At 42.5% G+C, this 131,687-nt stretch overlaps 1 protein-coding gene across 1 annotated transcript; it reads right to left on the bottom strand.

Moving 5' to 3' along the window:
• Window positions 1–10,680: 10,680 nt before the first annotated feature.
• On the bottom strand, window positions 10,681–75,904 carry Jmy (junction mediating and regulatory protein, p53 cofactor). The gene is made up of 11 exons (XM_057789647.1): window positions 74,445–75,904; window positions 61,042–61,215; window positions 49,632–49,782; window positions 45,112–45,281; window positions 31,843–32,008; window positions 31,280–31,467; window positions 30,665–30,751; window positions 22,387–22,482; window positions 20,906–21,500; window positions 19,186–19,496; window positions 10,681–16,098 (listed from the first exon to the last, which is right to left on the bottom strand). Exons 1-10 carry the CDS (start codon window positions 75,435–75,437, stop codon window positions 19,189–19,191), a joined length of 2,928 nt encoding a protein of 975 aa, XP_057645630.1. The 5' UTR covers window positions 75,438–75,904; the 3' UTR covers window positions 10,681–16,098; window positions 19,186–19,188.
• Window positions 75,905–131,687: the final 55,783 nt, after the last annotated feature.

Here is a 131,687-nt window from a genome sequence, read left to right as displayed (position 1 = left end):
CTCTAGAACACTATTTCAAGGCAGTTATCTACTTCCTCTGGCTCTTATAATTTTATTGCTCCCTTATCTGATAATCCCTGAACCTTAGGTTGAAGGGATGTATCTATTTCTGGTTTGGTTTGTTATTCAAGGGATTTTTTTTTTCTTTTTTTGTCTGAGACAGGGCCTCTCTATTATGTAGCCTTGGCTGTCCTAGAATTGGCTATGTAGACCAGGCTTGGTGTGGGAGGTCCTTCTGTCTATGTGTTGCTTTATTGGTTAATGAATAAAGAAACTGCTTTGAGCCTATAGCAGGGCAGAACAGAGCTAGGCAGGGAAAACTAAACTGAATGCTGGGAGAAAGAAGGTGGAATCAGAGAGATGCCATGTAGCCTCACCAGAGACAGACACAGCACGGATATTTGTCAGTAAGCCACAGCCACATGGTGATACACAGATTAATAGAAATGGGTTAAATTAAGATGTAAGAGCTAGCCAATAAGAAGCTAGAGCTAATAGGCCAAGCAGTGATTTAATTAATACAGTTTCTGTGTAGTTATTTCAAGTCTGGGCAGCCAGGAACGAGTCCTACAACATAGGCTGGCCTCAAACTCACAAAGATCAGCCTGCCTCTGCCTCCTGAGTGCTGAGACTAAAGGTGTGTCTTGTTTCTACTTTTCTATTTCTTTCATGAATAGCTTACTTTTACTCTATTGGTCTGGTGGTATCTGGTATGCACACACACACACACACACACACACACACACACGGAGATGGGGATAAACATACTAGGCTGGGCATACCATCTGTCATCCTAGTAACTAGAAGCTAAAGCAGGATACATATGAGTTCCAGGCCTGGCTGGGCTCTATAGAGAAACCCTGTCCCTAAATAAATAATTAACTATATAAATAAAACAGCAGTGAGCAGCATGAAAGCCACAAACGTGCTTTTGAGATTCTACTTGATCTTCAGGCTCACAAAAAGCAGAGCGATGAAAGGCCTTTGTTTCTCCATGAGCCTGGCTTTCGTTAGGTGAGCAGATGCAGGTGACAGCAAGAGCAGAGCACAGCTCTCGACAAGCTGTTCCTCTTTTTATTGTTTGGTTCAAAGAATCTGTGAATTTCATTCCAGTATTAGGAAAAATTAACCAGGAAAAAATTAACCAATATGTTATTTTCACATCTCAAATTCCCAAGTCTTTTTTCTTAGATGGGTGTCTTAGGATTGCTATTGTGATGGAACACAATAACCAATGGCATCCTGGGGAGGAAGTGGTTTATTTTGGCTCACACAGCCAGAATCAGAGTCCACTGAAGGAAGCCATGGCAGGAACTCAAACCAGATGAAAACCTGGACATAGGCACTGAAGCAGAGGCTATGGAGGGGTGCTGCTAACCAGCTTGTTCTTCCTGGCTTGCTCAGCCTTTCTCATCGAATCCAGGACCACCAGCTCCAGGAGTGTCTCCATCCACAGTCCCTCCCCTCACTCCATCGATATGCAAGAAAATGCCATACAGCCTCACCTACAGCCTGATCTGATGGAGGTATTGTTTTCAGTTGTGCTTCCCTTCTCTCAGATAACTTTAGCTTGTGTCAAGTTGACACAAAACTAGCCAGAATAAGATGTGTAATTTTATTTATTTTTTTGTTGAGATTATGGTTAAGTTTTCAAGCAACTTGATTTTTTTTGTCCTCAAAATATTTAGTTTTTGATTACTTAATTGCTGTAGTGGTTTGAATAAAAATGGCCCCCAAAGGCCTGGAGGGAGTGGCACTATTCGGAGGTGTGGTCATGTTGGAAGATGTGAGTTACTATGGCAATGGGCTTTGAGTTCTCAGATGTCCCAGCCATGTCCTTTGCCTGCAGATCCAGATGTAGAACTTTCAGCTCTTCCTCCAGTACCATGTCTGCCTGTACACCATGCTTACCACCATGACAGTAATGGAATAAACCTCTGAAACCATAAACCAGCCCCAAATAAATGTTTTCCTTTATAAGAGTTGCCATGGCCATGGTGTCTCTTCACAGCTTCAGAAACTGTAAGACAATTGGAATACTTAAAATGCCATGTTTCAAGAAGTGTTCAACTAAAATAAAATACTTGTGCTATCACTAAAAATGCTCTTAAAAATCCTTCCCTGGCCAGGCAGTTTGAGGCCAGCCTGGTCTACAGAGTGAGTGCCAGGACAGGCTTCAAAGCTACACAGAGAAACCCTGTCTCAAAAAAACAAAACAAACAATCCTTCCCTGAACAATGCATAGTAACCACAATGGAGAAAAATTTGTTGGATTTCAAGTAGAATCTTACTTGTGCTGAAATTTGATTTTAATATTAGGAGGTTTTTAGCTAAAGTTTTAGATTAAGAAAACTATTTTGTCATGTAGTGATTTGATTGTTTTATTGCAATGGGAAGTGTCATCTTATACTCCATCCAGCATGAGGTGTCCCCATAAAGCTATGGGGACTGCTCCCATCTCCCAGAGCTGGCCCAGAGAAAGAACTTTAAAACTTAGAGACTGTGCCAGAGTCCCTGTTGTAGTCTAAGCTAACAGAACACAATACTGCATCCATACAGTGGATTGCTTACTGAGCAACTGAAAGAGGAAATGGTGTGCACTGAATCCCATGCTGAGCCAAGGAAGGCAAGCCAACCTCTAGTGACAAAGAGCAAATCAGTGGTTGTTGTGGGCAGGGTAGACATAGACTAGAAGAGAGTGTGGGACTCAGCTGGAGGTGTAGCTCCCTGCTAAAGCACTGGGTCCATCCCCAGCAAAGAGAAACGAGGAGGGGCAGGAGAGGGAGGGGAGGACGCTAGTGGGAAGCCATGCTGTGGACGTTCTGTTAGGAGGGCATGTTGTCAGTGTGTACAGTCGTCCAAACTCATCAGTTTGTTTCTTTAGGTGAAAACAGCTTAGTTGTAAATTATTTCTCAGGGTGGTGTTGAGGTGTTGTGTAAGCTATTGGAGCTGAGGCTGGAGCAAAGATAAATGCACAGGGACTTTTGTGGGGTCGATGTCAGAGTATTGGTGAAGCAACCGTTTAGTACCATCTTGACCAGCCTGGAGACCCCTTGGGCTTCTGGCTATGGCCAGACCCACATGACTTTGTAGGAAACAAATGGATTTTATGGTTGGGGTAAAATTCCCCCAAAACAAAAATCTGCCTTGGGAAAAATCTGTCCCAGGCTCTTGCAGTGTTTCCCCTTCTCCCAGGCAACGAGGTGGAGAGTGGCAGGCAGCTGTGGTCTTCCTTCACTCTTCCCCAGGTGGCATCTCTTCACTTCTGTGTGAGGTCCACTCCCCTGTGGCTGTTAGGCAGGGGCCACGGGCTGTAGCACTCTTACTCTGTTGTCTGCCTGCAGGGGACTGTTTGAGTTCGCATGCCTCAAAGAAACACACAGTGGAAGATTTGAAAACTTCAGATTCTGTCCAGCCTTGTGTCTCAGAGGCAAACTGAGGCACAGTGAAGGAAAGCGGCAGGTCTGCACTTACAACCCAAAAGGTCTAAAGTCACTGCACTCTGGGGTGTCTCCACTGCACTCTGGACGTGCCTGAGTAACCTGTAAAATGACTGGGTTCTAACTGAGGCGGGTAGCATCTTCTCATCCCTGCCTGCTGTGAGGTAACCTCAGCCTGTGACTGAATGGGAGGCATTTAGACTACTGTAGAACTTGGCAGCAGTTACAAAAGCATGGTGGAAATGTCCATGTTAAATTTCCATTCATATTTAATGTGCAAAAATAGAACAAAATTACTTCCTGGGTAGAAACAATCTCTAACTGGGAAATGTCGCTCCATTGTCAATGCTTTCTCTTCCTCCATTTCTTCTTGGTGGCTATTGAAATAAGTATTTTACACAGAGAATTTTCATGCCAGCACATTCTTGATTGAAGGAGTATTGAATTCTTGCAGTGAATCAGTCATGGCTAGGGAGTAAATTGGGTCTTTGTAATTGCCTGGTGACAGCTTGGCAAGACCAGTGGGAGCCATAGCTCTGTCCTCCCCAGCGCTGCCTGGGCTGTCAGGCCGGGGCAGGCTACTCCCTTTGCAGGTCAGGGAACACGGGCCTAGGACACAGGCTGGAAGCTGTGCTCTGGTAACCTGGTGAGTGCTCCTCACCGATTTTCCAGAAAATCTAAAGATTAGCATAGTAATGTGGAAGCGACCTTCGGAGGAAGACTTCAAGGAGTGGAAGCAAGATTAGTTTCCTGAGACCAGCAGGCATTGTGGGTAACACAGGTGTGTCTACTATGGATGGCCAGCATTCCACTCTGTTGGTCATCATGAGGGGAGAGGGCTGACCTTCTCTGTGGGTGTCCCTGTGGATACATATATACTGAGGTGCATAGTGCATTCTGTGGACCCATCAGAAAATGGCAAGAAACCAACTGCTCTTATGTGAACCAGTAGGACCCCTGTACTGGTGATATTAAACACACGCACGCACACACACGCACAGACACACACACACACGCATGCACAGAAGATCCTTGCATGACTACAGTAGCCTTGTGACTCCACAGAGAACTGAGATAGGCATGTGGGAGGGAAGCATAGTCTCCCCACCTTATCTGTCCCTTGAATTGAAAGTGTATCACAACCAAAGGCATTGGGGCATCTTGTTTTTTCTTGAGACAATCTTGCCACTTAGCCCAGATGGCCTTGAAGTTGAGATTCTCCTCAGTTCCTTGAGTGCCGAATTACAACTCTACTGCTGTGTAACAATCTTTGCCCACTGTAAATATGTATTACTCTCATTGTTAATAAAGACCCGACTGACCTAGAACTGGGAAAGAAGAGATTGGGCAGGAGAGCCAGACTAGACGGACTCTGGGGAGAAGGGTGGAGTCTGAGGAGCCACCTGCCAGACTCAGACACACAAAATAGGATGGAGGTAAAAGCCACATGTTAGGTTGTAGATTAAAAGGCATGGGCTAACTTAAGTTATAAGAACTTGTTAGAAACAAGGCTGAGCTATTGGCCAAGTTTTATAATTAATAATAGTCTCCATGTCATGATTTGGGAGCTGGTAGGAGGGACAGAAAAATCTGCCTATACAGTGCCACTATGAATGGCTCCAATTTCTTAATTATAAACTAAGAAACAGGAACACATGGCTATTTCCTGTTACTTTGGCTTTTTTAACCACCACACAAGCATACTCCAGTGCCTTTTCCCTTAAGTGTATCCTACCCAATTCTTTTATAGAACTTCTTAGAGCCCTGTTCTCACAGAACAGTGTTACTCCACAGATCTGGCCAGATTCCCCTGTATGGCCTGGGAGCACTCTGAAGTCCTCACCTCCTGGAGTGTTCCTCAGGTAACTTGTTATGTAGGAAAGCAATCCCAACTTGAATTCTTTCGAACAAGGACAGGAAGCAGCTGACAATGCTGCTTCTGATCATTGCACCCCTTAGTCATTTCTCTCCTCTTCCAGGCAAGAATGAGATGTACCCTGGTGGGATTAATCCTCCAAATTGTCCATTGTTCACTCTGGGCAGCTTGTATTTCTTTAGCTATTCAGTGTCAAGCCTGGGTTTCACCATGGAATTCTGGCTGGCCTGGAACTCGCTACATAGACCAGATTGAGCTCAACCCAGAGATCCTTCTGCCTCTGCCTTCCTCTTGCTAGGAATAAAGGTGTGTCACTATGCCTGGCCCATGCCCAACTTTGTAGTCTTAGCTGCCATAGATCTGGTTTCCATGCCTTCCCCTTTGTTCTTATTAGCACATTGTTTCATGGGTTATTTTATCATTTTTTTAGATACGTGATTTTTAACTTCCCAGTTTCTGAATTGAGTCTTGTTTTCTGTTGTTCTTTTTTCCTTTCATCATGTTTTGGTCTTACCCGGGGTGTGGAGACTTCTAACAGTGCCTCTAAGTAGCCCGTTCTTGCTCTACAGAGGGAACACTGGAGGCTGTACAGTGTGACAGTGACTTTAGGGTAGAGCCAGCTTTGTCATTCCATCAACACCCTCCACAAATAGCAAGCCATGGACTTTTCCTTGGAGCTCTTTCTACAGGATGACTCTTAAGGCCCACTACATGGTGTGTGAATGTCTGCACTCAACTCCTTCCACAGAGTCAAAGTTATGGATCTTTTATTCATTTAAAATGTGACTGGTAGTATTCATTTTGTGGAAACCAACACTAACTGCTGCTTTTTCACAATCACAAAGCATCTTTCTAGTCATGGATGTTTTTATTTCTGAACTATCTTCCAGGTGATGTCAAGCAGTCCTGTGTGCCGGGACTCTATTGTGGCTTTCAGGGTTCTCGAATCCCATCACAGCCATGAGACAGATCAGCCCTTGGTGCCTCATTTACACCACTGAGCTGCGGGACCAGGCCCCAGGAGTTTTCACTCCTTAAAGCAGGTTTTGTTCTTAAAAATCTCACCTACTTCAAATCTGCATATTAAAACAAAACAAAACCTATAGCAGGAATTAAACCCTCCATAGAGCTAGTAAAACAGGGAAACTTTCCAGAAGCCTGCACTGCCCTAAGGCCACCAGAGCTCAGAATTCGGCTCTGCTTCTGCCAGCTAATCAAAGTAAAGCAGCCATGGTTCTCGTGTTTGCAGTAGCCATGGTTCTCGGGTTTGCAGCAGCCATGGTTCCCTATGTTTGCAGCAGCCATGGTTCAGGTATTTGCAGAGCCATGGTTCTCGTGTTTGCAGCACCTATGGTTCTCCGTGTTTTGAGCTTGCAAATTATTTTGCAGTTCAAAAGAGGGAGGCAACTGAATTCTAGAAGCAATTTTCTGTAATTCTAAGAGAACATTTTAGAAAGGCACAACATGTAATACTTATTTTTAAAATGCATAGACCTAATCAAACAGGTTATTGACCCCATGTCAAACCATCATCTGAGGCAATCTGACAGTCTACAGATGGCTTGGGTCTGTTCGCCTCCTAGTACTTTGCTTTAAAGGTGACAATTGTCATTTCTATAGCAACCACTTTCTTTTCTTTATAATTTTACTATCTGAATAACACCCCCAAACACTAGTTTAGTTTTGCCTGTATTTAACTTCCATGACTAGAATCACACATATACTTGTGGCTTTGTTTTGCTTAGTAAGATTCCTGCGCCTTTCCTGTTGCTGTCCCTACTAAGTGCATTCACATTTCAAGAATACAATTTGTTCACTTACCTGTAGATAGAGCACTGGGTTATCTTTAGTTGTTGGCTATTACAGATTGCTACCATGAGCACTCGTCTGATTTGATTCTACACACATCTACTACATAAGTAAATTGTGTCTCAAGAGAACATCCTGGCCAGTCTTTGTGGATATCCTATAATTTTCCATTGTCGTGCCCAATTATAGAACCATCGTGGGTGAACTTGTCTACACTTGGAATTACCAGTCTAAAGTGTAACAACTCGTGAGCATGTGTCTTGGTTTCCAGTGTGAACTCTAGTTACTAAGGTCAACTACTTTCCCATAGGCACACTAGCATTTGGATTTCTTTTTTTGGATTTTTCGAGACAGGGTTTCTCCGTAGCTTTTGGTTCCTGTCCTGGAACTAGCTCTTGTAGACCAGGCTGGCCTTGAACTCACAGATATCCGCCTGCCTCGGCCTCCCGTATGCTGGGATTAAAGGCGTGCGCCACCACCGCCCGGCTAGCATTTGGATTTCTTTAGCTTGTCATGCCAATTTTTTTTCTTTTGTACTGTTTTTCCTCACTTCTCGAATGACATTTTTAGCATGTTTAACTCTTTATGTCATATCTGGTGGCACTGAAGTATTTATAGTTTAACCTAACTGTAGTTTGGGTACTTTCGAGTTCTCCACACAGCCTCGCCAAGTGTTTCCTGTCTTTTCCTCGCTTTCTTGCCTAGCTCTTAACAGAAACAACTCAGACAAATCGGTGATAATGTCCTGGTCTGCCATCTCAAAGCAGTCTCCACTACTTCCCGTAGCAGATCTGCATTTTCCAGGCAGGAGACCAGTGTTACTGCTTCTCATCCACTGAGTACAGTTACCTGGCTCCTCTGAGAGCAAGTGCGGGGGCAGCTGGTAGGACAACTGGTTGCTTTGGATTTATCATACAGGCAGACACAGTAACAGGGCAGACTTGAGTAACCATGGTGGAAACCTGATAGATGCTACCTTGGTTTGCTAGGGCTGCTGGATCCAGCTGTCACAGGCTGGCGGCTTGACATCTCACAATTCTAAAAGTGCAAAGTCAGATGTCTGCAGGACTGGCTCCTTATGAAGGCAGCAAGGGAAGGATTTATAGCAATCCCTTCCCTTTTAATAAAAAACCTGAGCATATGTGCTCAGATACAAGGCTTTAGGACATGACTATATACCGAGACATACAGTGTTGGTCACACTGTCGGGAAGAGGGGACGTGGACAGTGCTAGGAAGAGACACTTTGCATAGAGCTCCAGCAATAAAAGTCCACAGAAATCCTATCATCTAGTCAAGAGCAACACAGGGGAGAAGCATAGAGTTCCAGCAATAAAAGTCCACAGAAATCCTGTCATCTAGTCAAGAGCATCACAGGGGAGAAGCAACTGTGCAAAGGCACGCAGAGGCAAGGCCGGCAGTGCAGAGACCATATGAAAGCCCATGCCAAAGAACAGCTGAAAGATGGTCTAGCCATGCCGTCTGCCAGACAGAAGTCAGAGTCAGCTTCCGTAAGACGGTGGGATGTGGGAAGAGACTGAAAGGTCTAAGGGCAAATGCTCGTGAGTTGTGCAAGATGGGAAGTGGATAGATCTAGCCAGGTTCACTTTGACAGGGATAGAGTAAGGAGAGCCATTTTTGGATCAGAGAGGCTGGACACAGCCCTGGTGAGCCGAGAAGAGTCACTAGGCAGAGGAAATCAACTGTCCCACATAATTACCGAGTCATGGGAAAGGGTGTGGAGAGGGGGTTAAGACTTCTTGGTTCAAAGGCGGACAATGAAGGCTGATGAGAAGCCAAGGACAATGGCACTAGGTTTCGATCCTAATACATGAACTGGCTTTGTGGGAGCGTAGCCTGTTTGGATGCTCACCTTCCTGGACCTAGATAGAAGTGGGAGGACCTTGGTCTTCCTGTAGAGCAGGGAATTTGGACTGCTCTTCAGTATCGAGAGGGAGGGGGAGTGGACTAGGGGGAGGAGAAGCGGAGTGGGGATAGGGAGAGGGGAGCGGGGGGAGGGGGCAATATGTGGGAGGAGGGGGAGGGGAATGGGAAACGGGGAGCAGTTGGAAATTTTAAGTAAAAAAGAATAAAAAAAAAAAGACTTCTTGGTTCAGTCATCAGGACAGCCAAAGTTTAATATTCACAAGGCTGGGATGAGCTGGGGAGTGCGAGGGCCCATATCCAGGTGTTTCCAAAGCTTGGATAATGAGAAAGTTAAGTCAGCCAGACAAGAGAACCTTCCAGGTATTGAGCACAGAACAGCATGGCTACCTCTTCTGATTGTTTTAGGGAGTTGCAGAGTTCTATCCAGGCTCAAAGACTATAGAGCTGAGCCCTGTGTGTGAAGAGAAGCTAACCTGTGTCTGAATAGGGGGTCAAGCCTGGCCTGGGGAAGAACAGACAATGAGGAATTGAATGGCTGGAAAACCTGGTCTATCGGGTTTAGATAAATGAAGAGATCCATTTATGAGCAATTGCTGCCCACCGGACAAACCTGACCTCAGAAACCACAGCAAGGCTCTGTGCAGGGCTGTACTCCAGGAAGCTAGACTCTTCTGCCTCAGACTGCTATCCCAAATTCTGACAGAATCTAGTACTTAATTACACAAAACATCTGTTGCCAACCCACGTTCCATGTCCTGGGGGATGAGTAGTTTTTCACCTGTTCATGCTATTAAACTATGCCGACAGAAACTGGCCAGTGTCTGCTGGCCTCTAGTTAGGGCTTTCCAAGTATGAGGTCAATCTCTTTCAATTTAGATAATCACGAACAAACTCCTAAAAACAAAAGCATTTAAAGATCTCCAAGTTTTGGAAGCATGTTCAAGCTTTGTACATATGTGTACAAACAGCACATATAATAAACAGCGCAAATAAAGCTGCCATGGAAATCCTCAACAGCATCCAGGAAGAAGCAGTTCAGCCATGGAGAGCCCATGTCTCAGGGTCTATGGAACTGAGATGCTTTATCGTGAATCATCAACTTTACTGGACTTGACTCACCATGGAAACACAGCACTGGAAATATCTATGCAGGTGTTTTTGGAAAGGTGTGACCGATGAAGAAAGGCCTACTGTGAATGTGGGGACACCACCCGTGGTTACCTGGACTGAATGAGAAGAAAGCAAACCGAGCACAAGGGTGCTTGGTTTCACCACCATGCTGTCATGCACAGTTCCCAGAACTCTTAAGTCAGAACAAATCCTCCCCGTTGCATCTTCTCAAGGTATTTAGTCACCGCAGGAGGTAACTAACATAATGAATACTATTTAAAATGTGCAATATTGGGGGCTGGAGAGATGGCTCAGAGGTTAAGAGCACTGGCTGCTCTTCCAGAGGCCCTGAGTTCAATTCCCGGCAACCACAAGGTGGCTCAAAACCATCTACAATGAGATCTGATGCCTTCTTCTGGTGTACAGGCACACATACAGGAAGAACACTGTATCATAATAAATTCATCTTTAAAAAACAAAGGTGCAATATTGGTATGCTCCTTTCTGAAATGAAAATACTGCCAATGTGTTTAAACAAACAAATCAAGTTAATTCAAATAAATATCCTTTATTAAAGAAAAAAAAGAATATTGTTAAGCACCAAAACTGTGTGTTGTTACATTGCATGTACAATAAGAAAGGTGAGTGCAATATTGGGTGAAGAAGTATTTAAGTCAGGAGTGTGAAATGATAAAAAGAGAAAAAGCAACATAATAATGCAGAAAGTTGCACTAAAGAGCAAAAGGCAATAGTCAAAACAATTATTGGAGATTTCATAGTATTGCTATAAATGTCTGCTTAGTATTTTCTTTGTATTTTTAATACTTTAGAATGTTAATTGAGCATATGAACGAAGTATATAAATTTGCAAGAGATGGCATTTACAGTACACTGCAGACAAATCCACTTAATGTAATGATGGGAAAGTCATCCTGCAAAGCCAAGCACAGTGCACTAGTGTTTTGCTTCTGCCTTTATAACATTGCACAAAGCTGATAGTGCTGAGTCAGTTTGCCATTGTAATTTTCATATACCCAAAACAGGTGAAAAGAAGTGTCAGTTTCTTAGCCCCAATGGGCTTTACTCATGCAAATGATCTGCAGCCTTCCATTTCTCAATAAACTACATATTGTGGTTTCACACTTGGCAATGCATACGGTACAGAGAGATTCAACAAGGCAGTGGGGCTGTGTCAGAGACACTGTGTGTCACTGTTATGGGATGCACCGTCCAACCTTTGTAACATCACACAAATGAAGGGAAATCACAAGAGAGGGAATGCCACTGCTAACTGCGAGGACTGGAGCAAGGACAATGGACTTTGCAAGGAGAAACCTAAAACAACGCATTGCACCCTTTGATAGTTAACTATACAACATGCAAGTAAAAATGTTTTCTCCCCTTAAAACTCAATTCAACATACAGACCTTTTGCTTTTAAATTTCTCAAGGTTTTTCCTACATACTTTCTGAGCCATTTTAACTGTACCTACAAAAACAAACACAAGAAATGAAACTTCCCCTTCCTCTCAAAACAAATGATTGCTTTCGAGTCACTGTGAAACAGCATCCATGGATGCTTAGCATGTTAACCTCAGAGGTATTTTCTGTACACGCACCTTGCAGTAACCCAGTAGTGCTTTGAAGACAGGGAACATTTCTAAATTTGGAATCCAATCATACAAATGCCCAGTGTGCATTCACTGTGGGCAAAACGAAAATGTACAGTAAGAGCATCTGTGACATGACTCACGGGACACTTAGTAGACACACATTCTCTCTCTCTCTCTCTGGGTCAGGACTGCCTCCCATTTTTAAAAACTTCTGTTTAAATACATGACAATTTAGATAATGACATAAACTCATTTGTATGAAAACTTTTTAAGTTACATTATATTTATAGGATAAAAATACCATTGCTTCACTTTACAAAGCAATTAGGCAGAATTTTAATGTGCTTTAACAAAAAAGGAAAGTTCAGGCATGGCTACTGATGGATTTAGTAGCAAGACATAAATGCTGTGTGCTGAACAGTAAGGTGCTTCTATTTTTCACCTCTTCCATCTAAAGAAGTCTTGATGGTCACTGGCAACACCAAGCACAAATAAAAAGTTTAATATGCACATTTAGCTTTATATCATCATATATATTCAGTGCAAAAATGAGGGAAAACTAAAGGTCTCCACTTCTCCTGCCAAATGGCATCATAAGCTGTCTGCAACTGTCCAAATGTTCTGTGGTTGCTCAGAATTTAAGTTACTCTGCTTTACCTGGTAAAAGTATAACTCAAAGCTCCCTGAAAGGTCTGCTTAAGACCAAAAGTCACTATGCAGGTTGGTTTCTAGTGATGAGCGTATTACAAAGCTAGGTTAAAAGCAATGGTTTAAATAAATACAAATACATCCTGTGACGAGTTCCAAAAAGAAGTCTCAGGGAGTATAGAGATGGAACTGCATCAGTGTGTGCGTCCCTGTGTGGCATGCATGCTGCATACAAGGCTGCATCCCACTGGGCGTTAGATTCTAGTGTGTGGTTTCCATGATGCACTGTGCAATTAGCTCATTCTCCGATACACTGTGGGCACACACACTCCACCAAGTGTTCATTCTAGGAAAGGCCACCACACCACTATGTTTTTAAAAATGGGATTTGTATCATGTGTTGTGGCACACACCTTCAGTCCCAGCACTCTTAAAAGGAAGGCAGACAGGTGGATCCCTGAGTTCAAGGCCAGCCTGATTCTACTGAGTTCCAGGACAGCCAGGGCTACACAGAGAAACCCTGTCTTAGGAAAAGAAAAAAAAAATCTGAGTGCACAATAAACACCTAAGGAATGATTGCTTTTAATGAACTGCATACCCCTACCTATAAAGCACTCTTTATACTCAAAAGCCCCTATAAAGGGCATTGCATATCCCCTAGAAGTCCTTATTCTCCAGCACTTTCTTATGCTAAAATACAATCAGGATTTAAATCATAAGATATCCTTTTCTATACATACTACACTGGCTATTAGACACAATTTTGGTTGTATTGAGGGAAAATTTGAACTTGACATTCAAGTATGAACATTAATGTCCCCAAGCAATCTATTGGCTATACCGCATTTGGGAACAGCACAAACAAGCAGGGTCTGTGGACGGGGAATGACAGCAGGAGTCTAGCTGTACAAGCAGACGGGAACTGGGAGCACTGAGTGACGACTAAACATACGAATGCGCTGGGAAGGCCAGAGCTCATCACTTCGGGTCCACTGACTTCATCCAAACCCTTTATTATTGTTTAGGAAATTAAGATAGAGGAACAAAAAACATGCTTATCATTTTTATGGGGCTCTAAATCCACTTTAAACTAACGCGGGTTCACCTAGTGATTTCTTGAACACCTGTATGCTAATTACTTTGTGTTACTGTAAAAACAGTGGCATAATTCTTTAAGTAGACAGAACATAAGGTCTTGAACTCTACTCTGAACCACACTCCAGTACAAAACCTGAGACAGAGAAACCGGCATTCAAAATGGGCTGAAGGCTCCGTGCTGTAGCCGTGGATTGTCAAGAATGAAGTCATTCCTGGAGAGCTAAGACAGGATGTACTCAGAGCTGCTCGTGATCCCCTGCTTTCCCACCTAAAAGGCCAGGAGTTTGATGACAAGACTGACTACAACACAATGGCTGTTGTTAATTTAATGTTATAGTCCATATTTTCCTAAAGTTTAAAAAAACGGGCTGTAGAGATAGCTGAGGGATTAAGAGCGTGCACTGTTCCTCCAGAGGATCCAAGTTTGATTCCCAGCAACCATGTGAGGGGGAGTCTGCAAATCTAGCTCCAGGCAAGAGCCTCTTGGACATACATACTTAAAATATTTTTTTAAAAAATGAAACTTTAAAAACAGGAAAGAAAAAAAAAAACCCCACAAAAACAAAACTGCAGCCAACCTTATTTTGGCCCCCAGCTGTGGTCCTACCTAGCACTGGGCAGGACGAGTGCTGCAGATCCAGTCTGCACGGCAAGTCCTAGGCCAGCCAGGGCTCCAGAGCAAGACCAGTATCAAAAGTAAATGAAAGCCGGGGAGATGGCTCAGTGGTTAACAGCAATGGCTGCTCTTCCAGAGGACCTGGGTTCAATTCCCAGCACCCACATGATAGCTCACAACTGTCTATAACTGGTTCCAGGGAATTTATCACCTTCACACCAAAGCACACAAAATAAATCAGTTAAAAATGTTAAAAGAAAACGACTAGATGTGTAGAATACTGATGCATGGATATTTAATATCAGAACTGCATAGATAATGGGTGACTTTTACGAAGTTTGTAAACTTTGTAATTTTTCAGATATTTTTATCTAGCCAATGGATCTTTGGGTATGAAGGACCCACACATCATCCTGGGGTGAGGTTTGTACATCGGAGCTGTTTTAATTCTTCTGGACAAGATGTGGGAATTGTGCTAGGACTAAAAGCAATATATAAAAGGTTACAAAAGCTCCCAGTCTCATCAATAAACATGCTACGAATATTCAAGTGCAAAGATTTGGTTTACTTTAACCTGTCACCAGAATTTTTTTCCATAATTAAAGAAAAATCTCTCTCAATATTGACAAGAAGAGAAGCTGTGTTTCTGGAGGAAGCCATTCGTGGACAATGGTGTGCTCTCACTTCAGGGTGGTTTCCGGGCTAAGCTGAGGAAGAACTTTCTGGGAATGAAGTTCTTTTTGGTATTTCAGTCCCTCCTTATAAAGCCAAGATCTGTCTCCATCGTTAGCACACACTACACCATGCTGTAAACTGGGGCCAGCATATCTACTTTCAAGCAGGTCCACATAATCCCACTGACAATCCACGACAGACAGCTCCATTCATAAATGGACCCTGTATGACACAGCTAAGTCAGCACTACAACTATGTACGTAAGTTTCAAGATTTGATGACAGCAACGAATGCTATCCTAATGTTCTATCCAAAGCATAAGAAAATAGTGAAATGCCAGCTGCAGGTTTTGGGGAATGGCTGCCTTCTGGACCTCTACTGAACACATGCTCTTCACCATGGATCATAACAATAAAAACTGAGAACTGGTGCAGGATACAAACAGCTGTCATCTGTAACCCCATTGTTGAATCCTGATTTTTGATTCTCAATAGGAAGTCATGAGTTACAGTAATCAAGCAGTAGTTAAAACAAAAAGACTAAAAATAATTTGAAACATTATCAAATTACGAAGAACTGTTTCTCATAAACAGGGTGCACATAAAATTCAAACTATTCTAAATTCAGAATTATGAAATGCTATTTTAAAAGCATGGAAATTTTAACTTCAAACTCTTACAAAATGTAAGACTGTGGCCTCTTAAAAATATGCCTTATTAAATGTGTTGTGTTTTGGTGCACACATTACTAGGTCTATCTCCATGGGCTTCTCAGACACTGAACATCTCTGGAGATGAAAAAATGTGGGGATTTTTAAGTGCGTTCCATGTTGTTTTCTTTTCATTCCTGACTGTGACTACCATGATAGATGTCTTCAGCATGTCACTCTATGTCTAGAAGCTGATGTGGAAGCAGCTGAGCTTCAGCAGATACCTTCTCGGCGCACGAAAGGCAACTCCCAAAGCAGCTCACACAGCAGAACTCTGCCAACCCAGGGTTCTTCTAATTCAGTGACCCCTAGTGTAATTGGCCACTCTGAGGTTGTGAAGGGTGGGCGGGAAGAGGTGTGTAAGGAGCAGCCGTCTGTCTCCAGGAGGCCTTCAAAAGGCAGTCAGGAACATTGCACATAGAAAACTGACGTCACTGCTACCAGCGAGAGTGACTGAACAGTAACATCCTCCAATTGTGCTTCTTCTTTCATACCACTTTGCCAGAATACTCAGCAACTAATGGAATTCAATTTTGGGACCAAGAGCTTAAACTTTTTCCCAAAAGAATCAGAACCAGTCTTAATCCGTGGGTATTTTTCTTCTTTCTGTTAAGTCACCTGTATGTAAAGAAATAACACAATGTGTCAGAATAAGATACCTCTTACAGGTAGGTATATGCTTGTCCCCTCACATCTTTATTCTTCATATAGATGGGAGAAAAGAGCATGATGCTCTGTATTATAGTTCTGTATTTTCTACTCGTGAAGCTATACATGGTACTGAGGTCTTGAAACACAGCTACTGTGAATGAGAAAATATCTTCTAGTTTTTAGATTAAAAAGCTCAAACAAAACCGTTTTCCAATAAGAACATTTCGTTATGATAGGCTAACTCACTGAGATGTGCTATTAGGAAACACAACATAAAGACTGACTTAGACTCAAAGCCTGGGTTTGAAAGCCCTGAAAGTGGCCACAGAGGCCGTGTGCACAGAGGTAAACTATTTCATAACTTTATGGCGACTGTATATGGGAAGGAACCGTTTTGTCATATAAAAAATCAATTTCATATATCCTTTTTTACCTTTGAAACAGGACCACCATCAGTTTTCTTGAAAAGACATTTATGCCTCGCATCTCTTTCCACTGCTACATGGTATTCCTTTCCCTCATGCTTAGAGAGCTACATAGGGCTACTGTGAGCCACAGCTGTCTGCAGGGAGTCTCAACAGGATGATGGAGAACATATATTTATCTTTTAAATGCAACTCCGAAGGCTCCAGGTCATACATCTGCGGAGTGCTTCCTGGTTTTCTTTCTAACACTGAAGAACTATCAGCCCCTCCCACTCTCTCAATCAGTGCCCAGACATAGGATCCACTTCAGCTTAGCTACACAAAATGATGCTGTCCTGCCGTGTGTGTCAGGCAAGACCTAGTGGGACGGAGAAGACAAGCATGGAAATACTGATCTGAGCTGCTGCAGGGAAAGGACCGTGACTGGGCAAGGAACAGAGGGGGAGGAGCGGGGGAAGCTACAAGCAGGAACAACACAGGGACAAGAACAGTAAAGAGGGAGATAATGTGCAAGTATCTGCTGTGGAAAAGGCCCTTGGAAGACGACATGAGTCTGAATATAGCCTATTAGTTAGATAGACTGATATTAATTATACTCCTTTACATTTCTTAGGGGAAAATAAAGACCAATGTTTACCTATGAGGTAAGCAATGACTGAACATCTCTGCACAGAGCAGCAGTAAAGGAAAAGGCCAATCAGAGTCAACACATATTATAGAGACTGTGATAGAAACTGTGCCTTTGAAGCTTGAGGCAGAGCCACGGAAAGAGGTGCCTGACATTTCCTCATTTCCTAGGCTCACAGGAAAAGGTGGAGGTACTTTGAATATTAACTCTTTATTGGACCAATTCCTATTTTACTGTGCCAAGTCTTCAAAATCCATGTGTGCTTGAGTATACATTAAATAAACTTAGATTCAGAGTCAAAGGCAGGAATCCACTTTTCAGTAATTCCCTTAGGCTATTCTTAAGATCATACATGATCAGGGATCACTGCATACCCTCCCATCCAAAGGTAGTTATCCTGGATATATCTCTGCTAGAAAATCATTTACAAATAAGCTCTCCCCTGAGATGGGGTCTTTCTGTATTCTGGGCTGTCCTGGAGATCTATAGACCAAGCTGGACTGAACTCACACAGTCTTCATGCAACTGTCGCTGAGTACTGGTATTAAAGGTGTATGCCAGCATACCTAGCTTTAAGAAATAAGCTATCTTGTATATATCCCCTCTAGAGTGTTCCCTTTTGGAGGGGCTGCTTTACTGTTTTAATATGCAATCATAACTGTCCTTAAAGTCATGCTCCTCCTGCCTCTACTTTCTGATCATTGGCTGGGTATTGCAGAACTGCACGGCCAAGTCTAGTCTTTCTCTTTTGCTAAATATCATAAAGTCTATCAAAGAACAGAACATGTTACATGCTCTATACACTTTGCTGAAACCACTGCGTAACTTACAGCATATGCCATAACCACTTTATTCTTTTCAACATAGTGTAATTTGTGCCATTTAAAAGCAGCAGAGGGCTTGGTGGCTTGCACCTTTATAATTCCAGCACTCAGGGAGACAGAGGCAAGACTAGCCTGGCCATCTATCCAGTTCTAGACCAGCTAAAGCTGCATGGTGAGACCCCGTAAGCAAGCAGCAGACTACAAATATTAGAATACATATATGTAACCAAATACAATCTTACTGTGCAGGACTCAAGTGTTCACATTTATAAATGTAGCTGCTTATTATAGATAACAAAGAAACAGCAGTGTGACTGAACATTTTAAGTATTTAGAAAGCTATGTAATTACAGGCAGCAAAATTATCAAAATTTAATATGCCTGATTTAAGTAGTTCAGTTAAAAAGGCTGAAAAATCTGTTTTAAAAAAGTTAAAAAATCTGTTCAAGATACAAACAAGACTGCCTCTTTTCTTGGAATATAGCTATACTGTAGATTTTTTTTTTTTAATGAGAAAAACAGAAAAAATGACCTGCTGCATAGTATTTACGTAGCCACTGCCCTTTAAAAGTGCTTTCTGGGGGCTGGAGAAATGGCTTAATGACTAAGAGCTCTCGGCACCCTGCAAGAGGACCTGAAGTGGACCCTAGCACACTGTCGGGGGTCACAACTGCCTGTAACTAAATCTCAAAGTGGATCTAATGTTCTTTTCTGGCCTTTGGTTATTGCACACATGTACACAAACCCTCTGCAGACACACACAAATACGTACAATTAAAAACAAAGGTAAAAAACAGCATTTTCCTGGCCAGGTGCAGCACATACCATGACGGCTAGGGAGTCACAAAGAATGTTAGACCACCCTGGATACAGGCAGACCCTACCCTGGAGGCACATTTGTAACAATGATACAAAGATAAACCAGTAACACAGAATATGGCCTCTAGAAGCATATACACTCGACTGCTGAATAAAGGGACAGAATTTAAAAAAGAAAAGAAAAGGCACTAGCAAATCTAATATCCAGGTAAAGATGATAATGTTTCTGAGTTACACCTGGAACACACATATCTATTAGCCACACCATAGCTGAGTCATATGATGAACAGCCACAGAGAACAAGACCCACTACAGTTGGATCGCTGGCTCGTGCTGCTGAAGACAGCAGGTCATTTACCTGCTAGTTCTCCCAGTCTGTGCAAGGTAAAGACTCCTCCTCGTCCTCTGACTCTGGGGATGCTTCTTTAATTCTTCTTAGAGCTTCATGGATGCTTCGTGTCAAAGGGTCTGTATCAGGCAGAAGTGTGAAGGATTCTCTCAGAACTTCCTTCTGAACCTTCTTCAATTTTACCCCTTTCCTTATTTGCGCCAAGATATTGTTACTATCATCTTCATCAGGAAAAGGAGGCAGAGTCCGCTGTTCAACCTTTTTCAGATGAAAACTACCACGCTTCAAAGATGCTAACACCTCATCCATGGGCGAACTCACTTTAGAAAACAAAACAAACAGAGTTAGTCAAACTTTGTGACCGCTAATACAAGTGGGGAGATGGTCTTGATATGAAAGCTGAGATTCCCAAAGGACCCCCATATCGCACCCACCACGAGCCCAAGGTAAGACAGTGATTGGTTAAATTTTTAACTAATTTATTTATTCATTTGTTTTCAAGATAGGGTCTCTCTGTGTGTATCCCTGGTTGTTCAGAAACTTGTTCTGTAGGCCAGGCTAGCCTTGAACTCATGGAGATCCGCCTGCCTCTGCTTCCTGAGTGCTGGGATTAAAGGTGTGCACTGCTACCACCTGGCTTTAAAAAAAAAAAAAAAATTGGAGTTGGAAGATGAGGATCTGAGTTTAAATTCCCAGCATCCATATAAAAGCTGGACACAGTGGTGCATGCCTGTAATTACAGTACTTGGGAAGTGCATGGTGACAGGTGGAGCCTAATGGGGTTGACGTGGGGCTACTGGCTAGCTAGTCAAGCTGAAATGGTAACCTCCAGGTTCAGTGAGAGACCCTGTCTCAAAAAGTAAGGCAGAGAGCTGCTGAGTAAGATACTCAAATTGACTGGCTCAACATGAAAAAGTGAGTACATGTGCATCTAACACTAACACGCACATACACCCACAGTCCCACACACACAATTTAATGCTGGTTCACTGTCGCTGTGCTTTTTCATTTAGTTGTTTCACATGAGATTCTGTTCAGATTGTGGTATGAAGTATTTTACAGAATATTCTCAGGTTAATATGTGATAGCAAGATCCCTATATTATTTGCCTCATGCAAACTCAAAGTCCCTCAAAGGCAAGAAAAGTTACTTAGAGGAAACTTTACTGAGGCACACTGACATGTGGTAAGCTGCACAGAACTTCCTGCTCGGAAAAAAGAATTCTTTTTATATGAAGAACACTCTTAAGTCTTCAATACTAAACTGTGACCAAATATATGATCTTGTTGATAGCTTCATACCCTTTCTTACAAATGATATCATTGTCATAAAATAGCATATGAGCTCCACCACTAAGCCAGACTCCCCAGTCACAACAGTTTATCATTCAAGTTAAAAGTCAGATTTGTTTTTCCTCACACAAAAAGTGCTACCTAACAAATAGGCCAAATGTCACTTGGATATTTTAAAAACCTGTGTAGCTGGGCGGTGATGGTACACACCTTTAATCCCAGCACTTGGGAGGCAGGCAGATCTCTGTAAGATCAAGGCCAGCCTGGTCTACAAGAGCTAGTTAGTTCTGGGACAGGCTCCAAACCTACAGAGAAAACCTGTCTGGAAGAAAAAAACAAACAAACAAAAAAAAAACACGCCTAACAGCTCAAGAGAAGGTATAAATTTGTAAACAATTGCTGAGTTCCTAAGACTTCTCTAGGTCCTGTTCGCTCACCTCTCCTCCGCTGCAAACCGTCAGCTGTCTTCCGGAGCTTCTTCCGGGCACTGACCAGCTGGCTGCTATCGAAGAGCTGCGCTGAGGGGGCACTGGCTGACTTCGGGATCCTCTTCTCACAGCCCTCCTTTCTAAGTGCATCTTTCTCCAGTGTCTCTGAAGTGGTGGTGGCATCATTGTCCTTTGCAACAGGCAGAGGTGGAGGCGGGGGTGGAGGGGGAGGGGGAGGTGTTGGAGGGCGAGGGGGTGGGAGTGGATCTGCTGCAGCAGAACATGGTTTGAGGTCATTACTGGTCAGAAGTGGAAGTGATGAGGGAGGAGGCAGTTCAGAGGTAACAGCACTGGGAGGTAATGAAGGGGCTTCAAGTTGTACTGATGAAGTGTCTTCAAGATGGACAAGGCTCTGGGGTTCTGCTGTCTGTGAAGACCCAAGCTTGCTTCTTCCTTCTCCCACTTCAGTCTTCTCCTCTCCCTGCAGCTCTCCGGGTAGAGAGTCACACTGTTCCTCACAGGGCCCAGGACTTGCTGTACTTTTTCTCCTCGCATGAGCCACTCTTAATCTTGTTGATTTAAGGATGACTTGCCCAGGGTACCTCTAAAATATCAAAGTTATTGTATGAGTATATTAAAATAATTTGCCAACAAATGCTTAGTTATTTCTCCCTTTCACAGAATGTTATTATTTTGGCTATTTTCTGACTTTTTCCAAGGGACAAGAAAAAAGACAACAGAAAAACTAGAAAACCTTTGCCTACCCTTTCAATACCTTTAAACAATTATCACCACCTCTTTTATTGCCTGCTATCAAACCCTTCTTCCCTCTTACCCAGTTGCTTAACAATGCCACATTCAGGGCTTGTTGGTGCACTTGTCTTTAATCCAAGCATCTAAGAGACAGAGGAGGTGGACAGCTATGTGTTTAAGGCTAGCCTGGTCTATATACATTCCAGTTTAGCCAAGGCTATAGCAAGACCATATACAACACAAACAAGAAAACTAGTCAAATGACTTTAAGTCTTCAACGGAAAAAAATTGTATATAAAGCTCAAGACGAACAGGATCAAATATACATATATATTTGCATATTTACTGGTACTTAGCAAGAAACTAAGAAACTATTATAGTTTATTTTCAAATACTTATATAAAAAAAGTTAAAACTTTAGGGGGTACAACAAGGCACCTTAAAAAATGCCTGGTAACAATTTTATGACAGAAGGAGAGAGTGCAATAAAGTTCGTGATACGGACATTTTTTTATTCAAAAGAATCCAGGCTTTCTTGACACTCTACTCTCTCCATTCTTTACATTCCTGAAGCAGCACACCAGGGGTAAAAGAATATTACTGTCAGACTCGGCCACAAGAAAGGGAACCGATCAAACTACTAAGATTGGAGTAATTGTAAACGGAAATCTTATCATAGGACTATACCATGGCTCTCTCTGAAGAGCAGTGAGAAACCAATCGAGTGTTTCTATTACCTGCTTAAATGTTCTAAGTCTATCCAGGGTCCTCTGTCTCTCTTGGCTAACCCAGGCACTTTTTCTTTCCTCTTCATCGTGTAATTTTTCTCTCTTCTGGTAAAAAAGAAAAAAGGAAAGGAAAAAGGTAAGGAAAGGAAAGGAAGGAGAAAGGAAGAAGAGAAGGTTATTACATTACACTGTGCCCAAATATATTAACTATTTTCCCCAATATATTAAACAAGTGATTAAGGGAAGATTTACTGGACAAAACCTTTTATGCTGTGCTCCCGCAGGCTCACACTGGACCGATAAAGATGAAACGTCTTCTAAGCTAAACACTGCTTAGTCTCGGGGGTCTGGGATGAAACAGATTTAGTAATAAATCTATTTCTGGTTTTCACATTCACCTAACTCGAATAAAAGTGGTTTTTGAAATAAAATCAGCAACCATGTCAGTGATTTAGTGTTGAAGAGTTAGAAAAACACACTTCAAACATCTGTGCATCACGTGGCTCGCAGCACACCTTGCAAGCAGGAGTTGGCCACACTGGTGTTATAACTCTCTCCTTACTGTTGGATCACCTAAAAGGTACGACAGACTCTCACTCGTCAGCTTATATCTTAGTGAACAAATAAAATACAAAGGGCTATTACTTAATTTTAAAAGCTACCTGTTTAATTTTAAAAGCTACATTCTTCCCTTCAGCAGAGCAAGAACTAAAACTGAAATGGGCGTGGCTTAGGGAGACCTTGCTCAGGGCTGCAAACTCAGGAAGCGCTGCGCACTTGGGACAAGGAACAAGACGCACTGGAGCTGCCTCCTTGTGAGGCTGATTTCCCGGAAATTCAGCTTCTCTACACTATCCTTTCACCTCACTCTCTCTACCCACTGTCTCTGAACAAAGGCAGGTCTTACTGTATTCTCTTCGGAGATAAAGAGATCTTTGCTTCTTTAAAATGGGGGGCAGAGGCAGGCGGATCTCTGTGAGTTCGAGGCCAGCCTGGTCTACAAGAGCTAGTTCCAGGACAGGAACCAAAAGCTACGGAGAAACCCTGAATCGAAAATCCAAAAAAAGAAAAAAGAAAAAAAATGTGAGAGGTGGGCTCAGTGTGGCAACACACACCTTCAATCCCAGTCCTCAGGAGGCAGAGGCAGATGCAGGAGGATCTCTCTGAATTTGAGGCCAGTCTGGATTACACAGTGAGTTCCAGGACACCAGGGCTATATAGAGACCCTGTCTCAAAACCAACAAACAAAACAACAAAAAGAAAAGAAAAAGATGAGACTGCAGAGATAGCTTAGTCAGCATAGTGCTTACTACAAAATACAAGACCCAAGAAGCCATGTAAATCCATGTGTGAGGGCTGGGGAGATGGCTTAGTGGTTGAGAGCACTGACTGTTCTTCCAGAGGTCCTGGGTTCAATTCATAGCACCCACAATGCAGCTCACAGCTGTCTGTAACTTTAGTTCCAGGGAACTTGACACCCATGGCAAAACAGCAATGCACATAAAATAAAAAATAATTAAAACACCGGTCAGTGGTGGTACACGCCTTTAATCCCAGCACTCGGGGGGAGGCAGAGGCAGTCGGATCTTTGTGAGTTCAAGGCTAGCCTGGTCTACAAGAACTAGTTCCAGGACAAGCTCCAAAAAGCTCCAAAGAAACCCTGTCTCGAAAAACAACAAAACAACAACAACAACCCCAACATGTCCCTTTAAAAGTATCTCAATGAAACCTTAACCACTCCAAAAGGAACAAAAAATATACTTAGAAACAAAGAAGTGAAAAGCAGGGCTACTGATAAGCAATGAACTTGCTTAACTCTAGAAGTGGGCCTTAACTGAGAGATGAATGTGACCCTTTGACACCCAAACCCTGAGCACACTGAGTGGAAGGGAACACTGAGGAAGCAGGGCAGTAGCAGCTGCTTTACTGTTCACAGCCCAATGCACTCATCCCAATGCTCAATGCTTTTCCAAGTAGCCTTGCAAAAGAATTTATAAAATTCTAATAGTTCTTTCAGAGTCATGATTAAGGCCTAGCTAAAAGTAGCAACAATTAATTCTGGAATTCATTATTTTCTGGGTTGTTTAATATATAAAGTGATAATGTGATTATCATATCACTTTATATATTACACACGATAAAGAGGTTAAATCAAAACTTCATAATAAACAAATCTCTTTCCCCCTAGACATGGCTTCTCTGTGAAACCCACTGCTGGGATTAAAAGTGCGTACCACCACCATCAAACATTTAACATCTGGTGTATGATCAAAATTTATGCATAGACATAAAAATACAGAAGGTGTAAAACTTGTTTATAAGAAACCATTCAAGGCTATGCACTAGAAAAAGTCATGTAACTTGTTAAAATGTCCAAACAATCAAATAATAAGAAAGAGACTGTTTAAGAACAATTAATTCTATACTCTTCGTCATTTCTTGATTTATAAGTCAATGACACACTACATCACACATCAGGAAAAGGGCTCATGCTAGGTCAGGACTTTAATGAACCACAATCCTTGGTTTGGTTTTGTTTTTGGAACAAAGTATAGTGAAGGCTGGCCTTGAGTTCACAGGCCTGCATATGGTCAGCTAGAGGGGATTTCTGCGGAGCGGTAAAAACACATTTTCTAAGTTGGTCAATCATGAGGCAGAGGAGGGATGTTGTGCAGTATTTTGTGTTCTGATAAATAAAGCTTGCCTGAAGATCAGATGGCAGAGCTAGCCCAGAAGCCTGGCAGTGGTGGCACACCTCTAATCCCAGCACTCAGGAGGTGGAGATGGGAAGTGATAAGGAGGGGTGCAGACAGGATCTGAGCCCTTTTGGAGGAGACAGGAAGGAAGCAACTGTTAGTTGCTCCTAGTTCTTTGATCTTCCTGGTTTTTACCCTGATTTCTGACTCCTGGTTTTTATTGATTAAGATTAATTAGACTAACACTTTAATGGGATACTACCCTTTAGATTGGGAAAGCAAGAGAAAAGGGGTTTGGGGTTAGGAGTTGAATGGACAAATATAAGACAACCTGGCTATGTGGCGAGAAGAATTTTGATAAGAGATTTTTTTAGAATGGTGGCTTTAACCCATGTATGACTACAGCTCTTAAATGGTGCAGGCAGATAGCACGTGTAGGCAGGAAATTTTGAACAGTGTCAGGACTCTAAAGACATTCTTGGCAGGAGGATGAACCGTGGAAGCAGTGTTTTTTAACTGATCGGAAGGAAGGTGACTTAGGGAATGCTTCCTGATGGGTGGAACTGTCACACACTTTCAGAGAGGCCTGATAACACTTTGCCTCTTAGTGGTAGTAGATCTTTGAATAAACGTTAGTTACATGGATTATGGTAAGGGACAAGGAATTGTGAATGATTAAAAACAGCACACTTGCATGTCTTCTTACATGTCAATTATTACTAAATACAAAAGTCAGGCTCTCTTCCTAAATCTCAGATGCAGACTCAATATATCATCTTCAAGGTTTCCAGCTAGGAAAACAAAGAGAACCGTGCTTTAAGCTCCACAATAAAAACCAATATAAAGTTCCAGGCTTAGATATCAAAGCCCAGAGCTGCTTAAGAACAGTGAATTAAGAATACGTCCCACTTTCTGCCCCCTGCTCAACACACTTCTATTCCACATCTAAAATTTATACCCTCCAGCCCAGGTGAATAGGTCAAATGAAGGAACTTTCCCAGCCTAGTGTACGTCTGGCAACCACCTGGGATATGGGAGTGCTTGCATTATCCTACATTTAGATACATACCACGGATTCCCAAGAAAACAGACTCGAGTCTGTAGAGGAGCAATGACTGGAGAGGTGAATACACAAATTCTTCTCTGCTTAGAGGTGTTTTCTGCACCATTGGTGGTGAAATGCTTAGAAAAAAAAACTGCATTATCCAAGAGACTTGGGTGGAGCTTCCATTGCAAATCCACATCTCTAAATATGAGTCAGATGGACACACAGAGTTCAGGAGAATGAAGTAATCATACGGCTGATCTGTCAGCGGGTATACTATAAAAGTCAAGTATCTAAAGATCCCGGATGAGCCGGGCAGTGGTTGTGAATGCATTTAATCCCAACACTCGGGAGGCAGAGACAGGTAGGTAGATCAGCCTAGTCTACAGAGCAAGTTCCAGGACAGGATCCAAAGCTACAGAGAAACCCTGTCTCAAAGAAACAAAAAAGATCCCAGATGGAGAGATGTGAAGTGCCAAGGTATTTGGGGAAGTAAATGTTTACAACCTAGAACCTAACCTGTCCCCTAGGTGGCAGACCTGGAATGTACATCAGTTTCCTCCTTTAATATCTGAAGGGCTTTGGTCAAATCACTCAGCTCTAGAAAACTAAACCAGTTTACCTGTGAAGGAGCTGGAGGGAGACTGCTATATGCTAACACAGGAAACTGGTCTCTGTTAGCAGCAAAGTTAGGTGTAAGTAACTGGGAATACTTAGTCTACAGAAATTCAGCTTTCATTGTCACAATGCATGTATCTGTGTGGGGGGGTTGTTTTGGGGGTGAGGAATAACCACAATGCCAGGAGGTCAGAAGACAAGTTTAGTCAATTCTTTCCTTCCACTGTAGGATCTGAGGTTCCTTCCACAGGTAGGATCAGGTCAGACTCACAGCGAGCACTTTTACCCCCTGCATCATCTTGCCAGCCAAGAATGCACTCTTAAAAGAACCTGAGCTGGGTGTGGTAGCCCATTCCTTAATCCCAGCACTTGGGAGGCAAAGGCAGGCAGATCTCTGTGAGTTGGAGGACAGCCTGCTCTACAAAGAGAATTCCAGGACAGGCAGGACTGATACAGAGAAACCCTGCCTTGAAAAACAAGATCAACAAAGAAAGCTTTTGAGTTCCAGGCTGGCTGGAGCTACACAGAGAAAACATGCCTCAAAAAACCTTTAAAAAAAGAAAAATCTGAGGACAGGGATTGGACATGGCACAGTTAGAAGACAGAGAGTGTGGCTGACATACCCAGGGGCTCCACTGAAAAATGGCTCTTCCTTTCCCAGTAGGTCTCGATTGCAGGTGACTTCTTGGTTACTGGTGGGACCCAAATCCCCGCCCCCCCACCCCAGTCCTGTGAGCCCATCTGGCTTGAATCGTGTCTTGTGCGTGCTGCCACAGTCTCTATGAATTAGTAAGCTTACCAGTCCTGTTATACTGGAAGACACTTTCCTTGGAGTCATCAGAACCTCTGGCTTAGAATCTTTCCGACTCCTCATTTCCTGAACTTTGATGAAGACAGCCATTTAGGACTGTGTGCTGAACTTTCTGCTGGGATTAAAGGTGTGTGCCACCATCGCCTGGCCCCATTGCTTTGGTTTTAAAACAGCCTGTTTTTCATTTCATTTTATGGTGGCCTCAGTTTTTTAGTGATCTTCCTGCCTTTGTCTGTCAAGTGCTAGAACAACAGTTGCACACCGTATCTGTGAGGGATACTTTTAATGAGTAAAAACCTCATCTTCTGAGCACAATTTTTTTGTTTACCATTTGTTCAAGGGTGGTAGTCATCAGCAAGTAAACTTTGTGCTTTCTTTAGTTCATTTTTTAAGTTACTAATAGTTATTAAACTACCTTAGACCTGGATATTTAATTTGCACGGTTTCTATGGAAACTGTTAAAACAATAAAATTAATCTATTAGGAGTTACATTTTAAACAACATACCACCCAAGAATTTCTAATAAACATAACTTAAGCTTCAAAACAGGCTTTGAGAGACAGTCAGTTGTAATCTAAGGCTCTGGGAATACACAGCCTGGGGCTTATGGGCCACATGCAGCTGCATACACCAAGGATAGCTCTAAATAAGATCCAACACGAAAAAATGTAAACTTTTAGCATGATGATAGGGTGCTAAGGTTATGTTTGTGTATGAAATTTGTTAAAGATGATTCAGAATGGACATGGCTGAAGCCAACTCTCATTTCCCCTGAGTTACAAATGTTTTAGAATGACTTAAACTTTGTTACTGCTTTCATCTGTCTTCATTAGGTATTCTACCTAATGCTGATGTTTGTCCAAACTTTAAGACAGCATTTGTCTCTGAGATTCCTGTTGGTTTTGGTTTTTTTTTTAAACCTCTGAATCTCCTCATAAAATTCTTTGAGGAACAAATAAATTGCTTCATCCACCAAAAACCTGGCATTTATCAGAAACCAGTACAGTTGCATGTCAGTAACCGAGCTAATAATGCAGGTACAAACAGGAGTGGGACATCCTCATTCCCCATCTGACCTAACAAGACAGAGAGAGATGAAAAACAAAGGGCATTAATTAATCTGCTATTTCTGAGAGAAAAAGTCATATAGTTTAAGGATAAGTGAGTGATCTCCATGTAATCATGAGAAGAGGCAGCTTTAGCTCAACTATGCCAAATTAGCTCAAAGAACTAGAAATGAACTCAAGTCCACTGAACTTTTGTGTTGTGCCAAAAAAGAAGAGAAGCTTTCCCATGAGCAAACGGCCACCCTAGCGTTTCTGATATTCAATTGTCTTTAAGCGCCTTGTTGACTACATACGGATCTATCAGACCCGGAGGAGTGACTACGCAGGGGTGGTGCAGTGTGACAATGGCAAAGGGGGGGAAACTCCCGAGGGAGCTGCCATAAACTCATTACTCTCAGGCCTTACACAGGGCAGCAGCCCTTCTACACCGCCACAAGAACGACATGACATTTGATAAGAAGCTAGAGATTTCTGTTAAACTGGAAAAGGCCAAGTGTGCTCACACCATAATGGAAGTCATAAGCTATCACCATAAAACAAGAAAGGGAAATAAGTTATAAAAAACTGACAGGAAGACTACATAGAAATCTATGTAGAAAGAAGAAAAGAAAATCAGCTTAAAGTAATAGTGTAACATTACAGCAGAGATGCTATACATAAACAATTCCTAGTCTACCAACTAGAATTTGAAATTAAATACTAAATGCTACTAATCCCCACAGAGACAAAATCTACTACATCCCAAGGTTAAAAATGAAGAAAACTATAAAACTCTTGACAAATAAAATAAGAAAATTAAATAGTCCTTTTATTTATACAGTAAAATTCAATAAAAATAGATTACTATTTGTCTATGTAACTTAGAGGTTAATAAAACAATCCCCAAACAGACCCAGGAGACAAAGCCTCCTGACCTTTGACTAAAGGGCAAAAGCAGTGCAGCAAAACAAACTGTTAAAGCAATGGTGCTGAAGGCAGTGGGCGTGCCGAAAGTAGAGCACACACTGACCTTAGACCTCCAGCAACTCAACACACAACAGGCCAGAGACACATAAAACCCCCACAGTATTTAAAATAAGAGATGCACCATGGTATGAGAAACAACAATAACTAGTAAGTTGGTTTCTGATCAAAGTAAAAGCTCTGGACAGGATACTGTTTAGAGAATGAGAGGATAAGCAACAGACACCTGATAAAGGACTCTTCAAAGTCAGTGAGAAAAGAAAAGTTCAGTTCAATGTGAACAAAAGCCGGAGCGGTGATATGTTCCTGTAGTCTGAGAGGAGGAGCCAGGAGGCTCAGCTACACAGGTCATGTTCTACATGAAACCCCATCAAAACAGAATAACCCCCAAAAAGATAAAGTATGTGGCAGATGAGCATATAAAAACCATGCTCAGCACCATGTCATTTAGAAAGGTGAACTGAAACAATAAAGATACCACTATCCCCATTAGAAAAGCTACCGCTGACAGCAGCACAGCTGGAGTGGTCTGACGATACAGCGCTCTCATTCATTGCTAAGGCTAGCAGGTGTAAACTAGCAATTTAATCTTACCATTACTGTCCAACAACCAAACCTTAAATGGGCATTATTAAGTGAAATAAGTCAACTTGAATATGCTACTTTGTGAATATTCCAAACAAACAGAGGGCAGCGAAACTAACCTGTTTGATTTTCAGTCACAGATTCGTGTCGTTTTACATCTGAGAACAGCAACAAACATCACAACCCAAGGAGAGAACTCCAGCGTAATGAACAGACTTTGGACAGCAATGATGTGCCAACACTGACTTGCTGCTAACACTCATACAACCTCAGTGGTAACAGAAAGCTGGAGGTGAAGTTAGGAGTGGCACTTAAGAACTCTTGTACTCACCATTTCTTTTTTTCCTAAAATCAACTCGTTCGTTCGTTCGTTCCTTCATTCATTCACTCAAACATACGCACTCAGTCACCACCAGTGGCACAGTTCTCATACTCTGAATTTTTACCCCTTTTCAGACATATGTAAGGTTTCGTTCCGAGTCTCCAAGAGTCCCCACTTACTAGTTGTGCTGTGTGATGGGTTCTATATTCATCTTCACTCTGAAAACGCTGCTGAAACTTTTCATTGTGTTTTGCGATACAAATTTCCTAGAAAAATATAAAATGTGTTTTAATTAAAATGAAACTTATAAAGACCACGGAAAAGTTTATCTGACTCGTTTTCCTGAGAAGCAGAGAGCTAATGAGGACCAGCTCTTCCCTCCTTAAAAAGCAATCTCCACATATCTGCAGGGTTAGACCTGGCCATTAAGATCTGTCTAACCCTAATAGCAGTGCCTCAGTCCACTCTCTTATCCCAGCCTCACTAAATAAGGCTAAGGATACTGACATCACCAATCAGAATATTTTAGCTGTCTTTTCAATGGGGGCTACAGGGAATCTGCCGCTGTGTCCTTTAGTAAGTCACCCTCAGAACACGTAGGGCACAAACACTGTTAAGAATATATGCAAGAGGGCAACTTTAAGAGAGATAAAAATGTTTAATGTAAGAAGCTGAGAGTAGGTAATGGCTACTTAGTTTTAAAAATAGAAGCAATGAGGATAAATCATTTTACAATTTGAATTATCAGCCATGGATCAAGGATGGAGTAATGAATGAAAACAAGGTTTCACTACCTTTTTATTTCTGAGGTAGGCTTTCTTGGCTGAGACGCGCCCCCTTCGTGCTTCTAGCTGGCGTGCCTTCTGCTGCAGTTTCTGGAGCTCTTCCCTCTGTGCTTGCACAGATGCCGCCGTCTCCTCCTTCTCCAGCATGGCCTCCATGCTTTCGTAAGTGTCATAGTATACCACTTCATCTCTCTTTTCTGTCACAGAACAAGTTCTTTATTAAATGGTGATTAAAAGGTGATGAAATAAACCCCAGATTAAATTATACAAAATTTTCAGCAGTGTCTGGTATACAGGAGGTGTTCAATAAATGCAGACCCAACTCTTCCACTCACGCAGCAAAAGTGCAGAAATGCTAATTCTAGATGAAGCTCCTTTAACAACGTGGGTATGCTACAAAACTCAAAACCAGCATGCAGTCCGAACTGCGGAGTTCACTCACGTTCAAGGACTCCTTCAAAACATTTATGTTCATATTTTTTTAAGTCTTAGGAGAAACACAGTTGGGGTCCATGTCCTTTCTCCACATCCTCTACCTTTTGTGGACCTCGGTAGTTACATGCACACCATACCTGATATAAGCCTTTTGATGCTCTCCAGTTGTGCAGTCAAAAGTAACTCTTCACACTTCAAGATTTCAAACTGCACTTCATACAACTGAAGCTGCAAATCATAGTAGTCAGCTTCAAGCTGATCCAAGTGAGCTATAGCTTCTGTACCTCCCTGCAAACTTTGCATCTGCAGTAAAAATAAAAACACTGCTATTAACTGGTTAAGAAAGTCAACTAGATATTAATACTAATTCAATAAGCTAAATCCCAAAATGAGTACCAGACGGTGGTGGTGCATGCCTTTAATCTCAGGCTTATAGGACGAGTTCCAGGATAGCTGGAAATAGGGAGAAAACGGGGGCAGAGGAGGTAAGAGTAAGACTTCCGACGAGCTGTGTGTCGCACTGTAGTCTGAGGCTAGCTTGGAGAGCACAGGCCTAAAATCAGACATGTGAGCTACTTGGGGATTGAAGACAGCAGACTGTCAACTAGGCACTTGGGAGGCAGAGGCAGGCGGATCTCTGTGAGTTCGAGACCAGCCTGGTCTACAAGAGCTAGTTCCAGGACAGGCTCCAAAACCACAGAGAAACCTTGTCTCGAAAAACCAAAAAAAAAAAAAAAAAAAAAAAACTAGGTTAGCCTGCTAAAGAGTTTGTTCAGGGTCAGTAGGACAACTTGTTGAGACATTTATCTCAAAATAAAAAAGTTATAAAAAAGCAGCTGACAGCTCAGATATGAAAGTCTGTCTACATCTACAATATCACTATTTAGGTTCACTTACACTATCATAAAGGGGTGGGGGAGGCAGTGATACTTTTACAAAATATACATAGCACCAAGGAAGAAAGAGAAAGGGCACCTCCTAAACATAAGGAAAACAAACAAAGTAAACCCAAAAATTCAAATCAGTAGTAAATCATAAACAGTGAAAAAAGTTTTAATGTAACTTAACACAAAGCAAACTTTTAATGACTATACCATAGTTCATTTATATTTAGGGTATCAGTGTATTATCATCATCCCGAAACAAATCTCAATGGTTTCTCTTCTCAGTTCAGAAACAGATGCTGAGTTACAGCGTCCCCTTGCCACAGTAAACACACAGATGTTTATCATTACAGCAGAGTGGGAGAAACCAATTACTCCACACCGCGGGGATGGAGAGTGAAGAGAGTATGTTTTAAGTAGATCAGTCTCAGAGAATTGCTTTAGATGAGAAAAGTCCTTGCAACCTATGGATGATAGTCACTGTTATTTCTGGTAACAAAGACCTTTAATAGAAATAAAATCAGGGCCTGAGATTGGACCTACACTGGAATCCCATAATTTCTGGGGATACTTCTGAAGTGGTAGATGTCTTGTATGAGCTCGTGTGGCTGGCCCTGTAAGAGGGCTATTTGAAGAAATCAAATTCAGAGAAAGGAGGGTTCAGAACTGCTTCCCAACACTATTACTTCAAGCAGATGCAGCTTTTCCAGGGGCTCCTTAGGCTTTGCGCGTCAGACTGTAAGCATCCTTTTAAGAACATTTCTTCTAGAATATAGTACGACTGTTGTGTCTTTAGTTGCCCCAAAAGTCCAGTTCCATAGACATCAATGTGCCTGGAGATCCTGGTAGCACTGGAGAGGTGACCCCTGGCTTCAAGTGTTTGCAGACGTGACTACCAAAGGCCAGAGGGAAAGAAGGAAAGGAATTTTTAAAGCCTCACTCATGTGAGGCTGGTATCCTTTGGGTCCCCAGTTCAGAGAGGTACTTTCCTAGACCATTGCTCTAGGAAAGCCTATGGCAGAAAGGCGAGGACTCCATATTACTGTTGAATGGTCCCTTTTGTCTTGAAGGTAATGGACACATAAGAGCACAAAAGAATATTTTGAACAAGATTTTAGATTTTGCTGGCTGAGAAACAGGGAGATGTTCAACATACTTACCCATCAAGGGTATGCAAATCAAAATGACTGAGATTCCATCTTATGACTGTCAAAATGGCTAAGATGAAAAACACAAGCGACAGCTCAAAATGGAGAGGAACTGGAGTAAAAGGAACACTCCTCCATTGCTGGTGGGAGTGTAAACGTATACAGTCACTTTGGAAGTCAGTGTGGCAGTTTCTCAGAAAACTGGGAGTCAACCTACCTCAAGACCCAGCTGTACTGTTCTATACACCCAAAGGATGCACACTCATACCATAAGGACAATTCCTCAACTATGTTCATAGCAGCGTTATTTGTAATAGAACCTAGAAACAACTTACATGTCCCTCAACTGAAGAATGGATAAAGAAAATGTAGTATATTTACATAATGGAATATTATTCAGCTGTTAAAAACAAAGATACCAGAAAATTTGAAAGCACATGGATAAACTAGAAAAAAAATCATCCTGAGTGAGGCACCCGAGGTATGTACTCACTCATAAGTAGATACTAGCTATAAAATAGAGGATAACTACAATCCATAGATCCAGAGAGACTAGGCAACAAGGAGAGTTCATGGGGGACACGTGAATCTCCCTAGAAATAGAAAATAGAATTGATTTTGTGAGTTGACTGAGGGCAGGTGGAGATGGGAACATGAGCGATCAGGTGGAAGGGTGGACAGGAGAGTACTGAAAGAGACTACTGGAAGGGGGTAAGGTAAAAATCTGGTACAAGGAAACCTCCAGGAATTTACAAGGATGATCCCAACTAAGACTCCAAGCAATAGCAGATATGTAGCCTGAACTGGCCAGATTGGTGCCTAGCCCAATTTTCAGAGAGGCTTCATCCAACAACTGAAGGAAAGAGATGCAGATACATAGCCAAGTATTAGGTGGAGCTTGGGGAATCCTACAGAAGAGAAAGGATTTTAGGAGCCAGAGGGTTCGAGGACATCCTCTGGACACAAGAAAACTCATAGAACTAAATAACCTGGACTCATAGGGGCTCACAGAGACTGAACTGACAACCAGGAAGTCTGCATGGGACTTTGCATATATGTTGGAGTTGTGTAGTTTGGTCTCTGTGGGACTCCTAATAGTGTGAACAGGGGCTGTCTCCAACATTTATTGACTTTTGGGACCCTACTCCTAATATAGGGTCATCTTGATCAGCCTTAATACATGAGGAAGTACTGAGTCTTACTACAACTTGATATGTAATGCTTTGTTGATACCTACAGGAGACCTGCCCTTTCCTACGAAGAAAGAGAAGAGTGGATTGGAAGGCGGGAACAGAAACCGGTTGGGGGAGGGACTGGGTTGAAAGGAGGAAGGAAACAGCAGCTGGGATGTAAAATATTACAAATATATATATGTATATTATATAGAAAGGATTTTGCTTTATAATCTAGATATTTGTACAGATTACCCAGTGACTAGAATGCTTTTCCTTTTTAAAAAAAGATTTATTTATTAATTGGGTATACAGTGTTCTATTTACAGGTTTGCCTGCATGCCAGAAGAGGAGAGCAGCCCTCATTATAGATGGTTGTGAGCCACCATGTGGGTGCTAGGAATTGAACTCAGGTCCTCTGGTAAAGCAGTCGATGCTTTTAACCTTTGAGCCATCTCTATAGTTCTAGAATGTTTTTCTTACTGCCTAATGTCAAATACATTTAGTAAGACAGAAAAAGAAATGGTTAGGTTTAGTGGTACACATTGAAAAACAACCCCAGCCAGGCATGACGGCGTCCACAGAAGGGAAGCAGAGGCAGGAAGAACTTTGTTGAGTCTGAAGCCAGCCTGGTCTACACAATTAAGTTTCAGGACAACCAGCGATGAACAGTGTGAGACCCTGTTTCCAAAATAATAAAAATAACTCCATGAATTAAGTCTGGTTAAATCTTTCAATAAATTTCATAAACAAGCTATTAAGTAATCAACAATCAATAGACACAAAAGGGCAAGCTCTCAACATGGGAAGGGTAAAAAAAACAAGGAAAAACTGGAGATGTGAGAGGCTCTAGTGTAGAAACAGATTCTGCCAATGACAGCTATACATCTGGGTAAGTAGGATTGTCTAACTCCACACTCCACAAAACTTTGAGAACTTAACATTTCATTCTGTCTTTGATGTCAAATCTAATCTCAGAATGCATTTGTAGCAAAACAATCTGATTTGATATTAAACCACATGTAATTCTTATTTTTCCATTTAATGTAACATGTTTTATCACCATGAAATCAACAGCTTCCTGGAAGTTAGCTGCTCTGAACATTATCTTCTAAAATCCCAACATAACTGGAATTCCTCAATGATGGAAGACATCCTCAATGATTTCAGGAATGTTTCTGAAACTTAGATGATAATACACATAAAGAAATAAGGAAGGGCCTAAAATATTGAAATTTTCCCATTAGGGAAGGAGAGAGAAAGATGGCTCAGCAGTTTAAAGCACATGCTGTTCCAGGTTTTCAGCCCCCACACATCAGGTGCCCACAACTCACTCCTAAACCAGGCGTAGGCCCTCCCGACTCCACAGGCCTATACTCACAGTCACATATATACACACTTAATCTAAAATAATAACCTTATCTTTTTAATTCCCCTGGGGCTGGAGAAATGGCTTAAGGGTTAAGAGCACCTACTATTCTCCATAGGACCTGGGTTCAATTGCCAGCACCTACATGACAGCTCACACCTGTTTGTAACTCCAGTCTTCAGAGTTCTGACTCTTTCTTCTGAACTACACAGATATTTGTCATGGTCACGATACACAGACAAGCATGCAGGCTAAATACTCATATGCATAAAAATAAATAAATTGAAAAGAATTAAAAAAAATAACTTCCTTTTGTTGGGTAGCTACTGTGAATATCTAAGCTGGATAGCAAAAAAATTAAATAGAGCCAGGCATAGTGCCGCACGCAGAGGCAGGCAGGTGAGTTCAAGGCCAGACTGGTCTACAGAATGAGTCCCAGGACAAAATAGAAAAACTCTGTCTCAAGTGTGTGTGGGGGAGGGGGGATTAAAGTAATATAAATCAAAATATAATAAAACCTTGACGTGTGTATTCTGGAAAAGTAATTGGTTTCTCCCACTCTGCTGATAAACATCTGTGTGTTTACTGTGGCAAGGGGACGCTGTAACTCAGCATCTGTTTCTGAACTGAGAAGAGAAACCATTGAGATTTGTTTCGGGATGATGATAATACACTGATACCCTAAATATAAATGAACTATGGTATAGTCATTAAAAGTTTGCTTTGTGTTAAGTTACATTAAAACTTTTTTCTTTTTTTTTTCTTTTTTTTTTTTTTTTTCAAGACAGGGTTTCTCTGTGGTTTTGGAGCCTGTCCTGGAACTAGCTCTTGTAGACCAGGCTGGTCTCGAACTCACAGAGATCCGCCTGCCTCTGCCTCCCAAGTGCTGGGATTAAAGGCGTGCGCCACCACCGCCCGGCCTAAAACTTTTTTCACTGTTTATGATTTACTACTGATTTGAATTTTTGTGGTTTGCTTTGTTTTGTTTGTTTTCTTTATATTTAGGAGGTGCCCTTTCTCTTTTTTCTTTGGTTCTCAGTGATAAGAGTACTTGCCCTGCATATGAGACCCAGGGTTTGATCCCCAGGACTAAACGAGGGAAAAACATTACAAACTCAGCCTTCTTGCCTAAGAAAGGATCCCAATTTCCCATCTATTGCTTGGGCTGTGCACACATCTAAGCCTCCTGCTCTTTGTAGTCCCTTTCATAATACTTACAAAAGATGCCTATCAGAATTAAAATAGTACTAGTTAACATTATGCTCTCTTTCTATGCTGGGCATTATGATGTTTCACATATACAAACTCATGGGATCATGACACCCAGAGACTACACATTACCCTTTTCTATTTCTTTTTTCGTTTTTGTTTTTTCAAGACAGGGTTTCTCTGTGTAACTGCCCTAGCTGTCCTGGAACTCGCTCTTATAGAACAGGCTGGCCTCAAACTCACAGAGATCCACCTACCTCTGTCTCCCGAGTGTTGGGATTAAAGGCATGCGCCAACACCATCTGGCTTACCTTTTATAAAGAAGTAAGGAATAAGCTTGCAGAATTAAGACCCACAGAGTTGTTCTGTTCTGCATGGCAGCTACTAGCTGCAAGTGTTTGTTTTCAAATTTAATTTAATGTGACTTTTTTCATTGCAGGATGTTCTAATAGACAATACATTGAGATCTTAAATACACACATACCATAATGTGCAGTATTACATGTATTAAAGTAAAACTGAAATTAGGGAAAATATAAACTTAATAAGAATTTGCCTACATGCTTATAGGAAAAAGCCAAAAGAAATAAATGAGCTGGCCTTAGAATTGGCATACTATATTCAACTCAACACGCTAGCTGTTTACACTGCTTTTCATAGAAACAGCTCAGGAATCAACAGAAGCAATGGTTTAAACTCTCTGTAGTAAAAGAGAAAATGCTAATAAGCAGACTTTTACACAAAGTTAGGATCCTTTTGGGAGTTTTCTTATTCATCTTCTGCTAAACAGCAGACAAAAGTACATTGACAACTGAGCTGCCGCTATGCTTTCTGACAGGTTTCATGACGGCACCTTAACTATAGTATCTTCTAATGATAGATTAGAGTCAAATCAAAAGAAACTGTTTCATCTTTGCCTTAGTCAGTGTTCTATTGGTGTGAAGAGACACCATGACTACAGCAACTCTCATAAAAGAAAGCATTTAACTGGAACTAGCTTACAGTTTCTGGGTTTTAGTACATCATGTCAAGAGTAGGGCAGCATGCAGGCAGACATGGAGAAGCAACTGAGAGTTCTAAATCTGGATTCACAGGCAGCAGGAAGAGAGAGTCACTGGGCCTGGCTTGGGTTTTTGAAACCTCAAAGCTCACACCCAATGGCATACTTCTTCCAACAAGGCCATACCTACTCCAACAAGGCCTCTCTTCCTAATGTTCCTCAAGGAGCACAATGCCCTGAGGACTAAGCATTGAAATATGAGCCTACAGGGCTATTCTTATACAAACCACTACAATCTTTTTTTTTTTTTTTTTTTTTTTTGGTTTTTCGAGACAGGGTTTCTCTGTGGCTTTGGAGCCTGTCCTGGAACTAGCTCTGTAGACCAGGCTGGTCTCGAACTCACAGAGATCCGCCTGCCTCTGCCTCCCTAGTGCTGGGATTAAAGGCGTGCGCCACCATCGCCCGGCCAAACCACTACAATCTTAAGTGTGAATAAAATTCAAATGCCAAATACAGCACTGTTTAAGAGATCAGTAATATTTAAGTGTTAATGTTAAAAATTTCAAGTTCATCATTAATCTTGTGAAAAGTATTCCTAATTGTATTAGTTTCTAATTTTAATCTTATGACTTAATTTAATACAAAGAAATTTGTCTTTAAAATAACCCAAGTAAATAAATATGACTTGTTTATGATTAACAATAATTTTATTTTCCAACAGGTATTTTTCTACTTCTGTATTTTCCTTAGACAACATAAATGTTTTAGAACTGAATCACTTGGTCCTTTCTTTTGTCTCTTCCCAATTTAAAATGCAGTACTGATATTTTTAAGAATAAAACTCAGCACTCCAGAAGCCAGCCTATTCTGCAAGGCAAATTCCAAGGCTAAAGTAGGACATTATCTCAACAAACACACATAGAAACACAGATCTTCCCTTACGCAAATAGGCTGTGTGTTGCCTGCAGGGGAAAAGCATTTGTCTGGGATGGGCTTAATATTTTACATTTTACATGTATTTTAATATTTACATTTCTTATGAGTAATGCAGACACCTTAAATTAAGGTATTAAAAACCAACACTGCACATCACTGCAGTTAAATATATATATAAGACAATACCTATATTATATACACAGCAAGTATAAACCTGGCAAAATGACTAACTAGCAATTTTTAAAAGTCCCATGAAGAGTTCAGACACATCACGCAAGACTTTAAAAACAGACTATTAAACCACAGATGACCACACAGACTCAAACTCTAGAGCTCTGGTTTAGCCTCTCCGTCTTACCACTGGAGGCCTATTTAAAAGAAGCCATACTTTCTAATGTTAGGGGTCAGGAGTCTTTAACTTTGGCACTCTACTGCCAGAGCAGGTCATGTCAACACAAATGAGAGGAAGGCAAAGTATATGTCAAGGCAATAATAACAAGGCTGGGGTTCTGAGAGCACTCCAGATAGCCAATAACAAGAAGGAACAAGCTCATTAAAGGGAAACTGCAGTAGAAATGCCTCAGGGAACATGGGATGGGGTTGACATCCTTCAGAGACTGAATACAAAGTGCAAATTGTCCCAAACAAGTCCAATTTTACCTAAGAACAGAGTGGGGGAGGACATGTAAGAGGAGAAATGTAAAAGAGGAAGAAAAAATCATGATTTAATAGGCTAACAAAAAGACTGCTTTCTGAAGTTCAGTTGTGAGTGCAGTTCAGAGTTTATTTCAAGTACTATTTTCAATCCAGCAGAGACGCCTTACTGCAGTGTCAGTACGCTAGAGTGCTGGCATCACTGGTAATCCCAACACAGAAATAGGCAAGGGCAGGAAGATCAAAGTTCACGTGCAACCTGGTCTATATAGTAAGACCCTATATTTAAAAAAAATAATAATAATGACACCACTATGGAACATTTTTGTATGCTCAAACCAAAAACAAAATATAAAAAACAAAATATAAACACAAAACAAAAAAATATAAATTGAAAACAAAAACAAAAATATAATCTTTAAACTTTTATGTGTATGGGTGTTTTGGCCTGCACGTCTATCAATGTGCCATAAGCAGGTAGTGCTCGAGGGAGGCAGAAGAGTGTGCTGGAACACCTGGAAATGTAGTTAGAGAGGGTTGTTAGCCACCTTTGTGGCTGTCTGTTCTCTTAACTACTGATCCACCTCTCTCCCTCTAACCCTGATAAAGCAACACGTTCTACAAAAAAAGACAGCCTGGTAAGATGGCTCTGCAGTTAAGACAGGAGCCAATGTGGTTCGTAGACCCACATGGTAGACAATTATCGATAACACCAACTCCAGGGAATCAGATGCCTTCTTCTGGCGTCTGTGAGCACCAAGCTCTATATGGTATTCATACAGGTAAAACAATCATATACAAAAAATTAAAAAAAAATTTGATCTGTACTATCAGAAGCAGGCATGAGAGTGCAGCCTGACAAATCCATGAGGTGTGAAGGTGTGGAGATGGGATCACCCACGCGCCTGAGGCTGGTTTGTACTTGTTAGGCAGCTGAGGATGAACTGAACTCAGCTCTCCTGTCTTACCTTGGAGGTGCCAGAACTATTAAGAGCATGCTTTACCGCACCTGGTTTCATTTAGTACTTTAAAATCAAATGAGAAACCGACAGAATGAGAGAAAAGCAGATCTATATTGGATAACAGACAAGAATCCAAAAAACAGATTTCTTAAAAAAAAAAAGTCTTTAAAAGAAAAGATTGTTAGAAAAAAACAGCTAAATATTTCAAGAGATGCTTCTTAGAAGTAAATACACATAGTTTTTCAAACTGTAACAATCTTACACTGCCAGTGGGGATAAAAAATTTGATTATTTACTATGTAGTTCTCTGCAACACTGTAGACAATATTCTACACTGTAGATAATATTCTACACTGTAGACAATATTCTACACTGTAGACAACATTCTACACTGTAGACAATATTCTACACTGTAGACAACATTCTACACTGTAGACAACATTCTACACTGTAGACAACATTCTACACTGTAGACAACATTCTACACTGTAGACAACATTCTACACTGTAGACAATATTCTACACTGTAGATAATATTCTACACTGTAGATAATATTCTACACTGTAGATAATATTCTACATTATGTGACTTTAACATTTCATTATTATTTTAGTGCTGGGCATTGTGTGCACTCTATGCAAGCGTTCTACCATTGAGCTACATTCCCTAATAAAATGACTTCTAAATGTATATGGCTTTGTAAATGTATAAATATATATGTACGTTGGTTTGAATATGGGTAGAAAATATAGAAAAGAGATGAAAAAGATATTATTAATTAGATAATGATAAAATTTTCTATAGCTGGGCAGTGGTGGTGCACACCTTTAATTCCAGCACTCAGGAGGTAGAAGAAGGTGGTTCTGAGTTTGAGGCCAGGCGGGTCTACCGAGTGAGTTCCAGGACAGCCAGGACTACAGAGAATTCTTTTTTCTTTTCCTAGTTTTTACTCCTTTGTAGCTTTCCTTTTTTATGGTAGATGTAATTTCAACTGGCTGGGTGTTAAAGCAGCAACAACCATTTTTGCATTCCAGAGGAAACCAACCTGTGTTACTCATTTGAGGCAGTGACTAAGAAAGCTGGGCTTACTTTCCTCATAGAAGAGAAAGTGAGAAGTATACTTGAAGGCATTAGCACAGGAGACTACTTCCTAAATTTAACCCCAGCAGCACAGACACTGAAACAATTAATAAATGGGACCTCCTGAAACTGTAAAGCAAAGGCCACGGTCAAAAGACAAAACGACAGCCTACAGAATGGGAAAAGATCTTCACTAACCCCACAGACAGAGGTCTGATCTCCAAAATATACAAAGAACTCAAGAAATTGGTCATCAAAAGAACAAATAATCCAATTAAAAAAAAAAAAATGAAGTACTGACCTAAACAGAGAACTCTCAACAGAAGAATCTAAAATGGCTGAAAGACACTTAAGGAAATGTTCAACATCCTTAGTCATCAGAGAAATGCAAATCAAAACAACTCTGAGATTCCATCTTACACATGTAAGTATAAGTCCTCCATCTTTGGAGGTCCCGCCCCTGTGCTCCACGATTCCCCTTTGGGGACACCAGAAAGTGCAGGAATCCCATTAAACATATATCTGAATGCTTAGTCACCAGGGAGTTGCCTTGGTAACGGTGTCTCTTCACAGCAACAGAACAGTGACTAAGACAAAGGGGTAATTTGAGTTGTGTAGAACTCCAAAAATCAGGAAAAAATAATAGCAAAGAAAGAAGAAGAATTAAACAGAATATCAGAGTTTGAGGATTAAAGTACCTTTAAGAATCATGGGTCTGCTGGGTGGTAGTGGCGCATGCCTTTAATCCCAGCACTTGGGAGGCAGAGGCAGGCGGATCTCTGGGAGTTCAAGGCCAGGTGGATAGGCACCAAAGCTACAGAGAAACCTTGTCTCGAAAAAACAAAACAAAACAAAACAAAAAAAAAAAAATCATGGGTCTGTGGGGCTATAGAAGTGGTTCTGGTTAGGACCCAAGTTTAGTTCTCAGCACCCACAACAAGCAGCTTACAACTACTCATAACCATGGGCACTTAAATTTGCAAATAAAAACACACAAATGTTTTAAAAACTTAAAAATATTTGCTTTGGAGACATGAAGGAGGCCAGGCAAGGTCACAAAGGGAGATTCTAGCTCATATACATAATAATAATGTGTACTAAATAAACAATTATTCCAAGGTATAAAGCTGATAAAGGAAAGCAAGCAGACAACATTTAATAAATACCTAAATTTAAAATAATTTACATGTATACATGTCTTATCTTCATCTATGTCTGTGCACCATAGGTATGCAGTACCCACAGAGGCTGGAAGAGGCCAACAAATCCACTGGAACAGGGGTGACTGCCACCCTCAGGGCGGCACCATGTGGACGTTGGGAATCAAACGCAATCCTCTGTAGGCAGTGTACTTAACCACTGAGTCATCTCTCTGGCCCTTGATTGCACTTCTTCCTGTTAAATACTGAGAGAGGAGTATATGAAGCCTGATTGTGAGCATCTAGATCGGGTTTACTTCCCACACTACCCTCAATCTGCAGTTACTATTCAGTGCCCTCATTTTCAAAAACATACTTCTAGTCCTTAACATTTACTGATTGTAGTGCTTACAAAACTATCAGCAGAATGTGCGCACAATTCACTGCCTCTTCCTAAAGTTCTGGCAGAGAAACTTGCTTTTAAAAACAACGAAGTTCCACTGGACCTTGTTCCATTGACCTTTTTGCTCCTTAGTGTTCAGCTGTCTACTGTTAGGCAAAGAAAGATACCATGTGTCCAGAACTTCTACAGGTGGCAATCTTGAAGTGGGGGCCATCACAAACATCTCACAGAAAAGATATGAAAATGGGCTACAAAGTATGGTAGTTTAAATGATAACGGCCCTACTGGATCATATTTGAATGCTTGGTCCTCAGTTTGTAACCTGTCTGGGAAGGATTAGGAGGTGTGGCCTTGCTGGAGGACACGTGTCACTGGAAATGGGTGCTGAGATTTCAAAAGACTATCACCATTCCCAGTTGGCTTTCTCTGTCTTATGCTCCTTTTTAGACTGAAATGGGAGCCGTCAGCTACTGCTACAGTGCCATGTCTGCTTGACTGCTGCTCTTCTCCTGCCGTGATTGGTCTGGGGCTGTGATCTTCTGGAACCATGAGCCCAAAGTTGAACTCCCTTCATTTTAAGGTGCCTTGTTCATGGTGTCTTATCACAGGTATAAAAGTAACTGAGATAGGAAGAGAGCCGTGTGTCCTAGTTACCATGAACTGTCAGCCTGCCACAGCCTAGAATCACCTGTACTATTCCCTGAGAGTCGCCACCCCACCCCCAAGACAAGAACTCACTCTGTAGAGCAGGCCGGCCTCAAACTCAGAGATCTGCCTGCCTCTGCCTCCTGAGTGCTAGGATTAAAGGTGTGTGTCACTACATCTGGCCATCCTGGGCAATTTAAACAAACTAGCTGAATATGAGCCTGAACCACTGAAAGAACAAGTAAGCAAGCAGCATTCTTCCATGACTTCTGGGTGAACCTCCTGCCTTGACAGCCCTCAGGGATGGATTGTGACCTCAAGTTATAAACCAAATAAATCCCCCTTGTTTCTGTTGGTCTACATTTTATCACAGCATCAGTAAGAAACTAAAATATTGTGCAAATCTAAGAACCCAATCCCTGGAGCCCACATAAAAATGCTGAGTATGGTGGCATGGATTTGAAATCCAAGTGCTGGAGAGGGTGGAGACTTGGACTGGCCTGCCCCGCCTAATTGACAACTCCTGGGCAGTAAAAGATTCTCAAAAATGAAGTGGTCATCAACTAAGGAATAACACCCAAGGCTGACTGCCCTTGTGCAGCCACAAACAAACATGTGCATCCACATCTGCACTCGTGCATAAACACACACACATGAATGCATAAAAAAACTGGCAGTATAATAAGTGTTATAAAGTGTTATATAAAAATGTGTCAAAAAACATTTCAATCAAAACTAAGAAACTAATGTACACAAATCCTAATGTTTTACATTTTATATATATTTAATGACGGCTTCTGTTACCTCTTCTTTCAATGCATGTTTCTTCTGTTCCAGACAAATCTCTTTAGCTCTCATCATTTGCAAAGTCTCCTTAGAAACTGCATACTGGAGTTTTTCCATGCGTTCTGCAGCTGCTGCCCACGATGCTTTGCCAAATTTCTTCTGATCTGCTCGCATCCGATCATACACAGCTGGTAATAATAATTTAGGAGAGATAGTAAAGCACAAAACTACTAGACACTAAGGAACTAAGGTGCTAGATTTCACTGATTCCCACAATAAATTATGTTTAGACTAAATTATAGTCTAATAATGTACATTCTCTGTTAGCTCGAGCAATGCTACATGCCTTTAATCACAACACTCGGAAAGCAGAGGCAGGTAAACCTCTTAAGTTTGTGTATACACAGTGAATTTCAGACAGACCAGAGCTATGCAGACACTGCCTCAAACAAAACAAAGAATCAACCTTCAACATGGGGTGGAGAGATGGCTGAGGAGATAAGCATGTTTACTATTCTTGCAGAGGACCAGAGTTTGGTTGCCAGCATCCACACAGCAGTTTACAACTAACTGCAATTACCAGCTCCAGAGAATTAAATGCCTTTTTCTGGTCTCCTCAGGATTCTGTGCACATGTGGTATACATAAACACACAGACTCACATACATATACATAAATAAAAAATACGTATAAATTATTTTTTTAAAAATAGCTTAAAGCTAGGCATGGTGAGAGAGGCCAGCTTCATTTACATAGTGAATCAGTTACAGGATAGCCAAGGCTACATAGAGAGACCCTGTTTCAAAAAAAACAACAAAAATTAATCACAAAAATAACATTTAGGAATGGGGGTGAACATGTTAAAAGTGTAATACATAGCATATTATGTTTTAGTTGAAATCTAAGCCCTAAATATTCTAAACATTCAATCCTACATTTCATGGTTCATCATGTATACTCTAAAAATTCTATGACAACTAGATGCAACTAATGCCACACACTATTTCAGCTCTCATCCACAAGGTAAAAATGCAACCATCAGCTATGAAAAGATAGCACAACCCTCTTCCTTCCCCCAAAACTCAGTGATTTGTCTGCCTCTGCATCCCAAGTGCTGGGATTAAAGGCGTGCGACACTGCCACCTAGAAAGGGTGTCTCAGTCTGTAATAACATAGGCCTGACTCAGACGCTAATTGCTGACAGACAGTTAATGTCTTCCAGTTCAAAAAAAAGCAGCACTAGAGAGACAGCTCAGCGATTCGATGCACCCACCACTCTTCCAGAGGACAATTAGCAGTACCCACATTAGGCAGCACACAAAGACATATAAAGCCAGCTTCTTTGTGAACCTACATATTCATTCTCATTCTCTCTCTCTCATTCTCTCTCCTCTCTCTCTCTCTCTCTCTCTCTCTCTCTCTCTCTCTCTCTCTCTCATACACACACACACATTTTAAATATATATCACATAGGCACATGCATAAAAGTAAAAAAAAAATTGATTTAAAAAATACTGATAGCCAGCCTGGTCTACAAGAGCTAGTTCTGGGTCAGGCACCAAAGCTACAGAGAAACCCTGTCTCGAAAAGCCAAACCAAAAAAAAAAAAAAAAAAAATACTGATAGGAGCATTAACTGTGGTGTCCACCTGAAACCTTAACTCTGTATCTTTATACCCAATCACATTTTAATAAATGAAGCATGGCAATTAGATTAGTTCAAAATGCAATGAGATATACTCATTGCGACATGCCTTTTATATTTTCAAAGGTGATTAATTTTGTATTGTTATTTTGTCCTAACCATCTTTACAATATAATTGTGGTATTCTCAATCACTTCCTGATGCTGCAAATTCAAACGAAGGACTCTCAGCTCCATCTCCAGCACCATGCTTGCCTGCATGCTACCATCTCACCATGATAACTGACTAAACCCTCTAAACTGTAAGTCAGCCCAATTAAATGTTTTCCTTTTTAAGAATTGCCAGGGCCATGGTGTCTCGTAATAGCAATAGAATACTGACTAAGACAAGAATTTAGCAATTTTTTTTGCCATAAAAGTTTCAGAAATTCTTTTATATGTGCAGGTGTTTTACCTGCGTGTGTGTCTGTGCACACCATGTGTGCTTGGTGTCTATGGTGGCCAGAAAAGGGCACTGGATTTTCTGGAACTGGAATTAACTGACAAAAGTGAGCCACCGCATGGGTGTTAGGAATTGATCCCAGGTCTTCTGGAAGAGAAATCTCTCCAGCCCCACAACTCCTTTAAGAAGAAATGAATTCACAATAATTTATGTTCATGTTAAAAGATAATTGTAAGTCAGCTCCTTATGCCTACTTCTCCCGTTCCTATACTGATGCTCAAATACAGCCAGCTTACTTCAAGCCTTTGGTGCTTACTTCAATAATACTGCTATTTCTTGACTTTGTCTTTAAAAGCACCTATGTTCCCAACCTAAGATAAGGAGTTTGCTTCCGTAGAGGATGCGCTCCCTTTTCTTAGTCTCTCTGAGCTTTGTTGCTATAGTCACTGCTGTTCTTGGTGAATCTTAAGTGAGGGAACAGCTTTTTCCTGAAGATATCTCATTTTCAAAAACTGAATTTTTGTCAAAAATTATAACCACGTTAATAGCATGCCTTGACTATATGCTCAATCTATTTTATTATTTGTTCAGCCTGTCTAACTTGCTCTTAAAAAAAACAATGAACCCACCTTTACTATACCTTCAATTTTCAATGTAATCATATTGTAAAAAAAGCTAAATATATAGCTGGTGTGGAAAGTCCTTCTGTATGTGTTGCTTTTATTGACTAATGAATAAAGAAGCTGTTTCAGCCAGTGGCTTAGCAGAATAGAGCTAGGCAGGAAGAACTAAACTGAATTTTGGAAGAAGGCAGAGTTAGTGAGACAGCCGCAACTGCGAACACACAGACAAGTCAGAACCTTGCCAGTAAGCCACAGTCATGTGGCGATACACAGATTAATAGAAATGGGTTAAATTAAGATGTAAGAGTTAGCCAATAAGAAGTTAGAGCTAATGGGTCAAGCAGTGATTTGATTAATACAGTTTGTGTGGTTATTTAGGAACTGAGCTGCCGGGCAGCCAGGAAATGAACTAGCAGTCTCTCCCGACATGTAGCTTTGATCTTTTACTATATACACTTCCGTGTCCCTGTCCCAAAATAATGTATGTGTGTGTTTTAGTAATCATTTGCTAGAAGCAGCCAACAGGTTGCGCTCAACCTTAAAAGAAAACAAACATCCACTATAAATGTTGGAAGCAACATATAGAGATAGGCTGATAACATGTTTGCAGTTTGAATACTATCTTGGGTCATCTTATATCAGTAAAACATCTCTTGTAAAAGTCTAAAATGTTTATAGAAGAAAATTCATTCCTTTCCCATATCATGTTTTCTGTACTGTTTAATAAATATGGAGAAAAACCCTTTGTTAGGGAAAGTCAACAAACAAACATCATACACACAACAAACAACAAATTACAGAGGTAACAGAAAATATTAGCGATGAAATTCAAGTTTGTGCTTACTCTTAGTCTAAACTACTTCAAGACGAAGAACCTTTTTATTATTTAATGCAGCATGAATGGGCATACTAACAATAGAGTTGAAAGTTTTCAACTCAGCATCTCCTTGAACCTCAATCTTAAGGTCTCAAAGAAAACATCCCTATTGTCTGCTTTGTATCAAATATATTTCTCTTTTTAAAATTTCTGGTCATCTTTTAAAATTGTCTCATAAATTACTGCAACTGTAAGATCAATAAAGTAGAGTATACTACAAGGGGGAAAACATTCTGTTTTAAGTATGATAAATTTTACAGTTGTTAAGGTATAGTTTTGTTAAAAACTTCATGTGTGTGTATATAGATAGTTAGTTGCTTCAGTTATGTTTATCCATTAACTGGCTCTATCCAAGATGAAATGATCTTACCGTGTCTGTTTCTGTACTTGAAACATGGCCAGCTTAGACCTTAGTAGTCCCCCAGATTTTAGCACAACTGAGTCTATGATAGAGTACCATTTATGCCATAAAACTCAGCATGTAAGCAGTACCACCTGCCAAAGTGAAAACAAAGACCCAATCCAAAGTACCTAATATTGAGAATATCTCTAAAGGGACTAACCTTGCTTTTTGGCTTCTGTGGTTCCACATCTCAAATATGTCAACCCAGAACACAGATTCTGTGCTTAAAAGCTCCCTCTAAAAAAGGTTCAGACCTACAATGGGATCTCCAATACCCAGTAAAGTTGACAACCAGCTAAAAAAGACTTCAACCCATGTCTGAGAAGTCTTCTCTGGTGGCTCCTCCAACAGCAGTACTCCCTAGCTTTTCTACTGATTTACAGAATGCATATGGGTAGACACATGCCTAAAAGGAACTGAAAGGAGACCTTGCCTTGCTAATAATAGTTAACTCTGTGCTGGGGTGCTTACCCAACTCTATATAATTATTCTAAACATAAAAAACTATTGATCATCAAAAAATGCCTAAGGAATCTTACCGAAAAACTTACCTTTCTGTGCTTTAGCTGTTATTTCAAAATACTTGACAGTGAGATCCTGGATAGACAACACAGCCATGTGAGCTTTCCGCTGCCAGTCAGCGTCTTCTTTTTGTAGACTCTCAATTCTTCGAGGTCCCAGATAATCATTCTCCATGGAAATCTTCAGAGAGAAAAAGGGGGAAAAAATCTTTTTACGTATTCTTCAAACATTTAATGAATATTATGTGCCAGGAACTAGTCAGGCTTGGTGCTAAAATAAAAAACACTACTTGTACCCTGCTCTAGAAGAGACACTAGTGATATTTACAGAGTAACTTAATAGTGATGACATGTGAATCTTCCCTCCATCCTTCCCTTTCTACCTTCTTCCACCCTCCCATACCCTTTTACATATATAGTAACAATACACAAAGAGTTTGGTCATTTCTAAGTGTTGAGATAATGAACAATTTATTTTCGCACAATAATAATATTTAAGATTAACAATTACTTGTACAGTGATTAATTTTAAAAGCCATTAAATATTAAAAAGAGATTTTATGATTGGTGATATTGTAAAAAATATACCCATGTACATACTGAAAAGACTCTAAATAAATTTTCCTTATTTATTGTTTTCATTTTTCAAGTACTAAGGCCTGACATATCCTAAGCAAGCATCTATCCCGTTAAGATAAAAATAATAAAAAAACTAGCTATGTAGTTTGTGACCTGGTCACAAACAAAGGTGAAACAACAAAATGAACAGAAACAGATCATGTATACACACAATCCTGCTTCATCACATTCAGAAGATTGACTAAAAAAAAATTAATAAGAAACATTTAAGCGGGGTATGGTGGCCCATGTCTATAACTCTAGCTCTTAGAAGGCTGAAGCATGAGGGAAAGAAAGTTAAAAATGCTGTTATATAATGAAAAACTAGAGTGTTGGCACGCACCTTTAATCCAGTGCTCAGGAGGTAGAGGCAGCGTATCTCTTGAGTTCAATGCTAGTCTGGTCTACACATGGTACGTTTCAGGACAGTCAGGGCTACATAGAAAGCACCTGCCTCAAAAAGTAGTTAAGAGTACTGGCTGCTCTTCTAGAGGAACCAGATTCAATTCCCAACACACATAGGTGATTCACAACTATCTGTAACTCTAGTCCCAGGGGATCTGACACCCTTTTCTGGCTTCCATGGGTACCAGGAACACATGTGGTATACAGATGAACATATGCAGGCAAAACACCTGTACATATTAAATGAAAAACAGGTAAATCTAACTCACCCATCAGGTATAAAATAAAAAACATCAGGTATCAAATCTATGAAAATCATTAATGAATTTTGAAAGTTAAAATAAAACAAGTCATATTCCCTAAGCAATGCAAGAACCAAATTAACATCATAACCTAAAACTGAAGTAAAATTTAATCACCTGGTATTTAACACCCTTAATTTGAGGGGGATGGGACTTGAAAAAGGAAGATATCTAGGATTTACTTTTGTGTGCACTGGAATTAATTTTGCAAAGGTCACGGCCAGAGATATAAATCTGGGCATCAACAACACAAAGAGAGTATTTATAAAACTCTAAGGGTAAATGAGGTCATCTAAGGTGTGTACACACACACACACAGAGAGAGAGAGAGAGAGAGAGAGAGAGAGAGAGAGAGAGAGAGAGAGAGAGAGAATGTTCACTAGGCAATGGTGCCTGACATCGAAAGATTGTACAACTGCCAGAAAGAGCTGAGATAGACATCCAAGAAGATCTTTGAGAGACTAGAGCTGCTAAACTGAGACTACCTGAAATAAATGGGGAGTTAACACCAGACATGGAATGAGAAAGTTTATAGAATCCAATTGTTTTTAATAATAAATGTTTACAAAGTCTCTCATAACACAAAATTATGCTTTAACTGTAGGTGAATATAGATCAAATCACAGATAAAATAAATTTCAATTACATAATGAATTTCCAGAGAAATAAAGGCAAAGCATGTAAAATGTGCTACTTATGTCATCTTCAGAGAGCAGTTTTCTGGACCAGTCATTTTTCCCTGCACCTCCTCTTCACTAGAGCAATAAGACACCAAAGGGAGATCAAGGGGACACAAATTGGAAAAGAAGAAGTCAAACTCTCACTATTTGCTGATATGATAGTTTACATAAGTGATCCCAAAAATTCTACCAAGGAACTTCGACAACTCAGAAATACTTTCAACAATATAACAGGATACAAGATTAATTAAAAAAAAAAATCAGTAGCCCTCATGTACATAGATGATAAAATGGCTGGGGAAGAAATCAGAGAATCAACACCCTTTACAATAGCCACAAATAGCATAAAATATCTCAAGAGTAACTCTAACCAAACAAGTGGAAGATTTATATGACAAGAACTTTAAATCTTTGAAGAAAGAAATTGAAAAAGACACCAGAAAGTGGAAAGATCTCCCACGCTCCTGGGTAGGCAGAATTAACACAGTCAAAATGGCAATCTTACCAAAAGCAATCTACAGATTCAATGCAATGTCTATCAAAATCTCAGCAAAATTCTTCAAAGACCTCGAAAGAACAGTACTCTTTTTTTTTTTTTTGAAAAGCAAAAAACCCAAGATAGCCAAAACAATCCTATGTAATAAAGGAACCTCTGGAGGCATCACAGTCCCTGACTTCAAACTCTACTACAGAGCTACAGTACTGAAAACAGCCTGGTATTGGCATAAGAACAGAAAGGAGGATCAATGGAACCAAATAGAAGACCCAGATATCAATCCAAACATTTTCGAACACCCGATCTTTGATAATGAAACAAAAATATCAAATGGAAAAAAGAAAGCATATTTAACAAGTGGTATTGGCATAACTGGATATCAACATGTAGAAGAATGAAAACAGACCCATATCTATCGCCACGCACAAAACTCAAGTCCAAATGGATCAAAGACCTCAACATGAAGACAGCCACACTGAACCTCACAGAAGAGAAAGTGGGAAGTACACTTGAACGCACTGGCACAGGAGATAACTTCCTAAATATAACCCCAGCAGCAAACACTGAGAGAAACAATTAATGAATGGGACCTCCTGAAACTGAAAAGCTTCTGTTAAAGCGAAGGACACGGTCAACAAGACAAAATGACAGCCCACAGAATGGGAAAAGATCTTCACCAACCCAACATCAGACAGAGGTCTGATCTCTAAAATATACAAAGAACTCAAGAAATTGGACACCAAAAGATCACATAGTCCAATAAAAAAAAAAAAAAGAGTATAGACCTAAATAGAGAAATCTCAACAGAATCTAAAATGGCTGAAAGACACTTAAAGAATTGTTCAACATCCTTAGTCATCAGAGAAACGCAAATCAGAACAACTCTATAAGAATGGCCAAGATCAAAAACACTAATGACAACTTATGCTGGAGAGATTGTGGGGAAAAGGGAACACTTCTGCATTGCTGGTGGGAATGCAAGCTGGTACAACCCCTTTGGATGTCAGTGTGGCAATTTCTCAGAAAATTAGAAAACAACCTTCCTCAAGAGTCAGTAATAACCACTTTTGGGTATATATCCAAAGGATGCTCAACCGTACCACAAGGACATGTGCTCAACTACATTCATAGCAGCATTGTTTGTCATAGCCAGAACCTGGAAACAACCTAAATGCCCCCCATCGAAGAATGAATAAGAAAAATGTGGTACATTTACACAATGGAGTACTACACAGTAGAAAAAATAATGACATCTTGAATTTTGCAGGAAAATGGATGGAGCTAGAAAACATCATTTTGAGTGAGGTAAACAAGACACAGAAAGACAATTATCACATGTACTCACTCATAGATGGTTTTTAAACATAAAGCAAAGAAAGACAGCCTACAAACTACAATCCCAAAGAACTTAGACAACAATGCAGACGCTAAGAGAGGCATACATAGATCTAATCTACATGGGAAGTAAAAAGTATAAAAAGAAAAGATCTCCTAAGTAAATTGGGAGCATGGGGACCTTGGGGGAGGATTGAATGAGGGAGGGAGAAGCAGGGAGGGGAGCAGAGAGAAATGTAGAGCTCTCATTATAATAAATATAATTAAAAACATAAAATAATAAAAAAAAGAAAAAATGCTAGGTTTGGAATCTGCAAACCCTTTTCAGGTAGTGTCAATGGAAAGGCTGCACCTGCAGGCATCATCCCAGACTTGCTTTTATACTCCAGCCTAACAGTTCCTTCCTCGACAACAAAGTCAGGTCTGCAGCTTTGTCAGCCTCATTAACACTTTTTGTTTTGTTTTGTTTTGGTTTGGTTTTTTGAGACAGAGTTTCTCTGTAGCTTTGGTGTCAGTCCTGGAACTAAATCTTGTAGACCAGGCTGGCCTTGAATGCACAGAGATCCACCTGCCTCTGTCTCCTGGAGTGCTGGGTGTGCACCACCCCTGGCACCTCATAAACACTTTACCTTTTCCACTAAGACAATCAGTACCAGCACACCAAGTGTCCTATCTTTAGACGTCTGGATCAAGGGTTTCTCTGTAGTTTTGGAGCCTGTCCTGGAACTAGCTCCTTTAGACCAGGCTGGTCAAACTCACAGAGATCCTCCTGCCTCTGCCTCCTGAGTGGCAACATCCTCTTTATAAGGATATAACTCCAGGGACCCTGCCCTCTGTGTTTAACTCAATAAATCCAGTCCCTTTCCTTAGTTCTTTCATGTCTAAAAGTGGTGACTATTTTTATAACTGCTTCCTTTGAGGTAGCTTACTTTCTTGCCTTCTTAATTACCTGCTTTACTTTATACCAGTTAACAAATCTTAGTGTTACAACACTCACTGTTGAAATTACTATCTTGATTTTCTGATCAAACTCCAACAGATTTAACTACGGAATAAAAACTTAATAAACACAAAGAACATACAAACTCAAAGCTCAGAACATTAAGACGGAAATCATTTCCACCTACATGAATACATGGGCGTACCACCCATTAACAGACAAAAGGAGGGGATAGACACCAAAAAGACTGAACTTCTATATTATGGCTTTTGTAGGAGAAGGTTACTAGCCAAACAGAATAGCACACTCATCTGATGATAACTTGCACATTGCTGCTGGATTAGCACTTGTCTATCCCCACCTCACAACACTCACAACAGAACACACACATGCTTCGACACATACACACACACACACACACCCCACACCACACCAAACCACACAAGCACGTCAGTTTCCTGCAACATATTTCTTCTGCTCCTTTGTGGATGACTTGAACTCAGCAGCTATATATAATGCTGCAATCCGCTGCTAGAAACCTTGCCTCATCATTTTACTGTACTCAAGGCTCTGAGCAGCAATCCTCTCCTAACTTCTTTTCCTAACTTGGGAAACTTGAAGATGTGGCAGCAGCCCTGTTCAGTTGGATTGTGTGCTTAAAAACAATGACAGCTGTTTGGAATTCCAAGGATAGAAAGAAAACAGAGCCTGTTTTAACATGGAAAAAGGTGTGTGTCAGTTTAGGTAGCCAGAAGAATAAAACTAATTTATAAATACAAATTTTCTGGCACAGATTCCTTATTATAAAAGCACATCATGAATTTATTAGGTTATTTCTATCTGTTGTTAAGATACTGGGAAAACCTAGCTTAAGCTTCTTCAGTGAAACAAATGCCAACACAGATTTATGAACATACTTATTGATACTATAGTACAATGTAACTTTTCCAGACACTGGGGTTGCTTGTTCAATGAGCAATTATCAAGAACTATTTAAAAGACATTTATTTTATATTTATTTATGTGCGTGTATGCATGTGTATATGTGTGTGTTAAGGTGCCAGTGGAGGTCAGAAGAGGGCTGTAGATCCCCTGGAGTTGGAGTTACAGATGGTTATGAGCCACCCATTATGGATGCTGGGAACTAAATTAAGATCCTTTGGAAAAGGGGCAGGAGAAATGGCTCAGATGTTAAGACACTGGCTGCTCTTCCAGAGGTTCTGAGTTCAATTCCCAGCAACCACATGGTGGCTCACAACCATTTATAGTGGGATCTGATGCCCTCTTCTGGCATGCAGGTGTACATGCAGTACACTCAAACATTAAATATGAATTTTTTTTTAAAAAGATCCTTTGGAAAAGTAGTAAACATTCTTAATCATTGAGCCATCTATCTCTCCAACCCCATCAGAGTTTGTTAATATACCAGCCAAGAGTGTGAGATGGGTGTTCTAGCATTGAACCTGTAATCCTAGCTACTTGGGGTGCCAGCAAAGCAGATACAAAATTTAAGGCCAGACTGGGCAGTGAGAAAGCTGAGGGAAACTCTCTGAGTGGCTTTAAAAGACCCTGGATATGATTCCCTACCAGACCTCTTTGGGCAAAGACCCTAAGCTGACAAGACATGTGGCTAACTGGTATATAAAAAATATTCTATAGCACTAATCAAAGAAATTAAGTCAAATCCATAATGAGGTATGATCTCACTCCTATTTAAAGGGATATTATTTGCAGCGACCACGAAGGGACCCGAACCCCCAATTATTATTAAAAGACAAAAAATTACAAATATTGGGAAGGAGACGAAGAGAGGAGGTTTTGCACACTGTTGGTGGGAACTATTGTGGCAGCTCCTCAGATAATTGGAAACAGACCACACATTCTTCCAGTCCTACTTCTAGATATATGACCCAGGACTTAATGCCAGTATGCTGAGATAGGAGGTTCCAAAGTTAACTTCAGCATTGCTCACAAAAATAAAGATATGGAATGAAGGCATGTGTTCATCAACAGATGAATGGACAAAGAAAACGTGGACATGCATATATATACACACACACACAAACACATAAAAATGTCATTCAGCCAGTCTTTAATGGTGGCGCACGCCTTCAATCCCAGCACTCAGGGAGGCAGAGGCAGGCGAATCTCCCTGTGTTCGAGGCCAGTCTGGTCTACAAATATGAGTTCCAGGACAGTTGGGGATACACAGAGAAACCCTGTCTAGGGAAAAAAACAAAATGTCATTCAGCCTTTAACAAAGAGTAGAATGGTATCACTAACTCATGTAGAAGGGAGGGATTTGGGGCTTAGAGAAGGTTTTAGTTAAATGGTACAAAATTTTAGTTAGGAAGACTACTAAAGAGATCTGTTACAACATAGTAAAATACACTTATCAATATGTAGTATTCTTTAAAAACATAACAGCAGATCTTAAGCGTTCTCACCATAATTTGGTTAAGTATGTAAGATGATAAGTAGTCAGATTTAGCCCTTCTACTTTTTTGGGGAGGTGGGGGTATTGAGGCAGGGTTCCTCTGTTTAACAGCCCTGGCTGTCCAGGAACTTGTAGACCAGGCTGGCCTTGAACACACAGAGATCTGCCTGTCTCTGCCTCCTGAGTGTTGGGATCAAAGAGTGTGCACCACCATGACCAATTTAGCCCTTGTATGTGTATAAATAAAACACAAAACACTACTGTATATGAAAAGTTTTATTATTAAGTTAAATACTAGAACTATAAAGGCACTGCTAACTTGATTTAATTTGATATATTAAATGAGATCTTACTGCTATAGTCTAATTCCCAAACTTGTTCCCCCTGACAGTAGTGATGGGAGGTAAGAAGCTCTCAGTTCAGCTTATCGACCCTCACAAGGGACTGTGGACTAACTGACTGCATGATCTTTTTTTTTTTTTTTTTTTTTTTTTGGTTTTTCGAGACAGGGTTTCTCTGTGGTTTTGGAGCCTGTCCTGGAACTAGCTCTTGTAGACCAGGCTGGCCTCGAACTCACAGAGATCCGCCTGCCTCTGCCTCCCGAGTGCTGGGATTAAAGGCGTGCGCCACCATCGCCCGGCTGACTGCACGATCTTATCCTCATACTTCAACTCCTATTACTGCAACCACCAAAAGGGGGTATTAGTGAAGTCCTCGCCAGAGCCTGCACCCTGACTCAGACTATCTTCCCTTGTTATTATAAGAAGCCTACCTCGGACACTTTGTTGCAGTAATAGAACAGACCAGCATACTGACAGACTATAATTATTACTGAGTCTTTCAACCTATTAATATGCAATACCTCTCAAGTTAGGCACTCTTATAGTTTCTGCCAAATTTTGGTGTTTACTTGTCCTATGTTGCTGGGGACTGCATCCCAAGGCAATAGGCACAGTCAGACTACTACAGTGACCTCAGCATTTAAGTAAGAATTGTATTACTGAAAGTTTGGTGTACAAGAACTGTTAAAGTAAGTAGCATTTTAAAAACTTCAATTTTCAATTGTTCACATCCAGAAGACAATATGCAACCAAATCTTTCATAATGACTGTATACATTAAACTTATATATTCTTCCTAACAGCTCTTTTGAGTCCTTAGAATTTTCTACGTGATCTTCCTAAAAATAATGGGCCTTATTTCAGTTTTTCCAATTTATGTATTATTTCTTTTTTGTATTTTTTATTATACTACTTTGTATTATACTTTTATGTATTATTTTACAGACTTTTTGGGCTGGCTAGACCTCTGGAATAATATTGAGTAAAAGGAGTGAAAAGATGGAAATGGAAGCTGGGAATGGTGACATGTAATGATATTTTGACAAATAAAGTTTGACTGAAGATAAGAATGCAGAGCTAAGCCACAACAGGCCAGAAAGCGGTGGCACACACCTTTAATCCCAGGACTCTGGAGACAGAGGGATCTGTTAGTTCAAGGCCACCCTGGGCTACACAAGATTGAACCTGTCTTAAAATAGAGACAGAGCTCACACAAAGGTGATCCTAACCCTTGGGGTCACATGCCTTTAATCCCAGCACTAGGGAAGTAGAGACAGGAACTCAGGCTCAGTTTCGTGTTTGAGACGGCTGCAGTCTGAGGACAAGATGGCCCCTTTGGTCCATCCCAGCACTCCGGAGGGCAGAGGTGGGCAAACCTCTGGAAGCTGGAGGCCAGCCTGGTCTACAAGAGCTAGTTTCTGGACAGGCTCCAAAGCTGAGGACAGGATGGCCCCTTTGGTCCATCCCAGCACTCCGGAGGGCAGAGGTGGGCAAACCTCTGGAAGCTGGAGGCCAGCCTGGTCTACAAGAGCTAGTTTCTGGACAGGCTCCAAAGCTACAGAGAAACCGTAGGGATAGGAGAGGGGAGGTCCTTCTAGTGGCTGGCCAATCTGCTTCTCTGATCTTCTCAGCATTAATCCCTATATCCGACACTGAGATTTTATTAAGACCAACTAGAATTCATGTTACAGTGACACACCCCTTTAGTCCCAGTGCTCAAGAGAAAAGAGGCAGAAAAGTCTCTTGAGTTCATGCCTGGTCTACATAGTGAGCTCAAGGACAGTCAGGATTATAAAGAGAGACCCTGTTATAAAACAAAACAATTTCCACTCAACACACATACACAATCTATCTTTACTGCTTTCTTTAAAAAAGAACAACAACAAAAAATTTAGATGAATTCTAAAACACATATTTTTCATGTAACCAGGGTCAGGTGTCACTTATTTTTTGTCTAGGTTTAGTTTGTTTCCCACTTAGTCTCGATCTTGTTCCATTTATTTTGTTTTGCCCCTTAACTCTACCACTTTTTGTCAGTGTCCTCAGAGAGAACCTTCAACGGATATTTTAGACCTCTCCAACAAACAATGTCATAAATATTCTTGAGCTTCAGTTTTACATCTGATGTCTTGTCAAGCGTGCAGAGAGAAATCAGTTCTGCCAGAGACGTTAATAAGTCCATCTAAAGTGGAAGAAGGTCCTACAAGGCAATGCTTTGGGAACACGGGAATGTAAGCAATACAGACTGGACTAACCAAAAATCTCTGCAGAGTACAGTTAAGTTAGAAAATGCATTTATAATATGATCAACTCAATACAAGTCTGACACAATACATAAGAAAATGTAGCTGGAGAATAAATTTCAGCATTCCTAATAGCAAAATGGTAAGTATACATTGTGCTACTTTCCCGACTTCAAGATTTTTCAAGTGGTAATTATCTCTACACATAATATACACTGTGAAACATGTTTCTACCTTTATTTTAGGCACTAATTTATCTTCATAAACTAAGATAAAATAGTTTCTAGGAATTTGGGTGGTAAAGAGGCTATCTAAAACATAAATCCTTAGGTTCAATTTAACCACTGCAAAAAACAAAAAATGTAAAAAGGGATTTTAAAATTTTATTGATATAGCTAGCTTGACTATAATCCAAATACAAGTCTCAATTGTGCTGGTTAGTTTTATGTCAACTTGATACAAAGCCAGTTATTTTGAAAGAAGGAACCTCAATTGAAAAAATGCCTTCTACTGGATTATCCTGTGGGAAGCCCTCTGGTGCATTCTTGACTGGTGATTGGAATGGAGGGCACAGCTCACTGTGGGCAGTGCCATCCCTAGGTTGATGGTCCTGGGTTCTATTGGAAAGCAGGTTCAGCAAGCTGTAAGCAGTGACTCCTCCATGGTCTCTGCATTAGCTCTTGCCTCCAGGTTCCTGCCCTGTTGTTCTATTTTTATTCTGACTTCCCTCAGTGATGGCCTGTGATGGGGAAATTTAACCTGAAAACTTTCAAGTTGTCTTTGGCCATGGTGTTTTATCACAGCAAAAGAAATGCTGCTAACTAAACTACGTCACATTCACAGGTAACAAGCAATTGTTTTTAGTTGTACTTATAACAAATACTTTGTCAAACCAATTATAATTCCTTTTTAAAAATGTGTGTTATTTTCTAACTTAATAGTAACTAGTAATAATAAATAATATAACTTTAAGACATTATTTGGAATTACAGTCACCTAAATTGGTGACCAGTACTAGCTACGGACAAGGACATGTGTTATTTGTGTAATAGTTCCACTTCATATACTCATTCATGTGATACACTATGAGCTAGGTAGACTGAATTACTAGGATATATGCCTGTCTGTTCAAGTATTCATAAGAAGCACAAAGAATCAAATAGTTGTGGTTGATGGTGTCAGAGGAAATAGTCTATAACAAATGTTATTAATTAATATCCCTCTGAAAATGAACCTAAATTTACATAGTCAATGCTGAACCACAGGTGATATCCGTAAATATCACACGCAGTCCAGTGCTGGTGGACACCCATGTCCAGTTTTCTGCCTTTCAGTTTAGAGTCTCAAAAATGTCTACAGTTGATTTTTAGAAGTAAATTCTAATATCCTGTCTTAGATTACTGATACCCTTTAATCCAAATGCCAAATTTATTATATAAAGTAACTGGCAATTAAGTATTTTTCAAAAGTGCAAGTAAGAGTACAATACGTGTACTTATTGCCCCAACAAGTAACTTTGGAGAAGAAGGGCCAAGAATCTGCACTATTTCTAAACTTCTTTTGTAATTAAAATGTGTGACTAGCCAGTCTCAGAACTAGAGTCACTACAGTTCATGCTTTAAAAAGAAAAAAAAAAAGTGATACCTTGATCTGCTGTCTTCGCAGCATGGCCAGCTCTCGCATGTCTCGGAATGGCTGCAGTAAATACTGGTAGAGCTCGGTTGTGGCCTCTGCAAGGCTGCTGTAGGCTTCATCCTCCATCTGATACAAGTCCAAAAGCTCCACCATGCTCTCTATAGTCTTGTGCTTGTCTAAGAGCTGTGAACAAGAAAGTGTCACAACTAAGAAAACTAAACACAGTAGCTGATAATACATACTGTACTTGCTTTTGACCCGGAATCAAGGTCACTAACACAGCTTGCATGGTCGCGTGTCTCTACACTTTATGTTTCACTATACAGACCACAGCCTGATCTAATCGTGAGGGGAAGGAATACACACTACTGCCTGCCTTTAAGTCATCCCCCAGCGGTGCTCTCAGTCATATAATGAAACTAAACCACACAAAAGCCCACTTTATTACTGTGCTGGTTAGTTGCTAACACAAACCTACACGCGTCTGGGAAGAAGGACTCTCAGCTGATGATTACATCATCAGACTATCCTGTAGGCATGTCTATGGGGCATTTTCTTGATTATTAATTGATACAGGAGACCCAGCCCACTGTGGGCGGTGCCATCCCTGGACAGTGGGCCTGGGTTTTATAAGTTAGCTGAGTAGACTATGGAGAAGTTCAGTGCCATCTTCATCAATAATGTAAGTGGGAAAACTAACTCAGCTACATGCCTCAGATCCAGCCTCAAAAGGACTACAAGGACAAGTGCACACACACACCTAAAAACTAAAACAAGTAACAATAAAACCCCACCAGCTCCAAATATCAGACAGACCTATGGTAGGCCATAAAAAGAGTCTTAAAAACTAAACAGAGCCAGGCAGTTGTGGTGCACACCTTTAATCCCAGCACTTGAGAGGCCGAGGCAGGCAGATCTCTGTGAGTTCGAGACCAGCCTGGTCTACAAGAGCCAGTTCCAGGACAGGCTCCAAAGCTACAGAGAAACCCTGTCTCAAAAAACCAAAAAAATTAAACAGAACTAGAGGTGGGTTTTTTTTGTTTGTTTTTGTTTTTTTTTTTTAAACCACAATGAAATACCAAAACCACAGAGAAACCCTGTCTCGAAAAACAAAAAAAAAACAAAAAAAAAAAAGAAATTACAATAGTTGGGACGCTTTAAAAAATCTAAGTTAGGGACTGGAGAGATGGCTCTGTACTGTCTGTTCTTACAAAGAATCCAGGTTGATTTTGGTTGATTCCCAGCACCCACATGGTAGCTCAAGACTATAACTCCAGTGACAGGAATATACACCCTCTTCTGGCCTCCGGGGCCTCTGGGAATATACACATGGTAAATAGTCATTTATTCAGCAAAAACACCCATACATATAAAACTTTTTTAAAAAAAAAGTTTTTAAAATCTGGAAAATAACACAGAGACATATCAAAATGGAATAATATGTAGCAATTAAAAGAACTACAGCTGGTTAAGGAAGAGAGAACATATAGAGTAGGGTAAATAAGTTTCTAAGCTTGTGGTAACTATTTAAAAGAAAAGGCTCCCATGAGGCTGCCTCAAGAGAAGTAACTGAACAGAGAGAAGAATGAGAGAAGGGAAACAAAGATGCATATATTACTCATACTTTTTAAAAATCAGCCATCAAGCAAGTGTATGTATGTTTACTTATTAAGCCAGGATTTTATTACTAGCCTTGATCTCAGATCCCCCCACCTGTTTCAGTTACTTGGGTGCTGGGGTTCTAGGTAAGCACTATCATACACATTGTATAGACTTACAAAGTAAAGGTTTTGTAAACCATTCCTTTTCTACTTCCCAAAGATATTCTGGTTTACCAAAAGGAGGGAGGGGATAACAACGACTAAATCCCTTCACCTAATACCCCAAATTATGTATACCTTTCCCATGAGATGAGGCATAATGAGTCTAAAAATGATAAACGCCTCTCTTCCTGTGTCCCAACTTTTCTGAAGCAGCAAAGTCAGGTGTGAATGTCTTCTCTTGGCAATCCACATAATGCCAAGTTAATGAAAGCAGTATCTCCCACTATGGAAATGACCAGTTAGTTTATTGTTGAGATCTCAGATCCCAGCAATGAGTTCTAATTTGAGGCAAGAGTGCCCACCTTTATAGTGACCCACTACTCCAAGGCATGCTGCTCGCTACATATAGCAGAAATAATAACAATAGTAAGGAAGGGTCAGACTTGCTTGGGGGGGAAGGAGTCCTAAATTTGTGCAATAAATCCTTGCAAGAAAAAGTAGATAAACCTTATCTTTAATTCTACTTGAAAATGAAACTTTCTTTAAAATGATTCAAAAAGTTCACAAACATCAAAATAATAAAAGAAATGAGAAAAAAAAATGGCAGCAACATTTCTACATATAATGAAGCTCTCCCTAGTCATTCATGGTTACTTAACTACCAATCTAGAACAATTCGGTTAGAAAACTTCAGATACTAAGTAGGCTTCTTTGAGTTCTGCTTTCAAGAACACTAAAGTTAATGCAGTGCGGTAAAATGGTTGTAGGCACTACTTTCTGCCAAATAAAAACATCCACTATATGCCTATTAAGTTTCACAGATTTGAACAACTAAAATAGAAATAAGTTTTTAAATATTAAAGTACTTACCCAGTATTTCCTACATGGATTTATTCTCCAACAGAGCAGTACTCAACTATGCGGCAACTAAACTTAATACTCTTGCAGAAGCCCAGGGCATCTCACCTAACAATACTAATTTATTAATCTGTGTTTGCTATAAAGTTTCGTGTTTTTCCAACACTAGATTACTTTAAAAGCAAAGACAACTGTATTTTAATTTCAATTATACTTCTATTTTTAATCTAAGTACTCTGGAAATAATCTTAAATGAAATGTTCTTAAAATTACAATTTATTCAATGGACTTCAAATCTTTTTTCTGTAATTCAAGATGAAGGAATTCAATGGAACTGGCACAGGGGTGAGTGCTCACCACCTACCTAGCATAGGAAGGCGAAGAGAGGCAATTGCTACGCAGCTAAGGAAAAACTGAAAAGCTCAGAGAATAAACACAGTGCTTTGGACACTAACAGACCATAAACTGTGAAATACACAAGATGCTATTATACATAATACATGGGTAGAAAAAAATTAGGACAATTAGAATATTTAGGATTGAGGCTCTCAGGGATAAAGAAAACCTGAGAAGAATCTAAGCGAAGCTGATCCACGCAAGCTTGACAAATTTGAAAGCATTCACTGAGACACTAAGAATGCAGAAGTACCTGGATTTGAGTAAAACATCCCTCAAAATATTTTCTAAGGGCTCAAGACCAATCATCATACTACAGTGACAGTTGAGACAAGTGGAGAAAGGGAGGCGGGGAGAATAAAGTTCTGTGTTACTTCTGCTTCAAGATCTGACACAGAGGGCTGGAGATCACTGGCAGCTCTCCCAGAGGACTCCCAGCACCCACAGTAGCTCAAAGCCACCGGTACCCTCTTCTGCCTCCACAGGCACTGCACACATGTGGATACAGACATATGTGCCGGCTGAACACCTATAAACATAATAATGGTTTTGGGTTTCTTTGGTTGGTTTTTTTTTTTTTTTTTTTTTGGTTTTGTTTTGTTTTGTTTTACTCTGACAAAGCTCTTCTGCAATTTTAGGGAATTACTTCACAAACATAGAAGATGCAAAGTAAAAATTTACCAGGCATTACATATAATTCACTAAGCCTAATAAGTAAAACAAATGGTGTGTTGGTGTGTATGTGTAGGATGGAACCTTGTTTACACAAGCTAGGCAAATACTCCATTACTTAGCTGTATTTCCAACCCTTCTTTTCTTTTTCCTTAAGACAGACTCATATAACCCAGGCTAGCCTTTAACTCTCTAAGAATGTATCCAACGACCTTGAGTTGAACTTCTGATCCTTCTGTGCCTACCTCCCAAATACTGACCTTATGAACCCAGGACTTTCTGCAGAGTAGAAAGGCATTCTGTGGGAGACATCCAGCTCTTTGTTTCCTTTTTTTTTTTTTTTTTGAAAGGGTCTCACTATGTTGCTCTGGCTAACCTGGCACTTGGTAAACAGAAAGATCCTGTATCTGCCTTAACAGTGCTAGGATTAAAGGCAAACCATCATGTTTGGCATTTTGGCTTTACCCAACTTTTTTTCTGCCACAAAGTCTTGTAAGTTACTTGGACTCCTGTGGCTCTAATAGGGGTTGAATTTGCAATTCTACTTCAGCCTATTAAGCAGCTGGAATTATAGGCTTGCATCAGACCCCTCTAGATATCTTTTAATTTGTTTCCATCTCAATGTAATCCTGGTAAGAATGGCTCTGAACCTAAGAGATTTTTCAACCTTAAGTCTAAAACAAAAGTATACTTAATGAAAAATTTCTCTCACACAAGGTTATAGTTTTCTTAAAGGAGTTAGTAACAACTTTAAAAAAATTTCTTTTTCAGCTGAGCCACAGGCCCAGTAAGCAGAAGAGTGGGTGGGTTACTAGGAGGAAGAGCAGAGGAAGAAGGTGAGGATGGGAAGAAACTGTTAAATGGAAACAAGGTAAAAGAATAAGTGGGTGCTATATTACACAGGTCATTACTATATAGTTACTACTGTTTCACAGAATCCAAAACAAAGATTTTGAAGAATTAAATGTATGAGATGATACCTGAATCCTGGTTAAATCAATATATATATATATATATATATATATATATATATATATCATACAAATGTACCGAACTATTACCTAGTGCCCTAAATAAACATGATTATTGTGAATAAATGTACTCAAGGGTCCCTAAAAACTATAGCAAAAGAAAAAAAAAACACCAATTTTCTTCACGAATGGGTGCTAGCTAGGATCATCTAACTACATGAGATACACTTTGTCACTATGATAGCAAACTGGCAGATAGCAGCAATCCTACCACAGCTCCAACGCCATCACACCCTAAGCTCTCATACTTATCAATGACTCACACACAACTTTTAATCCTGCAAGACCCATTCATTGACACTGCCTTACACAGACACACGTTTTTACAGTGCCTCTTCTGTTCAGCTGTACAAATGTTCATTGTGTTACAACTGCTTACTGCATTCCATACAGTAATGTTATGCAGCCTTGTAACTTAGAAGCAACAGATCACAGCATGTAGCTTAAGTGTACAGTTCCATAACACCTACATCAATGTAAGGACGTGTATGAAACTGACTTATACCAGGTTAACTTTCCATTCCTTCCCAAATAGGAATAAATAGTTTCAAAGAAAATTGACTTCATAAGGATAAAACTCCAGGGGCTGGGGAAAGATAGTAAAGTGCTTGCCATGCAAACAAAGGACCTGAGTCCAGCTCCCTGGCATCCATAGAGAAGCCCAGACAAAAACGGTGGACATGATGGCATGCATTTATAATCCCAATGCTGGGGAGACAACGACAACAGATTCCTGAACTCAAGGGCTAGTCATAGCTGAACAGTAAGAAACCCTGTGTCATAAAGTAAGATGGAGAGCAACTGAGGAATTCCAGGAAACCAAGTGAAACAAATTGTTTAAAAAAAAAAAAGCAGCGTTACTATAGACACAATTTCCTTAACAGAATAATGAATATTATTCCCCTGAAACTTTCAAGGTTCAATATTGCCTTTAGAAATTTAATTCATATATTTTCTCTTTCAAGCCTTCATTAGCCCTACTTGGTATTATCTATTTATTTAGTTTCCTAGTACCAAAATATACTTAATATAAAGATATGGAAGACTTCTAAGTAAAATTAAAGCAAGAAGTGGCCACCTGTCTCCCCACTTCCAGATCTACCAAGAACACTAGTAAAGGAAATAAGCTCAAGTGCAGCTATGAAGGAGAAAGAAGAGGAAAAGTAGCAGTATAGACTATGCCACACTCCCGACTTCTCCTTTGCAGGCTAATAAGTAGTATAGGAAATGCTTGTTACAAAGGTATTTTTTTCTTCCAAATAGTATGTATTTGTGAAAATTTTTAAAGAGAAATATCCCCATATCTAAACCAGATGTGGTTACTCCTGGCCAGAACAACCAAAGGCAAAGGTTGAATATATTAAGTCAGGCATGGTGGTGTGAGCCTTTAATCCGAACCCTCAGGAGGCAGAAGCAGGAGATGAGGCCAGCCTAGGTTACATAGTTACAAGCCAGCTAGCACTACAGTGAAACCTGTCTCAAAAAAACCATATTCCTCCTATAGCTTTATATTGAGACACGCACACACATACGGGGGTGGGGGTTAGAGTTTTATTTGAGGCAGAGTCTCATTTTGTAGCCAAGTCTGGCCTAAAATCCATACCTCCTTCATGCCTTAGCCTCCCAAACTCTGCAATTACAGGTATGACTGCAATTACAGTACCATGACTGACTATAAAAGTAACATTACTCCCCTGCAGTTGCTTCAGAAAGGTGAATGCTTTTATATTTATTTATAAAAGTTAATTACACATTTAAAAAAAAAAAGCCAGGCAGGCATGGTGGAGAATGCCTTTAATCTCAGCTTCTGGAGGCAGAGGCAAGGAGAATCTGTGAGTCTGAGGCCAACCTGGTCTACATAAGGAGTTTCAGGACAGCCAGGACTAGATGATTACAGTATATGTACAAAAATCAAGGTTTCCCAGAAAAAATAAGTTATGTGATGGTTAATCCTGACTGTAAAATTTGTCAGCACTTAGAACCACCACAAAAACAAACCTCTGGCACTTCTGTGAGGGTGCTTCTAGATTAGGTGAACTGAGGTACAAAGACCTACCCTAAATGCGGGTGGTTCTACTCCACGGGCTGAGACCTAGACGCTTCTGCTTACCAGCTGCAGGGGAACAGAGCTACCACCTGTTCCATGCTGCCATGGCTTCACCACCATGATACACAGCAACCTCATACGTAAGAGAAAGCCAATCCTTCCATCCACTCATGCTTTTGACAGGTGGTTTGCTCCAGCACACATCAGAGTCCTGGTACCTCAACATGTCTGGCCCCATACTAGTTCCAGAAGTTAGATACTGTATGTAACAAAATGCTAGAGAAGCAAAAATCACCAAGAACTACTTATGGTCTCTTGTGTGCGTATGACCTGCCACTTAAAAGCTCATGTGGTGTGTTGAAGGCTTTGTCAGACACCTGAGCACAAAGGATTAATCTACTGATATGTTCATAGTTGAATGGGCTATGAGAAGGTGAAGGCTATCCAAAGGAAGCAGGTCATAGTCATCAGAGAGGGGCAACCGAGCTCCATCACTCCCTCTCTGCTTTGAAAGGCTGTTCAGATTAACAGTTAACCATGAACTGTGCCAATAGCTTTCCTCCTTTTAAGTTGTTTATGCCAAGCATCCTTCATGGCAATACAGTAAAAACTAAGTCTTCAACGCCTTCATCTTAATCTTGGAAGTCAATCCTCCTATCAGTAGCAGAGAACCAGGCAGATTCAGAGGAACCACAGATAGCCTTTTACAGAGTAAAGAGCCACAAGAAATTTTTCATTACAAGAAAACAAGCACACAGATATTCAAACAGATGGCCCACTTTTTGTTTTTTGTTGGTAGCAGTACTTATAGTCAGCAAAAGGCCAAGTGAATAATAACGGAGAACAGTAACACCAATAAAATTATAGGTGAAGGCTTTAGAAATGAAGGTAAGGGCAGTGGTGGCACATGCCTTTAATCCCAGCATTCAGGAGGCAGAGGCAGGCACATCTCTGAATTCCAGCCCAGCCTGGTCTACAAGAGCTAATTTTCCAGGACAGGCTGGTCTACAGGAGTTAGTTCCAAGATAGCTAGAGCTATTACACAGAAAAACCTTGTCCAAAAAAAAAGGGCAACTATAACCATTATAACTATTCTCCCTTTCAAACACACATCATCACATAACTAAGGAATTTGTACATGTTGGCCCTGCGTTAGCAAGAAGGAATCAAACCCAGATTTGATGTGTAAAATAATTTGACTGGGCGCTATGAAATTTTGAATGCTTTCAAATGGCTTCAAAGCATTTAGATCAATGGTTCTCAACATGTTGGGTGACCCTTAGGAAGGATGAGAACCAGTGATTTAGATCAAGAAATTCCAAAGAACCAAGTGTGGTAGTAGGCATAGGGAAAATAGAGGCAGAAACAGCCTGGGCTACTTGAGACTGTTTTCTAATTATTTTATTTTTGTCAAGAAAAAAAAAAAAAGGAAACAAGAAAAAGAAACCAAACAAATAGCACATTATGGCAAGAAAAAAGCAAAAGGTTGGTAAGACAGGACTGGGTCTGCATCTGAATTTTGTCACTCCGTAACCGTTTAATTCTGTCAAACCCAAGAACCCAAGACCATTTTAAGCCTCTTCTTTGGCTTGAGCCTGGCGCTGGTGGCGCACACCTTTAATTCCAACACTGAGGAGGCAGAGGCAGGCATATCTTCATGTGTTTGAGACCAGCCCAGTCTACAAGAGCTCGTTCTAGGACAGGCTCCAAAGCTACAGAGAAGCCCTGTCTGGAAAAAAAAAAAAAGTAAACTTCCATTTGGACTGAGGATGTAACTCAATGGTAGAGTACTGTCTAGCATTCAAGCTGGGCTCCACCTTGATACTTACACCATACTTATTAGAAGCTATCTATCTTTGTAAATGCCAGGTAGCTGTGATTTCATACAGTCCTCTCATTTAAGAGACTAAATAGCTAAGCATGCCATGAGAAGTAATGAGTCATAATCAAAATTCAGACTGTTCTGACTCCAAACCCTAGTGAGATGCTCAGTGGCCTCTTTGAAAGCACTTTCTGCTCTCTATGAATTTAACTTGAAAGTTAGAATTCAGCATATCTATGTAAACAATAATTTCCAAAGTAAGCAGATTTTCAGATCTTAAGTAAGTCTGTCATAATTGAAGTTTATGAGCTGAAACACCAAAATCAATCATTTGAAAAATAGTTATCATCATACAAGAAACCAGTTCTTGAAAATCTAGGTCAAAGTTAAGCTTTAAGCTACGTATTAGCACACACAGTAATACAAACCTTAGCTTTGACCAACAACTAAGATCTACCGCTACACTGTTCAAAGAGGCCTTGAAGCACTTGTATTCATATAAAAATTGCCTGCTGTATAAATAATAGATACTATAATAAACTCATATAAAAAGTCCAACAAAACTACAAATAACACTGCATTTTATTTAGAATGAGGCCTTAGTATATAATTTTAGAATGTGTATGTCATCTAAAAATACTGTGTTATTGTATAAATTGTAAACCCTCATGAACTATAATCTACAGGTGTGAATCTGAACAAAAACCTGCAGTAGAAAACACACATGGGAGGGCTTCTGCAGCTCCCCATACCAATCTTCTTTCATTTGGAGTACTAGGGACTGAACCGAGGCCTCACATATAATAAAGAAGTGGCCTATCTATCTCCCCAGTTCTTTATTTTTTGATAGGAATTCATTCAAATTTACCCAGGCAGGTCTTAAACTTGTGACTCTGCCACCTTGCCCTCCTGAGTGGCTCAGACTACAGGCCTTGTAACCCATATTAAACCTTAAGGGTACTGCAAATATTAAACTCCAATTCAAGTGCCACAACCTTACATAGCAGAGCAAATAATTTGCAGTAGTGGTTTTTGTTCTAAATGTTGTTCATGTTTATGTTTTTGAGACAGGGTCTCATGTATTCATTTGGCTTCAACTTGCCACACAGTGGATGCCTTGAACTTCTGATCATCCTGCCCCCACCTCCAAAGAACTCAGAGTACAGGTGTGGGTACCAAAGTTCCAGGGCAGGGGATTGAAACCAGAACTTCATGTCAGACAAGCACTCCATAAACCATACTTTCAGCCCCTATTCCTTTTTGGTATTTAAAAGTTTAACAAGCCAGGAGTTGAGACAACCACATTATTTCAGTCAGGAGGCTAAGAGAGGAGGATCATAAATCTGAGGACAGTCTGGGCTACATATGGAGACCATCTAAAATCTAAAAACTAACAATTTTAAGAGAATTTTTGTCTATTTTAAAGAATCTTCCCTGAAGAATATACATTTGTCAACTTATAAAACTTGTATTTAGCCAGGTAGTGGTGGCGCAAGCCTTTAATCCCAGCACTAGTGGGGCAGAGGCAGGTGGATCTCTGTGAGTTCGAAGCCAGCCTGGTCTACAAGAGCTAGTTCCAGGACAGGCTCCAAAGCTACAGAGAAACCCTGTCTCGAAAAACAAACAACAACAACAAAAAATACCACCAAAAAAAAACTTGCATTTATCTACAACTTTACATTAAAATGGCATGTCTTATCTACTAATATTGAGTGTTCTGAACAAGTGGTTGGAAAAGCAGGAAATTCAACAGAGTCAAGGTCAGTGGCTTTCCTTAAGAAGTTGTTTTTCCACTTGTTTTTTTAAAGGAGAGAACTGGAGACTGGCTCAGTAGGAGAAAATTCGCAAGCGTACAAGACCCTGTATTTGAATATCCTGGAGACAGAACCTCCCTTAAGCGATCCCTGATCATCTGAACAAAAACAAGTATGGAGTTTACAGCTAGGAAAGTCATGCTATGGGAATAGGTAACAGACTCAAGAAAATTGAAGAAAAAAATATGAAGAACTACATTTTTTATGTATTATCTGTTAAACATGTGATTTACCAGACATAGCCAACATAAAAGAGTTTGTTCGGCCACGCAGTGGTGGATGAACCTTTAATCTCAGTACTCAGAAGGAAGGCAGAGGCAGGTGATCTCTGAGTTCAAGGACAGCCTTGCCTACAAAGCAAGTTCCAGGGGATGCTCCAAAGCTAAAGAGAAACCCTGTCTCGAAAGAAAAAAAAAGTTCAGTTCCACAAGCTATGTCGATTGAGATATGGGAAGATGACACTAAATTAAGTAGAATAAAAATAAACTCAACAGAATAGAAGCGACATACAACTGCTATAGAACAATTTAAAAAAAAAAAGTAGTTGGTGCATGCTAGAGAGGCTGATGTGAGATTCCGTGCGCCATTCAAGGCCAGCCTGGACTAGAGTCCTGTTCCACCAACCAAACGTTATATCAAGGGATGACATATTACAGCTCTTTGGTAGAGCACTTGCTTAGCACACTGCAAACCACTCCACATACTCCTCTCCCCAAAAGCAAACTACTAATACAGAAAAGAATCTAAGCTGCGGGAGAACACATTAACAACCTAAGTAAGTCACTTCGAAATTTTTTTTCCTGGTTTTTTTCAAGACAGGGTTTCTCTGGATAGCTTTGGAGCCTGTCCTGGAACTTGCTCTGTAGACCAGGCTGGCCTTGAACTCACAGAGATCTACTAGCCTCTGCCTCCCAAGTGTTGGGATTAAAGGTGTGCGCCACCTCCACCCAGCTAGAAATCTTAATACACTTCCATCACATCCATTGCAGACATCACTAACTAGTCTCTACACTTAATCTACCAGTATTGGAAAATGTGTTCTTTTATGAAAAATTGGCCCTCATAATTGAATTCTAAAAAGCTAAAAGTTCATTTTTGACCCACTAGAATTTTGAAAACAAAGATATCTACTTTTTTAGTATCATTTAAAGTTGAAATCAGACATCTCTAAATTAAGGGATTAAAAAGCTTCTAGTTTGATAAACAGTAGCTATTTGTCATTTTCTGAGAAACTAGCATACACACACACACACACACACAACTAATAAAAAATTTCAGAATCCCTATGTAAAAGAAACATAGGGCCGGGTGGTGTTGGCGCACACCTTTGATCCCAGCACTCGGGAGGCAGAGGCAGGTGCATCTCTGTGAGTTCGAGGCCAGCCTGGTCTATAAGAGCTAGTTCCACGACAGGCTCCAAAGCTGCAGAGAAACGCTGCTGGGGTGAAAGTGGGGATGAAATATACGTTAATTTAAACACTAGAAAGAATATCATCACATTAGTTACCTCTGTCTAAAACATATCAAGGTAGAAGTCTCCAGGAAGGGAGATAACGAAGGGGAAATGAAAACAGATCCCTTGAACTCGAGGATCAGATCACTGTGGGTGACGTTTACCGTACAGTAAACCAAAGGGAAGGAGAGAAAAACCTGAAGAATCTTTTTTTTCCTTCCAAGACAAGGTGTCACTAAGTGGTTCTGGTTGTCCTGGAACTCACTATTTAAACCAGGCTGGCCTCAAACTCACAAAGATCCAACTGCCCCGGCCTCCCAGCGTGAATCCCAAGTGCTGGGGTTGAAGGCTTGGGCCTAGTAGTGAACTCTTGAAAAAGGAAGTTTGAAAGTATACCTGTGTGTGGTATACAGGAGAAATAAGTGTTTCCTAAATACTCAAGTCTAGCAAACAGAAACACCTAATATTCTATGAAGAAACCCAGGATGTCCCAGCTTCCTGACTTAACAGCAGAGGTGCGCGCGCGGCGTGCGTTTTGTGTGTGTGTGTGTGTGTGTGTGTGTGTGTGTGTGTGTGTGTAAAATACATGTATAATACACACAGACAAATGACACCATGAAATGTGTGTGTATAATACATGTATAATACACACAAACGACATCATGAAAAGCAGTTTTTTTCCATCCCAAATCCAACTATGATATAAAATAACATTAAAATAGTAAATTGCTTTGATATATAGTAATACTGAAATAGTAAAATGCTAACTACATATACCATCCATTGGAAGAAGTTCTTAAATTACTCTTTTCAGTAAGTTTCAAAAGAAGCCGGTAAGGAGGCCTGACTTTGTAAACACACTGCAGAGCTCCCTATCTATGGTCGTCCTGGCACTGTTTCCTGTTATTTAAGGAGTATGGAAAAGTTTTCACACTACATACAAAAAACATGAGCATTCCTGCCCATGACCTTCCTCCTCCATAAAACAGGAGTGAAACTTGAGCCATCTGTAAAGACTTGATAGTCTAAAAATTTGTTATCAATTGTCATTTGGTTCTTTCTCATTTGGACAAGTCAACACTTAAAAATGAATTTAGGGCTGGGGTGAAGCTCAGTGGTACACTTTCAGCAGTGGTACACTTTACTGAAAGGTAAAATTTCATACCTGCCTGTGTTGCCAGAGCACACAAGGGAAACAAAACGTAGATCAAGTTTGTTCCTTTAAGACAACTATTTTGAGTATTTGAAGAAGAGTTGAAGTGTGGGCAAGTTATTGTCGTTTAGTTCAAGTTTTACAGAATATCTATTTTCGTAAACGCTTTTATCTCTCTACCTATATTTAGTAAACTTTTAGGAGGAAAAGAAATAAAAACGGGATCGAGAAAGCCTAAAGACTTCCTAAACATGCTTCGCTGAGATAATTAAAGAAGAGAACCGGCTCAGAAACCCCTCCTGTTCTGCCTTCACACACTGGCGCACAGCCCAAACCAAGGCTCCAGCCCTTGACAGTGAGACACCAATCCCAGGGCGGGCGGCCGCTCGCACTAGACTCTCACCTCCTGGATGCGCTTCCTCGCCCGCTGAAGCACCTCTTCGTAGCCCTTCTGCCGCAGCTCGCTGAGGCTTTCGTAATACTCCTCGGGGTCGTCGGTCTCGGTAAAGAGCACCTGGGACAGGATCTTCCAGCCGCACGTGTCCAGGCCGTGGCCCAGGTAGACCTGGAGCTGGTAACACAGAGCGTCGATCTCCTGCTCGGTCATCTCGGGGGCGCCCCCGAACAGCACCGTCCACATGCCGGACGGCTCTTCGGGGAACACCGGCAGACACGGCTCCAGCTGTGAGTTCACCGAGCACAGCTGCTGGTGCACAGCCCGCAGATCCTGGAAGGAGAAGAGCCCGGCCCAGCTGCACTCTTCAGCCGGTGACTCCAGCTCCGCGGCGGACGGCGGCCGCTCCGCGTCGGGGTGCGGCGGTGGCGCCTCATCCTCCCTCACCATTTCCAGCACCTCGATCTCCTCGGAGACCGCCCCGCAGGCACTCATCACCCGCACCGACGACACCGGGGGCGCCGGCGGGGCTGGCGTGGCAGCGGCGGCCGCATCCCGGGATTCCACGCCTCTGCGAAGCGGACTGGCTTTGGCCCGCGCGGGACTACGGAGGGGACTCTCCGGTCCTTTGCCGGCCGGACCCCGGACAGGATTCCCCCTCGGGCTGCGCGCGCTGCGCGGAGAGCCACCCTCGGCCCAGGCCGGGCTCTTCCGCGGCCCGGGACTCCGGAGCGCCGTGGCAGAGGCAGCGGCCTCGGGTCGGCCCCGGGTCGCCGGGCTACCGGGCCCGCGACTCCCATCTGGCGCAGGAGTCCCCGCCTGTTCCCGGGAACCGCTCCTCTGCCTCTGGGCCGTCCGGTTGTGGCAGGTTATGGCAAACTTGCCTTCGATCTCGTTCCAGGCCACAATGAACACGAACTTGTGTTTCTCGCGCTCGTCGAATACATGGGGCCGCACCGCCACCCAGTCGGACTCGAGCGTCTCCTCCAGCGCGAACGACATGGTAGCTCCAGTGACCGGCCGAGGGGGGCCGCCCGGCCGAGTCTCCGCGGTGGCCGCGCCCCCAGCTCACCCTTGCCGGGCGCCTTCAGCCATCTTAGCGCTCCGGCCGCTCTCTCACCGCCTCCTTTGTGGCGCGACTCTCCGAAGAAACAATACGCGGCCCGGAGCAGGTAGTTCACATAGTCACGTGCGGCCGGATCTGTTTACAAGCCGCTCGCTGCGGCAGTGCGGGGCCCAGGGCCGCCGGGCCGGCCTGCGTGAGGCCGCGGGAGCTGCGTGATGTGATGCGCCGAGGCGCGCGTCCGCGCTCGCCCGGGCCGATCGCCCCGCCGCCGCTCTGCCTCCCGCCGACCGCGCCGAGCCAGCCGGAACCAGAGAGCCGACTCCTAAACTCTGCGTCTCAGCATCGCCACAATGTTGCCATTCGGCTGTGACGTCGGCGGCTCCACGAGGGACGTAAACACGGGCACGTGCAGCACGCTGCTGACGCGGCGGTGGCGGCGGCGCGCGGCGGGCCCGCGCGGCGGAGCCCCGCCCCTCCGCGTCCCCCAGCAGTGCCTGCGCGCGGTCGCGCGCCTGGCCCGAGCCGGGCCTCCTCCTTCCCGGCTGGGAGCTTCCTTGCAAACCGGTTGATTTTCTGGGAGGCACAGGTGAGCTTAAACCCTGGGCAGGAGGAGCAAAGGCAGAGGGTTGCTGAGACTTTTTCAGGGACCCTCACGTGACATTGGCTTCCCTTAGCCCTGAAGGAATCCGGATGGACACCTGTAAACAGGACGGGAACTCCGCCTGTCAAGGCTAAACCAAACGGTTCGCTTCTCCCCTCGCATCATTAAGATAAAATTTAAGATAGACCAGTATCCGAAGACAACCCAGTGGGACACTAGAACAGGAAAATTCAGCCTGAGAGTGTGAACTTTCATCTCAATATATCCGTCTTTTGTTGCTTCAGCTTTCATAATTGTGTACTGTTCTGAGAACTTCTTTGAGCAGACACTGGGATAAAGACGTCTTGAAGTTGTTTTCAGTTATCCGAGTTCCCTCAGAGCGCAAACAACAGAAAGTTTTATCAGCCCGACCTGGCAGCACTGACCATAATCCCTACACTTGTTGAGTAGCTTCAACAGCAGTTGGGAATTCAAGGCCACCCTAGGTTAAAAAAGGTCTTACTGTATAAAAACCTAATTATTCATATGAAACTATGATGAAACATTCCTAACCTAGTAGGTCTATAGTCCTGTTTGTATTGTTGGTGTTATCTTAGTTCCTGTCAATGGTCAAATCATTTGCATAATGGGAATTAGCTGTTTTACTTTAGGCCACATTTCTTAAACTTGTGTGAAACCACTGGAGCGGGGCTGTGGTGGCGCACTCAGGAGGTAGAGGCAGGAGAATCTCTGTAAATCAAGGCTGCCTGGTCTACAGACGGAGTTCCAGGACAGGCTCCAAAACTTGAGACAGAGAGAAACCAAAATAATAACAATAATAATAACTAAAACCATCTGGATTACCCTTACCTTGTCATCTACAATCAGCTTTGTATTTTCCTGACATCTAAATTAATAGTCAAAAGTTTTAGCCCCCGGTCACTTGGCTGAACATTCTAGACCTTATACATTTGCTTTGAAACTCATGCCTCCAACCAAATTAAAAAAAAAAGGGGGGGTGGGGAACACTGAAAGAAGCGTAAAAAAAGTTGAAAATGATTTCAGCCCGGTACAGTTCTTTGTATGAAACTGTGTATTTTCAATACTTATATGTGCATTTTAAAAACATACCTTAGAAAGAGGGTTAGGTGTGATGGCCTACTCCCTTAATTCCAGAACTCTGGAGAAGAAGACAGAGCTCTATGAGTTCAAGGGCAATCTGGTCTAGAGAGACAGCTCCAGGCTAGCTAAATGCTGCCTAGGGTGAAAGAAAAAAAAAAGTTCTGGGATATAACTCAATGCTAGTGTGCTTAGGAAGCATGCATGAAGTCATGAAGTCTTCAGTCCAATCTCCAGCGACACAAAAATCAATCAATCAATCAATGCTGAAGGAAAGAAAACCTGCTGCAAATTAGAGTCTCCAGCGATGCGAATGATAACATACTATAGGAAATTGTTCATCTTGATGGGAAGACAACTGCTAAGTTTTCTTCTGATACAGTTACTGACAGGAACACCAACTCTCTTTGTTCAGAACATTTTATATATAGGTATGAATCTGGAGAATACAAGCTAAGTATATTTAGAAGAAACCTATGCCAGGCTTGGTGGCTTATACCTATAATCCCACCGTTCGGGAGGCTGGTGCAGGAGGATTGCCTACTGTAGCCAGCCTGAGCTACAGAGTTAGGTCCTGTCTTATACAAAACAAAACATTTTATGTATACTTATTAACTGTAATATTTATCTACAGCTATAAAATTGCATCTTATCACAAACGAGCAAGGGGAAATAAATGGGTTCATGGCTGCAGAGGTTTTGAGTATTTTCTTCTAACACTCTGGCCACTGTGCTTTTTCCAAAGAGAAGTCTCGATGTTTCATGTTACCTCTATCTTAGTCATTGTTCTCCTAGAAATGAAAAGAGACAGACCAAATTCCCATGACAGGTTACTGTAGGACGCTAGAGTTCTTTATTTAGGTCTGTATCTGATTGTCAAGTGTGTAAATCACTCCCTGGGAATAAGCAAAGCACAGAAAAAGCACATACACCATACCAACTTTGAAAAGGCTTTGAAAACTGTTGAGGATTGTTTAGTGATCTGGGAAATACTTTAACACTTCAGGCCTTTTAATAGAAATTCGAGAAATTTAATTGTGACTTTAAGAAGCAGGGCATTTCCACACACGGTCTATCCATCCTCAGAGTGCCATGCGGTGCGGGTATGAAAGGAATGGCTAGCTTTAACTTTGCACGTGAGAAAACAGAATCTCTGGATAGCTGGGGTTAGTCCCAAGGGTGGGGGAGTGAATGACAAGTTCAGGAAGTGGGCTCTAAATCCACGGCCAGCCCTGCTGGATTTTCCCAGAAACAGACCCCAAATGAAGAGAGGAATATAAAGCTTAGGAGAATGAGGGCAGTGTGTGTGTGTGTGTGTGTGTGTGTGTGTGTGTGTGCGTGTGTGTGTGTGTGTGTGTAAGTAACATGTAAAAGACAAGAGCCGGAGGGTGAAGTTGATGAACTCCAGACAAAGATTCTGTCTTTCAGGAGTTCAACTCTGGTGGGAATGGCTAAGCCTTGAAAGGAGATGACAACTTGAAGTTGACTCAGAAGACCCTTACTGCTGGGCGCTGTCGGTTTACCATGTCTTACAGCTGGGGTCAACCTTTGCTGGTGCTTGGTTCATTTTGAGTCAGAGTCACACTGTTTAAACTGAGGCTGGTCTTGAACTCACGCACCTCCTATCTCAACCTTCTGAGATTATGGATGCTTACCACCATATATTTATCCAGTAGCTGTGAGGAAATGGGTCTTCCATTTACTTATTTGCCTAGTTATTTATTAGTGAGACAGGGTAGCCCTGTATAGTCTCACTGTGAACTCACCATGTAGACCAGGCTAACCACAAACTCACAGAGATCTACCCGCCTCTGCCCCCCAAGTGCTGGGATTAAAAGGATTTAATTCACACATTTGACATTTGTGTATCTGTTATAGTACAGTTTGCCCTGTGAGCCACGTGGCTCCATCTCCTGAAAGCATTTGGGGAGCTGCTCTTCCAGGGATGTGGTAAGCCTCTTTTTTTTTTAGAAGAAACATAGAGGAGGATGGTCAGTCAAGATGATTTACAGACTCTGTGACTTCAGTGACTTTCGTGGACATTCCTAGTTTACTATCTCCTGAATTCTGCCATCCAGAGCCCCCGTTCCCCTGTTGACATCAGCTGCTCACCTGGTATGATGTCCCAAATCCTTATTTTTGGGAGGTCTAAATCCTGGTAATTTTATTTCTATATCATCACCATACATGTTATAATTAAGCTGGCATGGTGGCATACGCCTGCAATCTTAGCACTTGGCAGGTGGATCAGGAGTTTCAGGTCACCCTCAACTACATAGTAAATTTGAGACCAGTCTAAGCTACATGAGACCCTATTTCACAAAACAAAGCAAAAGCAAAAAAAAAAAAATCTACCAGGGCTCAAGCCCCCCCCCCCGCCCCTGTGTGCATCCCTTGAGTTCCATATGCATTCCTTCCTGTGCCCATCAATCTCTTGCCTCCTGCTGCTCATGGTCAATGAAATCTTAGGAGATACTGATTCTTTTTTGGTTTGTTTGTTTTATTTTTTGTTTTTTGATACAGGGTTTTAACTTGTGCCCATTCTCATCTCCTTACATCTAACTTCTTGTCTCTAATATTCTAATTTTCTCTTTCCAGGCTCCTGATCACTCATCACTGTCCATTAGTTTCTACTGTAGAAAGGGCTACGGGCTGAGTCCTGCCACCCAGCTAGCTTTACACCCAAAATAACAACACACAAATTGTATTCTTTTAAACATTGCTTGGCCCATTAGCTCTAGCCTCTTACGGGCTAACTCTCACATCTTGATTAACCCATTTCTATTAATGAGTATAGCACCACGAGGTGGTGGCTTACCGGGAAGGATCTTAACCTGCGTCCATCTTGGAGAGGAGAGCTATATCATCTGCCTCACTACCTTCTTCTCCCAGCATTCTGTTCTGTCTACTCCACCTATCTAATTTCTGCCCTATTAGGCCAAGCAGTTTTCTTTATTAATTAACCAATGAAAGCAACAGATAGATAGAAGATCCACCTACATCACTCTACACAGTTTGACTCTGTGTTTCTCCTTTCACACTATGGATGGACAGCTGGATGTACTTCCCTAACTTTCACACAGTTACTCATCCCATCTTTCATGATCATCCCTTGATTTACTTCAAAAGTTTGATGGAAACAGCATCTAATTCACTTACTTAAGACACCCTAATGCACTCAGGTTGCACCAGTTCTGAGCAAATTCTCCAACAGATGGATATGGGACTATCACATGGTCCAGTGACCACATGTTCCACCAACATCCATGTTGAAGAATATGTAGTCATGGACAATAGCAATGACGCCATGATCCCATCTCTCTCTTTTCTCTTACCTCCCTCAATTTGATTTTCATTAGTTTTATTTTGAAACAAGAACCTAACTATGGTTTCCAAGATGACCTTGAGCCTGCCATCCTTCTGCCTCGGCCTCTGCACAATACTTGGCACCGTTTACATCTTAAAAACCTGAAAACAACACAGCAGAGCCTTCCTCTCCCTAGGACACTGTCTCAACTCACCAGCAGCAAACACTTCAGAAATGCAACTATCGTCTCATGAATGGTCTGCATGTATGAGTGTGTCCCTTTTGTGCTTGGTACCCAAGGAGGCCAGAAAAGGGTAGAGGTTCTCTGGAATTAGAGTTATAAATGGTTATAAGTTGCCATGTGAGTATTAGTAGCCAAACTCTAGCCTCTTGAAGAGAAGCAATTACTCAACAGCTGAGCCACCTCTTTTGGCCAACCAGGGACTATCATCTTTTGTCAGAAATGTTGATGTTCCACCTACTATTACGAATTTGGTTCTTGGCTGGGTGGTGTGATGCACACCTTTAGTCCCAGCCCTTGGGTGGCAAAGGCAAGCAGATCTCTGTGAGTTTGAGGCTGGCTTGGTCCACATAATTAGTTCCATATTAGCCAAGTCTATATAATGTCACCTTGTCCCAAGTGAAATAAAAAGAATGGGGTATTTGTGGCTATCAGACAGAAGGTAAATAATCAGTCCCCCAAATCTACCTTCCTCCCTGTTTTGTGGGACCATTTTTAATATCACCTGTGCCAGCTGGCTCTCTGGGAAGCAAGCCACAAGAGAGTGAAGAAGATAAGCATGTATAGATGAATATCTATGATAAGCATGTATAGATAAATATCTATGATAAGCATTTATAAATAAATATCTATAATAAGCATGTATAGATGAATATCTATGAAAGAAAAAGGAAACTGGGTTGAGCAGAGAAGTCAGCAACCTGTACCCAGACCTCAAGGCAAGAAGTCAAAGCAGGGGGCAGGCCTGTAGCAATGATCGTTAGAGAACAGGCAAACTGGGTGGAAATGATCCACCACTCAGTAGTTGCAGGGACCACCCCAAGAAGAATGTGACCTTCGCAGCCTTTGTCACAATTTACCACGGGCCAAGGCCACTCAAGAAGGGTTTGCTAACTGGGCAGTGGTGACATGTGCCTTTAATTCCAGCACTCCAGGAGGCAGAGGCAGGTGGATCTCTATGAGCTCGAGGTCAGTCTGTCCTACAAGTGAGTTCCAGGACAGCCAGAGCTACACAGAAACCCTGTCTGGAAAAACAAAACAAAGAGGAAAAAAAAGTGTCTGAGCTCAGGTAAAAGCTGAGACAAGCTGGTTTTTAGTGGTGGCCATCTGTAATCCAGGAAGCTGAGGCAAAAGAATCTCAAGTTTGAGGCTATCTGAGCAAAATAGCAAAATTCTGTATCAAAAAAAAAAAAAGGAAGGAAAAAGGGAGGGAAAGAAACAGAGAGGAGAAGGGAAAGAGGAAGAAAGGAAAGGAAAGGAAAGGAAAGAAGGAAGGAACTTAGATGAATCTGCAATCCTAAAGTGCTTGCCTTATTTCATGCAACTGAGTAGCAAGTTTCTACCTTCTTAAGGAGGTCTCCACAGTACTCGTCCACATCTGCCTTGATTGATTGCTTTTAATGGTGCTGATTTTGCAACTCCCGAGTAGTGACACTGAGGAACAAAGGACAGGATGAGAGGAGAAAAAAATGATGCCTGAAGGCCCTGACGTGGGTAGGAATGCCACATTCTACACGGTTCCGGGAACTGACCTAACTGAAGCAGCAGGAGAATGACAAACACATGGACACAGAAAGGGCAGGGTCACATGGTCTGGGCCCTCTGATGGAGAAGCCACAGCAGCCCTGGAAGCACAATGTGTTTAGTATATACAACTGAAAAAAAAAAAAAGGAGGCAGGTTCACCTAATCTCAGGGAGAGCTATCTCTGTAGGGGAGCAGTCTTCAAGTAGTAAATATCGCAAGGAGAAGACAGCTGTGCATCCCAGGGACAAAGCTGTACATCTCAAGCTGTGCATACCAGGGAGAAAGCTGGGCATCCCAGAGAAAATGCTGTGCATCCCAGAGAAAGTTGTGCATCCCAGGGAGAAAGCTGTGCATGTCTGGAAGAAAGCTGGTCATCCCAGGGAGAAGTTGTGCATCATGGGGAGAAAGCATTTTTCTGCACACATTGTCAGCATCCATACTCAGGTCTAAGCAAGGCTTTCCCATTCCTATAAGCTTTGAAACTCCTATAGGACTGAAACATTGGCTCTTGACACTGCCATGGGGCTGAAACAGTGGTTCTTGACATGGCCAACTCACACGTCAACAACACACACCCACTCAAGAATTAACATACTCAGGGATTCCTCTCTGCTCCTCGTAGGAGACACTGGAATGACAGAAAAATCGCCCTCAGGGAACTGACTGGAACTGAGGAGAAATGGAGAGTGTGTCTTACTGTTTTCTTCCTACATCTATTTCTCCAAAGCCAAGTTTCATCCCATGAAGAGCGCATCTTTTCAGGCTGCCACATTCAACCCTTCAGGAAGACAGAGTCTGTGCCCTGAAGATCAGGATCTCAGTCAAGCCTGGGAGTGGGAGAGAGAGCTTCCCATGTCAGAGAGGTTCCCTGAGGCAAGCCTACAGCCATTAAGCTGTGTAGAGAGAGACGTCTGAGATGACACAAGCCATGACAACAAGGGGACAGTCTGGGATGACACAAGCCATGCCTTTAGGGAGTACAGCAGTATGGAAAATTGGAAGGCAGAAAAGTGACGTCCAAAAAAGCCTGTGAACATCATATGTAATCAGACTGTTTCTTTGAAGTTGAAAAAGCGTTTGACAAAATATAACATCCTTTCGTGATAAAGGTCTTGGAGAGAGCATGGATACAAAGAACATACCTAAACATAATTAAGACAATATACAGCAAGCCAACAGCCAATATCAAACTAAATGGAGAGAAACTCCCAACGATTCCACTGAAATCAGGAACAAGACAAGGTTGTCCACTCCCTCCATATCTATTCAATATAGTCTTGAGGTCCTAGCTAGAGCAATAAGACACCAAAGGGAGATCAAGGGGATATAAATTGGAAAAGAAGAAGTCAAACTCTCTCTGTTTGCTGATGATATGATAGTTTACATAAGTGATCCCAAAATTTCTACCAAAGAACTTCTGCAACTCATAAACACTTTCAGCAATGTAACAGGATACAAGATTAACTCAAAAATATCAGTATCCCTCATGTACACAGATGATAAAAGGGCTGGAGAAGAAATCAGAGAATCAACACTCTTCACAATAGCCACAAATAGCATAAAATATCTCAGAGTAACTCTACCCAAACAAGGGGGAGACTTGTATGACAAGAACTTTAAATCTTTGAAGAAAGAAATTGAAGAAGACAGCAGAAAGTGGAAAGATCTCCCATGCTCTTGGGTAGGCAGAATTGATACAGTAAAAATGGCAATCCTACCGAAAGCGATCTACAGATTTAACGCAATGCCCATCAAAATCCCAGCAAAATTCTTCAAAGACCTTGAAAGAATGGTACTCAAATTCATTTGGAAAAGCAAAAAACCCAGGATAGCCAAAACAATCCTTTGCAATAAAAGAACTTCTGGAGGCATCACCATCCCTGACTTCAAACTCTACTACAGAGCTACAGTACTAAAAACAGCCTGGTATTGGCATAAGAACAGACAGGAGGACCAATGGAACTGAATAGAAGACCCAGATATCAATTCACACATCTTCGAACACCTGACCTTTGATAAAGAAGCAAAAAATATCAAATGGAAAAAGAAAGCATATTTAACAAGTGGTGTGGGCAAAACTGGATATCAACATGTAGAAGAATGAAAATAGACCCATATCTATCGCCATGCACAAAACTCAAGTCCAAATGGATCAAAGACCTCAACATAAAGCCAACCACACTGGACCTTATAGAAGAGAAAGTGGGAAGTACACTTGAACGCATTGGCACAGGGAACCACTTCCTAAATAGAACCCCAGCAGCACAGAAACTGAGAGAAACAATCAATAGATGGAACCTCCTGAAACTGAAAAGCTTCTGTAAAGCAAAGGACATGGACAACAAGACAAAACGACAGCCTACAGAATGGGAAAAGATCTTCACTAACCCCACATCAGACAGAGGTCTGATCTCTAAAATATACAAAGAACTCAAGAAATTGAACACAAAAGATCACATAATCCAATAAAAAAAAATGGAGTACAGACCTAGACAGAGAACTCTCAACAGAGGAATCTAAAATGGCTGAAAGACAAGGAAATGTTCAACATCCTTAGTCATCAGAGAAATGCAAATCGAAACAACTTTGTAAGAATGGCCAAGATCAAAAACACTGATGACAACTTATGCTAGAGAGGTTGTGGGGAACAGGGAACACTTCTGCATTGCTGGTGGGAATGCAAGCTGGTACAATCCCTTCGGATGTCAGTGTGGCGATTTCTCAGAAAATTAGGTGGTGTGGGAGAATTGTCTGTATTCTGTCAATCATGTTTTAAATAAACACTGATTGGCTAGGCAGGAAGTATAGGCGGGGAAACCAGACAGGAAGTAGAAATGATACAATGAGAACAGGAGAATTCTGGGAAGGAGGAAGTTGATTCCTCCCACTCCTGTCCAGACCACTGAAGCAGCAGGATGTGATCTGCCCCACTGAAAAAAGGTACTGAGCCACATGGCTAACATAGATCAGAAAACTGGGTTAATCAAGATGTGAGAGTTAGCCAGTGAGAGGCTAGAGCTAATGGGCCAATCAGCTTATAATTTATGGAGACCTACATGTGATTTTCTTTAAGGCTAAACAGTTGTGGGGTACCAAGTGGGAAGAAACCACAACACCACAACAAGCAGGCCCCCATTCATGTTACAATTAGGAACCAACCTTCCTTAAGACCCAGTAATACCACTTTTGGTATATATCCAAAGGGTGCTCAATTGTGCCACAAGGACATGTGCTCAACTATGTTCATAGCATCATTGTTCATCATTGTTAGAACCTGGAAACAACCTAAATGCCCCCCGATCGAAGAATGGATAAGGAAAATGTAGTACATTTACACAGTGGAGTACTACACAGCAGAAGAAATAACGACAGCTTGAATTTTGAGGGAAAATGGATGGAACTAGAAAACATTATTTTGAGTGAGGTAACCCAGACACAAAAAGACAATTATTATATGTACTCACTCATAGGTGATTTTTAAACATAAAGCAAAGAAAGCCAGCCTACAAAACCACAATCCCAGAGAACTTAGACAACAATGTGGACGCTAAGAGAGACTTACATAGATCTAATCTACATGGGAAGTAGAAAGTATAAAAAGACAAGATCTTCTGAGTAAATTGGGAGCATGGGGACCTTGGGGGAGGATTGAAGAGGGGAAGGGAGAGGCAGGGAGGGGAGCAGAGAAAAATATAGAGCTCAATAAATATCAATAAAAAATTTAAAAAATCTATTACTGAAAATAACAATGTGTTTTATATATATACATATATACATATATATATGTATGTATATATATTTAAAACTACAGGCAAACCAAAACAAAATTTTATTTATTTTTAAAAATATATAAATAGAGATATTTGTGTTTTGGAGACAAGGTCTCTCTACTGTCCTAGAAGTCCTTATGTAGACCAGGCCAGCTTCAAACTCACAGAGAGCCACCTATCTCTGCCTCCCAAGCCCTGGGAATTAAAAGCATGCTCCCCCACACCTGGCCCAAGACTTGTATCATTTAAAATTATATGTATGTCGGGGGGGGGGTGGTATTCATTCATATGTGTGCAGGTACCTGAAGAGCCCAGAAAGGGCATTGGATCCCCTGAAGCTAGAGTTATAGGAGTTATAGGAACTTGTAAGCCTACTGAATTGGTTGTTGAGGGCTGAACTCTTTTTTTTTTTTTTGAGACAGGGTTTTTCTGTAGCTTTGGAGCCTGTCCTGGAACTAGCTCTTGTAGACCAGGCTGGCCTCGAACTCACAGAGATCCGCCTGCCTCTGCCTCCCAAGTGCTGGGATTAAAGGCGTGCGCCACCACGGCACTCGTATCATTCTTGAAAGGTCATCGTTTTCTAGTTATCTTGCACAGGTCTTTAATCCCAGCACTGAGGGGGCAGAGACAGGTTAGACAGAGTTTGGGACAGCCAGAGCTACACAATGAGACCCTGTCCCAAAAGGAAGAAAAAGAAAGAACACACTACCATTTTTACCTCTGAGCCATCTCTATAGCCCCTAAACAGTAAATTTTGTTTTATTTATTTAAGTAATTTATTTTATGTGTATAAGTGTTTTGTCTGCGCGTATATGTGTCTATGTGCCACGTGTGAACATACCGTGGGGGGTACTGGGAACTCAGTTCTCTACAACGATAGCAAATGCTCTTAACTGCTGAGACATCACTCTAGCCTCCCCAAAACAAGAATCCGTCCCCACCTCCCCAGAGTAGGACACTTAGATTGTGATTGCCCTTGTAGCTAAGATTTGAGCACATCCTTAATTATGCCTGTTTTCCTTCTTCGAGTCCTGTCTAGGGGATCCTTTGAAACTCAGACATTTAAACACTGTTATTTAAAAATCCTCTAGGCAACAGACATCAGGTGGGATTAGATGTGCAAGGGATTTGAAAGGAAAGCATCTCCAAGGGGAGGAAGGACCCTGAAGAGGGAACACTGGAAGGCCAAGCTGTCCACCTGACTGCTGGGAAGGGAAGGGAATAAGGATATATTATCTGTATTTTAATAAATAAAACTTGCTTGAAGACCAGAGGCAGGAGGATCTCTGTGAATTCAAGGCCACTCCGGTCTACAAAAGATCAATGTAGAAATAAATCCAGGTGGTGGTGGCTCATGGAGACCATCTGACTCTGTCTCCCAAATCCTGGGATTAAAGGTATGTGTCACCATTACCTGACCGCTAGTGGCTTTAGCTTTGCCTCTGGTCTTCAGGCAAGATTTATTAAATAAAATACAAATAATATATCACTATAGAAGGGAAGATTTGAAGTCTCACCAAGCTTCCTAGAGTAGAATGTGGCTACTTTTGGGCAAGGCCATCGTGGGGGTCTTCCATGCTCTGTTAGAGGCCACTGTCTGAGACTTTCTGTGTCTCGCAGGAGCAGGCCTGCCTAGTCCCGTGCCTTATTCACTGTCTGGGAGCCTGGGGGAAGGATGGCAGATCCTAAGCAGCTGTCTGGGCATCTGTTGCTTGTGTTCAGCAGTCCAAGGCCATTCTCATGGCTGCCATGAACACCATCTGCGCTTTGAAAGTCTTCTACTACTGATTCATTGATTGCTGCCACAACTGTGAGCGCGATCCCGGCGTGTACAACCTAGTCATCAATTCCAGTCTGATGGCTTAGGGCGACATAGTTCCCAAGATTAGAAATGGCACAGTTTCAGAGTATCCCAGGATTAACTGCTGGGATATGTTTATTGTTCATTGTTTCATTCGCAATATTTTTTTTTGATTCTAAGGTAACTACAAAATAGGTTTTGGGCTTTTCTTAATTGCATAGAATCCACTGTACTAATTTTCCTGATGTAGTAAACCCAGGTACTTTAAAGTCTAGATATGGCACAATAATTACATTTTAAGTGATTTATTTATTTTTGTTTTATGTACATTGGTGTTTGGCCTGCATGTATGTCGATGTGAGGTGTTGGCTCCTCTGGACTGGGGTTACAGTTGTGAGCTGCCATGTGGGTACAAAGGTACAATTGTACCTGAGTACAATTCTCTGGAAGTACAATTCTCTCTGGAAGAGCAACAGATACTCTTAATCGCTGAGCCATCTCTCCAACCCCCTAATAACTGTATTCCTGGGGGGTTGTGTGACTGAGGGAACTCACAGATATCCACCTTCTTCTGCTGCCCAACTTGCTGGATTTAAAAGTGTGTGCCACCATGCTCAGCCTTGGTTGGTTTCGAATTGTTTTGTTTTGCTTTGTGACAGGGTTTCTCTGTAGCTTTGGACCCTGTCCTGGAGCTAGCTCTTGTAGACCTGGCTGACCTTGAAGTCACAGAGATGCACCTGCCTCTGCCTTCCAAGTGCTGGGATTGAGGGTGTGCGCCACCATGGCCCGGCTGGTTTTGAATTTTTAAAAACTCTACTTGTCTAGCTAAGATTAATTCTCACTGTATGAAAGAAGTCAAGAGAAAGCTCCCTCTAACCTCCCCTAAAGATAACTCATTGCATGAAGTTTAACCCTTCATGGTGTTGCACTTGCGTGCAGGAGTTTCTTTCTGGAAACTGCCGGGTACATTCAGCAGCTCTGGAGAAGTCTGCCCATTTTGCAGTCTATGTCTATTATGTTTCTCACTTGTCTAAACTCCTTTTTTTTTTTTTTTGATAATTCCTTTTCTCTGCAAATCTGTTGCACTACCCTCTACGAGCTCTTTTCTCTGACTCTTTCACGGCAATACAAACTTCCCAGCCCTATACTTGCTACTACCTGGCTTGATCTGTTTGTGTGTGTGTGTGTGTGTACATTTCACATATGTATACACATGTGTGTGAAGGCCTCAATCACTGGCGTGGTGGTAGTAGTATAGACAGGGTTTCACTGTGATATCCCTGGTTGGCTGGGAACTCACTGTGTAGACCAGGTTGGCCTTGAACTAACGGAGTTCTGCCACCTCTGCCTCTAACGTGCAGCTTTTCCCCTCATCTTGAGGCAAAGAGATCACATACTGTTTGATACATTGAGAAGCTGTTCTCGAAACAGAGCTGTCCTGTCTCCTCAGATCCAAGAATATTTATGCTTATGTCAAGTGTCCCCCTTATCTGTCCCCCTAACTGTGTGACAGGGAGGAAAGAGAACGGTAAAACAGCCCAAGAGTAACAACATTGTATCCTTGAGAACTGCTAGAAGGCCAACAGTTTCCAACAGAAGTTACTATTGTTTATCCCGTGATACAAACGTATCTGTAGTGGGGCAAAGAAGCCAGGGTTTTTAGTCCTGGGAAGCTCATCCATGGACAGAAAGCTCAGTTAGAAATACCAGCTCATGTCTCAACCCCTCCACTCGGCTTATGCTGGAGTGAGAGCCCAATTTGATGATGTAATCTCAGCCTGTTTTATCTGCTCTTTTACTTGGAAGCCTCACCCAAGGGATACTCTGCCTAGGACTCTATGGGGAATTCCAGCTGAGTGTCTCAACGGGGCTTCCCCAGTCAGTTTCGAGCACCTGATTTGATGATGTTTGGCTATTGATCCATCCATCCACTCACCCACCCACCCACCCATCTATCTGCTATTTGCTATTCTTTTACTTTAGCTTCCTTATATACGTAATAAATTCATTCATTCAAAGGAAAAGTATGGCTACTGTAGATTGTTCTCTGTATTATCTAAACTCTCTCACTAAACCTGCAGATCATTGATTCAGCCAGGCTGGCTGGCCAGAAAGACCCAGAGATCTTCTTGTCTCTGTCTCTAGCACTAGTGCTGGGATTCTATGGAAACACGGCAGCATCTAGAATTCTAATTCAGATCTTAGGCTTGCGTAGCAAGTGCTTTACCAGCTAAACCACATCCTCAGCCCTTAATTATGCTTCACAGTTTTTTCTCAACCTCAGGGTCATTGCAGGACCCTTCTCTTCCTTCTGTACAATTTAAGACAGGATGATCAAGGGTGGGACTGAGAGATTCACACTGTCAAAAGTACCTCTAGTGATTCTAATATAGCGACAAGAGTTAAAATGACTTAGTCTAATTTCTGGGATCATTGCTCTATACCTTCATTCTTCTTTTTCTTCGTGACTCAGTTTTCCCTCAATTCCCTACAAACTGGACTGAGTCTTCTGCTTTCCCCACCCCTGGGTTCTAAGCGTCAAACTTGGGGCTTTGACCCCATCTTAGTTAGGATTCTGTTGCTGTGAAGAGACACCATGACCACAACAACTTTTTAAAAAATATTTATTTATTTATTTATTTATTTATTTATTTATTTATTTATTTATTTATTATGTATACAATATTCTTTCTACGTGTATGCCTGAAGGTCAGAAGAGGGCACCAGACCTCATTACAGATGGTTGTGAGCCACCATGTGGTTGCTGGGAATTGATCTCAGGACCTTTGGAAGAGCAGGCAATGCTCTTAACCACTGAGCCATCTCTCCAACCCGACCACGACAACTCTTATAAAAAAAAAAATTTAACTGGGGCAGGCTTACAGTTCAGATGTAGTTAATTATCCTTGTGGTGGAAAGCATGGAGGCATGCAGACAGACTGGGCGCTGGAGAGGCAGCTGGGAGTTCCACATCTGGGTCTTCAGGCGGCAGAAAGAGATTGAGATACCCTGGCCAGTCTTGAACATCCGAGATTTCATAGCCCAGCTCCTGATGACACACTTCCTCCAACAACTCCATACCTACCCTCACAATGCCACAACTCCTAATAACAATGCCACAATTCCTAATAGTGCCACTCTCCATGAGCCTATGGAGGCCATTCCTATTCAAACCACCACAGGCAGGCTAATTAGAGTTTTGCCACTAGGGGTACACTCTCAGCCTCTGCTGTCTGTCTGTCTGTCTGTTTATCTATCCTCCACTATGTGGCCTTCAACTCAAAATCCTCCTGCCTTAGCCTCCCTAGTCCTGGAATACAAAATAAATGTATGCAGCTACTCCTGGATCAGCCACTACTATTTGTTGTTTGTTGAGACAGGGCTTCCCTGTGTAACAGCCGTGGCAGTCCTGGAAATCTATTTGTAGACCATGCTGGACCTTGAATGTACACCTGCTCTGCCTCCCAAGTGCTGGGATTAAAAGCTTGACCACAACACCCCGCTCCAGAGCCACTGCCTCTTTGAAATCAGTTAACAGCTCTGACTCAATTCAATACTGGTATATCAGTTGGCTCTGGTAACTTTCTACAAGGTTCATGCTTGTTGTTTCTATGCTTCCCATTTTAATGTCTGCATTTATTGCCCCCTTGCAAACTGCCTTGAACACTTAATATCTTACAACAACAGTAACCACGTCTTTGTTGCAATGGGCTGGGCAGGGGTGGATGGGGATCGCAGCTCTCACTCCAAGTAGTGCTGGTAGACACCGACTGACTGGGACTCAATAAAATGTCTTATGTTTCCACTCCTCATTGCCTTCTTGCTCAGTGGAGGAGCTGGACTATTTTATACAATGGCTCCAGGTCTTTGAAAGCCAGAGAAGAAGTTATCTAGCTTTTGTGGCTCTCTACTAGGACTAGCAGGGGACACCTTTGCCCTGTGCTATTGGTCAGACCAAGCCGCAGGCAAGTCCAGATTCAAAGAAAAATAAAACAGAATATATTCTCCACAGAGAGGAACAGCAAGTGTGGACAAGAGCGCACAGATATGCAATCAGTGGAAGAGAATATATATTAGTTAGAATTATGGATGGATGAAAGGGCAGATAAAACAATTCTTAAAAATCATTGATTTTGGGGGCTGGAGAGATGGCTTGGGTGGTTAAGAACACTGACTGCTCTTCCAGAAGACCCGGGTTCAATTCCCAGCACCCACATGGCAGCTCATAAGTGATTGTAAATCCAGTTCCTGGGTGATCTAACACCTTCACACCATTGCACATAAAATAAAGTTAAATAAGTCATAAAAATATTCTTTAAAGAGTCGGGCAGTGGTGGCGCACGCCTTTAATCCCAGCACTCAGGAGGCAGAGGCAGGTGGATCTCTGTGAGTTCGAGGCCAGCCTAGTCTCCAAGAGCTAGTTCCAGGACAGGCTCCAAAGTGACAGCATTCAGGAAGCTGATGCAGGCAGGAGGATTGCCTAGAGTTTGAGGCCAATCTGGATCACATAGTGATATTTTGTCTAAAAACCTGGAGGAAATAAGATCAAGGAAGTGAGACATCTCTCCATAGGGTGCAGGGACAAGGTGGCCAGAGCCAGAAGTTTCTGATGCCCCCAGGGGAAAACATTATCCTCTCTAATCAATAATGCCAAAAAGGATGCCCTGATGTTGGCACCACTTCTGTGTCCCATCGAGCTGCCACAAAAGGCCACTGTGTGCAGATGTGCACTCTCTGCTTTACAGTGTCAAAAGGTATGTCGTATAGACTGTTTTCCTAATAGCCTGATGGATAACCACTCGTAACTCTAGCCCCACTGTTTATACTGAAATCTACCCAGCCTATTATGTAACACAGTTTATGTTTTATTACATGCCAAGGATACCAGTTCAGCTCAGACTCTGTCACTAGTATAAAGTGAGGGAAAATTTGCTCTTAGCATATCCTTTTCCAAAGTCACATTTTAAAATGTTTATTTTAATATCTCTCTCTCTCTCTCTCTCTCTCTCTCTCTCTCTCTCTCTCTGTGTGTGTGTGTGTGTGTGTGTGTGTGTGTGTAGTGTGGAGCCCAAAAATGTGAGCCTATTCCACCTTGTCTGAAAGTCAGATAGTTTGAGTTTATTTTGCTCACTCAACAACTCAAAGCTGTTAACAAGTATGGCTACACCCCCTGACCTAGGGCGTGGTTACTCTGTGTTTTGGACATTAAGATGGCCCAAAGATGTACATCCACTCCACCCTGACCCTAGGTCAGAGAATTCAGGCACACTTCTGCTCCTTCTTTTGAAATAGATTTGACCTAGGGAGAGACTGTCTTCAGAATACCTGGTCTAAGGTATTTTCACTGGCTAAACAACAGCTTCTTTTTCTCTTTCTGATTTTTTGAGACAAGGATTCTCTGTGTAATAGCTCTGGCTGCCCTGAAACTATCTCTTTTGTTTTGTTTTGTTTTTGTTTTGTTGAGATAGGGTTTCTCTGTAGCTTTGGAGCCTGTCCTGGAACTAGCTCCTGTAGACCAGGCTGACTTCAAACTCACAGAGATCCACCTGCCTCTGCCTCCTGAGTGCTGGGATTAAAGGCCTGCGCCACCACTGCCCAGCTAAACAACAGAATTCTTTTTTTTTTTTTTTTTTTGGTTTTTTTCGAGACAGGGTTTCTCTGTGGTTTTAGAGCCTGTCCTGGAACTAGCTCTTGTAGACCAGGTTGGTCTCGAACTCACAGAGATCCGCCTGCCTCTGCCTCCCGAGTGCTGGGATTAAAGGCGTGCGCCACCACCGCCCAGCCAACAACAGAATTCTTAACTCAGGATATAGTTGCTGGATGTCTCAAGTATTGGGACAAGCAACTGTTCTTGTTATCCTTTGTATCATATTAAAATGGTTCTTTGCTTTCTTCCCCCTCTTTCGGGGGAAAGTGTATGGAAAAGAAACACTAGTGAATTAGGATCCTCTGAGTTACCCTCTTGTTACTATCCCGTGTCTCTGTGTTTCTTTCTTATCTCTGTTGCTCCTACTTAACATTTTCTAATCCTCACATGAACCTGCTGCATCTAGGATAACAGCAGAAGTCACCCCAAAAAGGTGGCTCCCGACAGTGAAATGTATGTATGTGTACCATATTTGTGCAGGTATCTGAGTGTATGTATGTATGTGCGCTACATGTGTGCACATATGCAGGTAACCGTGGAGGCCCAAAGAAGGCTTCAGATACTCTGGAACTGGAGGTACAGGTAGTTGTGGGCCTCCTCCTGATATGGATACTAGGAACTGAACCTGGATCTTCTGCAAGAGCAATAAGCAGCAAGTCATCCCTCCAGCCACGTCAATTAAATTTTCATTTATTGTGTGTGTGCACACGTGCACATGTGCAAGCATGTGTGCACACGCGCCTCGCCCTACCCTAGCATACCATGGGACATGTGTGGAGGGCAGAGGACACTTCGCAGGAGTGACGTCTGTCATTTACCAGTTAGGTATCAGGGGATTGAACTCAAGTCATCAGGGGTGACAGCAAATGTCTTTACCCACTGAGCCACCTCACTGGCCTAGCGATTCTTTCTGAGCTCCCTGCTCCCCACCTCAGGACCCTTACTAGGTCATCTGCTCCTATCCATTGTCTCTTGAGGAGTAAGTAGCTCTTAGAGTGAGCTGGTGGCAATCTTATTTTGTGGGGGAGGGGATTTCTCAAAATGTGGTGTGGTGGCCAGCCTCCAAAGTAGCCCCTGGAGCCCCCTTTATTCAGTATTGCCCTCTCTCTTGCTACACTGTCTGTGTGGTCTCGGCGACTAATAGACCATGCCCACTCCCAGGTACGTCCCTTCTGACTTTAGGTTGTCTAAGACTGAGGCTTGATTGTTGAGTCCTCCCTCTCTCATCTCCCATCCCTGCCTCTGCTCTATCTCTGTCATCTCCTCCCACCACGCTCACTTACCTGGAAGAAGTATGGTGTCGTGTTATGAGTTGTCCTATGTAGAGGCCCACATGGTACAGACTGCAACCTCTGAGCAGCAGGCGTGAGTATGAACTTGGAAGACAGATCCTCCGAGACGGTTTAACCAGAACCTTATGAGAAAGCCTGAGGCAGAACCATACGATCAAGCTGCTCCAAAATTCTTGAGCCCCAGGAACTCTGAAAGCTAATAAATGTGTGTTCTTTTAAGTGCCTGAATTCAGGTAATTTGTCATGCAGCAGTAGAAACTTTCTACAGATGGCGATGTGTGTCTGAGGTCTCTGGAGACCTTACTGGGTGTGTGCTTCCCGGGACACATCGAAATGAAAACCATCTTCGGAGTAAGAGTCAGGGACCCATCAGTGTTCTCTCCCTCTGTCTCCCTCTCCCGATATTCACTGTAATTGCGGGGCCTTGGGGGATGGGGTAGCGTAGGCACGTGTTCCACGGCACACGGTGGAGGGCAGACGATGGCTCTGTGGAGTCGCTTCTCTCCTTTCACTTTTATTTGGCTTCTGGGCACTGAACTCGGGTCACTAGGCCTGAGAGGCAAGGGTTTTACCTACTGAGCCATCTTGCCAGTGCAAAAATCTATCGTTTTAACAAATGACCAGAGCAAGGGCTCTCAATCTATAGGTCATGACCCCTCTAGGGGTCAGATATCAGATATCCTGCATATCAAATGCTTACATTACAGTTCATAACAGTAGCAAAATTACAACTTTGAAGTAGAAACAAGATAATTTTATGGATGAGGGTCACTACAACATGAGGAACTATGTTAAAGTCTCACAACATTGGGAAGGCTAAGAAACACTGACCTAGACTGAGAAAAAGCCTGGATGTGATCCCTGTAGCACAAATAAATGAATGCATAACTTCGAACTCAGGGAGATAAAGCCTACTAAATAATGACGTAGAACTGGATGAGGCTTCTTTGCGTGTTAGTCCTAGCTTGCTTTCTCTTGCAGTGATAAACGCCCCACTCCTGGTACCAATGTCTTTGGGGGTTGATTTCCTGTTGCTGTGATAAACCGTGACCAAAAGCAACTCAGGGAGGGAAGAGTTTACTTCGTCTTACAGATTACAGTCTATCGTTGAGGGAAGTCACTACAGAAACACAAGGCAGGAGCTTGAACAGAAACATGGAGGAACGCTGTTAACAGGGTTACTCTCTAATCTCTCTTTAGCTTTCTTACATAGCCCAGCACCAACCCCCAACCTAAGGAAGTATCACCAATAGCAATCAAGAAAATGTCCCTACAGACTTGTCCGCAGGGCAGTCTGATTGACGTAATATTCCAGTTGGGACTCCGTCACATAACTCTGGGCTATGTCAAGTTGACAGCTGACAAGGGAACATGTCCAGTTGTTTTTTCCCAATTAGGTTATGGAAATTGCACCTAAGGTCTCATACTGGGTGTGTGCACCACTATTAAGCTCCATCCTTAACCTGCACCCCTTCGGGTTTTATGTAGCCAGAGTTGACCTCCAACTTGACATAACCGAGGATGACCTTGGGTTTCTCATCCTTTTGCCTTTGCCTCCCTGTTGCAGGGATGTGCTCCTGCACTTGGTTTGTTTATGCGGAACCAAGGAGCAAACCCAGAGCTTCATGAATGCTAGGCAAACACTCTACCAACTAAACTATAGCCCCAGCTCTTGTTTCTTAGTTGTATTTTTTAAAAGGGTACACTGGGTTTTCTGGTCTGGCTTTGAACTTCTGATCCTTCTGCCTCAGCTTCCTAAGTAGATGGAATTACAGGCCTACTCTACCAAGCCTGTGTCCTGTTTATTTATGATCACACACATTACACTCATATCCATTTTTATTTCTCCACTGAGTGTTAGTATTTTGTCCTAGTCTAGCATGTGACTTCGTTAGCTTGGTGATTTTAATTAAAAGGTAGTGGAGGAAGTGGGTGAGCCAATGCTGTGTTTGTTGGGCATGGTGACACACGTCTATAACCCTAGCGCTCAGGATGCAGAAGCAGCTGGATCATCAGGCCATGGCAAGCCTGGGCTACAAACAAGAAACAACAACAAGAAGCTAAAATAAAGGAGAAATACCCCCTATAGTCATGAATAGGTAGTGTTGTAGGCAATGATGGAGAAGCCTGGGAATTGGAAGTGGACATCTGTAATGAGTGGCCCCTTGAGACTACAGGCCAACTAAGGTAGATAAGCAAGGAACAGATCATTTCTGGACACGAATGGTGGAGTTGACTTAGCGATTCATTCACCTATATCAGTCCTTGAGTTCCTTAAGTGTGGTGTATGTGGAGAGGAGGTACCTCCAGCAAGCTAGACTAAAAAAACCTCAGGTTTGAAAAGGATCTTCTACCGTCACAAGATTCTGATTCACAACCTTCTTACCCAACAGCTTTCTAGTCATTTAAAGGAGGCCCCTGATAAAGGAGCTCTCTGGGCATCTTTTCAAACTCTTGTTGCCAAAGTACTCATCCTAAAACCTCCTTGCCTACGGCCAGGGATGCATTTTACAATGTCTTCCCATTGCTTCAGCAAAGGAGGAAAAACAACATTTTCCTTTACTCGTGGTAAGAAGGCTTGTGGTTAGGGAACATATAACAAAAAACAGATTAATAAAAGAGAAACATACCAATTTGTTACTACCAATTTTATGTGATATGGATGCCTTCAGACATGAAGAACAAAAGGAAGAGAGAACTGTGTCAGCCTGGGTTTGATGAGGAGCGGAGGGGAGCACAGGGGTGTGCGTGAGCAAAGAGTGTGAGCTCATGCTAGTAATGAGGGCGAACTCAGCAAGCCTGTTCGTTCAGATTCTTCTGGGCGTCTCTGTGTCTTTGAGGATAAACATGTTCCTTTCCTGCCAGGATGAGGAGGGCACCCTAGGAATGAAGGTTTTATGACCTGCTTCACAGGACACAGGCAACGAGACGCCACCTTCTTCTGCTGTTCTGACGCCACGGTGCCATGTTCGGGGTTAGCATGTCCTGAATGCCAGCCGTTTTCTTTGAGGTTTTGGACACATTTATAGCTATCGACTTCCTCTTCTTCATGAAAGCTTTCCAAACATTATCCTGACTCTTTCTTCCAGCTTCCTTTTATACGGTGAAGTAATTAACAATAACAAGAAACGGCACATAGCATATCTTTGGCCCACTCAGAATTAGACACTGTCTAGATGTTTCATGCATAATAGTGCCAATTTTTTTGCCAAGACGTTAGAGTAGCCACATTTTCACTCCTGCTCCGTAATGAGAATGCAGCAAAACTTCCAAGTGGCTGACCTCAGATATGGGTGGGGGCAGGGGTCTCACCGTAGCTCAGGCTGGCCTTGAATTTGAGATGTAATCCAGGATGACTTTGAACTTCTGATCCTCATATTTCTATCTCTCAAGTGCTGGGATTAGAGGAATTCACCACCATGCCTGAGTCCAGGACCTCATACACCCTAGGCAAGGCCTTTATCAACTAAGCCATATTCCCAGCCCCTAGTTTTTAACCTTTTTGTTTGTTGGTTTGTTTTTTGAGACAGAGTTTCTCTGTAGTTTTGGCTGGAATTTGTTCTGTAGACTAGGCTGGCCTTGAATTCACAGAGATCCTCCTGTCTCTCTGTCTCTGCCTCCTGAGTGCTAGGATTAAAGGCTAGTTTTTAAATTTTTTTAACTTTTAATTTTTTGTTTGGTGTTTTTTTTTTTTTTCTTTTCTTTTTCCCCAAGAGAGAGCCTGACTGTGAAGCTTTGACTGGCCAGTGCTCACTGCATAACCCAGGCGGTTTTCAGACTCACAACAACCCTTTGACCTCAGCCTCCGTTGGGATAGGGATTTAGAAGGCAGGTGGGTTAGAGTCCAAACACCATGTTCTCAGCTGTCCCAGCTCTTTTATGTCCCAAGCAGCTCTGTCCCTAGGACCACAGAGCAATGCTGGATGTGGTGGCACACAGCTGTAACTCCAGCACTGCTACAACCAGACGTCCTACTGTGTCACAAGGTCTTGCTGCACAGCCCTGGCTGGCCTTGAGCTTTTGACCCTCCTGCCTTAACATGCCCCACGTGACACCTGGCATCCCCCTTCTACCAGACAAGAGCTTGTCAAGTTGCCTAGACTGGTTTTGAACAATCTTCCTAGCTCAAGTGCTCTTTCCAAAAGAACCATCTTTTTTTTTCCTGATTCCAAGAACGATTGCCTTACACATGCCAGGCAGTCACTTCACCATTGAGCTTTGTTGCTGTTTTGAGATAGTGATGTGGGATTCCCCTCTGTACACTGTGAATATATTTTATTACTATTCGTTAATAAAGAAGCTGCTTTGGCCTATAGCAGGGCCGAATATAGCCAGGTTAGAAGAGATACAGAGAGAAAGTAGGTGGAGTCAAGGAGAGACCGTGTAGCTACTGAAGGAGAAAGAGGGCACCAGAACCTTACTGGTAAGCCACAGCCTCGCCATGATACACAGATTAATAGAAATGGGTTAATATAAGATGTAAGAACTAGCTAGGAATATGCCTAAGCTATTAGCTAAACAGTGTTGTAATTGATATGGTTTCTGTGTGATCATTCGAGTCTGGGAGTCAGGGAAATGAACAAGCAGTCTCTGTCTACAACATAGCTTTTGAAACTTTCTTTCACCTCTGAGTATTAGACATCTCTTGTCTGATGTTGAGAAACAAACACATATAACGTAACAGGCTCCCAATTTTTTTTTTTTTTTTGAGCACCAAGGTTATAGGAAAACATCTTGATCAAATACAACATTCTTTTTGAAAAACCCACTTTATTTTCAAAGAAAGTGGAAGGGGAAGTATTAATTTAAAAATATTTATTAGCTAGGCATGATCAGGCCTGCCTTTAATTGCAGCACTTAGTAGGAGAGGCAGGTGGATCGCTGAGCGTTTGAGGCCAGCCTGGCTATGTAGCAACCTCTAGGACAGCCAGCACTACACAGTGAGACCCTGTCTCAAAAACAAACAAACAAACAAACAACTATATTGACTGCAGATGTAGCATAGTAGTAGAATACTCTGCTAGCGTGCCCAAAGCCCTGTGTTTGATCTTCAATATTGTTATGATTGTTTGTCACATTGGAAGACAAGCCATGCCCACTCCCTCCCCCATACGCTGATGCAGGCTGATCTTCAGCTTCTGGCCTGAGCTTGCTCTCTTTTCCGTCCTGCCCTCCCCTCCCCTCCCCTCCCCTCCCCTACCCCCCTCCTTCCCTCCCTCCCTCTCTCTCTCTCTCTCTCTCTCTCTCTCCTCTTCTCCCCTTCTTCCTTCCCCCTCCATAAACCCCCTGAATAAATATTCAACCTCACCCTGCATGTCGTGTCTATCCATGTCTCTGTCTCCTGTCCGCCCGCCATGTGTCTCCCTGCCTGAGACCAGCCACCACTCGGGGGACCAGCAGCCATCTCTGCCTGGGACTGGCTGCTCTCAGGGCCCGCTGTCTGCTGCCACATGGCCCGCTACCACCATTTGGGACCTAGAGTATTTCTGCCGCTTACTGCCACTAGGGATCTTACAGCATTTTTAAAAAATCATAACAAATATCATTATCCCCACTACACACACACAGCACACAAAAAACACTTAAAAATTAACAAGGAGCCGGGCGATGGTGGTGCACGCCTTTAATCCCAGCACTCGGGAGGCAGAGGCAGGCGGATCTCTGTGAGTTCGAGACCAGCCTGGTCTACAAGAGCTAGTTCCAGGACAGGCTCCAAAGCCACAGAGAAACCCTGTCTCAAAAAATAATAAAATAATAATAATAATAATAATAATAACAAGGAGAGGTTGATTTGGCAAGCTGAGGCAGGAAGATTGCTTTGATTTGAGAAGGGCTGGATTAAATGGTACCAGGTCAGCCAGAGCTACATAGCCAAAGCCTGCCTGAAAACAAATGACAATAAGAAAGGAAAATGGAAAGGATAATATTTTGAATCTTTTTTTTCTTCTGGCATAATGCTAGGGAATTTTCTTGCCTTCTGTTTGGACTCTGGGAAAGTTGTACGATTTCATGATTTTATCATTTTGCTTCCCACTGATTAGAGGTTAAATTGTTTAGCTTTCATACAGGCCTATCTTTGTGGCTATGGAAGGTTTTTTTTTTTCTCTCAGTACCAGATCAAGGTCACCAATGACAGCAACTACAGCTCTCAACTTCCTGAAGGCACTGGGTCTTCACTTGAATGTTATATTTTTCTTAAGTCTTTGCTTCATATTTGAGTCTTCAAAGGTTGAACAGAAAACTTAAAGACATTAAAAAAAACAATAGTTTAATACTGGGCATGGTAGCACGTGCCAATAATCCCAACACTGGGGGGGGGGCGGTCCAGGAAGGAAGACTGACGCAAGTTTGAGGGTAGCCTGGGCAACAAAGTATTAGGCCAGCCATGGATATATAATAAAACCTTGTCTGGGCAGTGGTGGTGCATGCCTTTAATCCTAGCACTTCAGAGACAGAGGCGGGTGGTTCTCTGTGAGTTCAAGGTCAGCCTGGTCTACAAGTGAGTCTCAGGAATAGCTAGGGCCATTTACAGAGGAAACCCTGTCTTGGGAGGGGGCTACAGGGGAAAAAAAGACTTTGTCTCAAAAAGTAAAAAGCAAAATCAAACAAATTTGTCATCATTGAGAAAAAGTTGTAACATCAGAGATAAAAACAACATTTAGGAGTTGCAGTAAATCTTATGCAGCTAACACCAGCAAAGATGCATTGGTTATCTGTTCAGTACCTGGTTATCGCACACCAGTTTCCAGACTACGGGCATCTTGAATTAGAGCAATTGTGACCACCAACAGGCAACTCTTCCCTTTGAGAAGCGGAGCCTATTAACATTCCCTTTCTGGAGAGAGCCTTGTGGCTCACAAAGCTTCTATGAGGAGGCTCCTGTATAGTTACTTTTTTTTTCGAGACAGTGTTTCTCTGTAGCTTTGGAGCCTGTCCCGGAACTAGCTCTTGTAGATCAGGCTGGCCTTGAACTCACAGAGATCCACCTGCCCCTGTCTCCTCTGCTGGGATGAAAGGCGTGGGCCACCACCACCCAGCTTTTTAAATTTTTTTATTTTTTGCTTTTTGTTGCTGAGATAAAAACCAAGGTCAAGGCAGCTAAAAGAGAAATAGTTAATTTGGGCATATTATGAGTTTGTTATGGTTCAAGAAGACACTGTAGCAGGCAGGCATCTCAGGAAGCTGAGAGATCAGATCTTCAAGCCCAAACATGAAGCAGATTGTGCAAACTGGAAGTGACATGAGGTGGTGAATTGTCAAAGCTGCACCCGGTGATGTACCTCCTCGGGGAAGGCTGCACCACCTCCCCAAACATCACTGACTGGGAACCAAGGCATCAAATACCAGAGCCTTCGCGTTCAGACCATCACACCTGTCTTCAGAAGAGGTAAACAATGGACTGGGGGTGGAACTCTTTGGTGGTGCAGCTGCTTCTGAGTCACCCAGGCTCCTGTAAGTAACCCCAATAAACTCCATGGTTCACCAGGCTAGACTTAACTAGAATCCTTTCTTTGTCTGTTGGTCCCTTCTCTGTCAGATATAAACAGACATTTGTTTAATCTCTCAAAGGAAAGGCACCATGGGATACTGGCTTCCAGAATCCCCAGCCTCAAAATTGAGGAAGGAAGGTCATGTTCTGGCATGCAGAGGATCTTTATGATATTTTGGGGACCTTAAGAAGACAGAACTAGGTCAGGCATGGTGGTGTGTGCCTTTAATCCCAATACTCAGGTAGCAGAGGCAGGAGGATGTCTGTGAGTTTGAGGCCAGTCTGGTCTATATAACGAGCTCGAGGACAGTCAGGACTACATAAAAAGACCCAACCTCAAATAAAAAATAAAACACACCCCCACACAGAAGAAAGAACATCATACAAATCTAAAAGTACTACAGATGAAGTCTATCTCTTGGTGGAGCCTCCATGCTTTGGGTTGCCTTTTAAAAGCCCACTCTATAAATTGGAAGCAAGGGGAATCATGGGAGAGGGTAGAAGGGGAGGAGAGTAGAGAAAAAAAAGCTCAATTAAAAACAATTAAAAAATAAAAACCCACTCTAAGGTATGTGGCATGGGGCATAGGACAAATATAAACAAAGTACTAATAAAATGACATACGTATGAAAGCAACAATGGAGCCTGTGTCTTTCTAGGTTAATCCAAAATTAAACTTCTAAATAAAAGTCTATCCTCAGAGGAACAAGGGCTATGTCTACAAGGTCCAGGATGTGACGTAGGTATGAGGTAGGAAGCCGATTCCCAGGTTTCCTACGGGAACTTCCTGCAAAACAAGCTGAAAAAAATCAATCCTACCATGGTAAATGTTTATTACTGCGATGATGAGGACAAATGCATGAGAGTAGGCTGGCCAGAAGGAGGCCTTTGTCTGGCAGGAACTGCTTAATCTTGGACCCAACAAACTGTTTTTTTTTTTTCAAGACAGGGTTTCTCTGTAGCTTTTTAGAGCCTGTCCTGGAACTAGCTCTTGTAGACCAGGCTGGCCTCAAACTCACAGAGATCTGCCTGCCTCTGCCTCCCGAGTGCTGGGATTAAAGGCGTGTGCCACCACCTTCCAGCCAACAGACTGGTTTTTCTCTCTTTTCAGACTGGAAGCATCTGCTACAAACGTGTGTCACCTAAGCCAGTCCAGGAGGCAGCCAGGCCTGCAATCCTGCCCCCCACGCTGCATGCTGAGACAGAAGGATTGCTGTGAGTTTGAGGACAATAAAAATTCTATTCAGAAATCCCACCACTCAGGAAGCAGAGTAGATGGATCTCTGTGAGTTCAAGGCCAGCCTGGACTATATAGTGAGCTCCAGGACAACCAGGAGTACGTGCCTTTAATTCCAGCATTAGGTAGGTAGAGGCCAGCCTGGTCTACAGAGTGAGTTCCAGAACAGACAGGCTACTCATCTCAAAAACAACAAAAATCCAAAACAAAATTCAATTTGGTGAATGCAGATTTACAGAAAAACGAACAAAGGTAACCTAGAGTTCTAAATAAAATTATTCACAGAACGTTGCTTAGTCTTTCATCCAATGGGAACTCTTTCCTGGGGGAGGAGATGACTCAGTCACAGTGGTTCTCAACCTGTGGGTCTCAACCCCTGTGCCAAACCTCTATCTTCAAAAATATTTACATTATGATTCATAACAGTAGCAAAATTACAGTTGTGAAGTAGCAACAAAAATAATTTTGTGTTTGGAGTTACCTAGGGAACCGTATTAAAGGGTCGCAGCATTAGGAAGGTTGAAAACCACTGAGTTAGTGGATGAGGTGCTTGCTGTGGAGGTGTGAGGAGGTGACCCACATCCAGCTGGACATGGGTGTACGTGCCTGTAAGCCCTGCATTGCTAGACAAGAGGCAGAAGCAGGCGGACTCCTGGAAGCTGTATGTCAGCTAGCCTGGTATAGCAGAGGCAAACAAGAGACTTTGTCTCTAGACAAGATGGAAGGCAAGGACCAGCCTGGAAGGTTTCACTCTACTCCCACACGTAAACTATGGTGTATGTGCATAGTCCACATGCAAAGATGCTAAAAAGAGAGAGAGATAAATCTCTCTTCTAAATTAATGGTTTGTTTGAGTTTAGGAAACATAGATTATTAAATCTCTGATCCTTTTTACTTGATCCACGTCTCTCCCCACTTTCCCTGCTTTTTGCCAGTGAGTTCACAACGCCCTTGCCTCTGCCGCCTGCCTGCCTGCTGAGGCTGTTGTAGGAGACTGTGCCATGCTCCTGCTCCTGCTGCTGAGTTCTGAAATCTGCCCTGATGTTTATTACTAGGCTATCAGACACAAATATCTTAAAGCAAAAACTAATAGTCTCCCGGGATACTCTTTGATTGAAAGGGAGTGGCTGCTAAGAAATGAATATTTTGTATTCCAGAGAAAGCTAACTGGCACAATTGCGGGTTGTCTGGATCTGCCCTATTTGTAGTGTTGGAGCTCTACAGCACCCCTTTGTTTACTGCGAATGACGAATGAATGGGAAAGACATCTCCAGATGCGATTCCTATTCATAAACTGGGCTGACTCCCGTTATCGTTTATCCACTGCCAGTTCATAGCAGATTTTCAATTCATTTCCATAGTTCTTTGCTACCTCCTAGCTATTGTCCTCCAAAATAATGTTTCCAGTTCTACCTCCTTCCTGACAGGATGTCACGGAGTGCTCAGTACTTACAGTGTTCAGATTAGCCATGAAGTCGGGGTTGCCGTGTAGTTGGCCTTTCTCCTGGATCCAAAAAGAGCCCTGAGAGTTAAAGTCTGGGGACCGGATGAGTCCGTCAGAAGAGCTCTCAACTGCTACTGTTGCAGGATATTAGTTTAAGATGCGTTACATTTGTTTACCCCGTGGAACATTGGTTTAATGATGCAAAGATGTGTTGCTTTCTTTTATGTTACAACTGTTTATGTTACTCTGTGAAATGGTGTTACTTTGCCTGTCCTAACACCTGATGGTCTAATAAAGAGTTGATCAGCCAATAGTGAGACAGGAGAAAGGATGGGTGGGGCTGGAAGGCAGAGAGAGTAAACAGGAGAAAAAGAGGGCTCAGGAAGCAAGAGAGAGCAAGGAACAAGAAAAGAAGGGGCCAGCCACCCAAGGAATCAGAAGAGAAGAAAAGGTACGCAGAAATGGAGAAAGATGAAAGCCCAGAGGCAAAAGGTAAATAAGATAATTTAAGAAAAGCTGGACAGAAACAAGCCAAGCTAAGGCCGGGTATTTACAAGTAATAAAAAGCCTCTGTGTGAGCCTGGTTTCTCTATGGTGCTGCCACTGTGAGGGCCACCAAGGAGTTCTGTCATGCCTTCCTTATCTGAGACGTCACTTCCACAATTGTAGGTGGCATTGCTGAAATCTCCTAGAACTTCGCTTCCAGGAACTCACCCAACAGTATTGCGCCATCCAAAGTTTTTTGCCCGTTGACCTCTTAGATTTTATTACAAACTTACGTTCTTTATCTCCTTTTCAAACTCTCTCTCTCTCTCTCTCTCTCTCTCTCTCTCTCTCTCTCTCTCTCTCCCTCTCTCTCTCCCCATCCATCCATCTATCTATCCATCCATAATCTATCTATCTATCTATCTATCTATCTATCTATCTATCTATCTATCTATCTATCTATCATCTGTCTATCTTGGTGCTGAACAAAGCCTGCTCCCAGAAGCTGTGAGACAGTACCTCATATTGAAGATGACTGAGTACTTTATAAATACCACCCCCTTTTCAATACCACAAGGAATTGAACTGAGGGCCTTTACTAGGCAAAGTCTCTACCAATGAGCTCTTAACCATTTAAGCATCCCTCTTTAAACCGTTTAACCCTAACAAAATTGACCTTTCCAATTATCCCTTAACAGATGGTCCCACTGATTTTGTAAGAAACAAGACCAGCTGGAGTCACCGGAAAACTATATTTTCTACTGTATGTCACTCAACTTAGCTTTATGACTCTGAGTTGCGCAGTGACAGCTGATACCATTCATTTTGAACAAAGGCGAGGCTGACAATGTTGAATTTTACCTTAGCCTGGAAAACAGCCCAGAAATCTTAAATTTCACTAATCTCAAATGAAAATATTTTCAATCTGTATTAGCAAGGAAGGAGGAAGAGTAGATGACGCGCTGTTCCCACTCCAGGACTGAAGTTTTTGTGAGCATATGCCAGAGATCGAACCTAGTGCTCTGAGTATATAGACACACACTCTAAAACAGAGCCACACCAGGCAGTGGTGGCGCACGTCTTTCATCCCAGCACTCTGGAGGCAGTGGCAGGAGAATCTCTGTGAGTTCGAGGCCAACCTGGTCTACAAGAGCTAGTTCTGGGACAGGTTACAAAGCTACAGAGAAATCCTGTCTCGAAAAACCAACCAACCAACCAACCAACCAACCAACCAACCAACCAACAAAAAACCTGTCTCTAATGAATGAGTGAATTAATTCAAAATATTCTAATTGAAAGATTAAATGCAAAAGTATTTCTCACATACTGAATGGTAAATACATTACATTATATTTGTTAAAATCCATGACTTGTTCAATGTGAGCAAGTCCCCTGGATGTAGCATCACATGCCTTTAATCTCAGTGGTTGAGAGGCAGAGGTGATTTTGAAGTCAGTCTGGTCTACATGGTAAGTTCCAGGAAAGAGAGTGAGCTGTTAATACCAGCCGTAAACTCTGGCTGCTAGTGCCCTGGTCCATGGGTTATAACAAATGCACAGAATGCTGATGGTGGGAGAGGCTGGGTGGTCAGGGAATGAATGTGGGGACCAGGCAGTTTCTGTCTAGTTTTGCTATTAATCTGCTGCTAGTATAAAAACAGTTTTCAAATGAATATAATTAATTAATTTTTATGATGTCATGAGAAAGTACAAAAAGAAATGAAAGAATTCTTAATTGACCTTTAAGACTTATTAACTGGGCAAAATAGATATATGGGGAGTATTGTTTAAAATTTGAAACTATAGGGGTCTGGAGAGATGGTTTAGTGGTTAAGAGCACTGGTTGTTCTCCCAGAGGACCCAGGTTCAAATCCCAGCACCCTCATGGCAGTACATAACCATCTGTAATTCTAGTTCCAGAGGACCCAACACTTATGTCAAAACACCAATGTGCATAAAATAAAAATAAAATTTTAAAAATTGAAACTATTGTTTAAAATTTGAAAATTTGAAGCTGGAGAGATTAGTCAGTGGTTAAGAGCATTGGCTGCCCTTCTAGGTTCAGTTCCCAGTAGGACACACCCACCTATTATTCCAGTTATCAGGGATCTGACCATCTCCTGGCCTCCTCAGACATCTGACATGCACACGGCACACAGATGTATATGCATGCAGAACACCCCTACACATTAAATAGAAAGGAATAATTAAAAGTATTTGAAACTATAAATGATAGCTCACTAGGAAAGGCAGTTAAACAAGTATGGCCCTGCTTTGAACTAACCTCCTACACTGGACCAAAAAGAAAGAAAGGATCCACATCATGGAGCCAGAGTGAAGCTGTTTGTCAGACCTCCCAGACACCAGGAAAGAAAATAGCTAACCTTCATACAGGCGTGCTAAAGGAAGCTTACCGTGGGGCCAAAGAGCAGAGATGTTGTAATATGTTTAGAGAGTGAAATAGTCAAACTCAGAAAGCTGCTGAAGAGTTTATTCATCGTACCGCCTTTTCTAGTCCTAAAGCACCTTCAGAGGGTAGGCTGCCCTCTCCTGCCCCTCCTCCCTCGCTTTCTCCAGGGTTTCGCTCACCACAGCTCTGGCTGGCTTAGAACTCATGTACACCACACTACTCAAACTCTCAGAGACCCACCTGCCTTCCACGTGCTGGAATTAAAGGTGAGCATCAGCGCGCCCAACCTGTTGATCCTCCCTGAAGCCTTGGCACATCCTCATTTGGGCCCTAAACGAAGCTAACTTCCCAGACAAGTCACTCTTCCTTGTCTTCTAGTTGGCACGCTGCTGTTTGTGACTGTCTATCCCGTGACCATGCCACCCTCCAATCCCATGCACTGAAAACCCAGGGGCTGTTCTTCTCCTGCCTGTCTTTTTTTTGTTGTTGTTGTTTGTTTTGGTTTTTTAAAATTTATTTATTAAAGATTTCTGCCTCCTCCCTGCCACCGCCTCCCATTTCCCTCCCCCTCCCCCAATCAAGTCCCCCTCCCTCATCAGCCGGAAGAGCAGTCAGGGTTTCCTGCCCTTTGGGAAGTCCAAGGACCTCCCACCTCCTTCCAGGTCTAGTAAGGTGAGCATCCAAACTGCCTAAGCTCCCACAAAGCCAGTACGTGCAGTAGGATCAAAACCCAGTGCCATTGTTCTTGACTTTTCAGCAGTCCTCATTGTCCACTATGTTCAGCGTGTCTGGTTTTATCCCATGCTTTTTTAGACCCAGTCCAGCTGGCCTTGGTGAGTTACCAAAAGATCATCCCCATTGTCTCAGTGTGTGGGTGCACCCCTCGCAGTCCTGAGTTCCTTGCTCGTGTTCTCTCTCCTTCTGCTCCTGATTTGGACCTTGAGATTTCAGTTAGAATGGCTAAAATCAAAAACACCAATGATAGCCTTTGCTGGAGAGGTTGTGGAGTAAGGGGTACACTCATCCATTGCTGGTGGGAATGCAAACTTGTGCAACCACTTTGGAAAGCAGTGTGGCAGTTTCTCAGGAAATTCGTGATCAACCTACCCCTGGACCCAGCAATACCATTCTTGGGAATATACCCAAGAGATGCCCTATCATACAACAAGAGTATATGCTCAACTATGTTCATAGGAGCATTGTTTGTAATAGCGAGAACCTGGAAACAACCTAGATGTCCTTCAATGGAAGAATGGATGAAGAAAGTGTGGAATATATGCATATTAGAGTACTACTCAGCAGTAAAAAACAATGACTTCCTGAATTTTGCATGCAAATGGGCGGAAATGGAAAACACTATCCTGAGTGGGGTAAGCCAGACCCAAAAAGAGGAACATGGGATGTACTCACTCATAATTGGTTTCTAGTCATAAATAAAGGACATTGTGCCTATAATTTGTGATCCTAGAGAAGTTAAATAAGAAGGTGAACCCAAAGAAAAACATATCGTCATCCTCCTGGATATTAACCTTCATCAGGCGATGAAAGGAGACCGAGACAGAGACCCACATTGGAGCACCGGACTGAAATCTCCTGCCTGTCTTTATTCATTCCCTTTACTCTCGTGGGCAAATGATGATGAGCAAAGTCCTACTACTAGCTAGCTTGGCCTGCCTTCCTGTGGGGCCCGGGCTCCTTGCCAGGAGGTCCCTGCCCCTCCTCTGCTTCCCCCCACTCCCGCCTCCAATCCCAACAACCCTCCACTCCCAACCCCAGCTCTCCTTCTCTCTCTCTTTTGATTTTTTGAGACATGGTTTCTCTGTGGCATGGGAGCCTGTCCTGGAACTCGCTCTGTAGTCCAGGCTGGCCTCAGACTCACAGAGATCTTCCTGCCTCTCTGCCTCCCAGGTGCTGGGGTTAAAGGTCTGTACCATTCCCAGCTCTGTTTTTAAAACACTTTCCTAGGAAAGGCTCTTTCACAGTTTCTTTGGCCACTGGTTCTCTCGATGCCCCAAATCCGGCTCTGCTTTAGTTCCCCACCCCCAGCCCTGTGCCAGTATCAGTTGAGAGGGTTATACATGTTTTCCTGTGTGCGTTGAGGTAATTTGATTCCCTTTGGAAGCTATGTTCTGAAATCACCTTGAAGCATCCGGTCACCTTCAAGCAGTACCTTGAATTTCCCCTCTTTCTTGTCTCTGAAACATTCTGATAATTACTTATTCCCTAATCTTTAAAATCTGTTTAGTTAGGAGAGGAGAGGAAGGAAGGGGAGTGAAGAAAAATGTATAGCTCAATAAAAACCAAAAAAACCAAAAAGTACAAAATAAAAAAAGTAAAATGATCTAAAAAAAATTGGTTTAGTTGACTGATCTAGACATGGTGTCTTTCCTCAGCAGGATGGGTGTGGGTAGCAGTAGCCAGCAAGAGGCCTAGGGAGTGAGATGGCACCATTCAGACCGAGTTATGGCAAATCTGGGACATCTAGAAAGACCACTGTAACTGGATATTTCTCTCCCACCCACCAGTTCCTGAATAACCTCTTAGAGGTGTATATTAATTATAAATGTTTGACCGATGGCTTGGGTTTATTGCTAGCTAGCTCTTACATTTAAATTAACCCATTTCTGTTGACCTAAGTATTACCACGCGACCATGGCATTACGAGTCTGCTGGCATGTTGTTCCTTGAGCAACTACATGACATCTCTCCGACTCTGCCCTTCTCCTGTATCTCTGCTTGAATTACCAACCTGGCTCTATTCTGCCTTGCCGTGAGTCAAAGCAGCTTTAGTAATCAACTGTATTCACATGTGCAATGGATATCCACAATATACAGGAAGATGTCCCACAGCAGACCATGATCCCAGAATATCTGAATTTCTACTGGCAGAAGTCATCTACCTATAGGTGAGGAGCTAATAGAAGTTAGCATGACGCACACCACCAAAGGCCCAGGCTTCAGACTACTCGATCTGTGTCATTATGACCTCTTACAAAAGGCCTCTTCTCTTTTATGGTCATAAAGGATGCTATTCCTTCCAGCTCATGATTACAGAGTGAATGATGCAAGTCTGCTTCTTCGCTCTCACGTGCATTTCCTGTAGTATGGCTGCTGTTATGGTTTGACTGGGACATGTCCTGAGCTGACGATGCTCTTCAGGGAAGCTGTAGAGCCTTTAATAAGTGACCCTGGTGAGTGGAGGTAGGTCACAGATCTTTGAAGGTATAACCCAGCCCTGCTTCCAATCTCAGTTCTCTGTTTCCTAGTTCCTGCCCTGGGAGCACCAACGGCACACTCTCCTGTGTCCTAGGCCTCCTCCAAGCTTTCTACATTGTGATGGAACAAAGCATCGGAACCTGTGAACCAAAAGAAAATGATCGTGTTTCTGTAAGGTACTCTGTCTCAGGAGCAAGAAAGGTAACAAATAATGCCACCAAATCTGCTGGAGACTAGACCTGCTGCAAATAATGCCACCAAATCTGCTGGAGACTAGACCTGCTGGAGCTGCCCTGGTGCCTCAGAGCAATGTTCAGATTTACTGCTTCATGTTGGAGCATATATCCAAGGTCATCCGTCCTGTACAAACCAGTGGCCATGTGAGGGGCACTGTCTCAGGATTAGGGATCAGCAGACTTTGATTTTGCTAGAGGTAACCTAGAAGAGTTGATACAGCTCTGTCCACACATAGGCTGTCCCGGGTCCCAGCTGCTCACCATCAAGGACAGAGCCCTGCCCACCTCCCACAGCTTTGGTCACTCTGCAGGTATGGCCTCTTTTCGACACCCTCATCTTCTGCTTCTCAGTCCCTTCTTCGTCTTTTTTTTTTTTTTTAAAGTTTTGGTTTTTGAGACAGGGTTTCTCAGTATAACAGCCCTACATGTCCCTCAACTCATTTTGCACAAACCAGGCTGCCTTGAACTCAAAGATCCTCCTGCCTCTGCCTTCTGAGTGCTGGATTAAAGGAATGCACCACCAGGTCCAATGGTCTCAGTCCCTTCTTTAGGACTCTGTTGACCTCCCCATTTGTTCAGGAAGCCATTCTTGATGTTTCAAAACTTCAGTCCCTGAGTTTCTCAGGAGTTTTGTAGGACACCCTGTAAGCAGAGTTTTCCTGTGCCAGCAACTACTACTTAGAGTCTTAATATTAATTATAAATGCTCGGTCAATAGCTCAGGCTTGTTACTAGCTAACTCTTTTTTAAAAAAAAAGATTTATTTATGTATATGAGTGCTCTACTTGCATGTATGTCTGCATGACAGAAGAGGGCATCGGATCCTATTATAGATGGTTTTGAGCCACCATGTGGTCACTGGGAACTCAAGACCTCTGGAAGATCAGTCAATGCTCTTAACTGTTGAGCCATCTCTCCAGCCCCCACTAGCTAACTCTTACACTTTAGATTAGCCCATATTTCTTATCTACCCTTTGCCACATGTCTCATGGCTTGTTACCTCATTTTCTACATGTCTTGCTTCCTCTGCTAATATCTCCTCTGACTCCATCCTCCGTCATCCCAGCATCCTTAGTTTGGTTGTCCTGCCTATACTCCCTACCTGGTTACAGGCCAGTCAGATTTTTATTAAACCAGTCCTAGTGACAAATCTTCCCAGTGTACGAAAGGATTATTTCACGACAACATCAAGTTCTCATTGTTTTCTAATGCAACCATTCAAACTCCCCTGCTTCCACATCAGGAGCTGTAAATTCATCTGCATGACTCTCTGGGGGCCATTACTAGATATCTGTCCCTATAGAAATAATGCATACTAGAACATGAATAATTCAAGTTGCCATCAACTCGTTTGATCAGGAAAAGTGTGGCATGAGAAATAATTACGTCATGGGTTGCTTCGAATTCACTTTCATTCTTTCTGGGCATACTTGGGAAGATCCCTTTCTGGTTCAGCTTGAAATTGGCAGATAGAAAATGAGAAGTCAGGTGGGGTGGGTGGGGTACTGTGAAGCTCGCCAGCTATATTTTATTCAGTGTTATACAATGTTATGCCAGGAGCTAACAGTGTGGGGTGTTCAGTTAGTCTTCCTTCTTCCTAAATCAATGGAAGAAAATGAGGCATTGAGCCCATAGCTGTGAGTATCAGAAGTGTGAAGGTTGGAGTTCCCTGACCAGGTCTTGTATGTCTGTGTCCTGTTCCACAGATTCTAGGAATATTAGTTGGGATTCTCTAGAGTGACAGAACTCTCTCTCTCTCTCTCTCTCTCTCTCTCTCTCTCTCTCTCTCTCTCACACACACACACACACACACACACACACACACACACACACACACACCCCACATGAATTTATTGGAATAGCTTCCAGGCTGAGTCCAAAAATGGCTAACTGGGAGTCTCAGCTGGTCTTCTGTAAATGCAGGAATCCTGACGAAGCAGGCTGCAATGCCAGTGAAGGAATGGGTGTGTTGACAAGAAAAGGACCAAGCGGGGGAAGAAGGAACACACCCTTTTCCTTCTCCACCACCCTTGCAGCGGAGGGTGTGACCAAGATTAAAGGTGTGTCTTCCAGCCTCAAGGTCTGGATTAAAAGCCTGTGTCTTCCACCCTCAAGAACTGGATCAAAGAAAGGCACGTTGTCTTCTTGTCTCAAGATCCGGCTCATAAATGTGCCCTCCATTTCTGGATTATAGTTCATTGCAGATATAGTCAGGCTGACGACCAGGAATAGGCGTCACACCAGGGCTCCCGTGTTTCACCTCTCTCCCACAGTTGTCTGATGGGAAAAGGGCACCCAGACTTCAGTGACAGTCATCTCAATAACAGTGTGTTAGTGGGGTACGCGATGCTCAAATGAGTTTGGAAAGTGGATCTCGGAGTGACTCCAGCCTTGCTGGCTTCACTGTGGTCTGACTTTGGATAGGAACCCTTCTGCTTGTGGGCTGGATCTAGATGTCCTGGTACTGGGACGTTGGGGACTGGTGGCGTGAGGAGGATACAGGGCAAGGTGCCACATGCAGGCCTGGAGGGTCCGAAAAGCAGCTTTGTCGTTTCCTGAAAGCCTGGGTTGAGTGTTCCCAGTCATCTGTTTCATTACCTATAAATTGGGGACAATAATAGAAATCTCTCTTTTTTATTGAAAAAAAAAATTTCCACCGCCTCCCAGCCTCCCATTTCCCTCCCCCTCCTCTCCCTCCCCCTACTTCTCTCCCCCTCCCTCTCGAGTCCAAAGAGCAGTCAGGGTTCCCTGCCCTGTGAAAAGTCCAAGGTCCTCCCCCTCCATCCAGGTCTAGGAAGGTGAGCATCTAAGCTGGCTAGGCTCCCAGAAGGCCAGAACATGAAGTAGGAGCAAAACCCAGTGCCATTGTCCTTGGCTTCTCATCAGCCCTCATTGTCCGCCATGTTCAGAGAGTCCAGTTTTATTCCATTCTTTTTCAGTCACAATCCAGCTGGTCTTGGTGAGCTCCCAATAGATCAGCTCCACTGTCTCAGTGGGTGGGTGCACCCCTCACGGTCCTGACTTCCTTGCTCATGTTCTCCCTCCTTCTGCTCCTCATTGGGACCTTGGGAGCTCAGTCCGGTCCTCCAATGTGGGTCTCTGTCTCTATCTCCATCCAACGCCAGATGAAGGTTCTATGGTGATATGCAAGATATTCATCAGTATGGCTATAAAATAGGGCCATTTCAGGTTCCCTATCCTCAGGTGCCCAAGGAACTAACTGGGGACATTGCTCTGGGCATCTAGGAGTCCCTCTAGGTTCAAGTCTCTTGCCAACCTTAAGATGGCTCCCTTAATTAAGATACGTGCTTCCCTGCTCCCATATCCGCCCTTCCTTTATCTCAATCATCCCGTTTCCCCAAGATCCCCCCATCCTCCCCTTCTCACTTTGCTCTCCCCATCTCCCCCTACCCCCATCCCGCCCCACCCCCAAGATCCCAATTTTTTGCCCGGCAATCTTGTCTACTTCCCCTATCCAGGAGGATAACTATATGTTTTTCTTTGGATTCACCTTCTCATTTAGCTTCTTTAGGATCACAAATTATAGACTCAATGACCTTTATTTATGGCTAGAAACCAATTATGAGTGAGTACATCCCATGTTCATCTTTTTGGTTCTGGGTTACCTCACTCAGGATAGTGTTTTCTATTTCCATCCATTTGCATGCAAAATTCGAGAAGTCATTGTTTTTTACCGCTGAGTAGTATTCTAATGTGTATATATTCCACACTTTCTTCATCCATTCTTCCATTGAAGGATATCTAGGTTGTTTCCAGGTTCTGGCTATTACAAATAATGCTGCTATGAACATAGTTGAACAAATGGTTCTGTAATATGATAGGGCATCTCTTGGGTATATTCCCAAGAGTGGTATTGCTGGGTCCTGGGGTAGGTTGTAGAAATCTCTTGCAAATATGCCCATCTGTCACAGACAGCAGTTATCCTGTAGCTGCTGGAACTGGAGAAGATTGGAGAAGCTGAGCTTTTTAACTGTATTTCTCCAGTTTTTAATGCTAGTAAATGAGCACACATGACTTCACTGGATTAAGATTTAGCATAATTTAGTAGCCATGCAAGGACTTCATGGAGATCTTGCTAAAAAGCTGACATTTTTTTTTTTTTTTTTTTTGGTTTTTCAAGACAGGGTTTCTCTGTGGTTTTGGAGCCTGTCCTGGAATTAGCTCTTGTAGACCAGGCTGGTCTGGTAGATCTGCCTGCCTCTGCCTCCCAAGTGCTGGGATTAAAGGTGTGCGCCACCACCGCCCGGCAAAAGCTATGACATTTTGCCTGGTAGCGATGGGACATGCCTATAATGCCACCATTTGGGAGGCAGAGGCAGGGGGATCTCTGTGAGTTCAAGGCCAGCCTGGTCTACAAGGCTAATTCCAGGACAGCCAGGGCTACCTATACAGAGAAACCCTGCCTCAAAAAAACAAAAACAAAAACAAAAACCAAAAAACAAACACACACAAAAAAACTGTGACACTTTGGACACTTTGTGTGTGTAAGTAGGTGGCGGCTGTGCGTCTGTCCGCCTGTCCTATAAGTCAGACAGGCCACTGTACTTCTCCGTCATCAGTTCTCAAACCTGTGGACCCTGCCTTTTCAGCCAAATGCTTCCCTTCTCGTCCCGGGAACTGTTTTTACAGACGTTGGCAGACGGTGCATTGCGCTAACCACGTTTGCCTTTTGCAGCTTGTGAGTTTTCCTTGTTTGTGGATGATCTCTGCCCTCCTTCATGGAGTCCACGCACACACGCACACACACACACTTTTCTGTTTTTGAATTTTCAGAGGTTTTAGGCCTCCTCCTTTTCCTCCACTTTGGGGAGTTCTACTGCTTGTTTGGGGGTGCGGTTCTTCTTGATGCCTCGAACAGCCCCACAGCTTCAAGCTCCAGCTCTCCCTCTCCTCGCTGCACATCTCGAGACATCCAACAACCCTGAGCTCCTACCACTCCGTCATGACCTGGCCTTCGTCCCGAGCAAACACAGAAACCAAGCTCAGAGGGCAGTACTTTGAAGCGCTAATCAAGTCCCACCGTGAGCCTTGGCTCCATGAAACTGGCAAAGCCCACTGCCCCAATTTTATGTTTGGAGAAAGCAGCGTAAGTAGGGACAGAGGACAGAGGCTAATTGAAAGGTTTGGGTTGGGCCTGTCTCTGGGAGCGCGGCCATTTGACCGAGGGCCAGCTGCCTCACCAATCCCCTTCTGCACAGTTCCATGGGTTATTTGCTCATAACTGTATTTACACACCATCTTTCTTCCCCGAGAGTCACAATGCTGCCAATGCCATCATTTCCAACAAACCACTTCTCTATTTGCTTCATTTTCTCTACTTCTGGGACAGACTAAAAACTTTATCCTGGCTGTAAGAGTAATGGTGTGTTCTGGTTAGTTGAAAGACCTATTTCGGTGCTCGGGAGGTTGGGGCAGGGGGATCTTGATATGGAGAGCAGTCTGGGTAGCATCACAAAATATCCCTGTCTTAAAATAAAAGCAAAGTAAATTTTTAAAAATTCATGCTGGTTCCGACATCCAATACAGGCAGACTTCCTAACAGCTCCTTTCGGATTCAATACATAGGCCTTTTAGAGTTCCACACAGGAGCCTTCTTCATACCCAAATCTAAGCACAAATGGGCTCTTTCTCCCTGTTCTAGACCTTCCAGTGTCCTTCCTCAGTCTCCTAATCCCAACATTTGTAAGAATGAATGAATATATACGCTTATGGTTCCAGTGCTGAGGATCCAAATCTAGGACCACATGCAGGCTCTGTCACTGAGAGATAGAGCCAGGCCCCCATTTTCACTTTCTCTTTTGAGGGGGATTAGAGTCTTTCTGCCAGGATGATGTGGGCTGGCCTGGAACTTGTTCTATATCCCACGCAGTCTTAGGACCTGTGGTCTTCCCACCTTGGTCTCCAGATTAGCAGGAATTACAGTTCTGCTCCACCAGGCCCATATATAAATAAATGAGTATTTTTCCTTGAAAAAAACGAAATCCTATCAGCATAAAATAATATATACATATATATGTGTGTGTGTGTGTGTGTGTGTGTGTGTATGTGTGTGTGTGTGCTTTAATTACAGTCCTCAGGAAGCAGAGACAGGAGAATCTTTGTGAGTTCAATGTCAGCCTCACATACATGGTGAGTTCCAGGCTAACCAAGGCTACATGATAAGACCCTGTCTCAGTTCATGGTGCTGGGGAATGGCTCCGTGGGTAAAGTGCTTGCTCTAAGCATAGCTAAGTTAGTACCTTCGGCACCTACATAAAACATACTTCAGGGGCTCATCATTCCTAGTCTCATTTGGTAAAACTGAAATTGCCTTAATGCCTGAATAATTCTAACTCCGGGCAGAAAAAAATATCTTCCAAGCCAGCAATCAGTTATGTATCATGGGGCTTTGGCCTCCACTCTGTTTTTTTTTGGGGGGGGGGCGCGGGGAGGAACAGGGCATCATTACTGTGCACCAGGCTGACTTGTTTGTAGCCTGGGCTTACGTTCTTCAGATGTTCTGGTTTCATTCAGGTTTCTGACTTAGAGCGCTGGGTTACATGTACCACTGTGCCCAGCCAGCATTCCCTCTGCTAATGGGTTTGAGGGTCATGGAAAAGAAATCCAGAAGTTGCCGGGCGGTGGGTGGCGCACGCCTTTAATCCCAGCACTCGGGAGGCAGAGGCAGGCGGATCTCTGTGAGTTCGAGGCCAGCCTGGTCTACAAGAGCTAGTTCCAGGACAGGAACCAAAAAGCTATGGATAAACCCTGTCTCAAAAATACAAAAAAAAAAAAAAAAAAAAAGAAATCCAGAAGTTGTGGCTGCTGTTTGTAGACTCCACAAACTTGTTCTGCAGGTGGAACCTGAAGAATCCTCAGCTATTCCTGCCCTAGTTGGAACTGGATACATCCTCTTTCATGGAGGCAATCAAATATGAGTTTAGATACTGCTGGGAGGAACTTGGGAGGCGTAATCAAAACCCCGAATGTATAAATTGCCCAACAGTAAGTCCTGGCTGGGGCTCATTCTGTCAAGCTCTCTTGTGGTGATGGGAAGATCAAAACAGCCTTTTGCTTGCGGGAGAGTAAGAGGCAGAGAGGGAATGCCAGAAAATTTGAGGCAAACATTTCCCTTGGAACTCTGACCCCACCAAAACCAGGATCCCTACATGCAAATCCCACACAGAGGGGGCAGTCCTGATGTGGTTGATGAGACCTCTCAAACAGGAGAGCTAAATTGTGCCCAGAATACATCGACAAAGGCGAGAAATTCAATGTATTACTTCCTATATCCAGTATCCCCGCTGCTCTGTGGTGGTCACCTCAACCTAGACTCCAACACAGAGCACAGAGCAACCTCAACTTCTAGAAGTTTCTAAAGGGAGAAGGAGGGGGAAGTATGAGAGGAGTGGGAGACAGGAGCAGAGTAGCCAGGAAGGCTCTGGAAGAGGGAGTTGGAGGCTGCAGGCTACAGAAGTGAATTCTAGAGAACCTATAGAATTGTAGGCCTGTGGTTAGTCATGGTCCCCATGGTCTCTGAGGCCCTGTCATTCAGTTCCTTGTCTGAGGAGAGGCAGTGGAAGCAGAACAGTGGAGAATGAGAGGGAGCGGGTAGTCTTGCTGAAGGTGGCCTGGAGACTGTGCTGTGCTCACCTGGCCCTGCCCAGAAGAAGATAGGAGCTCGCAGGTAGGGCAGAGGGAGAAGCTGAGAACATTCGACAGGGTGGAAGGTGAAGAGGGGAAGGTGTATGCTGCTCCTTGGCTGCCGTTCTGGCTAAAGGGTATGATCACGGTGAAAAGGAGAGACCTAGATGCCAGCACGGGAAGGGACAGGTGTCCTACAGACCTAGAAACTTGTGACTTTGCCCCTGGGACTCAGGACCTTGCTTGACATGAAACTGTCTCGATAGTTAGACAGCAATGACAACAGGAAGGCCCACAAGAGTGACCATGGGACACCTGCAGAGGCCAAGAAAGCTGTTCTTTCTTAGCAAGCCGTGTTGGAAAGATTTGTGGTCTTGTCCACTAAGACTCTTTGCCGAGAATCATAATGATGGTTTTGTTAATGTGCTCTGTGTTAGTCCCACAAATCCTCCTTCAGATTCACTCCCTCTAAGTTTTTAACAAGCATGCATGAGACAAAGTTATAGGAACATGGAGTTGCGGCTTTGGCAGTGCTGTGATAGAATGAAGTCTCTCTCGCACACAAATAAATTCTAACACTGAGAACACAGCGGTTAACCAACCAGTGGTGGTGCACACCTTTCATCCCAGCACTAGGGAGGCAGAGGCAGGCGGATCTCTGCAAGTTCGAGGCCAGCCTGGTCTACAAGAGCTAGTTCCAGGACAGGCTCCAAAGTTACAGAGAAACCCTGTCTCAAAAAACCAAATCGGGGGCGGGGGGGGGGGGGAGAGAGAGAGAGAGAGAGAGAGAGAGAGAGAGAGAGAGAGAGAGAGAGAGAGAGAAAACCCAGTGGTTCTTGAACTTCAGTGTATGTGGGAATCACCTGGAGAGTTTGTTCTTACTCAATTACTGGGCCTCTTGGAGTTTCTGAGTCAGTAGCTGTGGTGTGGGACCCAGCACTGTCTTTCTAGTCTAGTGTAGTGGTAGACATCTCATAACATCAGTACTTGGAAGGCTGAAGCAAGAGAACCCATAGTTTTCTTCCAGCCTGGGCCACCTACTGAGAACCTGCTCACCCTGCCCCCACACCCCCAAAAGCATGGCTTTCTAATAAAGTCCCCAGAGTGCCTGTGTCTCACCAAGGACGACCCATTTCTTTACCAAGCAATCTGTCCATGGAGGCTGGCTCCACTTCTGTTCCAGATGTGCACAGTGGCCTCAGGAGGGTGAAACTGACTCAGCGGGTGACTGGCCTGCATGATTTTCAGCTGCTGGCTAATGCAACGGAGAAGGTCAGCTTTAAAGCTCCAAAGCACAGGAAATGAGGATGAAGCCCGCAGGGTATGACACCCATAGACCGGCTAGCGGTCCTCCGTCCAGTCAGACACCTGCATCCTGCTTCACTCGGGCTCAACGTGAGACCACTCCCTGAGCAAACAAAAGAGTCTGCAGCAGAGAATGAACAGGGTCACAGGCCAGTAGGAGAATGGAAATAAATTCAATGACATGAGGTTCTGGTGCTGATGATAAAAAATGACATCGTATTAGTTTAGCTTTATAAATACCCATGCTTCTCTTACCTCCAAAGAGAGTGGTGGCTTCATATCCTCCATTTCACTGTTAATCTCCCTGTCTCTGCTTCTCTCTGCCTGTTTCTATGTGTCTCTCTCTCTCTTTTTTCCCCTCCCTCTTCCCCCATCTCCTCTCCTCCCTCCTTCTCTCCCTCTCTCCCTCTCCTCTTTGTAGACGAGAACTTTTGTACCCCAGGCTGGCTTTTGACTCTGGATAGTAGCCACGATTGGCTTTGAATTTCTGTTTCTCCTGCCTCCACCTTCCAAGTTCTGGGATTATACACGAGTGAGGCTCCACCAGTCACTCTATGAATGTGTCCTGTGAGATGGAACTTCATGTGACTGTTTCACACAGATTAGCTAGTGATTTGGACGATACAGCGTTTAAGATAAAAGTCTGCAACACACGATAAGGTGCGTATGAATTCTGAATGTGGTAGGCTGAGAAGGTGGGAACAAGATGAAATTTTAGCATGCTGATTGACAATCCTCTTAACATCTCAGAACTTGATCTTTTCACTTTCCATATGTAATCCTTTTAAGAATTTTAATTGATAAGTGTCAATAAACTGATAGCAAAAAGTCCAGGGAATCTGATTGGGTGGTTTTGAAACATTAATCTGAAGGCTCTTTTCTTTTTATTGTGTCCCTTTTGTGGGGTCATAGAGTTCTTTTTGATATCATACATTCCCTAAATGGTTACTTTATCCTTGGCATTTCTTCTAATTAGAACAAGATGATTTTTTTTTATTTTTTTATTCATCCTATGAATCTCTTGAGTGTGTGAGCTTTTTTTTTTCCATTCTGCTCTATCCACTATTCAAGATGCTTGCACTGATGTAGGCAATTTAGATGGAATTGATTTAAATAAAATTTATTTAAATTTAGATTACTACTCAGGAAAGGAGGGAGAGGGAATGTAGTAAGTTTGACTTCAGCTTCCTATCTCTTATTTAATTTAGCCATCTTATTGTTTTCCACTCATAAATAAACATAGCTTCATTTCTGGAAGACCTATCCTATTCATTTCAAGCAGTGAATTGTTTGGATTATTTATCAAATTATTTCTGCTGTTTAATCAGAAAAATAAAGCAGTTAAGATGAATAGTTGTGAGTTCATTGAGGGATTTAATCACTTCTGAGTCAACAGCTTTTTATTTGGGATATTTATGATTATGTTTAATGTATCAACTAATACACAGGAGAATAGTGATGTGTAAATGTCTTGTTTGATTAAAACAAAACACACAGAAAAAACTAATGACACTCGAATACGTTGCTATGAGTATACTTTAAGACAGCTCTTTCCCCTCCACCCCCAACTCCTTGGCAACTGGCCACGAATCAGTGCAGCCTCATGTTTGCAATCTTTGCAGAAACTAACATAGAAAATGAGAGGTGTGTTGCTGCAGAATCTAGAAGAGACTAATATTTCAGATTTGTGTTTTGCTTAATATGCTCATGAATAATAAGCTGGGAACATTCAGAAACTTGGAACGAGGTAGGTAAACATAAGGGAATATGGCTAAGTAAGGACGTGACATGCGTCTCCAAGGGAGCTGAGTCTCTGTGTGTCATCTTACCTGTGGGCCACTGGGCCTTATCCTCAGAAGATACAAGCTCTGTGCACTGGTTATCACACACCCCATGATGCGTCAGCAAAGCCAGGCGTCATCCTCAGACTCCCCTGAGTCCAGTGCGGAGCAGCTCCATTCTTGGGCGCCTGACACTCTCTGAGTAAACTCTCAGATGTATTGTTGCCACATGCTGATCCAACTGGAGAGGTTTCTCATCTTTCCTCAGTGGTGCAACTATAAATTGTCTACCAGGGTGGGTTAATTTTAATTTTGCAGAATATTTGTTACCTATAACAACAGTTAGCATTGCATGTTGGTTATATTTGACTCACGATGGTTCTCACAATGATCATATATAGCCAATAATCTTAAGTAAGGCAGAAGCCAGTGCATGGAAGAGTCAGGTAGCTTTTCAGTGATAGTTGATAGAGCTGACATGAAGTCCTTTTGGGTCTGCTCAGGATCCCGTGTGTGTGTGTGTCTGTGTGTGTGTGTCTGTGTGTGTGTGTCTGTGTGTGTCTGTGTGCACATGCAGTTGCCCAGCAAGGCCAGGAGAGGGCATCAGACCCTCTGGAGTTGGATTTACAGTCATCTGTGGGAGTTTGACCTTGCTGCCAGGGACTGAACTAGTATCCTCCAAGCCGACAAACTCTTTTAGGTAGGACAGAGAGCCTTTGCCTAGAACTAGACTGATGTAGATGTTCAACTATAGAATGTTCTAAGTTACCCAACACAGGAAAGCCAGAATCACACAGAGAAAAGCAGCAAAACTGGCAGGGACCTGGAACGGCTTTCAGGAAGAAGAGAATGAGAACACCATCCCTTCTGGTCCTCTGTCCTCATCTGGGTCAGAGTCAGGGTCAGTAAAAGGTGAAAGAATTTCTATTACAAATCCGAGGAGATGGGCTCCTTTGGCTATTCTGTGGTTGTCTGGATGTGGGTGGGTCTCAATATTTCTGGTCTTTGAGTTCCCCATCTATGAGATGGAATTCGACTTTCAGAAAACAATCTGTACATTAAGACCAAAAGGTTGACAGTGAGGAGCTATTTGAGTCTGAAACAAGACCCTTTGATTTGTATCTCCAGTTCTCCCTTAAGCCTTGTGGAATACTGCCTTGTCAGTGTGTCCATACTTGCCTGAGTTAATAATCCCCATATGAGACAGACAACATAAATTCATAGGATATTGTAGAACAGAGCCCAGCAGGAAACACTTGGCAATGCTAGCTTTTATTGTTTGACTTGGCTTTGGCTTTTGAGACAAGATCTGCCTTACAGCCCAAGGTGACCTCAAACTTGTGATCCTTCTGCCTCAGCGTCCTGAGTGCTGAGACTATAGGTATGTACCAGCAGGTTTGGCTAAATGTTAGCTTCTGGTATCACGCTATCTACAATCCCAATGTTCAGTTTCACACAGCAGAGTATTTAGAGCTACCTGTGCACCTGCGGTCCTACCTCTTATTCTTTCACAAGCTCGAGAGCCTTGAGAAGTCAGAATTCTGGGGCTGGAGAGATAGCTCAGAGCACCCGTTCTTGTAGAGGGCCTGGGTTTGACTCCCAGCACCCACATGGTGGCTCATAGACATCTGTAACTCCCATTTCAGGAAATCTGATGCCTTCTTCTGGCCTTTGTGGAAACGAGGGAAACGAGGCACACATGTGGGATACGTACATACAAACATACATTCAAGCAAAATATTTGTACAGATTATAAAAAAGAAGTCAGTTTTCTTTTTAAAAAAATAACTCCATTTTGTTCCTACTGTTGCCCAAGGAACCTTCCAACTTTATGATGATACTTTTGTGTAACAAAAGCATTTATTCCAAGGTTGAAACAATCCATCCTTCAGGGAAGCTTCATAAATCATAAGGCAAAAAATTCAAAATAGCTTCAGGAACTCCTAGAAACCGACCAGGTTCACTAGGCACTTTCTTTCCAAGAGTAAACAAGCCAAACTGCTGAGGGTCACTTTGAGAGAGGATCAGCTGCCCGGAAGAAGCAGAAACCAGCTGAGCTGCCAGGAAGAGGCCCAGACCAACTGAGGCACCCCGTAAAGGCTCTCTCCACCCTGTTGAGCTGCCTGCAGGCACTGCAGTGTGCTTCAGATTTCCCAGATTTGTGAGCTGTTGCCCATGCCGAGTGGGCTTTGGTGATGCAGCTGTCTCAGAGTTATTTCTACTCCTATAAGAACCCCTCACTCTCTCGTAAGTAACCCAATACAACTCATTGGTTCAGCAAATTGGGCTTACATGGTATTCATGCTGTGGTCTGTTGTGGACTCACCATCTGGGGTGAGTAGACTGTGCAGGATCTCTCCAGGAAAAGTTTTGTTACACAGCAAATGCTTCAGGCAGGGATTCAAGCAGGTAGAGGCAAGAGTCAGAACAAGAAAAGAAGAAAGAGGGCCGTGTAATGGTGGCTCACGCCTTTAAACCCAACACTCAGAGGCAGAGGCAAGCGGGTCTCTGTGAGTTTGAGACCAGCCTGGTCTACAAGAGCTAGTTCCAGGACAGGCTCCAAAGCAACACAGAGAAACCCTATCTTGAAAAACAAAAAACAAAACGAAGAAGAAGAAGAAGAAGAAGAAGAAGAAGAAGAAGAAGAAGAAGAAGAAGAAGAAGAAGAAGAAGAAGAAGAAGAAGAAGAAGAGGAAAAGAAGAAGAAGAAGAAGAAGAAGAAGAAGAGGAGGAGGAGGAGGAGGAGGAGGAGGAGGAGGAGGAGGAGGAGGAGGAGAAGAAGAAGAAGAAGAAGAAGAAGAAGAAGAAGAAGAAGAAGAAGAAGAAGAAGAAGAAGAAGAAGAAGAAGAAGAAAAGAAGAAGAAGAAGAAGAAGAAAGAGGGCTAAATTCTGAGACAGGCCAAGTAAGCTGGTAAAGATGCGTGTCAGGAACCCCTTACAGAGGAATATGTTTGGGTGTGCTTCCCTTAAGCAAAGTCACAAAGTCATTGTTGCTAATAACCTTGGCAGCTGGGAGTGTCCCTCCCTCGGTATGCCCCACCCTTTCCTCTCTTGAGACTTCTGTCTTTCCACTACACTCTCTCCGTTAAGCTAGCTCTGTCCAGCATCTATAGGTCATTATGTGAAGGAAGGTGCCTGAGACCATTGCAAGAAGTGCCTGTCTTTGCCTCCTGAATACAAGGCATCATCACAGCTAGTATGAGAGCCAAAGTTAAACCTTAAGTTTTTGTTACTGTGCCTACGAGACCCATGAAATAAAAATGCCTCTGATTTGCAAGGCCCTTGCCCAAGGACAGACGGTTCCTGAAATGCTGAGGCTACTGCTTATGGGAGATAACAAGCCGCAAGTTCTCAGTCCCCTAAACAAATTTGTTTGACTCCTCTGTACCAGATGTGTTTGATCACATGTGGGCAGGGGGTGCATGGGCAGAAAATATGTCAGGATGTATGCTTGCCCCTGATTGGACCTGAGGGGAAATACTTTAAGCTGCTGCAAACTGTGACTTCGGGGCTAATTCCTGGAACCTCAGGTATGGATTTGGCCAGAGTTCATCCACCTGGCCAGTAATTAAAGCTTGCGTCAAAATTGACTTTAAGCTATGGTAGTGGTCTTACTCTCAACCAGTGGGGTTAACACTAGACTCATCTTTCTACAAAGGCTGCATGAGATTAAAAAAGTCCTGAACCTTTTTTTATAAGGTGCCCAAACAGGTCACAATGGGCTAAGAATTATAATTTAAGAGGTGGGAGAGGCGACTGCTCTTTCAAAGAACCCAGGTTTGATTTCCCAGCACCCACATGGTGGCTCACAACTGTCTGTAACTCCAGATCCAATGTCCTCTTCTGGACCCTGTGGGCAGGTATGCAAGTGCTGCAAAGATTTATGTAGGCAAAAATATCTATATGTTGGACCCTGAAGTCCAATCACCAAGGAGGAGTCGCCCCAAGAGACCATTCTCACACCATGGTTGATGTAAAAGCAAGAGAATTTAATTAATTCTGACGCAACAGGGTCTTTCAGCATTTGGGAAACCAAAAGACCCCGAATAGAGGGTACAGGCTACTTTAAAAGTAAAAAGCCACAGAAACAAGGGGGGGAGTCTAGGGGTTGTTTCTCCAACTATTTGGATTGGCTGATTCAAAGGGCTACTAGCAATGATTGGTCTGAGCCACGGCGAGAGAGTGGTTGCTAGATCAGGCAGGGGAAACATCCGTGAGTCATCCTAACCGTATCTGAGGAACTGAGTCAATATCCCCTGACCAAGGCCGAGCAACTGAGTCAACATCTAAGGGTTATCTTGCCCCAATTTTAATAACTGAGTTTTATCTGGAGAACAAGGACACAGGGAGATGGAAAATCCCCAACATTCCAGTACGTGCATGTTAGGTCCTTGGTTCCCAGGGGAGGGGAGAGCACTAATGCTGAGAGTCCTCAGAAATAGCCTCAGAGTTGTCAGAAATGGCTTCAGAGTTATCCTGGAGTTTTACAATACACATATTTTTTTCGTTAGGAGATAGGGTTTCTCTGTAACTTTGGGGCCTATCCTGGAATAAGTTCTCGTAGATCAGGCTAGCCTCGAACTCACAGAGATCCTCTTGCCTCTGACTCCCAAGTGCTGGGATTAAAGGCATGGGCCACCACCTAAAGGCGCACACCACCACCACCCAGCCTACTCATAAAATTTTTAAAAAGTAAATTAAGTCAGGCGGTGGTGGCACACGCCTTTAATCCCAGCACTCGGGAGGCAGAGGCAGGCGGATCTCTGGGAGTTCGAGGCCAGCCTGGTCTACAAGAGCTAGTTCCAGGACAGGAACCAAAAGGCTACGGAGAAACCCTGTCTCTTAAAAAAAAAAAAAAAGAAAAAAAAAAGTAAATTAAAACACTCTTTAGAACATGTGCTTAAGAATTATATACATTTGAGATGGAGTCTCACTCCATAGCCCCATCTGGCCTAGAACTGACTTTGCAGACCAGGTTGCCTTTGAACTTGCAGAGATATGCCTGTCTACACCTCCAGAGTGTTGAAATTAAAGTGAAGCACTACCACACGGGCTTAAATTCTTTGAAATAGGCCTTCAGTGTGTAGCCCAAGCTGGCCTTGAACTTGTTGTTGTAAGACTTTAAGACAATTCTGAAGCCATTTCTGACAATTCTGAATCCTCTCAGCCTCCGTGCCATAGTGCTTCCCCTCCTCCCCTGGGAACCAAGGACCTAACAGCTACATTCGCAGGTACTCAGTTCCTGAACAATTACCCATATACGTATGTTTTGGTTCAGTCCCCTGGGAAACGGGGTCAAAATGACCTCTTACCTCACCTGATCTGGCAACAGCTCTCCAGTCAATTATTGGTAATAGCCCTTTCAAATAAGCCAATCATAATAGTCAAAGAACAACCCCCTTGCTTCTGTGGCCCCTTTAAAAGTAGCCTGTGCCATCTATTCGGGGTCCCTCGGCTTCCCGAATGCTGGGGGACCCTGTCATGACAGAATTAATAAAATCCTCATGCTCTTGCATCGGCTGTGGTGTGTGAGGTGGTCTCTGGGGGCGACTCCTCCTCAGTGTTTGGATGCTGGAGTCCAACATTGTATAGCTAAGGTTGCCTTTGAACTCAAAAATCCTCCTGCTGTAGCCTATCAAGTCCCAGAATGACAAGTGTGTGCTACTCAGCCTGGCCTGACTTTGTGACCCTTCAATGTCATGTCAACAGGTTGTAGATGGGGGACGGAGAGGTGGTCATGCCAAGACATGTGGCTTTGCTACAGGGCTAATTAGCAGAGCTGAGACCAACACAGAATTCCATCGTGGATTTTGTATTAAATCACAGGGACGCTTCCTTCTACAGTCCTCGCTGCCTCTGTGGAGGGTCTAGACTGTGAAGACTGGCGATTCAGCAGCACGGTGTTAGGGACCGAGTCTGGGTCTGGGAAGTTGTGTCATCTATGACGTCATATCAACCTGGTTACAAATGTATGGATAGGCCGACAGTATTCCGCTCCACCAGAAGGGAACTGGTATTATTCAATTCTGTATCCGGAAACATTCATGGGTTTGGGCAATAATTGTTAACTGTTAGTTCTGAAAGACACACTGTGGGAATCTAATGTGATTTTAGTCTCCAGCTTTGCCAGGTTTGGCATATCGGGAATGTCCATATCTTGGATTCTTCTTAAGGTCCTTCCAGCCTTAAGACTTGGAGAAGTCAGGATTCTGTTTCTGACCCTCTGCCCCTCAGCCCAGAGGCATGATCCTGTCACTCTGAGGATGGAGCTCTGGGCAGGATTCATCCTCAGAAACATTCCCACATTCAGCCCAGCGTCAGGAAAAGAAACAATTGTAAACAATGAGCAATACTTTCCGTAGAGTTATGGTGCGGGAGTGGGTTGGAGGTCATCATCTGACTGGCCTTGTAAAACCACCTTTTCTGTTAGAAATGGTGGCAAATGGAAAGAAGTCGTCACTGACCCTCCCCAGCCACTCCTTAGAGTTATTAATGAATCAAGATGGCAGAAAGGGTTAGGGAGGAGTACTATTCCAAAACAAAATAGAAACAAGAGATAACACAACCAGAAATCTGCATTCGCAGACACCATCACTAGGATGAAATCCCCATTGATACCATGACACTGTGGAGGAAGGAATATCACAAGGGGACTCCCACTCTAGCGTGGTGGTGTGTAACTGGAATCACAGCCCTTCGGAGGTAGAGCAAGGAGAATGTTAAATTCAAGGTCAGGCTTCGAAATACAAAGTCCTGTCTCCAAAAAGAAAAAATAAAGTCTGCACAGTAATGATTATGTAGGAGATATATTTAGGAGCTGGGTGTTATGGCACACACCTTTAACACAGAGTCAGGAGAAATCTGTGAGTTACAGGCTAGTACTGAACTACATAATGGGTTCCAAGACAGTCAGAGCTACACAGACCCTGTTCCAAAACACAAACATGGATGCGTTCATTTCCTCAAATGAAGACAACTTGAACATAGCTTTGACCTCAGAGTAACCCCGAATTTAGAAAACAATATTCTGGAAAGCATGTGTTTAACTCTGATAAAACACTCATTGTTTTTCCCCCTTTTCACCAACTTTAATTCTCCCAAATTCTGGCTCAGCCCTACTCTGATGAAGCAATTATGTCAGCAAGTAGCACTTCAAGTGCTGCTCTTCAGCTTCCCCCACCCATTCCCTCCTGCCCACCCCCAATTCCTCACAGTGGTAGTAGATTAATGAAATAATGTATCAGGACATTTTATATCTTAATATGAAGGAAATGTTAAAGTTCTGATCTGGAGTGATCTGTCCAAGAAGTCTAAGTAGACCCTTGGTTAATAATGGGCTTCTTTAATTTGCCTGCTTTGCTGAGATTTCAATTGACCCCCCCCCCCAACAGGTTTTCTCCATGTAACAGCCCTAGCTGTCCTGGAACTCACTCTGTAGACCAGGCTAGCCTCGAACTCACAAAGATTCACTTGCCTCTGCAACCCAAGTGCTGGGATTAAAGGTGTGCGCCACCACCACCCGGCTTTAACTGACTTCTTTTTTCGCTTCACCTGGACTGAGAATTATCCGTTTTCTCTGTTGACAGGCTGGGCCTGTTCTTTCTCATTTCTTTTTATTCCTGTCTACAAACTGGTCAGACTGGTCTTGGCCTCCAGAGACAGCAGGCAGCACAAGTGTTTGCAGTCTTGCTCAGCCATTGCCCAGTGATTGAGTCTGAGAAACATTCTTGTTAGACATTTGCACATCATTTCAGAAAACCGCTAGCAAGCATGAGCCATTAAAAATATCTATTTTTTTTTTCTCTTTCAAAATGACAACAGTGTTTATTAGAATCACAAATTGCTTTCTTCGCGTTGCTTCGTGGAGCAGAAGCTTGTCTTTGGTCGTCATGTCTAGTACCTTTGACAGATTGAGCAGCATTTTTCTGCTTTGACTGAGGGCTTTTCTATCTGGTGAGCCCTGCCTTTCCAGTAGAGCTGAAATGGCTTTGTTTTACTTTTGTTTGTCACTTTTGAGTGTATCTGTCAATTTAATTAATATCAAAATGATTCTTGGAAGGGAGTTTTATTCTCGCCTTTTGTTTTGGATGCTGGGATGATTAGCTCTGGATGACGGGTGTAATAACAGTGGTGGCATTTCTTACCCTTCCCGCTTCTGCCCACATTTGTTTACAGGACACCCATCCAGGATGTCCCAGAATTCATCACTCCTCCTCTGGTCTAGACAGTGGGCAGAGGCCTTGGCTCTAAGCATTTACCAATGAGTCTTCTGACAAAGGGGCAAAGGAACCAGCAGTGGACCAAAAAAAGGCTCTGAGGAAAAGCAGTCATTGTTTATTAACAAGGCTTCTTGTTGGTGGCGCACGCCTTTAATCCCAGCACTCGGGAAGCAGAGGCAGGTGAATCTCTGTGAGTTCAAGGCCAGCCTGGTCTACAAGAGCGAGTTACAGAACAGACTCTAAGCTACAGAGATACCTTGTCTCGAAAAACCGAAACAAAACAAAAACCAAAAGCCAAGGCTTCTTTAGTCTCCTCCATCGTCTGAATATTTTACTGGACTATCGGAACTGAGCAACCTTGAGGGCTGGGAGGTGTGGTCTAGCGGTAGGGGGCTTCCCTGGCCCTAGGGTCCATCAGTACCCAAAGAACAAAAGTCTGTACATTTTGTCATATATATATATATATATATATATATATATATATATATCATTGCTTGTTTTGTTTTTTAAGATAGTTTCTCTAAGTAGTCCTGACTGTCCTGAAACTCACTATGTAGACAAGCTAGCCTTTAACTGGCAGAGATGCCCCTGACTCTGCCTCCTGACTGCTGGGATTAAAGGCATCTGCCTCGAAGCCGGGCCTGGTTCTTTAATATAAAGTGAATATCAGCAATGATGTTTCCATTCTATATGTTCCTCGCCTTGTCATTCGGTGCCTAAGCTTTGTGACTCAGTGGACTTCTCAGGCTCTTCATAAAAATATTGCTACTGCTTAGCATGCTGGCATCGTGGACAGAGAAAACCCAAAGAACTGAATGTCTGGTCTGAAATTCCAGGTGCTTCCCATGGGAAACTTCAGTCCCCAGTGGAACCGGGAGCTGCTAGTTCTCCGGTGTAGAGGAGGTGTCTCTGTGTTCTATAAAACCACCTAAGTGTGTGTATGTGTGTGTGTGTATGTGCATGTATGTATATGTATGCATATGGATGTGCACACTCATAATGTACAGTATATATAGATACATATGTATGTATATATACATATTGTATATACATGTATATACATATATATGTATGTACATACATGCATGTACACATACGTATATGTATATATACATATATACATATATACATATATATACAGTATATATAGATACATACATACAAAATATACAATATATTTTGTTTTATTATTTTCTGCTATAAAAACCTCTATTTGCTGAGTGTGGTGGCATATGCCTGTAATCCTAACATTCTGGAAGCAGAGGCTGGGGGATTGAAGCAAGTTCAAGGTCAACCTGGTCTATATTGACTTTAAGACCAGTCAGGAACTATGTTAAGACCCTGCCCTCCCCACTTCCAGGAAAGGTTTGTGTAGCCAGCTGTGGTAGTTCATGCCTGTAATCCACAGCTGGGAGGCTGAGGCAGGCAGATGACTTGG

The sequence above is a fragment of the Chionomys nivalis genome, chromosome 15, assembly GCF_950005125.1.
Source record: "Chionomys nivalis chromosome 15, mChiNiv1.1, whole genome shotgun sequence".
Taxonomy (NCBI): Eukaryota; Metazoa; Chordata; class Mammalia; order Rodentia; family Cricetidae; genus Chionomys; species Chionomys nivalis.
Note: the sequence above shows the minus strand (reverse complement) of the source record. Positions and strands in the feature narration are given on the sequence as shown.

Bases quoted from the DNA above. Each gene is read 5' to 3' on its own strand.
- Jmy (XM_057789647.1), bottom strand. From the start codon at position 75,437: ATGTCGTTCGCGCTGGAGGAGACGCTCGAGTCCGACTGGGTGGCGGTG. The intron at 61,216-74,444 runs GTGAGAGTCTAG...TCTTGTTCACAG, and splicing joins CGAGGAAGCGCATCCAGGAG to CTCTTAGACAAGCACAAGAC. The intron at 21,501-22,386 runs GTAATAGAAACA...TTGATATTTTAG, and splicing joins GACTTAGAACATTTAAGCAG to AGGTACCCTGGGCAAGTCAT.